General features: G+C 42.8%; 5 protein-coding genes across 5 annotated transcripts; 3 read left to right on the top strand and 2 right to left on the bottom strand.

The window, feature by feature from the left end:
- The first annotated feature begins 11,602 nt into the window (after positions 1–11,602).
- Positions 11,603–51,847, top strand: LMTK2 (lemur tyrosine kinase 2). Its single transcript, XM_050317784.1, has 15 exons — positions 11,603–11,609; positions 11,799–11,996; positions 24,335–24,459; positions 25,283–25,427; positions 27,187–27,260; positions 27,778–27,896; positions 28,604–28,691; positions 35,715–35,848; positions 38,844–38,928; positions 39,575–39,696; positions 41,162–41,311; positions 41,565–44,478; positions 45,994–46,129; positions 46,503–46,751; positions 47,837–51,847. Exons 1-15 carry the CDS (start codon positions 11,603–11,605, stop codon positions 47,863–47,865), a joined length of 4,575 nt encoding a protein of 1,524 aa, XP_050173741.1. The 3' UTR covers positions 47,866–51,847.
- A 1,317-nt stretch (positions 51,848–53,164) lies between these two features.
- Positions 53,165–56,386, top strand: BHLHA15 (basic helix-loop-helix family member a15). The gene is made up of 2 exons (XM_050317300.1): positions 53,165–55,104; positions 55,239–56,386. Exon 2 carries the CDS (start codon positions 55,449–55,451, stop codon positions 55,947–55,949), a length of 501 nt encoding a protein of 166 aa, XP_050173257.1. The 5' UTR covers positions 53,165–55,104; positions 55,239–55,448; the 3' UTR covers positions 55,950–56,386.
- A 1,300-nt stretch (positions 56,387–57,686) lies between these two features.
- On the bottom strand, positions 57,687–80,646 carry TECPR1 (tectonin beta-propeller repeat containing 1). The gene is made up of 25 exons (XM_050317346.1): positions 80,503–80,646; positions 77,722–77,954; positions 75,858–76,040; positions 75,240–75,362; positions 74,474–74,599; positions 72,784–72,958; positions 72,587–72,687; positions 71,336–71,437; positions 70,803–70,948; positions 69,478–69,992; positions 68,633–68,778; positions 67,572–67,727; positions 66,908–67,057; positions 66,125–66,282; positions 65,722–65,849; positions 65,358–65,460; positions 64,581–64,677; positions 64,095–64,174; positions 63,705–63,761; positions 62,827–63,001; positions 61,745–61,880; positions 61,356–61,448; positions 60,601–60,707; positions 59,973–60,092; positions 57,687–59,310 (listed from the first exon to the last, which is right to left on the bottom strand). Exons 2-25 carry the CDS (start codon positions 77,950–77,952, stop codon positions 59,113–59,115), a joined length of 3,606 nt encoding a protein of 1,201 aa, XP_050173303.1. The 5' UTR covers positions 77,953–77,954; positions 80,503–80,646; the 3' UTR covers positions 57,687–59,112.
- Positions 80,647–83,959: 3,313 nt separating this feature from the next.
- BRI3 (brain protein I3) lies at positions 83,960–95,976 on the top strand. The gene is made up of 3 exons (XM_050317307.1): positions 83,960–84,225; positions 85,696–85,810; positions 95,586–95,976. The coding sequence occupies exons 1-3, from the start codon at positions 84,054–84,056 to the stop codon at positions 95,716–95,718; spliced, it is 420 nt and encodes a 139-aa protein (XP_050173264.1). The 5' UTR covers positions 83,960–84,053; the 3' UTR covers positions 95,719–95,976.
- Positions 95,977–96,878: 902 nt separating this feature from the next.
- On the bottom strand, positions 96,879–129,866 carry BAIAP2L1 (BAR/IMD domain containing adaptor protein 2 like 1). The gene is made up of 14 exons (XM_050317306.1): positions 129,605–129,866; positions 122,567–122,642; positions 119,842–119,928; positions 106,200–106,261; positions 106,033–106,104; positions 105,673–105,810; positions 104,299–104,451; positions 103,720–103,887; positions 102,906–103,056; positions 101,517–101,724; positions 101,157–101,231; positions 100,644–100,809; positions 98,463–98,503; positions 96,879–97,907 (listed from the first exon to the last, which is right to left on the bottom strand). The coding sequence occupies exons 1-14, from the start codon at positions 129,653–129,655 to the stop codon at positions 97,832–97,834; spliced, it is 1,524 nt and encodes a 507-aa protein (XP_050173263.1). The 5' UTR covers positions 129,656–129,866; the 3' UTR covers positions 96,879–97,831.
- Positions 129,867–132,635: the final 2,769 nt, after the last annotated feature.

The raw sequence follows: 132,635 nt of genomic DNA, 5'->3' as shown, positions 1-132,635 counted from the left end.
GAAAGAGTAATAATTTCGTATCTGAGTCATCTTCAAACCATTCCATCAGATCAAAAATAGCCTCGCTCCTCTTCAGAGAGAAGCACCAGCAGCAGCATGGCAGCAGTTTCACAGGATTTACAGTTTAGTAGCTCTGGTCAGGACTTCTGCATTTCTCCATGCAGCAAGAGCAGTCCTTTAACTGCACTGTTATTAATTCAGATACAATAACTCCCCTGCCTGTGACACTTTCTGACTAGGTTTCACTGTTGCTGTTCTCATACCTTTCCATTGTAGTGTTACTTACAGAAAGGATTGACATTTTTCTGGCATGTTGTATCTGCAGAAGGGTCTTACCAGTTTTCAGAGCATTTCAGGAGGTCGTTTCTCAATAGAAAGAGTAGGAGCAGCATTGAAATGTCCCACTGGTGTTTCAGTGGGCTCTGCAAAGGGACAATGTGGTCCAAAGTCATACCACCAGTGCAAAAGTGTTCCCAAAACTATAGAATGGCTGGCAGAGAACTTTTGGCCCAGTGGTAACAAACTGTGTGTGCCTTCTTCCCAGCACCTGCATGGCAGGAAACTATCTGAAGTTTCTTGTCCTCTTGGCAAGGCACCAGACAATCTGCAGGGGTCTCTAAGAGATCTTTTTACCTTCCTCTGCTGAAAGGTGGGTGAGACAGGAGGTTGTTTCAGCTGGGGGAAGAATTACAGGTGGGAAATGGCTGAAATAAACACTTGATCTTGTGTCTCCAGTTTTGGGATGGAGAGTGAACGTGTGTCTTACCTATTCACATTATTTTTATGACAAAAAAGCTTTGCAGTGGGAACTCTAATTCTGATTTTAGCTCTGCCAGGCAGTGCTACCAAAGCAGGATTGTGACCCTGTAAGACACACATGACTCAGCACTGGGCTGAAGTTCTTCTGACTGCATAATCAAAGTGCAAAGACTCATTTGGCTCGTGGGATACAGAGGCCTAATTCAATATCTCACTCTCTTTCTATAACCTGAAGATACACAGTGTGAGTTCCCAGGGAATGTTTGCTTGAGGGTTGAGCAGAAGGGAAGATCCCAACATCCTAGCCTGTTATTTTGTTTCACCATACACTCGTTAGCTTTTAGGAAAAAATATTTCACAAGTGATCACATATTTGTTTGTTCAAAACAGCATTGCAATGTGAACTACATGCCAGTGAAAATACAGAATAATCTTTCCTGTTTACAGAACCAAAGCTGCACAGTCTAGACCTCAATTTATTTATGGTATTTATTTAAAGCTTCAGTTTTGACCTAGATCGAGTTCTCATTTCTGAAAGCAGCATAAAGTTCTGACTTGCAGCAATTTTCTTCTGAAGGCTATTAATGTATATGTGTGTAACATCAAGAATTCCAGCCTCTTATTAATTGAACTAGATAGGATTTTCAACAAGAGTCAATTGTTTCTGTGCAGAGGTACACACAGGATGTTGCAGGCAGAGCAAAAAAACATGTGGTCCTTACACACTTGTTATTAACTGCTTTAACTTGACCTACCTGGTTTTGTGAGCAGCATTGTCAGGGGAATTAATTGCATCAGAGTCAGTGGAGAGAAAAATCAAGGAAGAATTCTACTCACCCCAAATTAAGCTTCAGTAGTGCAAAGCTGTCATTATGTGTATCAAAGGCTGTTGAAAGTCATGTTGCTGGGAATAACTAGGGGGCTTGTTAATGCAGTCACGATCATCTTTCTGACAGAAGCTCACTTTCAGGAAATGTGATATGAAATTTTCCTTAGGTTCTCATCTCCTTCTCATACTGTGTTTCTTTCACTCTTGGGCTGCTTGGTCTGTAATTTCTCAGCTGGGAACTCATTTGTCAGCATCTGCAAGACTCTATAATGAGTGGTGAGCAAGTCTGAAAGGATTCTTAAGTGAATGCAAGTTACATCTTCTTTTCCTGGTTTTGGCAATGGGAATTTTCTCAACTGCTTTGAGTTGAACCCTGGTGTAAATAGGGTCCTACCGTGGTTCTAAAGATAGCACAGCACAAGGCAGATCCCTGATTTCTGCTTCTTGAGGCTCCATTTGAAAGGCACTGTTTTCTTCCCAGCACGTTCTTGTTAAGTGGGTGTGTTTCCTCCTCTCTGGTAATCTCTGCAGTATCTGATCAGTCTCTCTGGGCTGACCCCTCATCCTGTGAATGGCCGGAACTGCCGCTGAAGTCTGCGGAGTGAAACAAAGGGCACAATCGCTGAGAGATCCTGCCAGCAGCTTAAAGGCTTACAGAGCTTGTAGCACTGGTGTAGGCACTGTTTCACTGGGATTTTATGTGCATCCTTACACATGTGTGTCTATCACGTGCAAATCTGTCTGTGGAATTCTGGTCCATCCTTCTCAAGAATTCTTTTTTTTTTTAAGATCAGTCAGGAGCCTGAGTTCTTCTGCCAAATATAGAAACATGAGGCAAAAAGCAAAAACATATCAATAATAATGCAGTAGGCAGAGAACACAGGAATGCCTGTTCTGTTTTAAATCCATTTGACTGTCTCATCCATGCTGAAATTTCTGCACAGAAAACAGTCAGATGTAGTGTAAGGGTCTCTTTCTGTAAATAAACATGACTATGTATGATAGCTGTTCTCAGGCCAGATGATGAATTGGACTCAAAATTACGTACACAAAATGCATGACCAAGTGCACATTTTGTGATTATCACAAGTGCTTATGTTAATTGCTTGTTGTGCAGTGGCAGTAAAATAAAACATAACTGGTTTAGTGTTTGTTGTCAGTGCATTTTCAGTGTACAACAGCTAATTTATTTGTCCTTTTTCTTTCTCTGTGTGAGTGATCTACATATGTCTCTAAAGCATTAAATGCAGGATTCCTTTGGTATGGGATCAGCAAACCCAGAAGTTCTTGTGTGCCTGTGTTCCAAAGGGTGACCTTCATGTCTGTATATCACATCTATCTCTCTCAGCCCTCTAACAGTGGGCTGAGCATTGTGCTTTCACTGTGCAGCACTAAACACACTTTCTCTGAGATTCTGTAATGTCATGCAATTCTATCCAGCAGCACAAAACTCTGCCTAAAGGAAGCAAATATCCAGAGCCATCTGGAGAGGTGCTGAATTTCTTAGTGGTGGACAAACTGTACTTCAGACAGGGACGGGAATGACAGAGCAGAAAAGCAGCTACAGCACATATGGGAAGCAATATCCACTGGTGAGCTCTTTGGACACTAAACCAGTCTGTGGCACAGCTCCTGCATGTTTCTCACTCAGAATTTAACTCTAGGGAGAGCTGTGTACATTAACTGAGCCACCTGCAGAAGTGCCACAGCACCAGAGCACACAGAGGAGGTCAGCCTGGGCTCAAGCTTTAACTGGTGCTCCCTGTGGGAGTCACTGGCAGGTGATGGTGGGGCACAGACAGGTTCTCCTGCCTTTCAGTGATCAACTTGATGTTCTAGAGACCTTCCCTCTCGTGATGGTTTAACCCCAGCTCACAGCTAAGCACCACACAACCATTCACTGCCCCGGGGGATGGGGACAGACTGGAAGGGTAAAAGCAAGAAAACTCTTGGGCTGAGATAAAAACAGTTTAATGGGTACAGCATTCTCCTTCTTCCCCCAGCTGCAAACACGGAGGATGAAGCCCCATGGTGTGGAATATCCCTCGGGTCAGTCGGGGTCAGCTGCCCAACCATGTCCCAGCTCCCTGTGCACTCCCAGTTCCTCACTGCGGGGTGGGGTGAGGAGCAGACAAGGCCTTGGCTCTGTGTGAGCTCTGCTCAGCAATAACAAAACCATCTCGCTGTTACCAACACTGTTTCCAGCACAAACACAAAACACAGCCTCATACCAGCTACTGTGAAGGAAATGAACTCCATCCCAGCCCAAACCAGCACACTTCTCCACTTTGTCTCCTCTCAGCACCTCCTCTACAAGTCGAGGCTTGCAGTGGATTAGACCAGGAATCCTCAGTGTGGATGTTTCCTCTGCAGTGGATCTGCCCAGGCAGGGAATGCTCACAGATTGTTGCCAGGCTCGTGTTTGCCAGCTGGAGCAAAGCAGGGAGCAGCAGGGATGTGTTCCAGCCCTTGGCCAGTGGTGGGACCAACCAGTGGAGGGGAAAGCTCTTGGAACCATCCTGACCTCCAGCAACTGGAATCAAATGCAGGCAGAGGAGAAATCACACATGATACACTGATGTTACTGCTTGTGCACAGAGAGCAGTGGAAGATTTTCTTGTCAGACAGGAGTACTTACATGTGTAGGAATGTAATGTGAGTTGTGTTAGTTTGCTTGATAAAAATAACATTTTCTCTTACCTACGTTCAGTGATTCAGCATTTTGAGACATGTCTTTGACAAAACTAAATATGTCTCGAGGTTTGTGTGGGATGAAGATTTTATTTGGGTCAAATTAAAAAGTGGTCCATACTGTGGTGGATGGTTAAGCTGTCAAATTTACCCAATGAAAGGATGAAAGTGCTTATCTTGTTTTTACCAGCTCAGCAGTAAACAGAGCAGGTGCAAGCCATGTTTAATCCATGACCCCTGGGAAATGGTGATGCTCCTTTCTGTTGCCTTCCTGTGCCAGATGCCAGGCTCCCTGAATTCCTGATGGAGAGCCCTGGCTACAAGGACTGCTAAGGCACAACCCAGCACCTGGGTCGCATCAAAATGAGAAAAGCTCTTTAGCTGCTGCTTATTGTAATACCCTGCTGCAGGCAACACCTGTGGTATGACTTCATAACTAGATAACCTGAGCTGTGCTCACACAGGGGTAATTCAGAAGCTGGCAGCTTGTTAGGCAGTTTTCCAGCCCTGTGCTGATGGCACATGCTTATAACACAGGAGGAAATAATTCCTCATCTGTATATGGTACATTGTGACATGAAATTGTGTGGGGGTTGTTGTCTTTAAAATTCCTAGTCTGCTTCTGCATTAAAAGGAAGTTTTTGGAAGATGTGATTTGGGCATTTTCTGTGTCTCAGAGTGGGTGTGTCACCTGCCATCTCTGAAAACACGTGGATGGGGAAAATCACTGAGCACTGGGAGCAGGCACCTGCAGAGGAATGAAAATCTTGGCAAAGGAGCTGGGAACTGTTTTCTCATCTAGTTTAATCTCTTCTGAGGTTTTCTCTCAATTTACAGTGGCGGTCACTGTACCCCATGGTGTTCACAGCACTGAAACAGCACATCCTTCTGGTGTTGTGACAGATCTGAGCAAGAGATCCCCCTGCTGAACATCCTGCAGCCCTCAGGTTTTGACTAGCTTTGGATCTTTAGACTGAATGTCCTTCATGTTCAAATAATTTACATTTGAGAATATGAAGAAGAAAATGCATTTCTTCAGCCACCACCTCTTCCTGATCACTCAGTGCCTATAGAGGTTGATTCAGGAGATTCATGCACAGACAGCAATTTACCATCAACCCCCTTCTACTCTTCAGAAGTCATTTAGATTCTGTGTTGTCTGAAATACCATAAACATCCCACTAAGGTAGATGTGTTGATTTTGACATTGCTTTGATATCAAAAAACCCCACCACTTCCCCATAAAGATAAATGTATTTTTCTTTGGACCAGTTTTTCCTTTCTGGGATTGGAGACCAAAACTGTAACTACTGACATTTAGTGAATTAAATTAGACCTTTTCAGTTTAGTCAAAGCTTTGAAAAGCAGCAAAGAGGGGAACATTCTGAAAAATGGCTATTGTGCTCAGGTAGCTCCTGCTCATATAAGATGGGCTCATTCCCTGGATTTTCCTAGAGTTCATCAGCGAAAATAAGAGATGTATTTCTCCAAATCCTGGCACACATGAGGAATATCAATCACAAAAGCAGCTCTACTCCCTTGTGGGGTATGGCCAAAACAATGTAGTGCAGAATTAAGGACATCCAGTGCTCCTGTGAGGTTGTACCAAGGTGGGGAAAAGAATGTCCTGCATGGTGAGTTGAGCTCAGTAAATTGTCAGTACTGCAGATGGAAAGACAGTTGCAATAATTCTGATCCTTGATTAGATTTTCACAATCTTTTTATCTGTATTTTATAATCCTACAAGCAAAGCAACTGCACCTGTGAGATTCCACAATTCAAATAATTTTGTAGACCTGCTTTTGCTGGATTGTTTTTATTAAAAAGATAAAGGGATTGTGGAACATTGGAGGTCTTTGATTCCTGGATGATCTTTGGACTTTAAGAACTGCAAGGATAAGGAAAATCAGCTGCATATTTCAGGTCTGGTTTTGTAAGTAACCAGTTAATAAGTAAGCTTTTAAAGTAAGGTACTGTCCTTAAGATTGCCAAGGGTTTTTAAAATGCATCTACAGTTTGTTTTTTAGGCAGTTGTTCCTGGTTTGTGGCATAAGCTTTGCTCCTTGGTTTTCATTGCTTTCTCTTTAACAAATTTTCACTGAGATATTTTATACCTCTTTTCCTTCTGATTACCAAATAGAACAGAAAGTTGTATCCACTTGCTACCTTTGATAAATGATTCTTGTTCTGAATATGATCTTTTGAACCTATAATTATTAAAAACAAAGGAAAGTATAAAAAAATTTGTTTTCCAGCTTCCACATGCTGGATATATTGGTTTGGGCTCCTTGCCCAATTAGAAAGATTCTTCCTGATCCTGCCTAATTTGTCTTGACTCACCTTAATTCTTCTCTGTGTAATTGGTCATGTTCAAATGTCAGTGCTCTGGGAGGCAACATTCATTAATATAAGACAAATATATAAGATTAGAAAGCACATTTCAGTACAAGGTAGACCCTTCCTTCCCTCACAGTGCTGCAATGAACTGCACCTTCCTCTTTCTTGTTTTAATTCCAAGTGTCTGAAAGCATCAAGACACCAGTTGTCTGGCTGGCAGCAGCAGAGTTACTCTGCTCACTTATCCTTTTCTGGATCTGCCTCTAGATCCAAGTGTTTATTTTAAAAATTCCTTTTGCAAATTATTTCCCAATTGGGATGAGTTTCTCCCCCCTACACAGAGTGGTCCTTAGGCTGAAATCTTTGCTTATGCTTTCCCTAAAACTAAGTGTGGAAGCCAATGAGAGGCTGTTGAAGGGGGATGTGGGTGGTCAAAGATAATTTCTGGTTTAATTTAGAGCAGTTCCATAGGATTTGGTTATTAAAGATATTTAAAATGAAAGGTGACTGTCTACTTATGTTCAAAACATTGTTCTTTAATCTTCCCTGAGCTTGCTCAAAGTTAATGTGAACCAGAACTCGTATGAGACTTTTTCTTAATTATTTTCTATAAAGTTGGGTGTAAAGTGGTATGGAAATTGAAAATATTACCTCAATAGGCAGGTTGATCAAGAATTCCCTGTTTGATAAGACTCCAAACAAATTTTCCCTTTCAACAGGTGACACATTAAAGTGGTGACATACAATACTCACCAAAATTCAGCATTAGAGAGACCTGCAAGTCATGTTTTATCTTCTGCTCAAAAGTTTACCTTCCTTTATCGAAAGGATTTGTGATGAAGAGATTCCTGCTGTTCTAGAGGTCCAGAAAGAGATAACACTTGTTTTGCAAAGCTTGTGTGAGCAGAGTTTACACCAGCAAGACACTTCCACGTGGCTGATTCCAGGAGTATCCTGCAGCCTGGGGATGGGCTGTTCCCAGGGGCACTGGCAGGTTCTGTAACTCGTAGGTAGTTTTACTAAACCCTTGCCCTTGGACTGGAATGATGCTGAGTTATTCCCTTGCAGGAGGGCTGCTCTTGCTGCCTCACACCTACAGTGCAGAAACACCCCCAGCCCCGAGCACTGACACTTGAGTTTGGGAGTCCCAGACAGGACAAGTTTTTGAGAGCTGCTGAGTTCACAGCTCTCTGCTTAATGAAAGTGTTGCACGAGGAGAAGCTGAGCTGCAAGCTCCTTGTTTGATCTGTTGTGTCTTACTTGCTCTGTTTGTGAGAATGTTCTCTCTGCTTTACTTTTTTCTTTTTTACCTTGATACACATACAGTGTGTATTTAGATCAGGACTGCATTAGACATTCATTTGGTTAAATGCTTTCTCACTGTATTCAGTGCTGCTTTGCTGCATCTGGAGCAAAATTTAATAGTCCACATGGTTTAGCATTTGCTAAAAATAAAGAGGAGAGGGTGGAAGGAATTTCTGATGTAGCTATAGAGGTTTTACAACAGCTTCTTTACACAAAAATCATAACTTTGCATTTCCTTTTGTGTCAGTGGAAATTAATCAAATCTCCTTTACCTTTGGAGAGGAGAGACACATCATTTCTCTCTCAACATTTTGGTGAAAGGTTCTAGAGGAAGCTTTAGGATATGGATTTATCACCACAGATGTATCTTCTATTTCAGCATTAGACAGTTGTCAGTGGCATAAAAACCAGTTTCAAACTTGGCATGAATTGGCATTTTGGCTGGCAAAAACATCAGAGTAATAAGTGGGGAAAGAAATTTGCCCACTCATTCCTGTATTTTTTGTAAAACAGGATAGAATCCTGTTGAGAAGAAATTTGTACTGATGTTGGCACTTCTTATGCCTCTTTGAGGGAGTAATTAAATGCTCTTGCAAAAAAATTCATTCTTTTTATTAACTCCATTGCTTTCATAGAACAGTTCAGTTGACTAAAGTGATATATCCAGTGATGGAAAAACACCATTAGGTCATTGATGACTGAAAGTGGAGGTTAAAACCAGTGATATTTATTTTGCCTCTGTCAGGTGGAGAAACAAATCACTCTGTTAAATAGAAAAAGACAACACTGACAGGGAAAGAAAGGTTATATTTGAAAGGAGGAGACATGATTCTTTTGAGGGGAGCAGAGTGAGTGTCTCAGCATTCCCACATAGAGAAGCCAATCTTTGTGCTTTAAAACAGTGATGTGGAACAAAGGCCTTGCTCCTGTGCTCAGCTCGGTGAGAATGTTTTATAGTGAGTGAATTGTGAATCTTTTGGGCCTTTATTCACAGTTACACTTGCAGACCTTTAACACCCCTCTGGCAACTTGCTCAGCCTGCCAGACAATATTCCTTCCACGCCGATAATGTTATCAAAAATATTGAAGAAAACCAACCGAAAATAAACCCATCACCATCCTTTAGTCGATCCTATTATCTGCCTCTAAAAAAAGGTTTTGCCACCTCCCACACGGAACAGCAGCTCCAGTAATTTGGCAACGATAACAGCATAATCAGGAAACACGAGGCTGTGATATGTGGTAACACATCCCATTTTGTGTACAGGAAGAGTTTTGTTTAAGCAAATACATTTTCTTCTTAAGTACCTTTTGGATTACTCACTATTGGGTTGCTCATCCCATTAAGCTCGTGGAGTTACCGCAGGTGTTTGACTGCAGGAATTGTAAATGGGGGAACCTAACATTCCTGAGGATGGAGATAGGAGATGAGGCTTTGCATCTCTGGTTTGTGTGTTTTTTTTGATGTTTGTGGTGTATTTGAAGACAGGGAGTAACAGTGACTAACAGGTAGAACAAAGGATTGGAAGGTTTGGTTATTTACCTCCTGCCAGTGACTAATTCACAGCAAACCTTAAGTGTCCCATCATTACAAGAGAGTGCTCTAACAAGTCCTTGTAATGATATGCTGCCATAACATCCCTGATGATGTTACAACACCGTGTTTTATCAGCAAATTACATCAAAGGCCCAACACTCAATTATGATAGGGCGGGTTGGGAAATCCAGCAGCCTGCAGTGTTTAAATGCAGTGCATTGTTCTCACTATGGAAATGAGGACACCCTTGCATTGTAAACCAGCTGGAAAGCTACAAAGGAAGGTTTAAACTTCATGTCTGTAGCTGCTGTCAATCCCAAAACTACTGACGTGTGGAATTTGCCTGAGGTCAGAGCCAGAGCCCAGAAGTTGCCTCAGCCCCACGGCTGGAACACGGGATGTGCCCGTGTGGTCACACCACGGAGGGACAGGGTGGTTGGAATCTCCATCATTCCAAAATGTCGGCTGGGAGGAGCCACACTCACATCCAGAGGTGCCAGTCCTGGAGGGAGATGGGATAGAATGAAGAATAATCCCACTGGGTATTCCAGAGAGGCCTGGCTGCATGTGGGTGATCAGAGTCAGTTTTACAACAACAAAGAACTATTTTAAATTGAGTGAGTAGCTGTTTATACATAGAAAAAAAACCCCATGTGGTATATATTGTGTATTAGATATTGCTGATTTTAAAAGGAAAAGATCACAATTTGCTTCCCATCCATGAAAACTCCAGACAACCAGACTCTGGGACTACTTATTGGTTTGTATTTTAAAAAGTAATTCATGATAAGCAGCATAATGCATTAGTAATAACTTACTAAAACAACAAAAGAGGAGGTGGTGTTCCATATTATTATTCAAGTAAATTATTTCCTTTGGAAGAAAAACTAATTAGACCATTAAAAAAAAAAGGGTCATTTGGTAAGACAATTAGTGTCTTCAAGGCAGAGAGAGGATGTCTGGAGGTACACACAGACTTGGCAAGAAGCAGGTAGCTTGATCTTAGGTAATATCCCAGTGGTAGAAGAAAAATTATCCTAGAAAAAATACTTAGGGACGGAGGGGATTTGGGTTTGTGTTTTGTCTTCCTGGACATCATGTTCCAAATACTACTGTGAGCACAAAACTTTCCTTTCACGAGTTCCCAGGGGCCCACTCATTGTACATTTCTCTGGACAATCTGTGCTCCCAAAGTTCATTATATAATCTTGACATAATTAGCCTTTTTGCTAAATTATTTGGAAAGTGGAAATCTAGTTGGTTAGACGTGTGGTATTTCTCTATTTCCACACCGCACAGAGTCTCGGATTCCTGGGGATTAACACTTCCACTTGTGCTACTCAGAGCTGACACCTCATTCTCGTGTACTCAAAGTTCAGCAGAATCACAAACCTGAACCAGAATAATCTTTATTTCTGAATCCTGCTGGTATCAATAATTGAACAAGGTCACCTCCAGCCTTGGAAGCGCTCGGGCTGGAGGGGGAGGGAAGTGTGCCCGACTCAGTGTCCAACTCGGGGACTCACCATCCTCCTGCAGGGGAGCAGGAACAGCCCGGGAATGAGGGGAGGGGATGTGCCATGGGGGATTCATTCCCGATGGATCCAGGCGGGGCTGTACCCTGGGGGGTCAATCCCGATGGATCCAGGCGGGGCTGTGTCCCTGGGGGGTTCAATCCCGATAGATCCAGGTTGGGCTGTGCCCTGGGGGGTTCATTCCCGATGGATCCAGCCTGGGCTGTGTCCCTGGGGGGTTCATTCCCGACGGATCCAGCCGGGGGTGTGCCCTGGGGGGTTCATTCCCGATGGATCCAGGCTGGGCTGTCCGGGAGTCCCGGACCTGCCCCGCGGCCGTTCGGCCGCCAGGGGGCGCCACTCCCGTCTCGCCCGCGAGCACCGCGCGCGAAACCGAACAAGCCCCGCCCCCTTCACCCGCCTCGCTCGCCGATTGGCGGAGCGCGCCGTCGATCCTAGCGACGCCCCGCCCTCCCGGCGCTTGATTGGCATCCGCGCTCCGCCGCGCTCGAGCCGCACCCTCCCTCCACCCTAGCTCTCTCCCTGCAGAGCGATTGGCTGTCGCGACTGTCAATCACGGATTAGCCCCATCCCGGCCATTGATCCCGCCTCCCGAGCGTGAGTCGCGCGATGATTGGTGCGTCGAGCTGTCAATCAGCGGCGCGCCCCGCCCCCTGGCGCCCAGGTAGCCCGGAAGATGGCGGCGGTGGCGGCGGCCGGCGGGGCTCGGGCTCTGTGAGGGGAGCGGCGGCGGGGCCGATGCCGCGGGGCCGGGGGGCGGCCGCTGCTGCCGCGGGGGCTCCCCGGAGGCGCTGAGAACCTCGAGCCCCTCGTTCGGCGCCGGGCCTCGGGCCGGCAGCGGAGGGCTATGCGGCAGCGCGGGGGGCTCGGCGGGGCCGCCGGGCGGCGGGGGGGCGGCGGCCCTCGGGCCCCGGGACCGCGACCCCCGCTCGGGCCCGTCCTGCTGCTGCTGGGGCTGCTGGCGGGGAGCGCCGGGCGGCTCCGCTGCCGCCGGCAGGTGCAGGTGAGGCGCGGGGGGAGCGGCGCTCGGGGCGGTGTCGCGGCGGGGCCCGGGAGCGGCGGCACTGCGGGTGTGCGGCCCCCGGCCCTCCCTCCTGCTCTCCCTCCCTCCCTCCCCGGGCTGCGGGCACGGCCCCGCCGGAGCGTCGGGAAGGGCACGGCGGGCGGAGGGGGCTCCCGCGCTGTAGGTCACGGCACGGAGCGATGTTCCCGGGCTGTGGGTCGCTCGCAGCCCCGGGGCTGAGCGGCGGGCTCTCTCTCTGGGTGCTCAGCCCAGCCGTGCTCCTGCAGCGCTGCCGTTCCCACCCGTGCAGACCTCGGCGGGGCTTTTCTTTTCCTGGTCTTCGCCTGTGAATCACCGGGACTCCCGTTCCTGGGTGGAGGCTCTCCGGGGCAGACGGCGCTTCCCTGTTTTCCGGTCAGATTAGTCGGATTCTCCCCCCCCCCCCCGGCCCGGCCTCTCTAAATAGTCATGAGTTCATATTTATTTCTTTCGTCCGTTAGGTAACGCGAACTTCCTTCTCTTGCCTTGCTTATTTTCCTGTTTGCCTTAAAAGCACAAACTAAACAATATGTCCTCTCAGTCGCAGGAGTGGCTGCTCAGAGGTTTATTGGGACTCACAGGTACCGACTAAGTGTTTGATTCATATTTTTTTGTCGGTATTTCGTTGGGACTTGCCAAGAGAACCTTGTGTTGAGGCTGAATTTTGTTCGGTTTGCCTTGGTTTGAGTGTGTGCTGAGATTGCCTTTGTAGCCATGAGGAGCTGTACAGCTGGAATACACAAGATGTTCAGGGAGGAGCAGCAGCAGTGGGGAGGGAGAGATATGAAGCACAGAGATTAGGTAATTTGGCTGCTATTCCATAGAAAGTATCAAAACTGGGAGGGGAACCCCTGCTTCCATTATTTTTGGACCTCTGCCTCTTTCCTATTTTTTTAATTCCCGGAACATTTCGGAATTGTTCATAAATCCCTCCCTCCATCAGTCTTCTTCGAGGTCCTTCTTACTTTCTACAAAAGGAAACTTAGGAAAAAGAGAAAACTGTCCCTGAAATCTGTATTTCCTTTGAGACTGAATTATAGGCTTTTTCATTTATGAAATACTCGAGGTTTGTCCAGATAATATGAACTCATCATTTGGCTGTGAGGTAAGACAGCAGAATCAGTTCGGGGGGGACACACACACACTTTTCTGCCTTTTTTGGGGTCTTACTTTTCCTGAAATGTAATTAATTTTTCTATTTAAAGGTAGATGTCAAAGTGTTCTCTGCATTTTTTCTTTTTTTTTTTTGAAGTTTAGCAAACTGTCCAAATCCTGTCATGGAAAACCCAGGGAACTCCAGGAAATGAAACAGTTACTGTGCCCATATATTGTATCTTTGCCCATATAGTGAGAAACAATGTATCTGGATCCCTTTATGGGTGGATCTTTAGTACTGAGGGTTTAAGGCCCCTATGGGAACCTTTTCTGGTTTCACTGGCATCACTTGTGCTGGGCAGATTTGCTCCTGAGTGAAATAATGTTGCAGGTGGTTTGCATGCAGCAGATTCTTAGTCTGCAATGTGTCCTGCATCATTCCCTGTAGCAGTAGCAGGAACCACCTGGAAAGCTGCAAGGACTTTGGTTTTCCCTCTGCCTTGGAATTGCTTCCCAGTGGATGACAACGAAACTTTTGTCTTGAACCTTCTCTGTCATTCCAGGCAAATTTTACAGCCTGTCTGAAGACAAACCTGTGACTTTATTTTGCAGGGTTGAGTCATGAGCTGTGTTCAAAACCAATCCAGCCACGTTGTGACTGTCCCTGTCCTGTCCCATGACAGGTTGCTTTGGTTCCCTGTGTTGGGACTGCCTGTGCTGGGCTCCACTCTGGGCCTTGGCAGTCCCTTGCTCTGATCCATAGGAGTTGTAAACTTGGGAAGAATGTCATGGCCTTTTCATAAAATGGTTAGTAACTGGTTTCAGAATTATTTCAGGATCCCACAGCTCTTCACCTAACAAGAATGGTTGCTTCTTTGACAATGGAGAAACATTTTTTATGTGTGTCACCCCGAGCTTGTTATAGGAAGAAATATCCACAGAAAAAGGAGGGAGGTGCCTGTAGTTGTACTGAACTTTGCAGACTATTTCATGGAATGTAACTCCTCTTCTGGGGAGGAAGCTGGAATGCCAAAAGTGGCTGGATTCCTTGTGCAAAAGTGCTCCAATTTGTGGAAGTGCTGTGGAAGGTTGCCAGGCTGGGGAACTGTCTGGTTCCCAGGGCCTCGATGAGGATGAACGGTGCCACTGTTCACGTGTGGCTTTGTGGTGTTTGCAGATGAAGGCATGCACTGATGATGTGTTCTATGTTCCTCTTGCATTTTTGATAGTATAGTTCTAAACTAATTAGCAGGGGTTTTTTTATCCAATAAAAAGGAGAGGAGGAAAAGGAAATCAGGCTTTAACTTTGTAGGGTTCATAGCAGTTATTGCAGCAAATACAAAACCCAAGATACTGAAGATGCACCTGGCTGAAAATACTTTGGCCAACTTAGATTTAATTTATTCAGTGAGTGGAAAAGGATACTGATACGTCCTGTGATAGTCCTGAATTTAAGGTTTCACTTTCTTCTGGAGGTGAGAGCTGGGGCAGGCGTGCTGGGAAGGTGTTTGCAGACTGAAGTGCCAGAGTTGTCCTGAGCATGAGGAGTGTTGGTGACTTGACCCCAATGCATCAGGCTCAGGTGACCTGCACTGCTCGTGCTGTGTGGCTGAGGTGAGGGCATTGGGGCACTGCTCTTCTGCAGCAGGATTTAGCAGCCAAACATAGTGCATCACAAACTGCCAGGGCTGCTTTACTGTGCTAAAGCTTTGCATTTACATTCAGGCTCTCAGTTCTCCTGACTTGGATTTCCATACTTGACCTTAATTCGGCTGCTTCTCCAAGAAAGCTGAGCATCTGAATCGAGGGGGGGTGTGTAATACCAGGCAAAGTGTTTTCATCATCTCTGTGCTCTGTGAAGCTTTTTGCAAATACAAAGTAGCAGAGACTCAGAAATACTTTTATTATCCTGTAAAACTTGAATAGGTGGCAGCATTTCTGACAGGTGTGTTCAGCTTCACACTTGCAAGGAAGTATGGTTTCTGTTCAGCTGAACTGAGCAGCTGGACTTGGTGCTGACATGATTTCTTCCTGAGAACCTCAGGTTTGGGACTCAAGGGCCCAGTTGGATGTCATAGCAGGGAGTCACTGCTGATGGACTTGGTTGTGTAGAATCTGGGAAAAGATGCTTGGATGCAGTTTGATGCAGAGACTTCAATCTGAAGTATCTAGGTGTTCGTGCAGCTGTATCTGGTGTAGTCAGCTGACCACTGTTCACACTTTGAGATTAAGTCACTTTTTTTTAATTATTATTATTTGTTAGAATGAGTTCTGTAGCACATAAATACTCCTGGGAAAATTGTTGCTTTTGAGTTGCTTTGGCTCGATGCTTCACTTGGCATTCTGTCAGACTGGAGCCAATTGCAGTTCTGGCCTGTGGTTTGGGACAGTGTAGAATGTCTGTGATGCTTGCACACAACAAGAAAAGCTGATTTTCTAAGTATATGCAAGTCAGTGACTTGGATCACTTGAAGTTAAGAAAAATCTTGACAAGAAAGATGGGGTTTGATTGTGGTCTGTGTTTCTTGGGAGTGGCCTGTCCTTCTTCCCCCTTTCAAGCACTGGGCTCATTTGCTTCTCCCTGTATTTCTTTTTCTAGCTTGTGTCCCAGGCACCTCATAATTGTGGAGCCAGAGCTGGGAAGGTGCCTTTTATCTTTTGTTTCTATCTGTGAGTTTGAGGTAAGAAGCCACCCCTGCCTTAGCCCTGCAGGGATGTTCCACTCCAGGCTTTGTTCACAGGCTTGGTTTGCTCTCTCTGCCTGTGGCTGTGAAGTGTCTGGACTTCACTACAACTAAAGCAGTCCTCAAAGGAGGGGGTCGCTTTCTGAAGTTGTTTCTCATGTCTTGAACGCTTGGGTGTATTTAATCATTCCTCAGATACCACTGCAGCACATTAAGATAGTGCTGATCAGGGCCAGTCTAAAGGTTTGTTGTCACAGCATCAGGTGCCTAATGGCTTGAAAGGGCCCATTAGCAGATGCTGGTTATGCCCTGTATAAAAAAAAAAAAAGAGAAGTTTGTGTTCCATAGTGAGATCCAGCAATCTGGATAGGCAGATTTGCTTGGGAGTGGTTTTTCTGGACATTTGCTATGGTCTGGTTTCAGTCTCTATCCATGTGTGTTTCAGCTGTGCAGGATAAAGAGACCCTCAGTCAGTGTAATACCAGAGCTGTGAAAATCAGTCCTGTTTCAGTCCTGAGGCAGCAGTTCTGCAGCAGAAGGGCAGCACAGGGAGTGCTGGAGTCTCCCTTGGATTGTATTTTGGGTCTGCCTTTCTGTTTGGTCTGTGCATCTGGTACTGCAGTTTGATACAGTTCTGGATACAATTTGCAATGCCTTCCATGCTTTTCTTACTCTCTGTGAGCTCTTTGTTTTCACTGTAATGCAGTTACAAAAGGTCTTGAGCAACGTTTAGATACTCGAAACATTTTGTGGACTCTTATAATCAGAAATGTCCCAAGTGTGTCAGGACAGCCTGTCAGCCTGCACGTGTGCTCTGGGCACAGCCCACAGCAGGCTGTTTGTTGTACCCCAGAGAGCTCAGGCAAGGGGATGGTGTGAAGCTTGTTATGTCAGGGAATTGTCTTCTGAGGGATTTCCAATCTGAAATGCTGGTACAATAAGTAACACCTTGTCCAACGGTTCTACACTCACAAAAACCTCCTTGGTGGTAAGAAAACGTCACTGTAGTGACTGATCAGTGACAGGACTCTTTGGGACTGTCCTTGCATCAAGACTTCTTTGGTAGGAAAGAGGTGTAGAAAATGTTAACAGTAGATTTTTGAGTGTTGACTTTTAAGCTTCCAGCCTATAAAGCAGATCCAGTTCTCCGAAATCAGTCATTCACTCTCTGGCCTGTTCTTCCAAGGGATCCTTTAGCTGTGAATAGGGATGAGAAATGGAGCTGAATAAGCTCTTTTAGCAAAATGCTGCTGCTTTCTTTCTTTCCTGCATTTCTTAACCCAGCTGTATGTTAGAGTTGGAAAGATAAAATCAAGATTCCAGAAAATCCCGTCACGTGAAATCTGCGTGTGTGGATTCCTTTCATGTGAACTGAAATTAATCTCTTCAAAACCAGTGTATCTTAATAGGTTGTACTGATGTCAGATGGTAGCAGAAAGAATTACCTGCAGCACGGAAACCCAAACAACAGGATCTGTTTCTGGTGGTTTGAGATACCATGATGTGTGATCTTCTCATGCTGCTTCAAATTATTGTGGTCTACCCTGTGTAAAAAAAAAAATAAAAAAAATAATCCACAACTCCTGTGCTTCACTGCTGGAGAAATGGTACAGCAGATGAAAAAATACTGTACTTGAGCAGAAAATAATTGCAAACCCAACATCTAGCAGTGTGGAATAAAGTATGCTCAGCAGAATTTTGTGTGCAAATATATATATATATACACATGAATCAGTGATGGGGTTGCAAGACAATAATGCTACCCAGATTATCCAGAAACACTGCCATGAAGGCATAAGGCACATAATTATTTAACATGGGTATTTTTTACCTTGTCTAAAGATGCCTTTGTGCAAACATGAGATTCTAACACTGAAACTTCAAACAGATCTCGCTCTGTAAACACTTGAAGTACCGGCCTATATTTAGTCCTTATTAAAATTGAGCAGAGTGCTGTTGTGTGAGTAATTCTCTGACATTACTGGGAAGACTTGGGGGATAATAAAATAAGGTCAGTAATGTAAAACTTACCCAGCTGACAGTTTTGCTGCTTCCTGACTGTCCAGCCGACCCTGGGGCCAGGACAAGGATGTTGAGGATGAGGGTGATGTTGATGTGAGCTGCTGAGCTGCCCCAGAGTCCAGCACTGCCCTGGCTGTCGTCGTCACCCCTGTGTTCAGAGTGCATTTAAGCAGCTGCAGAAACTCCTTGGAAACACCCTGTAAAAACATTGAAGGGGTACATGGGATAAAACAGTTTGGGAAAGTGTTGGCTTAGATTGCAGGATGGACTTCTGTTCTTCTTAAGGGCAAAAGGGAGGGCTGAGATAATGAGCCAATTGACAGAGTTACATGTCCAGTTGTGATATGGAGTAGCTAAGATTTCTTTAAAATACTGTAATTTATTGCACAGGACAGTAATTATTTCAGGGTCATGTATCCACAAAATAAGTTGAACTGTGAAGCTGCCTTTTGAAGCTGTAGAACTATATCCAGAACTCAAGGTGGGTTGGAGGAATGTGTCAGAAGATTTTTTTTTTCATCATTTCATGGGGAAAAAACTCTGTATGAAATGGCCCCTTCACTGTCTTCATTCCCTTCCCTTGTGATGATTAAATAACTGCTGTAAAGAAGAGCTGTTGGTTTTTCAGAACAATTGTCTGTGCACATGCATTGGCCTTTCATCCCACCCACCTGCCCCGTGGGGGACTCACTGAGTTCTAGATAAGGCTGGGATGAAAAAGTTGAATCGAGGGATGAAATGTTTCAATTTCTGTCTAGCAGAACATGGGAACTCGTTAACTTGGATGTGACTTTTGATTATTTTTTCCCACACTGCCGCTGAAAAGTCTTGTCATCTTACTTACACCTTTTGAAGTGGGAGACTTTGATTCAGGCCATGTGACACAATTCAGATTTAGGCAGAAAATAGATTTATTGCAAAGAGGTTAATTACTGCTGCTTGTTTTCAGGAAGGGTAAATACAGTTATGCACAAGTAACTTGGACAGCTGTAGCTTTAAGTCCTTAAGAGATGTTTTTTTTTTTTTCTTGAGAGTATATCTAGGAATTAGGATTTTCTATAGAAGGGAAAATATCCAAAAACACTTTATCACCTGATTTTGGATAAAGATGTATAGTATTGAGTGTTACTTCTGTTAGTCATGCAGACTTTGCATTATCCAATGTAAGGGTAGGAATAATGTCACAATGGGATAGACTTTTGAAAAAACTCTTCAATTAATAACATTTTCAATTGTTTGTTCCTGGTTATTGTTGTAAACTGTGAAATCTGAAAGTTCCTTAGGGAGTGTTGTGTGTCTGTTGTTAGGGATTTGCTCAGTGGAGGAACATTTCCAGTCTCTGCTTGAAATACTTTGGGCATTTGGAAAAGGTTTTAGATGTCACTGAGGTGCTGCCATTGTGGTGAGGACATCCAATCAATGAAAGTCATCTGAGATCTTGGGAATGTTTCTTCTTGTAGGACTGCTAATGGTCATTCCAATCAAAGGGCTGATTGGAATTTGGAGTATTTCTCTCATACTAAAATTCTCTTCATTTTATTTTCAAAAGAATGTCTGAAGTGCAAACGACTCCTTCAAAACTGGTGTTAAATTCTTGTTTGCTTGTGTTGTGTCTCAGCTGAAGGTTGGTGGTTGGAATGCCCTTCTGATGGAGTATTTTAAAGCCTGTTGTAATACAGCATTTCACAAGCTGAATGCTGGTGCTGCACACATTTCTGCTGGAACTTATTTTCAAAAATGATGATAAAACGAGATTACAGGAATGGAGTAACGAATGGAATGTGCTTCTGAGTTTGGGGGGGTTTTTGGTTGTGAAATGGAGGAGTTGCAATGTCTGTTGGGCTTTACCTTGTGATACAAATCAGGCATTACACAAGTGCTGTGTCTAAAATTGTTCCGAAGAGGCTCTTGCTTTAGTGTTCTACCTGTTACCTGCAGGCCACCGGAATTTATAGGCCTGGTTGTGTCTGTATTGCTTTTGTGCTTATTAGTAAGCAAACATCTGAAGATTTCAGGGAGTAAATAAATGCAGGAGAAACTCTTTATGAGGGAAAGATAATGATCTGAATCCGACTTGTGAAGAACTGGGTAGGAGTTGATAACCCTTTCCCACTTAATTGCTGGCAGTTAATGACAGCATTATTTAGGAAAGTTGGGATAGCTTTTAAAATCATGTTTATCAGACCCACTATAAATTAGGGTGATATTACACTTTTAAATCTGGTTATTTTAAAACAGAGTAAATAAACTGACCATGTTCATGGAAGGTACTGTGGATGTAGCTGTGGAGGGGAATTCGATTTCGTCATTTATTAGAATTTTAAAGACTGCTCTGTTATGACTTGGTGTCATAAAGTAGCATCTTAGTTCATGATCATATAATTTGAGTGTGTCCAAGAGACAGTTTAAGTGAGTGCTGTCATGCAGGATTTGTGCTGGAAATAGTTGTAGCTCTTAGTGCCAGTTATGGAGCTGCTCTCCAAAGGAAAGCGGCTCTTGCTTATGCAGTGGGACTGTTGTTGCATAGCAACTACTGTGCTGAAAGCTTCAAATGAGATGCTCCCTTGAAGTTCAGTGTGCCCTAATAATGCTTAATTTATCTGGGCCTTGCACTGCCTTTATCACAGTAGTGAATATCTTTTATTAGTGCACTCAGGAATGTCTTCTATTATGTACTCAGGGTTGTCTGTACATTTACTTTGCCTTTTCCCCAGGCTTAGAAGTGGGTGGTGTCATGCATGTTTTAGCAGAGTGTCCTGAAGGTTGAGACCTTAATAATATGATTAATCAGATTGAAGCAAATTTGAGAGAGTGAAGAGTTGAAGCATCATGGTCTCTTATAATGTGGGAGCAGGAGAAGGGTGAGCCCAGGGTCCCTCCTGGACACACTTACACCTCATCTGGTGTTGTCCTGCGTGGGGCTGTTGGTTGGCAGGTGAACACGGGTGGAACACTGGGCTGGTTGGCTGCTCCTTGCTCCTCATTAATGACAGCAAAGGATGTTACAGGTGCAGGACATGTGAGAGCATTGTGGGCAGCCTGGGAAATCGGATGGAGAAGGAAACCAGTTCTAGCAAGGGAAGAACTTGTGTTGGCTTAGTGGCTGCACTTGGTAGTCGGTGAATTGTCTTACAAAGAAAGGAGGCTTGAGAGAAACTTAGAAAGGTGTAGGGAATCCTGGCCTATAGAAGTTGCTGTGAAATATGCTTTGTATGAAAATAACATTTTCCACCCTTTGAAACGTTGTGATCCGTCCTGACGTGTGTGTTCTCAGGTCTGTACTTGATCCTGGGAATGCCAGCACAGCTCATCGTCATCGTTTCCTCAGTGAGGGTGCTCACTGCCATGTGCAGGGTTTGCCTTCACATGTGCTGGGCTCAAATTGAGACCTGAGTGTGGAAGTGGTTATGAAATGACAATCTGCTTCAACGCTGTTCATTGAATTCCTGCCTCAGCTGGGCCTTTGAGTGATGTTTTTATTGGATGTTTTCTACCTCTCTATTAAAATTTATTAAATTTACCAGGTTTTTTTAAAGAGGTTTTTTAATTAAAGCAAACTCTTCTGTGATGACTATAAAATGGTCCTCTGCATTTATTAGGCTGGATTTCTTGCTGGTTGCTTTTCTCAGTCAGGATTTTGTAATAAATAGATGTCATTCCTTCATACTTCCACAATTTACAAATAAAATGCTGCATCGTCTCTTACCTTTTCAATTCCCAGTCCTTTTATTAAGCTCCAGTGAATTAATCATTGGATGGAAGTAGTTGAAAAATGCAAAAGAAGTCCTACTGCAGCAGATTTTTCAGCACTTTGTCAAACACCAGCTCCAATACTTATTCAGTGATGGGAGCCACTGATTATGTATTCATGTAAGCTATTAAAATAGCTTCACTTATAATAAATTTTAGCCCAGTTAAAGGTTGCCATAATTTTATACTTAATTCTACATTCGTTTTTTAAAAACCCCTGCAAATTAAAAATATGACTTATTAATTACTATGTAAGAAACTTCAAAGTTTCTCTAAACAGAGATGGATTCTGTAATTCTTAGTCAGTAGCTCTTGCTTGTGTGAGTCATCTGAAATGTTGTTCTGTAACTGTTGCAGAAACTTGCCCATGATAATTGGCATTTTTCTTGTATTAAAGCATCTTTTTATAACTTTGTATGTGAAAATTGCCCCGTGCTTTTGGAAGTTGAGATGACTTCCATCTTCTTAACAGACCATTCATGGTTACCTGCCTTTTCAGAGGTGATCTTTGCTTTGTTTTTATATAATAAAATTCATTACTTTCTCCAATTAATTACTGCTAATTCACAATTTCTTTCCCTGGGAATTATAAAAGGGGAATGATGTAACTTGCTTAAACACTTAGATGGTAGGCTTGATAAATACGCAGTTTTTGTTGTACTTTTAACATAAAGTAGCTGAAAACACGTGGAGTGTATCTAACCTGCAAGAAATGGTTGTTAGTGCTCATGACGTCTCACCTGGAGTTAAATAAACCACAAAACTTGTGTAAGGCCACCAGGAGCTTCGATCCTGCCAGCTGGATTTGCTGTGATAACTGGGAACTGCTGGGGGGGGGTTGGTAAATGGTCTGTGGTGAGTTCACTTCTCACTGCAGTGAACTTGGTGGTGAAGGTGAGGAAGTTGTTTGGAAATTGAGTGGGATGGGCTTGGAAAAAAACGACTTCAAAATAATAATTTTAATTTGTAATAACTGGTAAGATAAATATTTACCTTTTTTTTTGGTTGTAAAACTACCTTTTGTTATTTGGTTTCAATTAGAAGTTCAAAGAGATCTCTTAAATTTATCTACAGCTGTGTTACCCAGGTGTGTGTTTGTTACAGTAATTAGCTAATGACTGCACAAAATGCTTATATTTGTGGTTCAGGTAATTTTCAGTCTCCTCAGGCAGGTCAACAAACATCTGGAGGGAGTAAACACAAATCAGCTGTTACCTTCCCCTTTTTTCTTTTTGATGCTTAGGAATGGAAAAATACCCGAGTGTTATGTAGAAGACTTGGTTTAAATTAATATAAATTGTTCTATCGAGAGGGGTTTTTTTGATTCTCTTCAGAATTATGACTAAAAGGTGATGAGTGGCCTCACACCGTGGTTGATCTGCATTTGGACAGTGCTTAATATCTGCAGATGGAGCGTTCATGTTCTCTAATGAGGTGTGAATGCCAGAGCTGTTGTGGAAACCAAATCCCTTGTTTGAAAACCTTCCTTTTTTGGTTAACTTTTATTTGTTGTGTAGATAATATTCTTAATTGCTCAGGAAATAAGGGATCTTCTGCTAACAGGCTTTAAAGCAGGATTATGGTTATGGCAGTTTGCTCTTTACCTAGAATTAAAATAAATAAATATTTGGTGAGATGATAAGTTCTAGCTTTTTCTGGAAATCTCTTAATTTTTGTAATTTTTTGAAGGTTTAAGAGGTAGTTGTGTGTCCCTTAAGTAGTGATCAGCTTCTGGTTTTCTTATTTTCAAGGCTTCATTCACACTCATGTTCTGTTGGCAGACATTCCCATTGATACTCAGACGTTCTCATAAAATCCAGTTAGTCCAATTCACCTGACATTGCTAAACTTTACCAGTGATGTAATATCTAGATATCAGATTTGGTCCAACTGCTCTTCCAGTCCCCATAGTTTGAAAAGAAAACAACAACCCCTCAAGATGTAGTTCCCTAGGAGACCAGAGCACACATGTCTTTGTTCTCTACTGAGGATGAAAACAGGCATGAAAACAAGTTTAATTTAAGATTTTTATAAAATACCATTCGAGGCTTTTGATCCTGGGTGAGTAATAACCTGACTTGTCGTGGAAAATGTGTTGTAGAATGTTTATTTATGAATTTTGGGGAATTATTTGGAAGTGTGTTTTGCAAAATGGTTAGGAGTCCAAAATGCTTGAAATGGAGACAAATCACGTGGGAATCACAGGAAATAGAAGCTGGGGTGGAGCTGGTCAGATCCATTGCACGTGTGAGAGCAGCTTGTGTGTTTGGGAGACTGTCACAAATGCACTTACTGAGAGAGAGAGGCTGCCTTAGAGCCACATACTTGAAATTTGTGCCCAGTTGAAGTGAGGATTGATTTCCTCTGGCTGCCTCTTCCCTTAGCTCAAGGGTTTGAGCTCGTGGGAGGTGTCTTCAAAAAGACCAGATTTCCAATATCTGTGATTGGCTTTCTGTATTAATTTATTGACTTAAACAGCATCCCAAGGCTTGGGACTATTGCTGTTCATCACCAGCATCTGTAAATGATCTTGGGTGGGATCAGGTAAGTCCAGAGTGGTGCAGGAAGGCGGGAGGGCACAGACAGATTTGTCCTTTCTGTCGAGTCTCCTCACGTTCCATCCCGTCCACAGAGTGAAACGTTCAGACTCCCATCCCTTAAATCAATGCAGGTGGATAATACATTTGCAAGGAACTTCTTAAAATGCCGAGCATGTTTCCAGAATCCTGCATCCATTGTCATTTCTAGGAGAAGGAGCTGCAGCTGAAGTTCCCTCCACCTTTGTGGTCGTGTCTCTGTGTGTCCTGGTCGTCCTGGTCATCCTGCTGGCCAACTGTGTCTCCTGCTGCAAAGACCCTGAGATAGATTTCAAGGTAAGCACTGAAGGTACCAGTGTGGGTACAAGGGGCACTCTTGGCTGCATCCTCATCTCCAGGATACCTGGATATTTGTGCTGATACCCTGCAGTTATTGATACTTGAGTGTCTCTCTTCTGAAACAGCCAGTGACTGTTTCTGTGGGCTCTGAAGTCTTGATGCAACCAGTTATTTTAATTAATTGGTCCCTGCTGCTCAAGGGTCTTTGATACCTTTTCAACATCGTAACTAAACATGAAGATCAGAAGGAAAGGTTATACCCTTGAGACAATTTTGCTGTAAAGAACCTTTTTGTTGCTTTTCTCTGTTTTCTTTTGTTGTTCTGAGTCTCCTGACGGGGTTTAAGACACTCCTGTTGAATAAGAATACTGGAGATGCAGATCCACTGTAGCAAAACTCTTGAGAAATCGGTATCATTTGAGAACAGTTACTTTTGGAACATCAGCTATCAGTGTTCCTAAAATTGAGTTTTGCTCTCGTTTTTAAGTGGAGAATCTTTGTCCTCAGCAGTTCATGGTAATTCATTCAGAGCCAGGGTTGGCATTTGAACTAACAACAAAACAAAGCAAAAAACAAACCCACGAAAACCCAACCAAGGAAAAAACCCTTAAACCTCGTTTGTATTAAAAGCAGTATGTGATACTTTGATCTCTTTAAATCAGCAATAAATGGGAAATAAGGAATAGAAAACTAAATCTCTGTCCCTGTCCTTGGAAAACAGCTAAGCCTCCTTAGCACTGCTCATTCAAACTGAAAGAAATGTATTTGTGCTAATTTTAGGACGAAGATCAGCTTGTTTACTAAGACATTTTTTATTTAGGAATTCGAAGATAACTTTGATGATGAAATAGATTTTACACCTCCAGCAGAAGATACTCCATCTGTTCAGTCTCCAGCTGAAGTGTTTACCCTTTCAGTTCCCAGTATTGCTTTACCAACTCCCTCCCAGTTCCCGTCTCGCACAGGTAAAATACTGGGTTTGATGGCCAAACAAAAGGAGGCGTATTCAGTGTCAAGAATGAAGCTTGGCTGATTGTGTTTGACCTTACTGTAACAAGTAATTAGTTACAAGCTTGCATAAACTGAGCCAATAGTTTTGTGGGGTATAGTTAAATGTTAAATGCTGCTGCTAAGGTGTTAACCTGTGGCAGGTGCCATGTGAGGTAGTTTAAGAGAATGAAACTCCCTTTAAAAACCCTCTGTAGATTACTGTCATTATATTTGTGTATACCTGAAGGGTTTAAAGTACCCTGGGACATCAGTGACTTCTGCTCTTTAGTGGTTTTCTTTGGGGCTAAGTTGTGGTTGGATTTTAGTCACTGCCCTTAAATGGAAACAAGAGTGACTCCCTTAGCTGGACAGCAGTGCTGCTGTTCAGCTGCATCACTTTGAGTGTCACTGTAGACTATTTGTGCTATAAATGCAATCTTGGTAAGGTAGAGCATTAGATTTCATTTCCCTGTGTGGAAGGGTTTTTCAAATGTATTCTTTATAATACCATTTTTGTAAAAGGAAACTTAAGTGTCTTAGAGTATTATAGACACACTTTAGCCCAAAATGGTTGTTCTCATATTATGTTATTGCACATGATTTTACATCTCTTTCTTGTTGCTTGATCACTGGATGTTCAGGGAAGCTTCTAGTAAAATTTCTGTACAAATTTCAAGGAGCTGTCAGTGTGCCTTAATACAAATGACATGGTACTCCCTCAGTGTTTTAAAGAGCTGGGAAAAATTATCTGTGAAGAACTTCACATCAGCTCTTCTGTGTTGCCATAATTGTTAAAATGATACTGCCACTCCAAGTGTTTTGCCAGAAGTAAGGCAGTGTGCCTGAGTTGAGTTAAAAATGTACTGCTGGGGCCTTCTCTGTGCTTAGAAGCACATTGATAGTGGATTAAACATTCCAGTAAAATGATCCTGCTGTAAATGGGGTTTATGGGAATAAAATTGAGGGCTAGAATTCTCAGATAAGTAGTAATGATGGTGAGTTTTTGTTAACATAATTAGTGTTCCTAAGCAGTTGGGCAGCAGGGGGGTGAACACTGCTGGAACTTTCCTGTAGTGTGGGGTCTGCCATTGCTGCTGCCCATCCTCTGCCAAGATCTGGGGCTTCTTTTCTACCCTTTCCCTCCCTGGGCTCTTTCCATGAAGTATTTTTAGTTGAAAAATGTCCTCCTTCCAGATGGCAGCTACAAGTAGGGCAGTTGGGCTGAAGAATAAAGCAGTTGAACCTTTTCTCTTAAAATGGTAACTCCAGGTAACTAATAAATGTTAAGATGTGAGTTTTAGACGGTAAGTTTTAGCTTGGGTTTTCTATTTTATTTACATAGGAAATTTGTGTAAGCAGGTTGGTTGCTCTACCCAGCTCCAGGCTATGATACACTTCTATACTGGAGGTAGAACTTTAGCCTTTTTGCTTTCTTACTGAACGTGGTAAATTCAAAGTTCACGTTTCATCAGGACAATCACTCTTGTTTTGTAGGGTTGTTTTTTTCTATTTTTTTAGTAGAGTTGAGAACCTGGATTTGAGAAGTGTTTCACTTGGGTGCTGTTTTCACAGCATTACCTTCATACTTTCTGTATGTCTGCCGTGGGCTTGGGCTGAGTGTGTGCAGCCAGCTGGGAATGGCTCTTGGAGGGGTTGCTTTATTCCCTCAGCAGCTGATGACTTTGGCCATGCAGGTGGTTTGATACCTGTTACCTTTGTTTCGTTGTGTGACAGATGGATCAAAGTCTCAAGTTGCACGTCAGAGTCTAAACTACATCCAGGAAATTGGAAATGGCTGGTTTGGAAAGGTGAGGAGTTATCTTTTAATGTTGCACAGATTGAGTCTTTACTCCTAGCTGAGTATTCACTTCAAAATGGTACTCAAGGAAAAAAGTAATAGCATAAAAAACCCTCAACTTGAAATGAGATATTTCTTTGCATTCAATTTTTAGCTGTAATCACAACACTAATAAATGCTTCTTAAATTTTCAACATGTTGATTCTTAGTAGAGCTACTAGGCAGACATTTCACTTCCATTGCTTTGAATTGTTACGTTCTTCTTATTACCAAGTCTTTCTAGGAAACTCTTTTAAGTAAATAAGTGATCTTCACTAGAAAACTTGTTTTCTGAAAGTTGACGTACAGATCAGTTGTCAAGATTTATTAATCATGGATGTTTAATTATCAAAGCTCTGCTTGCCTTTGCAAAAAATAAAAAGACCAGCAAGTCTTACAGTGTGTTTTTAGTTCTTGTTTTAATTTGCAGGAACACTCTGAGTACTTTTTCCCCTCTGATTAAAGACACAATGGTATCTTTTTTTCAGGTTCTCCTTGGAGAGATCTACACAGGCACCAGTGTAGCAAGGGTAATAGTGAAGGAGTTGAAGGCAAGTGCAGGTCCCAAGGAGCAAGAGCAGTTTTTAAGGAATGGAGAACCATATTAGTAAGTGATGTTTCACAGCTTCCTACTGCTGCAGATGGATCAGGGACATTGCTTTTGTTCAGTATTGATGTCCCCACTTGCCCTCCCTTAGAACTGAAATGCTTGTCTTTAAAAAGTGATGCGGTCAGTGCAAAGTGAGCAGAAGGTGTGGTCATAGATCACCTTGCCTGAATGTGCTGCAAGGGAGTGGTCGTGGAGTGGTCATCATTCTGTTCTTAGTGCTTTCTTACACCCTGGTTATATTTGCATTTAGGCTTAAGTTGTTGGCAGCTGCCACAAGACATTTCCTGTGTTCTGCTGCATTGGCACAAGTGGTTGGGAAGCAATTTAGAGAAAGTAACTGATCTGGCTGGGAACTAACCTGGCTAAGGAAAGGTTGGGCTTTTAGCCAGATCTACACCTTGGTGTAGTTTCTGAACCAGTTGCATGCTTTTATTTTTGGTCCAAGGCTGGTGGGAGGATGGGTGACTTTCATGTGGCAGTGCTGGCTTCTGTGGCTCTGGGATGCTCCCAGTTCAGCTGCTCTCAGATGTGCTGCAGCAGCACAGGCAGGTTGATACAGGTACAAAGGTGCAGGTGGAATCTGTGGCTTTGGGTAGTTTGTGCCACCCCCCTCAGTGTTCTGTGTTGCAACTTCTGGTGGGGATTTCAGTGTGTTGTGTTATACTGTGATCTTCCTGGCTTTAACTGTATTTTTTTCACTCCAGCATTCTTCAGCATCCAAATGTTCTCCAGTGTATTGGGCAGTGTGTGGAAGCCATTCCTTATCTCCTAGTTTTCGAGTTCTGTGATTTGGTAAGTGCACTTATACAAAGTTTTTCCACTGATGTAAGTGGTCTGTGGTGCGTTTACTGCCCTTGCTCGTGAAATGCTTGTTTTGCTTAGCCAGATTACCAGAATTTTGATTAACCAGAATTTCAGGAGACGCTTTTGTTTAGAGACAGCACAGTTATAATTTTTGGTTTGTACTCTTTTCAATTCATCATGGGCTTTCTGGATGCTTTTGGAATGTTCTGAAGAGGGAAATAGTTGTTCTTTCTTTGATAAAGGAATTACTGGTCTCCTTCAGTCTGCCTTCAAGAGGGAGCTTGAAGGGCAGAGGATGTCTGTCACATGCACATGCCAACATCACATCCTAAATTATATTTGCTGTCTGGGCAACCTTAATGTACTTTTATTACCATTTATATGAGAATGTTAATTGAGGAAAATTGAAGAATTTCCCTCCTTCTGCCTCCTCCCCCACCTCCAGAGTGCCCAAATTTTACCCATGCTGTGCAGCTTTGGGCTAAAATGCAGTGGTGGGCTCACTTCTGGAATTAGCCATATGCATTCCAATAGCTAGAATTCTCAGTTTGTGTTCATTCTCTTCCTGACCCTTTTTCTTTTTTTCCCTATTTCCTTATGCTTTTATTTCCTTTCCCACCCCCCTTCCACCCCCCAAGCAACTGCCTTCTGCTTCCTGGGCACTGTAAGAAAAGCTGGGCACACACTGAGGGGCGTTGTCACTGCTTGCTGCTCTGCCCTCAGTGCCACAGTGGTCACTGCAATGGGAAGGAGAGCACAAAGCCCTGCTCAGCCACTGCATTCCCTTGGAATGGGTGGGAATGCTGGGAGAAGGGGGTGCTGTGCATGCCCAGAAGCTTTGAACTGTGCCCAGAGTCAGCAGAGACAACAATTTGGATCCATGGTCTGGAAAGACTTGAATTGTTTTATTGTAGCATAACACATTCCTGAAAACAAACCCCAAAGTGCAGGTGTCTGACTAAACATTGGCTCAGAAGCTGCTCTGAAGTTTGGTGTGCAGATACCATCTGAAGCAGAGCTCCTTGGAGAATGTCGAGGGAGAATTGAACTCCAAAGTGCACAGTGTTATTAAGAAACAAGTCTTTCAGAAAGAAGGTAGTTTGCGTTTATCAAATCCAGCAAAATCCTTTTTATCAGCTTTACAACTGCAGAATTTTCCTTTAAACTCAGGTGCACAAATCTGCTTGCAGCTGCATCTGTTGCCCCAAGCAATTTAAATGAGCTAACATGAACTTGAGTTTTCTTGAGAAACGTCAATTAATCTGTGACCTTAAATAACGATATTTTTTCATTGCTGCTCTTCTGCTCGAACACATTATCTGTGGTAAATTAATGAGACAGAAGTGCTGATAAAATCATTCTTTTTCAAATGGAAGAAATGCCTGGACTTTTTAAGTAACTGATCAAAGTGAAATGTTCCAGTTTTGCTAACAATTAAAAACTTGGTGCCTAAGGTTAACAGATAAGAGTTTTTTATAGTCTTTCAATATGTAGAAATTGAATACTTACTGGTTTTTAAACCTGCTATTCAAATTGGAGTTTCTTTAAAAGGACCCTTGAAAGAGAATTGCATTTTATGGAGTCCATCAGATACAGATCCAGATAAAATTTCATTGCTGCCATGTTTTCAAATAGTTACACAAATTAAACCAGCTTTAAATTTAAAGATGGAGTAACTTTTGAAGATTGCCCTACTTTAGGTATACAGGAGAAAGTAATATCCTTGTTTGATGCCTGATTATTTATGCCAGAAGTTGTCATGATCCTGCAGAGTAATCTGGAAAGGATTTTACTTAAGGGGATAAAATAGATTTTCACTTTAACTGGGGGCAGTAAGCTTGACAGTTAAAGTGGTAGTTTTATAAATTTGAGTGTAGTTAGGTAATTTCTTTGGAATGGAAGATAAATGGGCTCATTTCTATTCCAAGTGAACTAAAACTTGTTTACAGAAAATTATATATTACACTGAGTTAAACATAACATTCATGTTAAAGGCTCACTTAAAGACTTCTTGATTGAGTATCTCCTAGACCTAATGTGTGCACACAAACACATAGGGACTGGTAATTTTGGAGTAAGGGGAGAGAAGACGCAGAGAAGAAAGAAGCAGGACAGCACCATTTGGAATAGAAGGTGTTGGCTAAACAGCTTTTTTTAGTTGACAGGTTTTTTAGGAGGCTTTTTATCACTGTGGCTGGAATGGCCATTATTTGGATTCTTCAGACTTTTAGTAGTAAGTGATCTCAAAAGCTGCTAGCTCCTTTTGTACTTTTTTTTCCCCTTAAATTGGGTGAGTTCTGGTGTATGGAGGTGCTTCCAAAACATGCAAGAGTGATTCTGCAGCAGAAAGGCCCCAGGGGCAGCTGAAGGGGTTAACTGAGGGTTCCAGTGTCTGTGGTGACTTTGTGTGGGAACAACCAACGTGGTCCTCTGGTGCAATGCTGTGCTAAAGCCCTTTGCCTTGTTACTGGTGCTGTCTGTGCATGTACAACAGAGTAAACTTGCTCTAATCCCTCAGACTTATGTGATTAAGAATTGGGAATTGTGAAAAAAAGGTGTCAAATGTGTCAACTATGTTGGGTAGGAAATGAACCATCTCCAGGTGACCAGTTCTTCTGAGGCCTTTTGGGCAACACCGACCTCATTTTGGAAATTTGGCATGTAAAGTAGTGAAAAGTGTGTCTGTTCTGCTGATCAGCAGGGGCTGGAGGGTACAGTGGTTGTTTTATTCTCACTCCTTCAAACTCAGAGCCTGTCACAGCGTGCACCCCTTTTGCTACTTCGCTCCCTTGGACTTGTAACCTTTTTAGGGCCAGTTGACCTTGCCTTGGCTGCTCAGGCAGCCCTGTTGGATTATCAGTTCCCAGGCTCCTTGGCATTGAAAGGGCTTGGTCAGAGGCACTGGAAACCAGTGCAGAGACAGCAGAGCTGTCAGGGTGGCAGTGCTGAATGTCAGGCAGGCTGGCTGACTTGTTTGCTTGGCCACAGAAAGTACTGATACATTTGTGTTACACAAGATTGCTGGTTGTGTATCCAGTGACTGCTTTGGGTAACATTTACCCTATTTTATGGTGTAACCCAAGTGTCCCTTGCTTTGCAGAGCTGGGAAAGAAGCAGGAGAGCTCAGTTGCACAGAAGTGATTTAAGCTTTGAAATCCTAATTTTCCTTTGCCTGTGATAAAGTGGTTAAGAAAATAGTAAATACAAAAAGAAATGCTCGAAAAGGTCTCACACCCCCTGTCCCCATGTTGGTTGACACAGTATGTCGGTGCAGTCTGCTATGAATAGTTAACTGTTCACTGTTAAACATTGTAGAATGATGCCAGGTTAAAAATAGTGGTGGCTGCCTTATTAACTGTAATATATTACTCAGCCCAGTGTGGCCAGCATTTTGTCAGCACAGCAAATCCTCTAATGGATTGACATAATTTATGAGAAAAGGAAAGTTATTCAAATGTGGAAGTTGCATGTAAGCTGTGAGGCCGATTTGCCTATCAAATCCTTACAGAAATTCTTCAGGTCCTGCAATTCCCTGAGCAGATGAGATCAGCAGGATGCAGGATTTGCCTGGAATGCTCTGTAGCTTGCTTTAGGGATGTTGCTGTTAGGAGAAGGTGCCAGCTTGCAGTGGTTGGTTCTTCTTTTAATTTGGACTTTTTTTTTTTTTTTTTTTTTAATTGCTGCCATTTGAAAACGTCTTCAAATCAAAACAGAATCTTTGCAATGAAAACTTCATCATCAAAGAGTTCAATGAGTCTGTTTAATAATCATGGTCAATATGGATATGAGGGAGATAGATTTATCAGTGATGTAGTTCAAAAAGAAGGGGGAACTTGTCAATTCAGGACAACTTCAGAAATTACGCCTGAGTTCAAAGACTCTGCTCTCAGCACTGTTTAATATTTCTTAAACATATATTTGCCTAAGCAGGGTTCTGGTGGGCAAGGAGCTCTATCCCATCCAGCAGTTTCATGGATTTCATTTTAATGGAGTGACTGCAGGGTTACTGTCACTGCAAAGCAGTGCAGGGGGAGTGATTTCAGTTGTCCAAGAACTTCCAAAGGGACAATAAGGTCACACAATATTATGTGACTTGACAGGTAGTTTTCCAACTTGGTAACAAGTGTTCAGTAGACATAATGTGGTAATCTCTTTACATTTTTAAAACTGTTATCATCAATGCCTTCTGGGTTAAAAAGTCCTGTCAGAGCCATGTCAGTGTTGGGTGTTTGTGTGAATCCAGTATGGAATTTGCACAAACAAAAATGTGCCAAAGGTACCTGTGTAGATATGCCCCAGCTTCTGGCTGTCCCAGGGGAAAAGCATGGCAAGATTGAAGTGGCTGAACTGATCCTGACTGAACCAAGAAGGATGGGAGGAGAGGTGAAATCCAGTTCTTTGTGGAGTCCCAGGAGAGGAAGGAAAAGGCAGAGTAGCAGAGAAAGTTGAAGAGAAAGTAGAACCTTCCTCAAGCATGATTATTGAGCTTTTTATATTTAGATGTCTCTGCAGTGAATTTTGCAGAGCTGCATTTTTTTCAGATATAAATAACCTTTGATGTTTGCTGCATTGGAAAGTCTGTCAATAAGGGGTCGTTTTGTGGCTCTCTGTGGGGATAGTATTGCTGTGTTGCTGCTGCCTGCTTTTAGGTAGGGAAGCATCCCTGGATAATTCAGGATAATTCTCCACTCCAGCTTCCTACTCAAAGCAGTGTCAGCCTGAGGTCAGACTACATTTCTCAGAGTTTAATCCATTTGGATCCTGAGAACATTCAAGCATGGAAGCTGCACCTTCTCTCTGGGCAACCTGCACTTCTGCTCATGTCCTTGTGTGGAAAACAGCTTTCCTTAAACCGACTCTGAACTTCCCACGTTTCAGCTCATGCCTGTTGTGCCTCATCCTCCATCCATGGTCCACAGGGAGAACCTGGCTTAGCCTTTAATAACTTCATATGACCAGAGAGCTGCTCCTGGGTGCTCCCAAAGTCTTCCTTCAGTTCCCTGAAGGAACAGGCAATTGCTTGGTACAAGCAATGTCCTTTTAAAGCAATACTAAAAATACCTGGTTTATATTTTTAACCTTGATTGTAGCTTTAATTAGAATAGAATGGGAACATAGCACCAGTGTGCTTCAAGGTGCTGGATTTAATAAAAGTTGGTTTTCCTACAAAAATAAGTACCTGCATGAATAATTTACTAAATGAGGGATGTCACACAGCACTGCTGTTACTAGTGCATTTAAAATTTAAAAAGTAATTCCTCGGTGCGCTCCAGGCATCCTAGGAACTTAATCCACCTGGGACAAGCCCTAAGCAAGGAGTTGCTGTTTTAATGAATGACAATTTGGGAGAGTTGGTCTTTCTCCAGGCTCCTGCTGCCACCTACAGTCAGCTCCGTGCTTGTATTCCTTGGGCTCGTATTCCTGCTGGGAAGCCGAGTGTGTTACGAACGCTGTTCCTTCCCTGGTTGTTTGGAGCTCTGCTCTGGCCCGATGGAAACAGGGGGGTCTGTGTTTTCTATAGAAATGTTTATCCATATAAACCTGAGCCAGGGTGAAGTGGCAGTTGTAAGTCAGAAAGATCTTCTGGGAAACATTTTAAAAAATGTAATTCTGTAGGATGCAAATACATGAATGTTAACCTAATTTCTAGCTAAAAACAGGATAAAGGGAATGTAATGAAGGCTTCTGCAATGTTAAACAGAATTAGAAGTTCTGCATGTTTTCTCCTCAAATGGTGAAGCTACTTACAGCATAATTAGTATATCCAAAGCAGATGAAAGTATAATAGCTGCTTCTGTGTACTGTAGAATCTCTTCATGTTTTTAAAAATTAAAATGCTGTTTTGCAAAGGATTGGTGTCTGCTTCTGAGTAGTTCTTGTTTTATTAAACATAACCCAGGTTTGTGACTGTCCAGCTCAGCTGTCACTGCACCACAGACATTCTCTGCCTGAACTGTTAGAATTGTAAATTGTCTGCCTCAGTTAACACATTAAGGAGGAATGAGGTGCTTCAGTTATAGCTCCATAATGTATGTGAGCACCAGAGATCTTCAGTCCTTTCTGGACATCAGAGTGGCTTTTAGGCAGTGCAAAGACTGTCTTCTTGTCTGCTCAACCTCAGCATCTCCCTTCAGTCTCCTCCCTGGCCCAAGATTTAGGCAGACAGTGGACATGGGCAGTTAGAGCCAGTGAAACAAGCTGGGATATAATATATCGTGCAGTCTCAACACAGAAATGCCCTCTGAAATAATTTACTAAACTTACAGAAAGTCTATATTTTAAATAACAAAAGCACACGAGTGCTGGGTTTAAAGCCCCAACTGTGAGAAAAGGAACAACAATGCCATGAGAAACTTGTTCTTTTCCCCTGCTTGGATTCATTTACTGTAAGTCTTCCTTTTCCTGAATGTTTGGACAGCATTCAGGTATTTTCCCTCTATTTCAAAGCTGTTCTTTTTTTAGCAGTTTATGAAGTGCTTCTCTGGGCTCATTAATTATGTGTCTGGTGCTCAGTGTTGCCTGGGTTCAGGAAAACTGCTGCCATCACTGGAATTCCTGCCTGGAGTGGGTGTATTACCATGCTTTTTATATTGAAAGGACTGTGAGCTGGCAGTGTCTGAAACCCTCTCCTGGTCTCTCCCTTCCATCCCTTACAAATTCCAGACAGTTGGCCTTGCTGATCCAGAGCGCTTGAAAACTCATCTCATTTAAAAACAGAAGCTCATCAAACTCCGTGTTTTTTAATGGAAACTATTAATGTATGACAGGTTTTATGTGGCAGTCTGATCTAGGTTGTTAATTACTAATGATTTGATTAAAACCCCTGGATTTCCAACACCACATGCCTTGGATGGCTGCTGTGAGAATCCTTACGGAGCATGGTATCTTGAGATTATTTTATGAAGCACAAATGTGGTTAATAAAGTGCTGTGGTTAGTTGAATCTTTATTAAAAGATTTTCAGATACAACCAACGGACAAGGCTGATGAACATTTTTAACTTCTTTTGCAGGGTGACCTGAAAACTTACCTGGGCAGTGAGCAGGAGCACGTGAAGGGAGAGTCGCAGATCATGCTGCTGCAGAGGATGGCGTGTGAGATCGCTGCTGGCCTCGCTGTGATGCACAAACACAACTTTGTGCACAGGTATGGCTCCCAGGGAGCTCCCATCCAGCTGGGATGCACTCTGAAATTCCTGGGGTGGTTTTCATTAGGATCCAGGCATTGAAGATTGTTCTCACGAGCTTCTGCCTGTGCCATGCCCTGAGCCATGGAGGGGTGGTGCTGATGCAGGTGCTGATTGAGCTGCAGGGCTGTGCTGTTCCAGCTCCACCTGCCTGAGAGCTGAGCACCTGCAGCCCCCAGAACACAACCTGCTGCCAGGCTAACCCAGAAGATGTAGTTTGATTAATTCTTGGCCAAGTTAAACATGTTTATTTTGGGGGGAGGTATGTTAGAATTTTGTGACAGTGAACATTACCTGCTGTGAATTTTTGTTGTATTATAACAATTTAGAACTTCTACTTGGTAATCTGTTACTTTTGTTACTAAAATTGGAAAAAAATTTCTTTCTAGTGCAGTAAGGGAGAAGCTGACTTTAGATACAAAATCTGAATAAAATGGGTGTTCTCTCCCTGAATTATTGTTCCTGTAACCTTTTCATCATCAGTAGTTGAGGCAGTCAGATTTTGAAGTAATCATACTGGGAGAACAATTTAGTTCTAATTGGGGGGAATGCTAGATTTCTTTTTAATAAATATAATAATTTAAAATAAAATTTAATGTAGTTGGTATTGAAAGAATGACAGTAGCTGCAAAAAGCTAGGAAAATATATTCATGAAACTAGTTGCTCAGAAAAATGTAAAAATCCTTTGACTTTAAGTGTAAAGGTTCCAAGGAACTGGAAGACATCAAACTTTAAGATGATTAAAAATGAAAGCACACTTGTTCCCCAGACATGACTTACCTGGGGAAACCTTGGGGGTCACAAGAGAGTTTACTTTGCTGGTCTGTTCTTTGCTGTAGAAGCAGGACTTGCATCATCCTGACAAGTGAGTCAGGAGCTTATCCTGGAGCTTATCAGTGCACATCTTGCTGTTAGAGAAAGCAGAGACCTGGTGTTCAGAGAGAAAGGAGCTGTCAGACTGAGGTGTCAAAAGGTGCAGGTGTAAAACAACAGCAAAACCCTGAAAAAGCCCTAAAGCCTGGACTCAGCTGGTGGCTGATGAGCAGAGCTTCTCTTTTCACCCATTTGCAATCTCAGATGACTCGAAGGTAATACCAGTTGTTCCTGTCTAACTGAGGGGGCAGTTTCTTGTCTTTAGCAGCATGGCTCTGTAGGTGTTAAATTCAACAGCACATTTTCAGGGAAATACAGATAAACTGGGTAAATCATTATTCTGTGGATCTGCAAGATTCTCACTGTAAATGTTTACTTCTAGCAACACTATCCTGATGCTGTCAGAGTGAGTGGTAAATCTCCAGCATCAGTGATTTTGTTGTTAGTGGTAAATTCAAGCAGCCAAAAATTTTTCTCTTCCAGGATATTTATTTAAATAGCATAAAACAAGTTGGCAAGCTCTGGGGAATAATTGAAGGTTACAAATGTGTTTCTAACCTGTGTAGTTCAATGACTCTAGAAAGGAAAACATCATCTTTCTTTGAAACAGGAAAACTGTGTGGTTTTAAGACTGTTTGTACTTCAGAGACTTTTTTAATCCACACAGAAGCAAAGGTAGAGCTGTTCCAGGGCACTTAATTGGCTGGTCCCCTTCTGTGAAAGTGAGGAGTGAAATATTTGAGCAATTAGTCTGCTGAGCTCTTTGCTGTCACAGCCACAGTTCCAGCTTCATTAAACTTGCATAAATTTCTGAGTTTGCACGATGGGTTTCCTAAAACAGCTTCTTGGTATTACTGCAGCAGCACTGCTGGCTCATGAATACTTGTGGTCTGGTTCATGGTGGAAACTAGAAGCAAGTTCTGTGTCTGTTCAAAAGCTTTTCAATTTGTTTATTAAAGAACTTCTATGAAATATGTTACTTTTTCTGTTGGTCTTTTTCAAAGACTGTCTGTAGTTCTGGTTCCTGTGTAATGGATGGGTTTGTAACTTGGAGGAACTTCACTGCAGGTGTAAGATATTACAGGTTGCTTAGCATCATATTGTAAAGTATTTAAACCCAGTCTGAATTGCTGATAGAATTTGCTTATGGCAAAATTCAAGACATGCAGGGATAGGTGTGAAGAGAGGCATCTCTGTGGTGTGTGAACAGCCTCAGTAATCTCCATGATAGGATTATTGTAGAATGAGCTGCACATAAATTCTGTGTGTGGGTTGAATGCTTAAGGATAAATGCCACTGCTCTAGAGAAGTGCCTTGTCACTGGGTTTAGTTTTCTTTGCGTTCCAGAACAGGGTCTGCTTGAGTGTGTGCCTATAAACTGATTCCCTTTTGAAACAGTGGGAGTGCCCAAGGGGAATCATATCCTTCTGACCACAAACCAATGTCCAATAAGTCCACTGTCAGAGAAACCCCAGCAGTGTTTGCTGTTTCTGGAAGTGCTCAGTGTTTGTACACAGTGGTGTCTGCTGTATTCCAGGGAGATACGGGATCAGTTTTTGGCTCTTACAAAATTGATAAAACGGTCAGCAACAAGAGTGCTGTCTTAAGGTTTAGTTTGGATCAGAATGATGCTTTTGAAATGGCTCTCCCCAGTTCCTGTGCCTGTGTTTGCACTGTGGATGAGCTGGTCTTTGGGAGAGCATGGGCTGCTTTGGTGTCCTCCAGAGGCACTCAGGAGGCAGCTGCAGGAGCACACCCATCTGCACCCAGCTTGTTCAGCCTTCAGCAGGATTTAGGTTTGTGGCACTGACCTGCAGCTCATGCACGTGGGATTGTGGAGGTGTGTGCAGAGTGGATGCTGAATCCTGAGCGCTGTTTGTGTTAGTGATTCGTTCCCGCTACCTGTGAATAAGTCCTTGATTTCTTCATTATTTTTTTAAATAACGTTGTTGGCTTTTCATTTGGTTATTTTAAGCTCTGGCCTGACTCTTCCAGGAGGTGTCACTTCTGTTAAACCAGTTGTCTCAAGTTGCATGGAACACTTCTTGGGTTGTCTCACTGTCATTTGTTTGTGTTTTCAGTGACTTGGCCTTACGGAATTGCTTCCTGACATCCGATTTAAATGTCAAAGTAGGAGATTATGGGATAGGATTCAGTAGGTATAAGGTAAGTTAATCTAGGTGTGCACAACTGTTTTTAAGGATTTGGGGCCTAAAGTTAAAACGAGCATTCTTTAAAGTTATAAAATGATGCAACATTGTCCTTTATTTGAATAATGAACTTTCAAAGTACAGCTGGCAAATAACTGTAGCAAGTTCATGTACCAGAATGAATGAACTTTCTAGGGATGAGTAGAATTTGTGCTTGTAAGAGTAAACTTCTGGTAAATCTGCCGTTTTAGGTCCTATTTATAGTAGTCCTAAAATATGAACAAATTAATTTTAGTGAATTTTAAGGAAACAATTGAAAGAAAAATTCAAATACCTTAATGAAAATGTTAAAAATATTTAAATATATCAAGAAAGTGAAAAATTCAAGACATTAATCAAAACGTTTTGTGCGTACTAAACCTTAAACAAGAAATTGGTATTTTGGTTTTCTGCTGTGCAGTGACCAATGAATGCCTTTCCTCCATTGCTTTATTCTCTACTAACTGGGGAAAAATAGGATTACTTCTTTAATTCTGATTTTTTTACATAGGCATCACATAAGACCATATTAAGGAAAGGACTGTCAGTGTCTAGAAGTTGATCCAATGTTTGTTCAGTCTCTTTTTTTTTCTTTTGTTTCCTTTTTTTAATCAATAATTTAGGAAGATTATATTGAGACAGATGAGAAGAAACTTGTTCCTCTCCGCTGGACTGCACCTGAGTTAGTAACAAGTTTTCAAGACAGACTGTTATCAGCAGAGCAAAATAAATACAGTAACATATGGTATGTAGAAGGCCTGGAAAGTGCTTCAATGAGAGATTTGTGAACATATTTTCAAATGTTAAATGAAGGAGTAAATAGTATTGACGTTGTCCCAATGCACTGCTTTCTTATTCCATCAGATGGACAGTAGGGTGATCTCTGTAAACCTGAAACTGTGCCTTGCTATGGAAAGATTCTTAGAAATCTGTTGAGAGAATGGTTGGAATAAGCAAAAATGTTTAGCAGAAAAATAGGTGTTTATGCAAATAAAAATCATTACTGTGTGTTTGCCAAGTGCCTTCAAATGTTTTTAAAGGAAAGAGGTGGAAAATGGTGTTTCCAATAATGAGTAGCTGGGGATGACATGAAACGTTGATCCCACTAGACCCCGATTAAGTTCCAGTGGTAGAACAGTGGCATCTTAATTAAAATGCTGTGTTCTTGCTGTAGCATTTGAGGGCAGCAATTAACTGTTTGTCTCTGCTCCAAAGAGCTGATAGACAATGGCTGGGGAAGCTCTTGAAGAGGAATGGGTTTGAAATTGCCAAGTTCTACTTCAGTTCTCAAGCCTCAAGAAATTTGGACGATGGAAATTGTGGATTAGGCTAACGTTTCTGAAAACACTAATTAAAAACTGGGCTTTATTTGCTGATTTAAAGGTAGGGTTGCAGAAAGCAAGAGGGATAGATAAAAATTATGTAAATACTGATTTGCTTCCATCTTCCAAGTGAGCAAACAGTTCTGCTGTTCATCTTGGGTTAGTTCATCTGGACTAGGAGCAGCTGAGGTCTTAAGGTTTCCAAATGGAATTTTAATGCCTTTCATACAGAACAGATTTGGATTAGATGATTCCAGACACCACTTCCAAACTAAATTACTGTACTGTGACACATGCAGAGTGAGTTACTTTGCATTTTGAGCACAGAAAGATCGCTTGTGTATTAACTGTAATGACTGAAAATGTGATTAGTGTTGTGCACAGTGCATGTACAGCACTGAGCAGAGAGGCAGCTTTTGACCCCTGCAGCTTACAAATAAGGAATTTTTGAGAGCTGAAACAGAGATGAGGTTTTTAGCAGTTTAACCCATAACTGCAGTTGCTGATGAAGGCTTTTCCTTCTGTTGAACTTACCATAAGGCTCTTTCATCTTGCTTCTATGTAAGATACATAACAACTTGCTTCAATATATAATAAAAAATGTTATTTTTTATTATTTGTGGATTTTTTTCCCATGGTTGAGTCATTTAAGGCTTCTTACATTCTGTTGCCTTCATTGTCATTACCTTCAAGCAACTTCACTCTTCAGGCTTTTAACATTCTGTCAAATAAAACAAGGTAACAGGTTCTGAAGTTTAGAATTCCAGGGACAATGGGGAGTAGCATTTATTTCTTCTTGCCAGTTATGCTGTGCATGTCCTGACTTCCTTAGAACAGCAGCTCTGAGGTAGTTCTGGGAATGCACAGTGACTTGCTGCTCTGTCCCAGGTCCCTGGGGGTGACGCTGTGGGAGCTGTTCGAGAACGCTGCTCGGCCCTACTCGGACTTCTCCGACAGGGAAGTCCTGACCCACGTCATCAAGGAGAAGCAGGTGAAACCCTTCAAGCCACGCCTGGAGCAGCCCTACTCTGATAGATGGTAAACTTCAGATGTTTTTATTTATTCTTAAAGCTACTGAAGAAGTTTCTCAAATTACTCAGCTCTCTTAAATGTACTGGAATTGTTGCATGGAATCATGCTGCTGGCAAACCCTGGATAAAGGGAGTAAAAGGACTTGCTGTAGATGGAAGTTCTTGCCAGCGGTATTGGTACTCTGAGGCTTGTTAGATATGTGACTTTTATGAATTCCTTTTCAGTGTGAAACCTACTGAAACCTGTTTCCATTTGTTAGGTATGAAGTCCTGCAGTTCTGTTGGCTGCCTCCAGAGAAGAGGCCAACGGCAGAGGAAGTGCACAGGCTGCTGACTTACCTGCGCATGCAGAGCCAGAGGGACTCGGAGATCGACTTTGAGCAGCAGTGGAATGCTCTGAAACCAAACACCTCAAACAGAGAAGCGAGTAATTCTGCATTTCCAATCTTGGATCACTTCACAGGAGATCGACTCGGCCACGAGCTGGAGGAGGTTCTGACTGTGACTGAGACAAGCCATGGGCTCAGCTTTGAGTACATCTGGGAGGCAGCTAAACACGATCACTTCGATGAATGTGGTCCTGTGAACCCTGAGGAAGCAATGACCTACACAAGCATTTTCTATCCGGTGGAGGTGTTTGAGAGGTCGCTTTCAGAGCAAGGATCGGGAGCCCAGGATGGAAGTGGCCAGGAGGCGTCACTTGCTGTCCCTGGGGTGTTACCTGTGTTTGATGCACACAAACTTTCTGTGGGAAATGACTACTATATCCAGTTAGAGGAAAAAGGCAGTGGCTGCAGCATGAATTTTGATAACCAGTCTGTTGTATTAACAACAGAAGTTGATCATCAAGAAGCTGTACAAGAAAAAAGTTCTCATTTCACGGTTCTCAGGGATCTTGATGTTGAAGAATCTAGTACCGATGGGGACTTCTTCCACTACAACTCAGATCCTCAAGAGGAATTTTTGCCTGCTGCTGGTAGCCCAGAAAGCCCTTTCCAGAGTATATTTAATGACATTGACAGATCAGAAGAACTGACAAACAGAAAAATACTTGGGTTTGCTGAAACAAATGATATTACTAAAGACTTTAAACCAACTGTTTTGAACTCAAACACAGATGATGGAAGGGCAGTAGGATGTTCTGAGAAGGAGCATTCTAGTTATACTTCTGAAAATGAAACAGTTTCCTTATGTGAAAATATCTCCAACCAGTCTGATACGATAACTTTAGAAGAACTTTCTGATAACTTCTTATTTCTTCAAGAGAAAAACTTATTAACAGGGTTGTTGTCTACCAAAACCAGCAGTGATCTGGGGCAAAAATCAGATGATGTTCTAAAAAGTATATTAGAAACTTCACATAAAAACTCTGTAGAGCCTGAGCCTGTGCTGGCTGAAAATGCGCAGGTCTTCTCTTTAATACATGAAAGTCTTAAAGCAGTGAAAGATGAAAATTTTAACCCAGTGACAGTGAATAAAGATCTGAATTCTCAGACTCCTGGAGAGGTGCAGGCATCCTCTAGTCCACCTGGAGCACTTAAATCACGTGATAAACATGCAAATCTTCCTATTTTGAAGGATGAGGGAAAACTTTTCAATGTAGAAGTGAATGAAGTTGTGTCCTGTAACACTGATACTCTCTGTCAAGAAGAGCTATCCTATAATGCCAAAAATAATAACGTTGGAAATGGTCCTTATTATGGTGTTGCTGTTGAAGCAGATGAGTGTGATGCACAGATTAAGCAGGGACTGCTTTTCAAGTCTGATGAAATAACTTTTAATGGAGAAAAATGTAGTGATCAGGAAGACAGGAAAAGAAGCTTGCAAGATAGTTCTCCCATATTAAAAAAAAATGAATGTTTATTAGAGGAAATACAAGAAACATCAAATCACTTGGAGAACTGTAAGGATGTTCCAGAAGAGGTGACCTTAATTTCTGTTGCTGCTTCAGACTGTACAAGTCAGGATAGTCTTTTGGAAGACAGCCCTTCTCCTGTGCAAACTGCAGAACAAGCCTTAGAGACACCTGATTCTTTGGATTCTTTAGATGTAAATGAGGTTTTAGAATCTTTACAGACTCAAAGTCCTCAGAAGCTTTTGCCACCCGATAAACCTGCTGACAGTGGCTATGAAACGGAAAACCTGGAATCTCCAGAATGGACTTCCCATGTCCCTGTTGAGGATGCTTCCAGTGTGGATACAGCTCTGTGTGTTGTCAGCGAGAACAGTGTCAGTGCTTTGCCCTCCAACCCAGTCATCATTGTTTCAGAGGCAGCAGCTTGTTTAGATGCAGTGAACAGCAATTTTGAAATAACCCCAGTGGTTTTTCTGGGTGGAAATCAAAATTCCTATAGAGACTCTGCCTATTTCTCTGATAACGATTCTGAGCCAGATAAAAAACAAGAAGAGTCTGTAAATCTGTCCAGAGAGACTGTGTGTGTTGTTTCTTCCACCAGAGGGGAGAATCACACACAAGAGGCTTTTGGTTTGGAGGAGAGCCAGCAAATATGTGATGTGAGGAGTTACCAGGAGGATGATAATCCAAACACAACACTAGAACTACACCACGATTTAGAGATCCAGGAGGTGGATGTAGGGATGCAGGGGTGTCCTGATGAGTGGGCTGAGGCAACTCTCACTTCCCTGGGAATAGAGATGGAAGGTAACCTAAGGGATGAAATAAAACTATCGGAGACATCCCATAAAAGTGTCTCCTGTGTTGGCACTAACACCTCAGAACTTCTTTCACACAGAGACTTAAAGTCTGTGCACAACATGCACGGGCCTTTAGATCTGAGTACCACTGAGAAATCCTTCTACCACATGGAAGGGCAAAAGCTGAAAGAGCCAGATATCGAGGGAAAATACCTTGGCAAACTCAGTGTTTCTGGAATGCTTGATTTAGAAGACGGTGATGATGCAGATGAGGAAGATGAAAACAGTGATTCTGAGGATGACATGAGGACTTTTCATATGCATAGTCTGAGTTCTGACAGTGAAGATGAAACTGTTCATCAGGTACCTGAGATAGTAACTGACAAGGATGATGGAAAGCATTTGAGAAGCCTGTTGAAACTTCCAAAACCTCTGAATGAAAGGCAACACGAGCTTTGGAAAGATGAGAAAAAGGCTGTAACATTCTTTGATGATGTGACAGTCTATTTGTTTGATCAGGTAATGTTTTAATTACTAACTGAAGTTTTTGTTGGTTTGCTTTTTTGTGTGTGTGTGTTAAACAAGAAGCAGTAGAATAAATAGCTTAATATTTGGGAAAACCTTGTTACAACATTACCTTTCTTGTTTTGGCAGTGTTAGAGCTTGGTTGTGATGTGGGTTATTTTTATATATAAGAAAGAAAAAAAAAAAAAGAACTTTTTGCTTGGCTAGGTGCAGTTTTGTGTTGCTGGTAGAACAGCAGCACTAATTTAAAGTGAAGGAGAGTTTTGCTTTGGGCAGGGTTGGTTGCCAAGTCCTGAACCTCCATTGCTGTTGGACCCTTGACTGCATGTGCTGAGTGAAACGTGGTTTTTAGTGATGTTTGTAAGCTGTGTTTAATTTGAATATGTGAGACAGCATCGCTATGGACCAGATCTGATTAATTTATTTTGACAGAATGTTGTTGTAACTTTATAGAAGCAGCTTATCTGTTTAATGTGTTTGAGGACTTCAGGTTCAGATGCCTTTATAAAAGAAAAGAAGTAAGGGAAAAAAGCCAACAACTAACCAAACAAAAAAAACCCCAAACTGAAACCTGGCTCTGAATCTTGTGTTACTTAGCAGTAAGGCAAATTTACCTAAAATCATAAGCAAAGATGAGAACAGCATTTAGATGGTAATGCTAATTTTTATTAATCCAGTGTGATTCACGTTCAGTGAAATACTGATCTGCTTATAAAATCCGAGGTTACCTTTGTTTCCCTGTCTGCTTTATCAATTTTTAACTTCTGTAACTGGATACAGAGGGGATTGTATTGTAACATTATGGCACCTAAACTAGTCCAGTGAGTTTAAAAGAACAGTCACATTGTCAAGCTTCGGAAATGTTGCTTATGCTGACGCACATAAATATTGGAGTTAATTGTGTTTTGGAATAGAAACCAGAGGTGATATATTTGTGTTTAGGTAGGTTGTAGAATAGTAACCCTTTTGTCAGAGGGGAAGGAAAAAAATTAGCTGTATTTAAACTGCTCTTAGTTGGTGAACTCTTTACTTGTTATTCCAGTAACTGATAAAATGTTGGCTGCTTCCAATACCGGCTGTACAAAGTCTGTCTCTTTATCCTAAAGCTCGATTAAGGGATTCAGAAGAAAAATAAAATGTTGGGAGATGGGATAAGGCTTTATTAAAGAGGAAAAAAAACCCTACCTATGTTAGGCTGATAAGGGAACTCTTTTCCATTGGAAGATATTTTAGCTTTGTTCCTAGAAATATGAACCCTTTTTATATAACAAATAACATTTAAGTAGTGAATTCCTACTTGTATTTTAGCATAGACTTGATACAACTCTTTAGAACTGGAAGTACATGCATGTACCTAATCTATAGCTCAGAGTTTTGTTGTGCAATAGGAACAGTTCACAGACCTTTTAATTGCACACTCGACCTGAGGGCAGTGTGGGGCAGTGTGTTTGTGGTGCAGGGACACGTTGTGTGGACAAGGAGTGAAAGCAGTGCCTTTGTTTGCCTCAGGAAACACCCACCAAGGAGCTGGGGAGCCATGGGGTGGACGTGAACGGGGAAGGCGCTGGCAGCTCTCCTGTCCCATCCTCCAGTCTTGGGTACCTCAACAGATTTGCAAATTCAGAAAGCTCAACAGATGAAGAAGGTACTTGAATATATTTGTACACAGCAGGGACTGAGACTGGTTTGTGCACGGTCTTTTATGAAATGTCATTTAAATTAAATGTGACCTGTAAATTGACTGTACCACGGTGGCTCCAGCTTGGCATCCTAAGCACACGCTGCAGTTGGGCTCAGATTCCCGTGTTCCTGAGGATAAAATGTGACAGTGGTTGTTTATATATTGATGTGTCCAGGGTACCCTGAGAGGACACCAAACTGTGGGTGACAAATCTCTAGCCCAGCACTAGAGCTTTTCTTTGGGGTCAATGCAGCGTTCCAGGGGCTTACTTGTAAAACTGTGTGACCTCCCCTTACTGAACTGTAGTGATGCTTTTTGCTTTTTTTTTCCCCTCAAGGTGGGGGTTTTGAGTGGGATGATGACTTCTCCTCTCCAGAGCCATCCTTTCTATCCAAGGCAGCTAATAGTCTCATTGGTTCCAAATCACCCCTTCAGCCATCAAAGTACTTCTCTCCACCTCCACCTTCCAGGACTCTTGATCAGAACTGGTCACATTCATCCCCTTATTCCAGATTCTCCATCTCTCCTGCAAACATGGCAAGCTTTTCTCTTACACATCTTACAGATTCAGATATAGAGCAAGGAGGTAAGTGATTTAGTTGTAACAATTATTTTAAAGCTACAAGCCATAGATACAACAAATCTGGTTCTATTTTAAATGCTTAATTTTTAATTTATTTTTAGCACTATAAAGGTAATCTCTTGTGTTTCAGTTAAGAGATAGCTTTCCACAGAGATTGGGATTGTTTGCATCCAAGTTGCTACAAGCCTGTGGTTGAACAGTCTATGGAACACTTATAGGACAAGCTCTCAATTTATCTGTTAAAAACCCCAACTGCTGTATTTATATAAATGAAACCTCTGCAGTGCTTAAGCAGTGCCACACTATGGCACTTGATAATTCTCATTATTGCACTGTCATAAGTCACAGCTGTGTTTTCATTGCACAGGTGAGGATGCCAGGAGTGTAATGTTTCTGCCATTATTGTGTGAGCTTATTTTACAGTTTAGTTTCTTTCCATATTGCTCTTTAGTCAGTGCATTCTTGACATCCTCTCAAGAATTGCAGCATGTTTTCAGGAGCTGTGAGTAGGATTGTTTCTGTTAGGAGAGCCAAACAATCTCTTCAGAGCAAGATCCAGCAGTGGATTTATTAACAAGCCTTGTCTGTAACAAAAAGCTTATTTAAGCTTTGATACTTTTTTGAGGGCTAAGAGAAGCAAAAGTAAGGAGACTTGGATCAGTTGGGCATGTAATTAATCTCAATAAAATGTTGCATTATTAAAACTAAATATTACTGATTGCAGAGCCTTGCTAATGGGCAATGTCTATAAATGTGTAATCAGCATTAAAGAGTTGTATTGTTCTTGTATTGTGCTTACTGATTAGATAATGTTTGCTGCTTAGGAACTTACAGATAAGAGAGATTGTCTTGGACATCCTGCATTGCCTTTTGTGTCCTGGGAAGTGACATTGAACTGTGTGATTGAAGCAGATGTCTGTGAATAAATGTACCAAATGTTTACAGTAGTTGAAAGCCTTAGGGAAAGATTAACCAAAACTTGGAAGTGCAGAACAGCAGAAGGCCAAGTTCTAGGAAGAGTCTTGGAAAGAAGTGAGGGTTGTGCAGAAGAATCTCACTGTACATTATGACCTTTCCTCTGTTAACAGGAAGCAGCGAAGATGGAGAAAAAGATTAAATTAATTTAAACTTCCTCGGACTACATACATAAAACACCCAGACTTTGTGTCTGAGACTTCTTTGTGTAAACCCTGGATCCTCCTGGAGGGACACAGGTAATCAAGAAGTACTGAGAAACGAAAGTAAACACTGAAAGCAATGTTAAATCAGGACATTAATTTGAATGTGTATTTAACTTTGTAATGTATTTTTAAAATCAGTGCAATTTTGCTTTTCATTGAAAGACGATTCTGCCGCTGTTTTCAAGTACTTGAAGTATTTTTCAGATAACTTAAACAAGTAAAGCAATTACACTACAGTCTGGTTTATGTATGAGATTGTATAATATTCTTTTTATATTTTTCCATGTAGTTCATTATCTATTTGAACCCACACCTGTTGTAGAATTGTGTATAACTGTCCTGTGCAACAGGTGGCTGTGTCGATGGAACTGTATGAATGATAGTTGATCAGTAGTGAGCCATATTTATTCAAAAAGATATCACTACATATTACTTTGCTTATTACAATTGCACTATGGATTATTCTTCCTTTGTTTCCTGATGATGTACAGAATCAGAATCTTAAATCTTTCAAGGAAAATAAGACAAGTTGAATTGGCCCAGTTATCCAGTTTAATTTGTCCTTTTTTGTAGCCTTTGCTATGCACGGTACTTGTAAAACGTACATAACTTCTGAGTATTATGTTAGACTTGCTGAAATCTTATATTCAGTACCATTTCTAAATGATAATGATTATAGAATGGTTGTTAGTGTTCATGTTTTATAGGAAACTGGAAAAGAATATATATGATATACTCTGGAATTTTTAGATGAAAGAGAGAATGTCTCTTAATTCCTGCGTATGATCCTACTGACTGCTCAAACTGTAATAGCATCTGACTATATCACAATTAAGGGCCTTCCAGTTTTTACTGCAATTTCTGCCTTGGAGAAAGAAGAGGAAAAATTGGCTGTACAAAACTGTGGAGTTTATGACTCTTATAAAAAGACTAATTTCAGTAGCCTGGCTTTGGGCACACTGTGCCCTTCAGTTGTACATTCTGTGAATTCTGAAGCTCCTCTGCTGAGGGCAGGCGGGGCTGCCTTCAGAGGCCTGTGGTAAATCTACCTCTCGGTGATGTGATGACAGGGAAGGTTTGGATTGACAGTTAATGCCCAGTTTTGCACCCCTGGTAAGGCCAGGCCCACTTTAAGATGTCTGCAAGGTACACCTTGAAATGCATCCTGAGCAAATGGGGCAATCCTGTAAGTTGGCTCTGAAGTCTGTAGGGAGGGGAAGACACTGCGGGGGGTTGAACCCTCCCACCCTGCCCCTCATCTGGCTGGTTCAACCCTTTCAACTGCTCGGAAAAAAGAGATCCTTAATCATTACTGCAAAGGGAGTTCAGTTGAGAAACAAATCCCTGACCTCTTGGAATGCCTTATGCAGCTGTGGATCTGCAGGAAACACTGATAGGAACAGTTTACCTGGCTTTGTGTTTTAGGGCACTACAATACAAATCTACTGAAACACAAAGGACTTTGTATTTTAGTGGCGGTTTTGGCAGGGCTCGAGTTAATGGTGTCCAAGTGCTCTGTGTCCAGATCCAGTCACCAGAGAATTTGCATCAGATGAAGATGGGAAAACTAGATATTTTCAGATGTGTAATTTTTTTTTGTATACCTCTATGTTAATTTTGATTTTTAAGTGTGGTTTAAAATGACAGGAATATGTCAGTTGTGTTTTTTTTTTTTTTTTTCTCTAGCATTGTTTAGCCCTTAACCAGAATGGCTTCCATACTGATCAAAAGGGAACGATGTAGTTATTATGTTATTTGAAGTTGCCAATGAATTGTTGAGATTTCTTTTTCTGATGAGGCACTCAGGTTTGGAGTTAGTCAGAACTGTTCGTCAGTATGAAGTGAGGAACTGAATTTTCCCATGGACTTTTCCCAGAACATGATTTAAAAGGCAAAGTCAAGTAGCTCTTAATACAGGCTTACAGTATATACTGTAGAGGGTTTAAGGAAGCTGTGCACTACAAATATTTAAAAATATTGGTAATAGACTTTGTGCACAAATTATTGCTTAGAAATTCCATAATTCCAACGTTAAACTCGGTGATACAGCTAGATTTAGGGCATTTCATCTGTCTTCTACAATTCTCACCATAGTAAGAATGGAATTCCACAATGGTCTGCAAAGAACGTGTGGCTTGTCTGCCTGGTGTGGTGAGAAGCCTGTCAGACCTGGAGTTCAGCCTTAATTTTGAATCATTTGATTTACAAAATTAGTCCAGAGTTAAGTAAAAGCATATACTGCAGAATGTTGTAATTTGGTGGTTCATTTTGTTTCTTAAAAGTCTGGAGAATCAGATGTTTATCTTGCACATCAGGAATTTTGTTTGCTTGATGAGAATCCAAGATTTTTATTCTTTACCTGAGTTTAAAGAAAATCTTACACAGGAAGTGAAAGTTTACTCCTTTGTCCACATGGACTCATTGCTAATGAATTGCCAAAGGAGCATTTTTTCCAAAATTAGATGTGTATTATATTAAGCAAGGTAATGTCCTTTTTAGCTGTACAATGAAGAGAAAGAAATATTTAAAGTTGACTCAACCTCAGTTTAAACAAGGATTTTAATTTCAGTAATCCAGTAGGCTGGATTGCAATAATATAGATGGTCTTTTGGGGGGAAAAATATACTTAAAGATCTGATCAACTACTAGCAATACTTCAATGTCTGCCTGGCAGTCAAGTGGCACAATGAAGATGAATCAGTAATTCCAATGTGTTCCATTCTAATGAGGGGATTTGTCACAAACCATTCACTACAGGTAATTTCTTGCACTAGCTACTTAAGCCTGGGCTCTCTTTGAGAAGTACATGTATCTATTTTCAATGGTTTATTATGAGGACTGCTTACAGTTTAATTCCTTCTCTAGTAGAATACCTGGATTGTTTGAATAACGAAGGCATTGTCTCAATTTGGTTACTAAAGGTATTTAAAAGCTCTGATTTTTCCCACCTGAAGAAGTTTGTTTAAAGCTTGGGATCTGTAGTAAGAAGCCAAGAGAGTGAGAAGAGTGTCCAGTTTCAGTGGGAACACCTGTACCCTCCCCAGTCCCCCAGCTGCAGATACATTGTGAATACCTGCATTTATGGAAATTGCCATTTTCATGAAACAGAGCGGATTTAACGTTTTTTTTTTTCCTCATATCCTTGTTGATGCACTAATGAAAGCCATTTAAATGCCTCATTCTTTTTATCAGTATTTTTAGCAGATTTTTTGTAGTACTCAATCTCTTTCATGAGGAGGCTGGTTGGTAGAGAGACCTTTTTATTTTACAATTAAGCACTGTCCTAAAACGTCAGCATCATCAGGTGTCAGTGACATGGCTATTTGTGTTGGAGTTGCTGAAAGGTGGAATCCAAGTATTTTAGCCTTATAAGAAATAGCCTTAAATAAGAATGGAGTGTACAAAATTACTTCAGCTTTAAGTCACACAGAAATATCCTTGTATGTTAATGGTTTTGGTAAAAAATGGGAAGAAATCTAGAGGAGAGTCAAGCATCATATAAACTTATTGAAAATAAGTATTTGTAATACCAGCAGCCTGTTTTTCAGAAACTTGAATATGACTTACAGTTAGTTTTGTTTATGAAATTGTTTGAACTTGCACAGATGTAGGTGTAACTTAAATGATAAATGGTACTGATGTGTGTGTATATATAATGTTTAATTCTATTTGTAAATGAGAAACTATGTAACAAAATCATAGGTATGAGGTTTTCCTATTGTAATTTAATACAGGTATGAGGTTTATGGCAATATATCATAGTTAATGAAATTTCAGGTCAAAATGTCTTTAAATTGTGTACATTTTTAAATTGTAATTTCTACTGTATATTGATTATCATGCATAGTGTGATTCAAGAAACTGCTTGTAATTTAAAAATATTTAATATTAAAATAAAATACAGTTATATATTTATAATCTCTTTGTCTGTTTGTTCATTTTTAAACAGATGCCAGCAGTGAATCATGTCCACAGTGTAGTTCCACTGTAAGATATATTTATTAGAGTCCAGAGGTTGAGAAAGTACCAAAAGTTCAAAGCCACAGTCCCAGCAGATGAATCTACACTAAGTAATGTAGTCACCTTTAATTTCTTCCAATATTACCCTTGTGAGAACATTCAGGTAATGTGTGTACAGTCAGAAGAGAAGCAATAATTGAAATACAAACTGAAATTCCAAACACTGAATATTGGTTTTAATCATAGAATTTAGTATCAGTAGGAAGAATGCAGAATTCAGAATTTGTAAGTACTCTTCAGAAAACAAGTTAATGTTTTCTCAGTATTCATTGAATTTCTTTCTAGAAGATTTTCTTGGGTTTTTTCAACCCAGGTGCATGTGCTGAATGGACCAAAGAGGTAAACACAGTCCTTGTGTGTGTTGGGAGCTTCTTTCACATGAGACTGAGACTGTTTCAGCCTGGGCATGTGGTGAGGCGGGAGGAGAGTGCTGGTTTTGCTGTTCGTTCCTTTGCTGTGGAGGGCACTGGCAGCAGTCAGGGGTTAGTGGAAGCCATGGAGGAAGCCCCCACATCACGTCACAGCCCTTGAGCCCTGGCAGCTGCTGAGAGCTGGGAATGAGAGGCTGATAGCAAGATGACTTAACTTTGTTAGGTAAAATATAACTACTGGGCTGAAACTTGACCAAGGCAGCGATCGTTAATGAGAGCAGATGTAAAAGATCCCATGGCACTAAACTGATCATCCTACATAGAACCTATTATCGAAGAATTTGAGAACTTGCAACCTCTGTCAGCAGCAGCTCCCTGCAGGGGATGGCAGTGCTGTGTCTGTGGGCCGATGTCCCACAGGGGCTGAGAACTTGCTCGGCCCTTGGCAGAGCAGAGCTGGCACGGCCTTTGTGCTCCTGCAGCTGCTGCAGGGGGCACTGGACTGCCCCGTGCCTGTGGTGGCTGTGCCGGCTCGGTGCCCTCAGTGGCACAGGCGCTGCTGCAGCGCTGCCCCCCCTGCCCTGTGCCCATCCCAGACCCGGCGAGGAGCCTTGTGCCGCCCGCCGTGTCCGTGTGCAGCCCCCGGGTGTGCCGAGGGGTGGCCGGGGTGTCCCTGCCCGGTGCCTCCCCCGCCTGGCACCGCAGCTCCCGCCCGCCCTGCCGGGCCCGCCCCCGCCGCTAAAGCGACGTGTCGGGCGGCCCCGCCGGCACCTGCGGCGGGCTCAGCCTGCGGGGCTCGGGGCTTGGGGCTGTGTCAGCGCTGCCCCTGCGGCCCCCTCGGCGACAGGCGAGTCCTGCTTCCCTCGCAGGCTCCTGCTGACAGCCCCTGGCTCTGCTGAGAACCCGCAGCCTTCGCTCCCCGCTGCCCCCGCAGAGCCTCCTGCTGCTCCTGCCTCCCCGCGGGACTCCGCTGTGTTGCCCCCTGGGCCTTAAGCACGTTCTCTGCAACTGGTGCAGGGGTAAGTCACAGTGGAGGGACACCAGCTCTGATGTACGGCTGCAGAGGGTGGAAAAACGTGTTGGTATTTGGCTGCTATCACTCTTTGGTTTCTCTTGACCGCCCCAGTCTGCTGCTCCTGAACTCCTCCTCAGTCTGTTTCCTCCTTGCACACTCGGACCACCTCCCTGGGGGTCCCAGCAGCTCCTGTGGCTCCATAAGGTCTCTTCTGAGGGTTACAGCAGCGTGCAGCAATCCTTGGCCAGCTAGGTGCCTTCTTATCCCATCGTATCCCGACTGCTTCTGCTCAGTCTGCAGTTTTAAAGACTACTTTGCTCCCACAGTTTGCTGAAGCTTCCTTTCTCTTGAATTTTCTTCCACCTTTCTCTCCTGGCTGCCTCCATGAACCTCTTCTTCACCAAGTCCTATGGGCTGTTTTCCTTCCAAGCAGCAGCTCTCCCAGCAGTGCTTTGTGCTGTCCTGCAGATCGGGCCTTTTCTGCTGAGTTACACAAAGAGCCCAGAACAAATGCAGTGCTTGCCTTTTGTCATGTTTTCAAGCTGAAGATACCCGTGTGTCTCCAGCATTGCTTTGAGGCTCCCACAGCAGAGCTGCTTGGTGCTTTCTCTCAGCATTCATCACCCGGGTGCCACCCTCACCCAGCTGCTTTGTGAGTTGCTGTCACCTTTGCTAAAGCTGCTTCCCTGGTAGTAAAGAAGCTGGGGATGGGCAGGGTGCCCTCCCAGGCAGAGAGCTGAGCCCCTGCCTGCCCAGCAGCTGAGCTTGGCTCTAGAGAAACAAGAAACCAGAGGAGAAGTGGTGTTTACCACAGCACACTGGGAACTGCCACCACCTGCTCCAGCTGAGGGTGATGTCCTGTGCTGGGGCAGTCACACACCTGGGCTGAGGTTTTGCTTCTTCTTTAGTTTATTTTTTTATTGCCTCACCAACTCTCAAGCTGCTCCTGTGTAATAGTACTGGTATAAAAATATATTTCATTTAGACCAAACCTTTCTCTGACTACGTCAAGTGTAAGAGCACAGAAGGAACATTCTGAGAATGTCTCTCAGTAACCTGATGGTTGGTGTCAGAGGCAGGGTGGCTGTAAGGCTGTTGTCTTCAGATGTAGTGTGGGCACAGAATCTGGGCTGAGGGAGGGTAAAATATCAATGCAGTCATCTGCCCTGCTAATGTGGGGGAAGGAGCATTGCTGTGTCTTTTTGGATAACCTGGAAAATAACCTGCCCTGCTGCTGTTGATCTGGCAGGAACTGCAGTTAGCCCTGCACTTAATGGATTATTGTTGGAAGAGGGAAGTGCTTGTTTTTGTGTGTGTGTGGGGACTGGCCCAGAATGCAGAAATGCTGCAGCTGAAAACACGTGGCTGACTCGGAGTGTCTGAGCCTCTCCAGGAAGGGAGTGTGCCGTGTGTCCCTCTAGTGGACTGCTCAAAGCCATGGTGGGAACTGGAAACAGCAATTGCCAGGAGTACGAGCCTGAGGGTTCTGTCTAACACCCCCCACAGGCAGAGTGAAGCAGTGCATGGTTTTATTATGGTGTGGGGTATGAGCTGTGACACAACAGGAAAGTATGAGATCAAAAAGTAGAGGCAACATGTTATCAAATCTGACTGACCATTGTACTCCACAGGTGTTTGGAGTTGTGGTTCATTATTCTACAGGAAGATTGGATTAGCTTGGAGACCATTTTCTCTTATGTACAGTGAGAAAAGGGAAGTCTCTCTAATTTGAGACCTTCTAAGAAAGCAGAGGCATCTGTTTTTCACCAGTAGGTGATTTCACTGCATCTTTGTTTCTGTGGTTCCATTCACTTGTCCTCTGCTCCCTCTGTAACATCTTCCTGCCAGCTGAAGGAGGATCTGTTCTCTGAAAAAGGATTTTCTCCTCTGTTCATCTGCACAGGTCAACTTGAGTAACAACATTCACAACCTGTAAGACCGACATCACTAAATTGAGAGCCAGTGCCGGTTTTCCAGTAAGTGAACCAAGTAAATACATCAAACCAACCTGCACTGGCTCATTGGTTCAGCAGGGAACTGTGCAGCAGTCAGAGACATCGGTGTCATGTTTTAACAGCACGTTGGTGCTTAACACCAGCACCTCCAGCAAACCATGAAGACTAAAACCAAAGGAAAGAAGCAAAGGCAAACTGCTGACAAAGAAGGGTTTTCCGAGGAGCCGGCAATGAGAAAAAAAGAACTGGTGAAATGTTTGCGACGCAGAGAAAGGAGGAATGGGCCAAACAAGGAGAGCAGCAAGATGACTGCAGCCAGAGCCAAGAGCCCTTGGAGCACCAAGGACAGGCACCTGAGGAGGCTGGAGAGCAACGAGCGGGAGAGGCAGAGAATGCACAAGCTCAACAACGCGTTCCAGGCCCTGCGCGAGGTGATCCCTCACGTGAGGGCTGAGAACAAACTGTCCAAAATAGAGACCCTCACACTGGCCAAAAACTACATCAAATCCTTGACCTCCATTATACTCAATATGTCCAATGGACACTTTCCAGCAGCAGAAGGGGTGGGAGGAACCTGGGGGTCCAAATTGTACCAACATTATCAACAGCAACATGGGGAGGATGACCATGAGGAACATCTACAGAAATGTTCCATGTAGATTCATAGCTTCAGCCTAAGAAAGCTTTGCAGATGTTTACATCAACAAGTATTTTAGAAGTTTTTATGCTTTGCAAGGTTCCAAAATTATCAGAGCAGATCCCTAAAAGATAAATATCAAGATAAATACTTCGATTTAGTGACTGATTTCCCATAGGGTCACTTCAGCCATCAGTTTTCATTTCCTCTGTGGCTGGGAGATCACAGCAGGCACTGCAAGGTTTCCAGACCATCCAGCCTCATGAAGACTTTCTTTAGTGAGTGTCTGGCTATCCTTGCAATACAAATAATAAATAAGGGACAAATGGCTTATTTTTGCCAAAATAATGATAAAAATGCTTTGGGATAGTATTAAGTTAGACATGGTTTAGCCAATTTAAATTATTTGCTAACGAAGCCTGTGATGTGATCGTGTTCTTTTGGGGTTAGTGTTAAATTCTGGTCCTATAAACCAATAAATGCAGAAACTCTTCAAAAAGGAAAATGAGCTTTTTTTTTTTCACCCCTCCTCCCCCCATTTCCCCCCTTACAGTAGAATGTTTGATGTCCCTGAGGAACCCTCATTTCCTCTTGGATTCTCACGCCTGAAGCCTGAGGGGCCTCAGCTGGAGCTGCGGTGCCCGTGGGGTCCCCGTGGGGTCCCCGTGGCCCAGCTCATCCTCCCCACCCCCCAGGAGCTGCTCCAGGCTGGGACAGCAAATTTGGCATCTCATGCAGGACTGGGATTGACAAACTTTGGGGTGTGGCCCTTCTTCCTGCAAAGTGGGGCTGTCCAAGGAGAAGCAGTGGCTGAGGAAGGATTTCTTGGCTCCATCCAGGCTGTGTGCTCTGTGCAGGTTGGGTGTTATTTGCTCTGCTCCAGCACAGCTTGAGGATTCCATCTGGACTACAAGGTGAGGTTTCCTGGGCTGGCTGATCAGGGATGTGAATTATTTTCCCCACCATAGCAATCCACAGCTGTGATGTAGAACAACACAGTGGTTTGTATGTGTGGTTGCCTTACTGGAGAAATTCTTTGGATCCTGCCTCAACCTGGCATTTTCTTAATTTTTGAACTGTTTTCACACTAAAATGGATGTGATTAAGGCCTTCTCAAACTCAGGTGTTGCTGAGTCACAGGTTTGAGTTGCCATCACAGTGCTGGATCTTACTCCACTCAGCAGCTGCCCTGTGTTGATAAATTAGCCCTTATTGTATTTCTGTGTTGTCTGATTGTAATGGGAGAAATCAGTGACTGCAAGGCCTCTTCTTTCTGTTGTTCCACTCAGCATCTCTCCAGGTAAGAGGTGTGGGATGTTCTCTGGTCATTTCTGGAGTGCTGTGCTCTTGGAGATGCCAAAAGGGATTTTTTTTAAGAAGCATTTTTTTTTTCTGATAAATTACTTTTATTTTTCAAAATCGCTTTAATTTAAAGTCACTTTTCCTTATTTTAACTAGCCACAACAATGACATCATATTTTCAATTAAATAATTTTCTAAATAATCGTTTTAGAAGGCAAATACTTAGTACTCAAACATAACCAACTTATAATTTATCTTTTTTTTTTTCCACTTAAACCCAGCTATTTACAGTAAAGTAAGTAAAACTTGGCAATGTAGGGAAAAATGCAAAGGTACATTATCAAGCTTCTTGTGTGCAATCAGGTTGATTGTTGGGATATGTAAACACCGACTAGTAAAAGGAAAAATCTTTTTGATACAATGCAGGGAAAATACAATCCTAATAATTCTCTAAAAATACATATAATAAAGTTATTTATTTGGACAAGATACTGTGCAAGTTATGCAAAACCTATAATGGTAATTAATGCAGACATGTTATTTATGATTCTCCCACAAGGTAGGTATAAATCCAAAATCTCTACTCACATACTGGAAAGATCAACAGGTTCTTTTGAAACAGTTAAGCATCTTCAGTCTTCATTCACATTTGGACTTGGAAACAGTGCCTTCCTTGGCATTAAATACCAAATATATTCCTTAAATACGTGCAAACATAAGTTTTACTTCTACAAATACAGTACTGAGACCACACCAAACTGCTCATCATATAAAAATAACTCCATATACAGTCACACACACAGAGGAAAAATGAATGTAAACTGTCCAATTATTAGAAGTAACTCAGGGAAAAAAAGCTTTTTTTGAGAATAGAAAGTGGTTTCTTGTTGGAAAAAGGGGTGAATAAATAACTTACTATAAACAAAGAGCTGAGCTTCATTCTGAACCCCCCTCAGTGTTACACTGGCAAACTCCACTGAGAGCAGTAAAGTGCTTTTGCAGTGTAAAGTCAGAATTTAAGACCTTCTCTTGAGTTTGACACCATGAGAGCATAATTTGCAGTGATCTGGAACACAGCCTAACTCCTGGAGTGTCTGGTGCCTCCCAGCCCCTTTAGGGAGGCATCTGTACACCCCAAGCATCACACTTCCAGTTAAGATGAAGCCAAAAAATAATTTACCCCCCTTTGGAGTGACAGTCTAGAACAGATGTCAGTGCTGAGTCAGACTGAGCAGGACTGTGCTCCCTCCACAGTCTGGCTGCAAGCAGTGGGTCCACTTTTTGAGTGAGACATTGCTCACTGTGAGCAAAGGCAGCACAAACTGCCCCTTCCTGGTACCTGCCCCCTGAGCTGAGTTGTTCAGGATTGATTTCACTGATGGGAGCAGGATCCAAGCTCTGCTCTCACCCAGGGAGCACCCAGAGCTCTGCAGGTACAAACCAGGAGCAGGGATGTTTGCCTTCATTCAGATCAATCCAACACCATCTGTGCTCAAACAGAATGAATCTGAAGAACAATGTGTGAAGATGAGAGAAATGTAGGGAACTGTAGTATTTAAAAAAGAAAAGAAGTCAATGTAGTGTTCATCTGCAGATATTCACATTTGTATGGGGTGTAGCAGCTATGGTAAAGGGTTAGAAATACATTGTGGTTACAAGAAACCTTGCCTGCTTTGACAAAACTATGGACTCCATCAAGTCACACATTACACATGATGTAATAGAAGAATTCAGTACTTAAAATACCCCATTGCAAAGTGCAGTTCAGCCAAAGCCATCAGTAGCACAGGAAGGTCATGTGTTTCTCTCCAAGCAATAGACACTTGGCTTCTTTTCCACTTATACTCACTGCTGCTTGTTTGCAACATGTAGGTGGTGACAGCTTAACAATTAACAGCATTTCTGTCCAATTCTTGGCCTTCACTGACCATCAGAGGGGTTTTAGAGTGTTCTGGTTTCCCTTTACTCTCCTCATCTTCTAAACCCTTTGACCCTGCGTGGTTTTCCTCGGAGGTGTCGTGAGCAGCGGCCCGAGATGCTTCTGTTGCGTTCCCTCTGACTGTGATGTGCTCCCACCCACCCTGGAAAACAAGGAGCCAGAAATTCAGGAGAAACATCACCCTGCAAGTGCAATACCTGATGTGATGCTGTGTGTGCACTGGTTTTGTTCTATTTATTCAGGAGGAATCAGAGAAAAGGCTCCTTGCAAAATGAAACAAAACACACCAGACCTCCCTGGCAGGGAGCTCCAGAGGTGCTAAACCTGAGGATTATGTTTATTACAAGGAATTGAGATTAGTAGGGTCAGGTGTTTATAGCAGAACCACTGCAGGTTTTCCACCAACTTAAAAGGGGGCAAAACCTTGAAACAGCCTTTCTCAAAACCTTGAGAATAATTCAGGGTACAGCAATGAGGAATAATTGCGTGCACACCAGGAAGAAACCCACTTTTTCCTTTTAAATGGCCCTTACTCTACTAGTTTTTCCATTATAACTTTTGAATTCCCTATTTAAAATGAACACTCATCAAATGCAAATAAACAACTTCCCAGCTGTAACTGCACAGCCCATTATATTGACTTAAAAAAGGAGTCTGACTGAAGACCCAAGGTCAGTCTCCTGCAAGGTTCATGTGAGCTTTCCAGCACTCACCAGCTGGGCAGGAGGGCACTTTCCTTCCTCTGGGTGCCCGAGGACATGTGGATGTACAATTTGTAGGCAGGATCCTGCCCCCAGCACTTACCCCAATGCCATAATCCCAGGAGAGGCCTTTGGGTTCCAGGGGCTGGACACCAATCCGATGGCAGACTGTCCCGCAGCTCAGACTGTGACTTCCCTGCACTTTGTCAGCAATCACCCAGACCTCAAGCAAGCAAAGACAGGCAATAAAATGTGCTGCTCTTCCCAGATGTCAAAGCTCTGTTTGACCACTTCCACAAATCAGTCTTGAGCTTCATGAGGCCCAAACTGCTCTAATTTAAGCAGAGAGACACCCAAGCTATAGAGCGGTGTTCTAATTAAAACATGGCCAGATAAGACTTGGCAGGAAATATATGTATAATAATATATAAATATTATATATTTATAGTATAATATATAAATATAAAAGTATTTAAAATATATTAAGATATATAAATATATGAATATATAAATATATTAATAGTCTTGTTAAAAAAAAATAAATTCATGAGGCTTTCTGCAGCAAAGGGCCAGAGCACCATTCCACTGGTACAACTTTTTGTCTTGCTCTCAGAATCCCAGCATTTAGACCAACACTTTGTGCAACAAAGCTAAACAAAAGTAATTCTAAAGAACACTTCATTACTAAAGTCTGTTATGCATCATTTTTAATCAACTAATGAGATCCACACCTGGTCCAGGGGCCCCACAGACATTTTGCGGATGTTGTTTGACACGTGATCCCAAGTGGATCCCTGGGGGTAGCTCGGTGTGATTCCCTGGCGGTACCAAAGGTTGCCTGGAAAACAAACAGTGCTGGTTACAGCTCAGGGGGCTGTTTGTTTGGAGTGCTGCAAACAACACAACAGATCAGCTGGCAATTCTTCCTGTGTCCCAGGGAAATGCATCGTGGCTTTGGCTCATGTGTGCCAGGGACGGACAATGAGCTTCCTACTTTGGATTATAAAAACAGCAAATACTGTTTTGTAAAATTTCCTGGGGAAAAATGTCCACACAAGGAACACTAGAAAACAAAATCAAACAAGATGAAGGTCTCTAAATCTGGTGTTAGAGGCTTGTTTCTTTTACAAAAGGTACTTCATGTTTTATCTTGCAATGATGGGGTTATTTCCAGGTTTTGCAGCAGGTAAATATTCCTCTTCAGTTTTGTACATTTGGGGTTCCAGGCAAAATCCTGCCATGCAATTTTCATCTGTGTCTTTTCCCCCTGAACAGCACAGATGTTGGGTTGTTATTACACTCTCAGTTCTAACAGACACCAAGTACTCCAGTGCACTGCCACTACAAATCTTTCATTACAGAATATTCCTCCTCTTGGAGCACCACCAGTGATCATCTGTCCAGCTCCAACTTAGCCTCTCCTTTTTAAATCAGTCCAGTGTATACTGATGCATTTTTTTAACTGATAATTTTTTTAAATCCTTACCATTTGTATCCAAGACAAACACAGATGTTCGTCCTACTGAGACTTGCTTTAACTTTTGTTTTTGAGGTGAAGGAATATGGTACCAACAGTCACCTAAAGGTCAGAAATACTTGAGTTAAAGGTTGAGAAAACAGAATTATGCATGAGAAGCCTTGAAAATGCTACATTACTGTGCAAGAAAGCTGTGAATGACATCACACTTCATCTATTTTTGCGAGCTCGTTTTTACAAACAAACACTTCAAATCGTGCAAGTGAAGAGCAAATAAACTGCTACAATCATCACATTATTTGTATGTAGTTTATGGCACAGCTGTGGGAAAGGTCTCTGTGAAACAGGCTGGTCTTTTTCAGCCGTGGCAGAGCGAAAGAGAAAGCACCAGGACTCACCTGCAGGTTTGTTGGGAGACACCGAGCCCCGATAAAAGGCAGAACCATCTCGAGCAATGGCCCACACTTGGTAAAATGCTCCAATTGAGATGGAAATGAAGGGCTGGTCTGTTCCCACGTGCAGCCAGGACATTCCCTAAAAATCATGGGAAATGAACTGTGAAGGAATGGTTAAAAACTCCATGACAGAATATCACTGATTGTTACCAAATGGGAAAAATACCCCATACAGTGAAGAATATTATGGAGAATAATTCTTAGTATCTTTACAACTGAACTGAAACAAGGTTGCTGATTCCCAAAGATATTTGGATATACAACTCTTTGAAAATAGCTAAATTGGTCTACAGCAGGGCCTTTTTGTTTAAATCACTGGATTTTAGGCACCTAAATTCCAGCAAAGTATATTGTTAGATTTTTTCCCCCTGTTGTAAATATGGCTTAAAATCAGTGCATATCCACCTAATTTGGTGTTTCAGCATGTGCCTATTAGTAAGAAATAAATATTCCTTTTGAAGTTATTGGGACCATTTGTTCCTTTCTGCACACTTTACTGGACATTTGCTCATTATTTCTGTCCCAGTCCATAAAAAAAGTCAAATGTGTAGGTTTGTCCAGACCAACCTCTCTTAAATAAAGTCAGTTCCAGGCCAAGAAAAGTCAAAGGATAAACTCTGACTGATGTCACCAGACTGGGACCATACTTTAGAGAAATTCTGTCCCTCACCAATCATTGAAATGGGACACACATAACCAACAATTTAAAAAACAAGGGCAAAAAAAGAGGAACTAAGCTATCAGTGCAGGGAATGGAAGTAAAATGCTTCGTGAGAAGATGGGCAGGAGCTGAGAGGCTCCAGCAGGTGATGTGGCACAAGCTAAGGTAGATTATGCCAGAGAAGCACTGTAAGGGAAATGGGCAGCAAACTGGGCTCCAGTTGATGGACAGGGACTTGCAGATCTGGGACATAAAAGGGTAAAAATGCCCAGGTGCTCTGAGAGAGGGCATGGCTGTGTGCAGGGACCTGCACAAGGACATTAAAGGCATCAACAGGGCAGGGAAAACAAACAGGCAGCCTTACAGCTGGATTGTGCTGCGTCACTCCAAGCCTGCAGAGCACGTCTCCTTTGTCACTGATTGCCCACAGTGCCACTGCCTCTTCAGCATCTGCATCTGAGCTGGGAATTACGGAGATGTCCCACAGCGTGACAGGAGGCACTTCCAGCCATGGCCCGTTGGTGACTATCTTACATTTTCTGAAGCAGAGAAAACCCAAACCTGTCACAAGGATGAACTTTCTATAACTGACTTTGTCTCCCAGACCACTGCTGAATTCCAGTCCTGATGTCTTTTCATTTAGTAGTACTTTTCAATAAATATTAGTATTTTTAATTTGAAAGAGGTTTTTAACAACCAACCACGCTTTGCATCAGGTTTTGAATTATGAACTATTACTGATTTCTAAAAATTTCTGTTTGTTTTTTTTGGGTTTTTTGTGGGTTTTTGTTTGTTTGTTTTATTTAAAGTTACTTTATAAAACCAAGACCACCCAAAAAGTCTGCAACTTGTGCTCCTCTGCTCCCCAGTTCTCTCAGACTCACTGGGCATAGATAATAAATCCAGCTGCAGAGAGAACTCCACACCCAGTTCTATTCTTCCTCTCTCTTGGTCAAGGGAATAACTTTACCATTCCTTTCCTTTTTTGGAGGGGCCTGTTAAAAAGTTATGTAGCATCTCGAGGTAGGCAGAGGTAAGGCAGCTCTAAATTAAAATCTTGGTTGGTCATGCTGAGAATCTGTGTAATTTTTTCTGTGGAAACTGCAACAAAGTAGTGCTGTCTATTAGGGAAATTATGTTAGACTCCGTTATCACAGTCTCTTCCCCTCCTAACTAAAGGAGAATTGTAGTGAGCAGTTAACATTCAAACTCAAAACTTCTGTTTCTATCTTAGTTCCTCACCTTGCCCAGCGCCTCCGGCGGACAAAGTCTTTCATTGTCTTGTGCCCGTGGTAGGACCTAAAAACCAGATTTAAATGGGTGTTCATGAGGATGTCAGAGCAGCTCCAGTGCCAGTGCCAGCCTGAGAGCACTGTCAGTATCTGCCCCCCAGACACATCTCCTGCCTTTAAGAAGTTAAAGGGTGACATAGCTGGTTAATAGTTTGTTAACAAACAATAGTTTGTTAACTATTTGCTGCCCGACGTCCCCGGTACGGATCAGTGTCCCCAGGAAAGGGCAGAAATCACGGCAGTGTCGTGTCCCTGGCAAAGCACAGTCAATGAACAAGCCAGCAAATGACATGAACTGAGGACCTCAGTAGGGGTTGGGGAGAGGGAGGTGTTTCCTTACGCTGGGAAGTCTGCTGCGTACTGCCAGCCCTCCCGATCCGTCCCGCCCGACACGGTGAAGTCAATGTACCAGTCCGACACCTGTTGTCAGGAGGAGACAATAACCAGCACAATCAACACCTAATTTCTGATAAAAATAATCTCTTCTGCTGTTTCCCCACACCTTTTGAGTGCAATGACTTGCTAGAAATCTTGCAATACTAGAAATGGAAATTCACACAAAGATTCCCATGTCCTTTTAATTCAGCTGGAAGGGATCAAAGTCCTGCTAAACAAAAACCCCACTCGATGCTTAACATTCTTTTGCCTATGGATTATTACCAGTGAAATGGGGAAAACAAGGTTAAATGTACAGCAAATCCAGGAAGAAAATCTGGGCTGCTTGAACTCAAGTCTTGTATCCCACTTGCTAAAGCCTTGCCTTCTTCATAAAAACAAACAAACAAACAAACAAACAAAAAACCACAACTTCCAAGACAAAATTTACCCAAGACCACTGTGGAGAAGGAGGCTTGGTGTTGATCTTGGTACATTCCTGCAGGCCAGATGCATCACTCCACATGTATCTGTCTGTGGGCAGCCCTCTGTGGTGGAACAGCAGACAAGGAATGCAAGGTCATTGACAACAGAGAATTTAAAAAGCGAGGGAATAAAAGCCTTTTTGTAGAACTTCCTACTTCCATACACAAAACACTCTGCTGACATTAATCTCTGTATTTAGAAATATCATGTGAGTGATGAGGATAGTGGGAAAGAATGTGTACAATTGCTTCCAGTTACACCAAACTTGAGGATCATGTGAATTCTTGTAGAGTGATATTTCCCATCGCTATTTAAAATGGGAAGGTGAATCCTGAGTTTCTCTGGCACAGACCCCCATATATGTGAATATTTATTTTCAATACTTTTGTTCAAATAGACTGTTCAAGGATCCAGTGTATTTAGTAGAGTATGTATGAATATACAGATCCTAATAACTTTACTGTGTGGACTTAATAATGAAAGATGTTGCAAATAGGCACACTTTGTGCAGTCACAAAGCACAGATCTGCAGTGTTTTGCCACAAATGCATTTTGAATGGATAATTGCAAATTAGAAAATTGAGAAACACTGCCCTTGCCATCTCAAGTAAACTATAAGTGCTGGAGGAGACTGAAGATAGAATAACTGTATTAACTATGCCAAAAAGCTAGAACAAACCCCTTGTTTCATTTGGCAGTAATAATATTACAGTAAATAAATCCAATAAATTGACTAAATAACCTGCTGCTGTATCCAGTGACTGGGTTCCACCGTTGGTTCTCATAGATGTAAACACATTTCACATCTGACTGTGTATAAATGTTATCAGCACTACTGGCCAGTCCTGTGAGAAATAAATAATTTGGATCAGAGCAAAGCTAAAGACACTACATTTTAGACTCCAAGACGCTACATTTTCATTTCATTATGTCACTCTTCAGCTGAAATGATGACCCTGCCATACCAATTCATTTGCAGCGTGTGCCCTGTTCATGCACAGCCCCACATGCCAGGTTGCAGGAGGGGCAGCACAAACTGCCTGCCCAGCTGAGCTGCTCAGGAAGGTGAGTCAGGAAGGAGCTCCCAGAGCCCCCCAAGCCCCTACCTTGGATGAAGCCCCCTCCGTAGCCCCCCGTGTACACCCAGGCCGTGTGGTCGTGGCCGACGCCCCACACCACGCCGCGGTTGTTGCACTCGATCAGCCGGAGGTGACCCCCGACCTGGCGCCAGAACCTGCCAGAGAGAGGACAGTGTGTCACCCCACCCCACTGGGATCCCAGGGAGAAAGGCTTTTGAAATCACAGCAACAGTTCCAGCATCTAAGAATTAAAATATGAGTTCTTCCCGTGCAGTGGTGGATATGAAGGCTGCCATTAACCCTGTCATTGCCAGACATCTGCGGTGTGCTGGACACTCCAACAGCCCCTCAAAGCCACTGAACTGAAAGGAAGGACATTCTTTGCTGGATGGCACCCCATGCAGAAAGAACAGCTTCTGAAACCTCTTACATTTGATCACAGGGCATCAGCTGTGGTCCGGCCTCCAGCTCAGCGCTTGGCTCACTGACAAAGATGTCGCCTTTACAAGTGACTGACCAAATGGCATGGTGAGAGGGAGGGCCCTGAATCCGTCTGCTCTCACAGCAGGACATGGTCAGCAAAGACAGCTACAAAACAAGAAGCAAAGAACCAACAGCTTCCATTTACAGTGAGAACAAAAGTATAGATGTTCGGTGTTGTAAAACCAAGTTTTACCTTTGCATGTTCTTGCAAATCAGCAAAGTGAATCTGCAGCCTTTTCTCTAAGGCACGAAAACTCAGGGGTTTAGAAATTATCACACAATCACTGGAGCCACTGTGGTTTGCAGGGACTGATCAGTAGGAAGCACCTTTCAGGTTTCCCTTGCTCCAGTGTGTATCTGCCTGCCTGCACATAAGACTTTCTACAACTGTGACAACAGAGAATGGTTCTTCTGCCAATGTAGAAGAATAGACCGAATTCAACTCCCAATTCATTTGTACCCTAATCTATATCCAGAAATAGGGAGGAAATGAAGAACAATATTGGTTTTGCTGTGGATAACTGCAGCACCAACACATGTGCAAACTCCAGAGGAGATAAGAAGCCCCAGATGCCTCTAAATAAATTTGATCAGATGTTTCAAATACCTAAACTCTGAGAAACAGATGAGTAGCCTGGATAGTGCAAATGTACTGCTGGGATTTCAGAGAGTAGCTTTTATGTTTTCTTGCAGATACTGCCAGTCTGAAATGAAAGGTTCCCAGAATTACCCAGTCATGCATTTCTTGCTCTGTTGTGGCTGCCAGGCGGATTGGCCATCGCTGCTTCGTCCTCTCAGGTGTGTACAGTGCAAAGGAGTGTTTGGCTTCATTCAGCACTTCAACTATAATAGTCACTTCATTCAGGAACACGTGGATGTACTAAGACAAGAGAAAAAAAATTGTGACCAAGGCAAACTCAGATAAACCTTTCTCAGAGCCAGTATTTTTGCTCTTCAGGACTCCAAACAAGGCACTCCTGCCAAGGATAGCAAAGAATCAACTCTTGGTGCAGAAGGAATGGGGCTCAATTTCCATCCCTGCACTTCCTTGGATTCCTATTGCCTGTAGGCATTACCTCTCTTTGTGAAGACTCTGGCCAGCCAAACCCAGCTCTTTCTTCACAATCACTTAAGAACATTTTGAACTTCCAACAGAACTCCTAATTAGTGCAGAACTGATGGTTTAAGCAGTGTGGGTGGTTGCTGACTGGGTATTTCTGATGTGGCACTGGCAGAGCTGCAGCTCAGAAAAGCCAGTGGTTTGCTGGTACCCGGGGCTGCCTTTGAATCGGCTCCCAAAACTCAGAATTTGCCTCCTTTATGAAAGCTGATTTCCCTTCAGAGGTTTCCCTTTGCCAAAAGCAGCTCTCTCAAGGCTCTCAGGCTGAACACACCTTTTTCTCCTCGTGGTACATGTAGTAGATGAAGAGGATGCTGTCACGCATCCCGTCGCTCCCCGTGAACTGCTCAAGTGCCACTCGCACATCCATCCATTTATGAGGCTTCCAATTCCTCCACCACTGCAAGGTTCCAGTTTTAACCCAGACTGACTGCAAGGCAAACACAAATTTACAGGATTAAGGAAACTCTGTAACTCTTTTTCTTTCTCCCAAGTACTATCGTTTGTTGCCACAAGTTCTCTCTGCTGAAGGTTAATCTGTATCATAGCAGTTAATTCTGACACAGAGTATTCCAAAGCTGAAGGCAAAATGAAACCTCACCGAAATGGATAGAAGGGCACTGTAACAGCATGTGTGCAACAGTATTTTATGTCTTTACATTGTACCTCTGCAAGAATGCAGCAGCACACAGGTACTGATGGACCCCACTGTGCTCCTCTCATAACACAACCTCTGTTTGGAGTTTAAGGGCTTTTGACACAATCTTTTTAAACTCGATTAAACCCCTGGGCTCCAAGTGTTTTTTAATCAAATGAATTCCAGATGTCATGTGGCAATTAGCAATGAAGGGACCAAAAATGTGAATGAATCTGAAAAATAGCCAAGGAGCCATAACAAAGGGAACATCAAACAAAAGTGCTGCTATTTAAGAGCTGACATTGACGTTTGCACCATTGTTTTATTTATGCAGGTTAAATTAATCTTTTAATGGCCACAGAGAGGAAGGTTCACCTACTTTAGTCAGTGTTTCAATTAAGAAGCCTCATTTTGTGGTGGAATAATCCATACAGTGTGTGCTGTTGCAAACATTTCTCTGAGGATTTGAGGTTTCAGAGTACTCAAATAATGCTGACCAATTTGTTTGTTCCCATACAAAACTATCTGATAATGTTTTTAGAGGGAGATTGCTGTTCTTTGTTTGACAAGCTGTTAATTTCCCACAGGGAGCTCAGACATTAATAATCCAGGAAAGCTGTCATAGACAAAGGAAGAATAAGCTGAGAGTAAGTTCAAACCATGTGTCAGAAGACAAGAGATGTGTCCCCACTGCTCACCTGCTCAATGGCCTGCTCGTAGTGCCTGAAATTCTCCAGTTCCCGCTTTGTCCTTTCACTGAGCTGCTGGAAAATCTGCTTCCTCCAGGCTGCTGTCTGAGCTGGGGTGATGGACAGGGACAGGGACTGCACAGAGCACGACAAACCTAGAGCAGAACCAAACCAGTAAACTCCAGGCAGCTTTGAACACAGCCCTGTGAAAGGTAAAAATCTTTCCAAGCCATAGCCTGGCAAAATGGGAATTCTGTCACTGAACTGCAAGATAATGAGATGATACAAAGCATTTAGAGTTCCATTGTTACATACTGGGGTGCCACAGTTCACAGTTTATTTTGAAAACTGTGGTTATATTTCACTGTCTGTCAAGAATCTAAATTCTAATGGCACCCATTTATCAGCTGGCTCACATTCACAATGCCTGAGTGTAACTTCTGTCTCAGTAGCAATGGCAGGAGTGACTTATTGGCATCTGTATCTTTCAAGAGAGCCCTTTTCACTGCTTCCTGTTACTATTCAGGGATATGAGTTTTTCCAGAAGTTGCAGTTTCAGTACAATTAAAAATGAGATGTAGATCCAGCCGAGATTATTTTACAAAAATCTTAGGAAACTCAGAGCAAATATCACTTTTAATTTATATATCTCAAGCCCAAAGTGCTTTACAGCTAAATACTGCAGCACTGTGCTCAGACATGGAGCCCATTAACAAACTGCAGTAAGAGTAAGTGGGTTATCACAAATCTTTCACCGTGGCTTCATTCCAAAAAAACCCAAACCTACATTTGTCTTAAAGAGCTTATTGGCCTGTGACTGGGAACTAGGCTCTGCTGTGGTGACTGGGTAGTACCTGATGGAGCAGTGAACCACTTGAGTGGGCTGTGCAGATCCACCAGGCAGCCTCCCCCAGACACCCAGGCCCACAGTGGGTGCTCATCAGCTCCGAACTGCTCCTCGGCTCCCGCCGGGAACGCGCCCAGGGAGGACAGGCTGGCTGTGTCTGGGAAGCTGCTGACGGAGAGCACTGGCTGTTTCTGGGCCTCCTTCAAGTCAATGTTGGTCCACTGCAGCTCTGCAGAAGGATTTGGGCTTGCAGCAGATTTGAGGGTTTCAAGATCAGCTTTCTCATGATTGGTTGAAGCAGCAGCGGCTTCTCCTGGCTCAGAGTCCAGAGGATCTGCAGGGAGGTTTGCAGGTGTTTCTGCCTGGCTGACTGTGCTGTTCCCACTGCTGCTGGATGCAGCTCCCGCTGGGGCAGTGCTGGCAGGGTTCATGGGCAGCTCTGTGTCAGAGGAAGTGTCTGCATCACCCTGAATGACGGCGTTTGTTTGGGTCTGAATGTCATCAGTAAAGAAACAGCCGGCACTGAAGGACAAATAGATAATTAATTAACTATCATCCAAAGCATTGTTAATTACCACAGGCCTTAGACCACAGACACACAGAGAGACAGCAGACTTCTTTTTTTTCTATCAGGGGAAACAGTCCACCACAAATCTGGCAGACCAGTCTAATAAATCTGAACCACAGGAAGGAATTTCACTGATCTTTTCAAACAATCACTGGTGTTGGCTGCCTACAACTCTGAGGAAAATATTGAAACAACATCACTTTTTCTGAATATGAAATAAGAAACAGGATTTTTCAAAGCTCATTATTAACCTTATGATTTGCCTTGGCTAGAGAGGTCTTCTCAGCATGCTCTCTGACTCAAAGTATCTTCTGCGGCACTCCCAGATCCACTGGCATGTCTTGCACAGCCCATAGGCCAGCAGGGAGCAACTGATTTAATCTCTCAAGGAAAAGGAATGTACAGTGACACTCAGGAAGGGTAATTCCTAAGTAGAGCTGACACTCCTTCATGATATTTCCCAGACAACATTTCCTCTTATTAGAGTCTCGTTTCAGATAGTGGTAGTAAAGCCCAGAGGAACATACTTTACTGCAAACATGCAGTGAAATCCAATGTGGGAGCTTCAGCTTCTACTCTGAGTCCAACAGCTGGTGCTTATTGTTAATTTTAATGGCAAAAAATGCAAATGCCTTTTGGCATAGATAATGATTGGAGATGCTTTCCCCACTCCTCCCTGTCTGTACCACTTGAATGTAAAGAAATATCTCCCAGCAGAGAAACTCTGGGTGCACAGAGTCTCGGGCAGGCATTTCACTTGGTACCTGAGCAGACTTGTTGAGCTCCCACTCTGAGATCTGTCACTCTCTCGACCAGACACAATTGCCTTCCACGTCTTCCCACTGAGCTCACTTGGTGTGACACCTTGACGGAAATAAATTGCTCTGTCATCACAGCCAATTCCCCAGACCTAGGGAAAGGAAAGGACTTGGTGAGGGAAATGGCTTGGAATGCAGTAGATACCAGTTACAAAAAAGGTGCAGTGGTTCAGAATTCAGCTGCTGGACACAGCATTTTCCTTTTGTGTTCTTCCTTAGTGCTGATACTCCAGATGCAGTACAAAATTCTGTACCATCAAGAGAGAACTGTCTGCATCTCCCTGTGCCATCCAAGACACAGGCTGGCTGTTATCTCCTGGTGCAGAATTCAGCCACACTTTCCTCCCTAGCAGCCCAAGCCCATGGATCTCTTGTTCAGCCAGCCCTACTGGCACTGCTGACAGTCCTTGCCACGTGGGAATGGTGCCTGAACAAAGAGGAAAGTAAACATCCCCACAGCTGGTATGCAGCTCTCTTACCTGGTTATTTAAGCCTACAGTTACCATCATCATTTCTCCAACCATTTCAATCCAGCTTGTCCCACAAGGATTATGTGAGTTCACTCCTCTTCTGAACCACACCTACAACAACAACAACAACAACAACAGAAAAGTCTAAATTTTGTTCCTTCTGAATTAGCAAGCAGACAGCTGGAATTTAGTTTCTTTAGTGGATTAGTCTTAATCTCTAATACTGATTTACTGCATTGTCTTAAGAATTCAATTACTTCCTTGATTCTTTATCAGATAAAGATAAAGCAATTCTCCTAATAATACCCACACTGTGTGTCCAGCTACAGCCAGAAGAGCCCACTGGAAGGTTTTTTGGTACGACTTTCTGTGACAGAGTTGGTTTCTCTGCTTTCTATTACGTGTCAGCTGTAGGCTATTTTTGATCATTCTGAATGGCCTCCTAACTACTGCTCTTGTGTTCAAACTCTAGAAGCAGGCTTGACAGAGGGGACTGTCAGAGGGATCCTTCTTGTGGTACAGCTCTTTAAATTATCTCCCCTTAGATCAGGTTTTACCAATCTGAGAGAGTCTGCAGGCTGGCTACCTGAAAAAAATTCCCTCTGTATGTAGTACAGTCATATAGTGACAATTACTCCTGGTTGAACACAACACCATCAGTACACTTCACTGTGGCAGATCTGGAGGAAAACACACCAGCTCATCTCCATTTCTTACAGTGGATTTCTGTGGCAGATGGAGCAGGCTGGGCACAGTCTGTTGCCATGGCTCAGCTGTCAAGTAGTGACTCATTAAACCAGAGAAACTCAGCACAACAGCTACACATGCCCAGGGTTCATGCATGGGTTTGAATTCAGGATGAAAGGGTTTGATTGCAACCAGCACAAGAGCACTCTAGCACTAGAGTATTCCAGTATTCTTCCCAACTTTCAGGATTCCCTGCAAGGGGCAGGGAGTTGGATTTCCAAGCTGAGACTTTCTGTGATTCTAAGTTAAAACCCCAGTAGGAAAGCAATCACACATCCACATAACAGATATCTCACCTAATAAATACAAAACCCCCTATGTTAAAAGGCTGATCAAGAGAGAACAGCTGCAGAGCACAGAGCATTCCCATAACAGCAAGGGGAACCAGAATTCCCCAAACCATGGGGATAGAGAGTCCAAATCCCCAACACTTCTTGTGCAAGGACTCCTGTTTGGGAAAAGCAGACAGGAAAAGGGAAGAAAAAAGCAGAAGTAGATCATGACCCCTCTTACTTTTCTATCCTTTGTAACACACCACACCACATCAACACCCACAGAGACGTGCATAATCCCATTTTCAGAGCTTGGAGACTCCACAATACTCCAGGACGTTCCTGCAAGAAACAAAAGCCAGGAGGCATTGTAGGTTAGTTTCTTATTCACCACTATGCAAATCAAAGAGGTTTCCAGCTAAATTTAACAAACTTTACCTTGAGGGTTATTCCTATCAATTCCTTCTCTCACAATAGCTTGCCCTTCCCAAAGAGTTGCCCAAAGGAGGTCATAGGGTCCACAGCTGATCTGTACAACTTCACCAGGAGTGCTGATTAAGGACCACGTGGAACCTTCTGGATTGTGGTGGCAGACATTTTCTCTGTACCATACCTAGACAAGTTTGAAAAAAGCAGAAATGAATGAACCCAGGAAAAATATCACTATAACAATGAAACCATTGAGAGAAGCATAAAGACAAACTGGAAGGAACAGTCCTCCTTTAACAATATGATGTTTTTACGTAGTGTAAGGCACTCTGACCTTTAAAGGTACTTTTTGATGTTGATTATGCAGTTGAAGCTATTTCCTTATGTACTAAGGGAGGAGGCTGTTCTACAGAGCTGCTTTTACCATGGAATCGAATCTGGATTGGGTACAGAAACCTATTGCTACAAGTCCTGCGTGTATTTCAACATTTAAACCACTTCAGTGTATTCCAGGGCATGTTATATAAACCAGGAATGAACAAATACATAACACAAAAATGCTTCTGTTGGCTGACAGCCTGACCTCCCTTTCACTGAACAGAACTTGCCACAATATGGGGAAAAAACGTCATTCTCTGTGCAGCCTTCAGTGCCATCCAGCCTTTTGCCAGCCTTGGACTGTGCACTTCTCTATAGATCACAGTCAAAATAGGAAGGTCAAACACAGAAAGCATCCTGTGGCAGTCACATGAGCACTCCACAACGTGACTGCTGAGTGTTAAATCCTCATTTTTAGAAATACTTTATTTCTCTAGTTACTTTTACTTGGGAAATGAAAGCATTTTCCAATGGCAGTTAAGTAAGCTGTATACCGGGATGCTTGTCACGTACTACTGGAAAGTATGATGCATGAGAATTTTATTTTAAACAATTTAACTGAGATTGCTTGCCTCTCCATGCAGTGCCAAGCATGACTGAAAGCTCGGGCTATCTGTTAAAAGTATTACAAACTGCCCTGTGAGACCACAAGTTAGAAAATGTCTAGAGATAAAGCAATGTCAGATACAAGCTCTAAGGATGAAGGAAGGAAAGCGAGAGTCAAATCTTTACAGTACTGAGCAAAAGAGGAGAGGCATCTCATGGTAGGCCTAAAACCAACAAAAACAATCATGAAAGATGTGTAGTTTTCAATAGAAAACAAACTGAAAACATTTCAGAGTTGGGTACCACATTACCAAGTCAGGAGATGACCACTTTCTGATCAATAAGTCTCAGAAAACAATTTTGTAAACTCCTGAATCATTCCTGTCTCTACACCACAGAGGCACAGCACAGCGCTTTGCAAGAATCTCTGCCAGGTTTTAAGGCTCTTTCTCTTGGTTACCAGTGCCATAGTCAGCATTCTGGGCAATTTTTCAGGATATAAGACATTACTCAGCCCAAGTTTTAAGAATCACCTGTTCATAGAGGTTTAAGGAATCCATCAAACAGCACTTCTATGAGATACTTAAGCCTTTCCATTTACAACACAAGTTGTTACATAATGTAGCCCTAAAGCAGCTTTTCATCCTCTGCCAGATGCACAAACGGCGTATTTCATTACCAACATAAGACAATAACAAACCTGCCTTCCTTTAAAAGTATTTAACTCCTTTCCATTAGCAATTTGTGTCGGAAAACACAGGGAACACACACATACCCTTCCTTGTAAAGAAACTGCCCACACTGACAAGCGGCCGAGAGGCTCGTCGGTGATTTCCCACCCTCCGATGGAGATGTCGTTGAAAGGGTCTGGCAGCTGCTCTGGATCATCATGTGACACGATCTGAAGCAAAGGCAAGGAAGATTGAGAACAGGAGACACTGCACTCGTGGCCTAACTTGTATCTTGCAGATTGGTTTATGTATCACTTCCTAAACTGGCTGAGCATGGAGATTCATTCAAGGCTGTTACAAGCAGAGAGAGGGGAAACACTGCTAGAGCAGCTTGAAGAAGGTTGTGTTTTGTATCCTACCTAAAGGAAATTTTTCCAGCACATACAGACTTGGAAAGCTGAAACATCACAAATTACAATTTTTGTATGTTCTTAGAAGGAAACAACAATTAATTATTAATGAATTATTCATACAGATTAAGGACAGAGCTGGTGAAAGATGCCAGGCAGGTGCCACCTCAAATGAGAGTGCTTTGTCAAGCAACCAAAGGAAGTTGAAAAGCTTGGTCTGAAACTTGGAGTGGAGCTGAGCATCCATCTCCAATTGCATCACCACGAGATCTGGCACCTTATTACCACAGGTTTCTACCAAAAACCCCAGCCTTCCATTTATGCTTACAAGAATAGCAAGCTGGAAGTCAAGGAATCCAGTTCCAGCCTCCAGAGAAGTAATAAAAAATTAACTTCCCTGCACTTACAATTGATTATTTCTGAAAAACACTTTATTTAGTATTTAAAAGGTGTCCAGAACCTTTGCCCAAACATCCCGGGATTTGTATCTCCGGTATCTGATCCACCGCCTGCGCCGCACACAGGAATTCCATTTCTTATCCTTTGTGTAGGTGCTGGGGAAGTCTATGGCGTAAGTCCAGCCCTGCAAACAGAGGTTTTCCTGTATGAAATATGGGATCAAGGGAAAGCTTGAAATCATAACTCAGAGCAATTCTGCACAAGAGTCACAGTACAAGTTACTGTGTGTGTCTCAAGAGCCCTGATTAACAGATCAGCTAATTCCATGGATGATTTATGAATCATCCCAAATTCCTCTGCATGATACACACAGAACAAACAAGACACAGTAAATATTTTGCTGTTTTATAGTAAAGATCTTAAATAACAATGGCATTGAGTTGCCAGCATTTCGTGGCCTGAGCAAAGAGAAAAAGCTTCCATGGAAGCTCCTATGGACTTCAAAAGCTTTCAAACAAGATCCTTCCTTGTGTTGTATTAAGAGTTGAGCTATTTCCAAGGAAGAAGCATCTATGGGAAGTTTATTTTTTACAGACCTTTTACACTTCTATAAAAGTGCCTTTTATTTTACAGACTAAGGATTCCCAGAACAGATCTCTTTTTGGTATTGTTCACCTACCCCTTTCTCTGTTGGTTCCCCTCCAATATTTTCATCCACATACCAGTCAGACTCCCACTCCCAGTGTGGAGAAGGCAGTGTGAAACTATCGAGCTGCTGATGTTTTAGCCCGCTCACATCACTCCACTGCCAGCGGTCACTGGGCAGTAATTTCTCACAAAAGCCACCAACTGGATTCCAGCGCTGCCAGAAATAATAAATAAAGGATTTTACTGGAGATCACATCATCTCATTGGGCATCTACAGGGAGTCATAAAAGACACAGTTCTTATTTTCTGCAGTAGAAGAGGAATAAATTCCTGGGGTGAATGAGAAAAGCATTCCCTCTGTGAGCCCCTCTTTAGGAAGAGACTTGGAGACTTTCAGTCTCAAAGCAGGGCTGACTACAGAGCTGGTCCCAACCAAGTCCTCTTTGGCTCCACAAATAGGAGCATCTGGTGATCTATTTTACCCCTAACAGTGCTTTTTTCTTTGGTGATGTATGGCACCATGACACTGCTGCATTAGATGGCCTTGGGATCTCTAATCTACAGCCCAGACAAAGATGATTAATATCTTGTCTGCAGCAGAAAAATGGCACTGCCTCTGTGCCAGAAACTGTGTCAAGATACCTATATGAGCAACTCTCCCCTGTATCTTATGTTACACTAGAGGTTTTTTTCCCCTAATCTGGCCTGAATCAATAGCAGTACAAATAACTCGAGGATTTTCACCAATATAGCCGTCATTTTTATTTTTTTTCCCCACACTCCTACATACTGTAGAAATACTGACAAAATCTGTCGTGTAATGCTGTCTTACATTTTAGGGCACGTGGAAAATGAGTGGTTCAAAATCCTTCTATCATTTTTACACAAAGTATTATTTGCTTTTCCTAGGAATATAGCTAAGTTGCTTTGCACATTATCTGTAAACTACTTGAGTTTAATTTTGTCCTTGTTAGGTCTTGTAGAACGTTTCCTTTTGTGCTTTCTAGTATTTTGTTTTCCATTTTTCATAGCCTAGAACAAACAAAACAAAAGTTTTAAAATAAAGTTTTAAGTTTTGTATTTTTAAACGTGTTTACACAATAAAAGGAACCTTCTTAAATGGCTGAAAAGTTGTACCAATATTAAATAATGTATAAAATTAATTTGGTGTATTTTTACCCATGCAATAAGTTAATGTCTTTTCTCAGTTTATATTTATCCCATTGCCCATTAGAAAGCAAAGAAATGTGCTCAAGAGAGAAAATATGCTCTAGAAAATGTACTCATCTTTCTCTCTCAAATAACTTTTAGTTAACTTAAAAAAAAATTGATAAATTTCCTTTAAATACTGTTTTAAAGACATTGCTTTGAAGTACACCACACAGGGAGGATCATCTTAACACTTACATGCAAAAATGCTGGAAATGTACTGGAAAGTCATGCCTTTATTAGAGAAGTGGTTGAAACACTAAAAAACCAGCACTGTCTTAAGACTAATATAAGATATTGGATCTTTAATAAATAAAAATGTATCTTTGTTGCCTGGAAGTTCCACTGGGCATTTTCTTAAGGGAATTGTGTATTTGTCACTAAGGAAAGGAAACCACCCAGTGAAAAGGGTGAATGTTCCAGTCTGAAATGGCTCACACAGAAGAGCCCGTGGCTCCCACTGGCATTGGTTTTGCTAAGAGCAGGGAAGTAAAACCCCTTTGGGAATTTAAATATTAAAAGAATAAACCAGCTATTTGGCACATGTATACTCTTCAGAAACTTCGGGTAAAAAGTGAAAACAAATAAAACTGATCAATCCTCCTGTGAAGAAAGCATGCCAAGACATCTGCTGCAGGGATTTGCCCTTTCTGCCAAGTGTGTGGTGGTACCACAACCTGTCATACCTGGTTCTCATAGGTTTCTTCCTGGTACCTAATGGGAACATCCCCCGAGAACACGTAGGTGTACACCTGGTGATCACAGGCAATTCCCCAGCAGCACTGTTTGACAGCAGACACCCGCTTGAATTCCAGCTGTGTGTCCTTGCAGAGCTCCCAGTACTGGCCAACAGTAGACAGGGTGTAAACCCTCCCAAAAATGTCAACAGCCCACAGAAGGGAACTGGGCATGGCCATATCTGAAAGGCAAAAAGAAGGTATTAAGGGAAACGATGGGTTTAAAAATGGATCTTGAAGCTGCTGCAGATCAGTCCTGCTTTGAGCCATCATCAGTCAAATTAAATAAAGATGTAGGGGATGATTTTTCAGAAGATCCTGTGCAAAGCTGGCAGTCAGATCTCTTTGTCAGAGCTGTGCAGTCACACCTCTTAGATGGCTCTGAAAAGCCACATGAAAGACCTTGCTACCAGTCCACTACTGTCCATCCTACAGGAGGTCACAACATGACTGGGACAGCTTTGGCAGGCTGGGGACAGAACTCAGCTCTGAACTAAGTAGCACAGACCATTTCCTAGCAGGCAGCTCCACTCCCAAGATCTGGTGATGCTGGTGGTGCTACACATGCCGCTCGCCTCAGCTCCACAAAGCCCTGATATCCCCCAGTACTTCCTTCTCAGCCTCCTCTTGGTGTAAGCAACAAACTACTCAGGTCAAAAGGCAGAGATGAAGAGCAGAAAGGGAGCAGAAAGGCAGCTTCTCTGTAAGCACACATTTAGCTTTAATCCATGGACATAGTGCCTACTCCTGCCAGGAAATCTCTTTCCAAAGCATTTTGTACCAGATCCAACCACTTTGGGATCTGATTTTCAATACTCATAGATGTGCTATTTATGAATACTTATGGCTTCACAGCAGACACCTGGCTGAGTTCCATTCCAGTTCTATCACATAATAACCTGTCATTTTCTGGGCACTGCAGCCCTGCCCTTCAGGGAGGGGTCAGCCTTTTATGTGAGGCCAGTCCTTTCAGAAGTCAAGACAGGCCACGGTGTTTCTGTCACTTGGCCTTCTGGGTGCCATCAAAACAGACAAATTCCGGTTGTTCTGTGTTTCTGACACTCAGAACTACAGATGAGTATTTTGAACTTTGCCTTCAGTTCCTTTAACTACACAGTAGGGGACTGGGAGGGGAAAGGTAGAAAAAAGGACTCAGATCCAACACAATGAAAATAAAGAGGAATTCTTGCTTGGAGTCAGAGTGGAACACTACTGCTTTGTTGTCAAATGGCAATTGTGCTTTCAACACAAGAGCCTAAGGAGAGTTGCCTGCCAGCTGATAGAAGTGATGGTACAGAGGGACTGACTTGTCCTGTGGATGTGAATGGCAGAGGTGAAATTGCAGAGAAACTGAACCAGCTGGGTCAGTGTCAAACAACAGCACAGTGAATTCCTACGGCATCCCAGGGGGAATGTTTCAGAATTCTTTGATTCCTAGGACTGCTCCTGCTAAGCACCTAAAAACCTGGATCCAACAGGTGAATAACAGGTAACAGTGAGAAGAAAATGTATAGTGGGAGAGAACGAGTGATACGAGGGGAATCAGTGAACAAGGAGAAGGTCATGAGCAAAATTTTCCTATTATTTGTAGCATAACTAAGACGAATCCTCTAGTTTTGACCTTTTTCCCCTCATTGTTGCTGGGACCATGAAGGCATGCATCTTTGCTCTGGACTAGCCGTTTACCATAATCAAGGAAACCAAGACAAGTGAGAGTTTCTGCATATTCTTACATACAAACTTTTGAGATAGAGTGTTTGGAGAATTATGGGAAAATCCGAAATGCATTTGGGATTATAAACTTCTAAGACTTCAATCTAGGCCCCTTTACACTGACTGTGCTGCAGAAGATGAAGAGAGATGCTGCTCAATTTTGAAGGATGCTCAGTGCTTGTGGCTCACATGCATTCCAATGAGGACAGAAGTTGTCAAGTACTCTCAGGGGACTGGAAAAAAAAATCAGATCTGCTAAATTATTCCTCATCCCGCAGCTCAGCCAGGTAATTTCTGAGAGAACTAAAACTACTTATGCGAAGATGATACATTGTTAATTAAAATTTCCGATTGCCTGGCATAACACTGATTGCTACAGAATTCAAGGAAAACATCGCAACTCCTTCCACATTATAAAAGCAGTGAGGTTCCCCAGGAGAGAGGGGCCGTGTCCCGAGCTCAGGCCGTGGTGGTGGGGGAATGAACCACCACCAGCACAGGATTCCCCGCGTTCCAGGGCACAGAGCGCACAGATTTCTCCTCGGTATCCCCCGGTACCCCCGCATTGCCACGGCCGCACCGCTCTGCACCCGCGGGGCTCCCACCGCGCCCCACAAACCCCACGAGGCGCGGACACCGCCCGGCAGCCCCGCACGGGCCCTCCCGGCCGGGCATTAAGGCCGGATCGGCTTAGGAGCCGTGCGGGGCTGCGGTGCCGCCTCCGCGGGGCCGGGGCGGGCGGAACCGGCCTCGGAGCGGCCCCGGGCCGGGCACAGCCCCCGCTCCCCGCTGGCTGCGGCAGGAGGCGGGCGCGGGGCTCCGGTGGCTCCGCAAACGCCCCGCACGCCTCCCCCGGCGGGGGTGAGCGGGGGCACCGGCACCTCCCCCGGGCTCCGCCAGCGCTGGAGCCGCCAGGGAGGGCGGGGGGGGCTGCGCAGGGCGCGGCGACGGCCCGACCTCCACCCTGCCCTGCCCGCCCCACCGCGGCACCGCCCGGCCCCCGGGCTCGCCCCTCACCTGCCTGTCCCGCCGCCGCGCCCCGGCCCGGTCAGGGCGGCCCCGCGGAGCCCCGGCCCGGCAGCGCCGCGCCCACAGCGGGCCCGAGCGCCGCCGCCATTGGCGCGGGCCCCGCGCGTCACGGCGGGAGCGGCGGGGGCGGCCCGGGAGGAGGCTCCGGGTCCGCCGGGAAACACCGGAGAGGCTCCTGCTGGGAACTGCGGGGAGATGGGCAATTATCTCTGACGAGGAACGGCTGAGGGAGCTGGGCCTGGGCAGCCTCGAGCAGACTGAGGGGGGACCTTGTCCATGTGTGTAAATGTGTCCAGGGAAGGGCAACGAGGCTGGTAAAGGTCTGGAGCAGAAGCCCTGTGAGGAACGGCTGAGGCAGCTGGGGTCGTTCAGCCTGGAGGAGGGGAGACCTTATCAGCTCTCCCTGACAGGAGGTTGTAGCCAGGTGGGGGTTGGTCTCTTCTCCCAGGCAACCAGCGACAGGACAAGAGGGCATGGTCTTGGGCTGTGCCAGGGGAGGTTTAGATGGGACATTAGGAAGAAGTTCTTTACAGAGAGAATGACTGGACATTGGAATGGGCTGCCCAGGGAGCTGGTGGATTCACCATCCCTGGAGGTATTTAAGAAGAGACACCACACACCTGCACTCTAACTACAAATGATAACCTCCCTTTGAAACTGCTTGCTTATACATCTCAGTGTTTGCCATCACAAATTTAAGAACATTAGCAAGAAGACCCATGCCTGTCCATTAAAATTCCCCAAAGGTATCCCAGACCTTTATATATCTCACAGGCACAGTACAGGAGGTGGAAAAGCATTTCAGGCCTCTTTCAAAGGGAACTGGCTGATTTGTTGTGAATCCTGCCTGAGGAGTTTCCACTTTCTAGTTGCTGGTTAAGGAGAATAAATCTGCCTTGCTCTTGTTCCATGGCTTGCAGGTTCAGATGGTTTTGATGTGCAGAGGGTTGTGGTTGTGAGGATTGATGTACACGTGAAATTCCCCAGAATGATTCCTGTATGAGGCAAAACCATCCTGTCTGGGTCTTTTCCTGCTAAGCCCTTGGACACTTGACTCACCCTGCTGTGGTTTGGTCCCTTGCACAGACTCGGGCTCCCTAGTAGTGTTTTGATGATTTGATCATCGGAGCGAAACATATTTATAGAGACCAAGTGCTGTTTAGATCCAAGAAAATTTACTTTGCAAGATTTGTAGTTGCTCTGGCTCTGATGCAACTTAATCAATTTAGTTGCCATTTGGAGCAGTTGTAAACAGGATTTTAGTTGTTTTCCGTGGGAATTAAACTGCAGAAGAACATAAGGAGCATTTTCTGGGATTTTCTCACAGTTTGGATTTTGAACTGCAGTGCTGTAGTCTTACAGGATGGCAGCATAAATGACTGGTTATGCAAAGGTTTTGCATGATAAGTCGTTTACATCCAGTACAGTTTTCTCATGCTTTTTTTAAGGAGGACATTACATGTGAAACCAAAAACATGCTCTCCATAACATTGGCAGCACGTACCTTTTCTGTGGTTGGTGGCTCTGCTATACATGAAATTTGATGTAAAAGTTAGGCTTGAATTAATGCCTGATGAAAACTCTCACTGCTCTGGGTGTCTGATGTTGAGCCCTGCTTTGTTCAGTTGCTGGTGTTGCAATAGAGCTCCCTTTCTGTAAGGAGGTAATTAGGAAGGTTTTGCAAAGAAAGCTGATTATAAACTCATTTTCATTTTGCCATCAATTTGAAGGGTGGATTTGCTCTGGGTTAATGGGAACCTGACTTCCAATCTGTGGCCTGTGAAGGGTGCACCCTGGGTCTTCCCTGAATGGGGGGCTCTGAACCCTTGCAAAAGAGAGAGAAACATCCAAATGTCCTTCCTCATCTCTGTCCTTCAGTCCTGTGGTTACTGTGTGACTCAGGAGGAAGGAGTTACTTCCAGTGAACCAGGTCTCACTCACTTGCCCTTCTTGGCTGGGGAGATTTCCCTCAGTTTTGCCCATAATTGTTGCTGTCTAAACATAACCTGCGGTTTCCCACGGCAAAGGTAGGGTTTGCCTTGAAAATGCAGTTAGGGGAGCTTTACCCCATGACTGGGACCCATCCTTGATCCAGGTAAGGCTGGAGTGCTCCAAAATTAGCTTAAATCTCTTGTTATTAGGAAAGGCCTTGCTCTGTTCAAAGCATAGTCAGGATATTTTCAATCCTGTTTCGCTGCTTTGCAGCCCTTGTCCCAGCGCAGTTGGAGGGGGTTTGTACAGAAAGCTTCCCTACTGTTGGCTTTCCACGCTCTCCCAAACCTCGCTTCTTTGATTTTTTTTGTCACTTGACATTCATTTTAGGGAAGTATCTTTCCCCTTATGAGGAAGTACTGCGTTGCATTTGTGTTTTAAGATTTTTCTTTGAACAACATCGTGTAATATTGATACCACCACAGTAACAGTAAGCAAGAGAGCCCTGAGATTAGGTGTCCTTTCCAGATGGGTCACCTGAGAAGTGGAAGAAGGAGCAAGAGGGCAGGGACATCCTCATGATCCTGTGATGCTGGCACTGGCTTGGAGTTGGGGTGGTGTGACCTGTTTTGAGCATTTATTTCTTTTTGAGGCAAACTGTTTAATCACTTCTGGGTTTAATGTTTTTTTTACCCCCTTCCTATGAAATGGGGCTAAGCCTTCCCTACTGTGGACAGGACACTATCTGGGGAAGGGAGTCACTAGTGTTTGCTGCAGTGATAAGGGCTGTTTGTACCTCTAGTGAAGGACAAACCCGTGATTTCCAAAACAAAAGATTTGGTGAGTCAGAGAGCCCAAAGGATGAAGGTGTGGAGGGAAGAAGAGGAAGTTTTAACTGGAGCAAAAGGCATTTGAGATCTTTACAGCATCTGTCCTGGGCTGTCCAGCCATGGAGATCCTGTGTTTCAGAAGCAGCTGAGTGTGGTGAAAGTGCTGTTGAGCTCATTCCCCTAGTTTGCTGTACAGGAGAAAGCAGCACCCCCCTTGCTTTCCTCTTCCTCCCTGTAGTGTTTTTTTCCCTAACTTTAGTGATTCTTTGAACCTCGTGACTTTTCTCCTGCTTCCTCCTCACTCTCTTGCTCGGCCACCAGCGCGTTCTCGGCCCTGCTGACCAGGGCAGAAGGGTGCGGGGCTCGTCCGTGAGGGGCCCGTCGGCGCGGGGCTCGTCCGTGAGGGGCCCGTCGGCGCGGGGCCGGGGGCTGTCGGTGCACAGGGTCGGGGCCGTCGCTCCGTGTCGCTGCGGGGCGCGGCCCCTTTAAGGCCGCGGGTTCCCCGCGCCGCCCGCCCGGCGGAGTCGCCGCCCGGGGAGCGGCGGCGTCACGTGGGGCCGCGGCGGCCTCGTGACCGGGCGCGAGCGCAGCACCGGGGCCGCCGCTCCCGCCGCGGGCCCCTCACGCCGCCCCCCCCACCCCCCTCACCGCCGAGCTCCGGCGCCCCCGGGCGGGGCGGGGCGGGCGGCGCCGCTTCCTCTGCCCGGCCCCCCCCCCACACACACACCTCGCTCCGCGCCGTCCGCGGGGAGCGAGGCAGGGCCGCCGGCCCCCAGCATGGACAGCAAACCGCTGCTGCAGGAGCGGCCCCCCGCCTACAGCCCCGCCGCGCCGCCGGGCGCGCCGGGGTACGACTACGGGCACGGCAACTACGGCGCCATCCCCGCCCCGCAGCCCGGCTACCAGCCACCCCCGCCGTACCCCTACCCGGGCGCCGCGCCCGCCGCAGGTGGGTCGGAGGAGGAAGAGGAGGCGGGGGAGGGCGCACTCGGAGGGGTCGGGGGGTCCCCGGGGTGCTGGGCCGGGGGGCGGCTCTGCAGAGCCCTCCGTGCCCCCGGCGCTGGCTCCGGAGCCGCTCCGGGGAACTCCCGAGCGGCTCTCCCGGCCCAGCGGGGCGCGGGGGGTGTCTCGGCTCTCCCGCTTGCAGCCGGCGCACGGGGAGGCGGGTGCGCACCCATCCAGGTGGTTCCCAGCGCCATCTCCCTCTTCCCTCCTTCCCTCTGTGGCCCTGAGGTGTTTTGTGTTCTCTCCCCGAAATACCGGCGGGGTTTGGGAGCGTCGCTCTCGTTGCGCGGGTTTTCTGCCTCGGAACAATGGCAGGGGCTCAGCCGCCCTAAGGCTAAAACAGACCCCGAACTTGGAGTTTTCTTTGCGTGCACTTCGCTGTACTCTGGTTAATGTTTGTTTTTTCCTGGTACACTTCAGTAGTCTTGGAGGGACTTAAGCAGGTGAGTAGATGCAGTACTTCTGTTAGCTGAATTGGTACTAACATCTGTCAAAGAAAGAAGTAACCTCTCAGGAAAGAGGAATGCTTCAAAAGTTATCAAAATTGCACAGCAGACACAGACCCCAGTCATCAATCATTGAGCTGAAGCTTGAGGCCATAGATTGATTTTCCTCCTAATAACTTGGAGCTTATTTTCCTGCAATACAGGTCTTACTGATTATTTTCAGTTTTAGTAGTGAGGTTGCAGGACTTTACAGATGTGTAACTTGATTCAAGAGGATCAGAACTCTGCCCTGCGAAAGAAGATCAAAATGGATCATACCTGGGCAAAGTGTACTTTGGCTGTGTTGATTACGATGCATACATCTCACCATCCCTTTTAAAAGCTTTTTTTTCATTTTAAGTTTTTATTGTTAATGCAGTAGTTGAAGGCCTGTGTCTTCTACCTACAGCTGTTAAAAGGACTCATTCTCTACCCAACCACATGGGCTTTCTGGCTATGCATCCTGCTTCCTCTTTACTTGCATCCTATCACTCTTACCTCTCCAGTTATAAACTGAGCATTGGAATTTAAGCTCGAAACCAGAGGAAGATACAATGTTTCAACTCATTTGTGTTCTGGAGAGGGCCATACTTGATACATACTATTCCGAAGTGAAAGCTGTGGTCATTGTTTAAACTGCTTTTTTTTTTTTTCCCTGGCACTCAAAAGCATTGAAACAAATTCTTGAAGTTAATTATTAGCTTGGTGTCCCTTTGAGATGGTTAAATTGTGCTGGATAGTTGTGTTTATGAAGTGGCTTTGCTATTCAATATGCCAGGTGTTCCAGCTCTCATTTTGATAGAGCTTCAAGTGCTCAATCAAAACTGCATTTCTGTTTATTGTTTTCCGCGTTTTGTTGTCGTACTTTTTAATTGTCGTTGTTCTTTGTGCCTTGCCTGTGGTGATTGAGGTTTTCTTTCTTATTTTAGGGTATGCTGTTCCTCCACCGACATCACAGCCCAACTATTCGAGCACGTACACCATTATTCAACAGCCTGCTACCACCACTTCTGTGGTAGTAGTTGGTGGCTGTCCTGCCTGCAGGTAAAATGGCTCTTGAGTGGAGACATAAACTCGATCTTGGGTTTTATTTTTTAAATGTTTGAGGTATCCATATGGTTCCTTGGTTTTCAATAGTTTTTCTTTGTGTGTGTGTGTGTGTGTACTGCAATAGAGTTAATTAAGAGCCACCAAGATTTAGTGGTGGAGTGCTTTGGTTTATGTAGCATGAGCTTGTCCTGATGGGCTTGTGACAACTGCTATAAATAATACAAGACACTTTATATAAATCCATGAGTCTGTTCTTTATGATGGAGGAAGATCTGTAAGCAGTACTTTTAACGAGCAGGCACTTCAGTAGCAGATGTAAAGGGTCAGTTCGTGGGGGAGAGGATGACAGGAAGTCCTTTCTGATGTGTTTGTGCCTGGTGATGGTGAGTAACATGACTTTATTGTGAAACTTTCTGTAATCTTTGACCGTAGTCACTTCTGGTTTTCTGGCAGTCTTGTGGAAGAACTTGTGGTGTGCGGCGCCATTCCCAACATCCAGACTGTGCAAAAACAGGCAGAGTAATGAAAACATCAGTGTCTTAAGGCTTTAAAAGATCTCTAAAAGTCCTTTGACTGCAAAAGAACAGGGAGCTTCATAGACCTGACTCAAAGTGTTAGTCTGATGTGGTGGTAAAAACCAGAAGTAGTGGTCAGCTGTTGTTTGGAGTTGCAGCAAGAGAACAACTTCCCTCTGGGAGATCACAGCCATAAAAAAAGGAAGAAGACACTCAGTTTCCACACTAGTGCTGTAAGTCAGCTGTAGTCCCTTTCACTTCTCAGTTCTCTTCCCAGGATATTGGGTCATGGGTGAGGGCAGAGGGATTGCTGCTGGTGCAGCTCAGGCACTGCTGTGCCAGCTCTGACTCGAGTGCAGACTCAGTCCCTCTGTTAAAGTGTATGGGAGTCACCCCTGAGGTGTCTGGCAAAGAGGCCCTTGGTGTTCTGCAGGTCTGAGCCCTTGCTTTCCTTTCCAGAGGTGTAGGAAACAGAGTTGCCTGAAGAGCTGAAGGGATAGTGGGCTGCAGCGTGCTGGGTGTGGTCCTATGGCACGGGCTGTCCCCCAGCTGTCTTTTGGTTCTGTTGGAGTTGGGGTTTGGGTTTGAGAGTCAGTCCCTGCCCTCAGAGGTGGATTCAAAGCAAAACTGCCTAGTGGTGCTGTGTAAGAACAGGTGCTTGCTGAGATGCCACTAGTTCAGGCTGAAAAACCTGTACCAGGCAGAGCTATTGATCTGGAAGGTGTGTGTTTTAAACAGTGAGGGAAAGTTAGTGCTGAGCTGTTCAGAGGATGTGGTAGATCCTGCCACCTGAGTGATTACATTAACATGCTGATGCTGCAGCTCAGCCAGAAGACAGGAGAGGTGTTGTGTGTTGCTTGGTAAGAGGCAGGTAGTGTGTTATACAGGTCTTGTGGCCCTGAACCCAGTACAGCTCAAAATATTTTATATGGAAGTGGTCTTTGCAGTAAATTCAGATTGGTAGGCTCTTGCTGTGATTTTTTTTTTTTTTTTTTTTTTTTAAATTTTTTTTTACCCCTGGAAGTTATCCTGGGATAGTCTAGGAGAGACTTTTGAAATAATCATTTGCAAATATAATATATAACTTCAGAGAAATTTGGGAAAATGAGCTATCTGGATTGTTTTCTTAAGTCTTTAGACCTGCTCTGCTGGAAGTACCCATTGTGCACTATGTCCTGCAGCAAAATGTGCTCCACAAAAACGTGGTTTACTCTTGGATCCTCAGTTTTTGTTTTAAGCTGTGTCAAAAATAAGTTGTGAGGAGAACTCTGACATACTGATTACTGTGAGGCACAATACTGCACTGTTTAAACTGTAGGACTCTTCTCAGCACCTGGGAAATACTCTGGATCAGGGAATCCTGAGGATGAGCCGATGTATCTGGTAGTGTTTTGTCACAGTCTCCTTTGCAGTATTACTATGTTTGTTCCCAGTTGCCTTTAGAACAAGATTCAAGTGTCAAGGCAGGAGGGATAAATCTCAGATTACTTGTCTTTTGAGTCATTATGGAATTGGTAGTCTGGTACTTCGAGAAAAAGGGCAGGGAGGCTGAGTGGGAAGCATAATATTGGTAATATTCATTTCAACCCGAAGGGTCAGGGTTCATGTTCTGAAAGGTTACACTGGCTGCTTCTCAGAGAAAGAACTCTTAATCCTCTTTGACTTCTCAAGACCTTAAACACAGTTCTAGTTCATTTCCTTACCCTGGAAACCTATTTTATGAAGAAAGAGTATGGCTGCACATTGCAGAGTACAACTCCAAACAGAAAAGTTGTTGAAGGGGCATGGAAAAACATAGAAATGTTAATATGTACCATATTAATGGTACATAAAAAACTTTGTTAATAAATTGCCAGGTCAGTTGTCCTGTTACTTTTAAGGCCATCAAGAGGATTTCTGCTGTCAGAAATACAAAGCAGTCTTTAGCACTGTGGCATGTATTAATGTTGCTAACTGAAATAAGACCCATTTCCCCCTGAAAATATATGGTGTTGAGGAGAAATACACAGTTATTTGGGTTGGTGTCTGTTTTATTGCAGTCACAAGTCATCTTGGGATCACTGGCTAGAGCACCGTTGATCTTTAGGCTTTATTTATGGCATTCAGTCATAAAAGGTACATAAAAAGTACAAAGTATCTGCAGAAGCAACTCTCAAGTCAGCAGCATGCCCGTGGTAATTGCATTCTTTCCCTTCTCTCTCAAGCTTCCCTGCCATCTGAGGGGTGACTCTCCTGTCTTGCAAGCAGTACCTCTTGCTCAGAGCTATTTTTTAGTCAGATCATGCTCAGTCCTAATTGGTCAGTGTTGCTTTCTAATTACAGACCTCAGTATTAATGTGTGTTCCATCCTTCCTTGCATTATTAGAATGTTTTGGGTGGTTGTAGTCCTGTTGTCTCAGCATTCTACTCCCAACCCTGATGTACAGAGAATTAAACTGAGTTGCTGAATCTTGTCAGCTTTGTTCTTCTAGTTGACATCTGAGTATCAGCCAGGTCCTGCTTTTAAACTATTTCATGTTCCCAAGTACAGATTGAGTCATTACAGACACTGACTTTAGAGGTCCATCTGTGCAATTGTCTTTTCAGCTTGGAGGATGCAGCCTGGCTGCTTCTCTTGTGCTCACTTTCATTTTCTCTTTCTCCATCTTCCGTTGTTGGGTAGAACTAAGTGCACAGGAATGTTTGCTTTCCTGTTACTTAACAGAAGAAAGATCCCTTTAAAAATTGTGAACACATTCTCTTGATCTGATGGTTGCAAAAGCTAGGTTCTTCAAAATCTAGGAGAGATCTTCTGTTGGACCCCATTGGATTTTTATTTTCCTGCTTAACAATATTCAGTTGCCTGGGAGAAAGGATGAGGGAAAGAACATCTGCTGGAGAAACATCGAAGTGGGTCCCAGGTTCTACTAACACTGAAGCTTCCTCTAGGGCTGGAAGATGAGACAAGTGTGATTAAAACTGTATTTATTTATTCTCAGATCTCTTAAAGCATTCTCCCTGCTACAGTTTTTGTTTGGTGGGGGGTTTTATGTGTGTGGTTTTTTTTGTTTTGGTTTGGGTTTTTTTGTTTGTTTTGTGGTGGTGGTTGTTTTTTTTTTTTTTTTTTTTTTGAGTTTGGGCTTTTTTTACTTGACTTGACAAAGCAGTAAGTTGTCAGGTTTTGGTTGAAATTTTGTTGTCTTCAATTAAATGCATGTCTCCTGAGGAAATAGACTCGGGAAAATTGCACTTAGCTGATCAGGTCTTTCAAAATTTAATTTCTTTTGCTTTTACTTCCATTGTTTCAGTCAAAATGCCGTGTGGGGTTTGATAAGAGGCTGCTCAGGATACAGGTTTTCTGTAGTTATTCACAACTATGATACTTAAACTTTATGTAAATAGTTGTAATATAATTTCATAATCTGTACTGGTTAAATATGAAAAGAATTAAAAAAAGGAAAGGTACCACAGGTAGGTGTGTGCTGTGCCAGGGTGTCCATCCCTGCTCTGCTGTGGTTTGGAGGCTGGAGCAGTTGGGTGGGAAATGCAGCGCTGGCTCACACACGTGACTGGGAAGGAGAGAGCCTTGATCCAGCAGGGCTGTTTGGAATTCCTGACTAGCAGAGCTCTCCCTTTCCCCTCTCAGCCTGACAGCAGCTGCTGAGCAGGAAGTTTCTCCCTAAGCCCTGTGCAGAGGAGAGGGGAGCTATAACAGGGTCCCAGATGAGGACACCATAGCTCTGGCTGCTTCTAAGGAGTTTTGTTCTGCTGATCTGACCCAACTTGTGGACAATAATCAAAACACAGATTTTTAATAAGTGAGACTTTAAGTGATTAATAAGGCACAGCAGGAATATATTCCCTAATGGGACTGTATAAAAATGATAGTGTGGTCCATAACGCCCAGCCTGTCAGTGGGCCTGAGTCTACAACACTTATTTTTTTTATTAATGTCACCATTTGTGTTGGAGAATACTTGCCTATATTGTCATAATTAGGGTTTCTTTGTAGCAATGAGTTGTTCTGGGAGAGAGGAGGAAACTGGCCTTGTTTGGTGACCAGAGGTGGTACTGATGTGGCTGTGCATGCAGACTAGGGAGGCAAAGCCACACCAGGGGCTCATCCTGAGACATGTCCACAGTGAGGGAGCTCTGACTGGTGTGCTGAGCCTTTTTTGTGAGGCTGGACCTTGGTGTGAAGCCATGAGGCTTTTCTCCTAATTAGTGTGTTCTCAGAACTGAAATTAAAGCAGTGGTGCTCCTGCATTAGAGAAGGCTAGTGATTTGGAGGCATTTCAAGAAAGGCAACAGCCAGGCACAGGCTGTTCTCATTGCCAGAACTTCTCTGGCCCTGCAGCCAGCCCTCAGTGTAGGAAATGGGCCTAAAACTTAAGGAAATTCAGATCTATCTGCAATACTGTTGTGTCTCTTAGTTGAAGGTGATTTTTAAGGATAATTGCATTTACATGTATGTACAACTTGTGCTGAGGAGGGCAAACCATGAGTACAGAGAGATTTGGGGTCCTTTCTGTGAATATGGATCAACAAGCATTCAAGATGCCATCAGGCTGAGGCTAGAGGAGCTGACACCTCTCTTCATGGAAATTGCAATTGTGAAGTATTGCTTACTCTGTAGTTGCATATATAACTGTCAATTTTTTTTCTTCTGCTGCTTGCAGGTGAGATTTAAACATATTTAACCTACCTGCTGCCGTTGCACTGGCCAGGAGATGATAATGAAAAGCTGTCTAGTTTTGTTTGCATGTTCACAATTAAAGATTTAGTGTGTAGCTTCCAGAGTCTCTGGTGTGATGTTCCTATTGGAATCTAAAGTTTGAAATTTGACCAACCTTAGTGGGAGGAGATGGGATACTGATTTGAAAATTCCAAGTGTAATCCACTGTGATGTAGTGATAAGTCTAAAAATGCTTGTGTTAAATCATACCAATGCTGTGTTCACAGAGCTCATTACTGGCCCTCTGATCCTGAGCATTTGACTTAAGATCTTAATGTTTTAAGACTTAATTTGAAAAAGGGAGTTGTCTGAAAAAATAATTTGGTTTTAAATACTTGTCAGTGGGAATAATTGACCTTACTATATGGAGTTGGCAGCTGCAGTTATAGCCTAAATTCAAGATGCTGCTTGCAGTATAAATAAACCTTTCCACTTTATTTTTAGAGAGGGAGTGGTGCAGTTATAATCAGCTTTTATGTGGTTTATGCTGTAGAAGAAAATTTATGTTTGGTTACATTAGTGAATCTACAGTTTGAATATGGAGTCCCTAATTACTCTGTAGCTCAGGTAAGATATACAAGTAAAAACTAAAATATTCATAATCTCCCTGATAAAAAGTATTTTTTTTCTCCTTTTAAATTTAGTAACTGGCTAAGCAGTGATTGGGTAAGTGTTCATCTAAAATTAGGTGGTGACACAAATCAACAGAAGCCAAGAGGAGTCTGTGTAGCTAATGCTGCAGCAGTGGTGTCTGTGCTGTAGATGTGTCAGGAACTGGCTCTGAAACAGCAGGTACGGTGGGGGGGTCATGCAAGTACAGTCTGATCAGCTTCCCACGAGTGTCCCTTGGAGCTCCTTGTCTGATCCTGGGCTGGGCTATCCCTGCTCTCACTCCAGTGCTGACCCAGCACTGCACCCTGTGCTTTACTTTGTCCTTCCCTGGGCCTTTTCCCTGGATCTGGAGTTGAATATGGATGGCAGGTTTTTTTATTTTTACTTGGCATTTTGCATGACCACAAAACGCTTCTGGATAACTCTGTTTAGGGGGAAGGGAGTTTAAAATAAATTCTATTTTAAGTGTCAGGGACATGTGCTGACCAATGGACTTGGGCCTTGCAAGCTGATTAAGAGGGTTCATTAGAATGGGTTAGGCCACGGTCATCGCTGCTCAGGGCTGACCAGAAGTACCCTGTTTGATCCCCCTCTAATGTTTAATTAGTGTGTTTATTCTGTAGGGTCACATCAATTGGCTGGTTATACTCTTAACTAGACACACTGGCTTACTTGTCACAAGTGTAGGCTTCAGAGCAGGAACTTAGTATGGACAAGGAGAAGATTTCAAAACAGTGCCAAACAATGGCTGCAGGAGGGGGTTGCTCAGTGTGTGAGAGAAAAAATGGCATTAGTGTGACAGCGAAGCGAGGCAAGAAATACAACAGCTGTAATGTGCTGTGCACTGCACTTATTGTGCATTTCCAAAGTACTGTTATTTGGGATGGCACTGAAGTGCCTGGAAAAGGGGCTTTGCCTTTCTTGGATGGAGCTGTGCAGTGGTGAAAGCTGCTGCATCTTGAATTACTCAGAATCATCCAGTTTGTCTGAGCCTCTGTTCTCATGGTGTGGTACTGGGTTAACCTGTGGGCACTGGAAAAGGAGAGGCCTCACCTCCTAAGCTTCTGCTGCTGGGTTTTTTTTTGGTCTGAGGGTGCTCAGCATTTTGTGCATTTCCACAAGGACAAATGGCCAAGTTCAGCTGCTGTGCAGACTGGACAGTTCTGGCTGAATGTACAGGATCTTTTTTGCCTTGGCTCTCTCAACAGTCCTGAATCCCTCTGCATTCCAGCCCTAGCACCAGAGTCTTCCCAGGAGATGGCACTTCCAGTAGCACATTTTCTCCCTAGTGAGTGAAGGCAATGGTATGAGAGCCTTGTTTGCTGACTCCATTCTTTAACTGCAGTCTAATTTTGAGGGTCACTTGCAATGTAATTTTACAGTTTAACTGTGCAGATACAGCCTAGGTTAAAGAGGTTGTACAGCAAAGGAATTTCTCTAAAGCTTTCCTGTGAGCCTTAAGCCATGCTACATAATCCCCATGTGATGTGCTCAGGTAGGCAGCTAGTGGGAAATCTCTGGAAGCAAGGTTTAATGTGAGGCTCTTCAGCTCTGCTTTAACAGTCAGACTAATAAAAGCATCTCCACTTGGGTTAGTGTGCTCTGAACTTGACCTAGCAAGCAGATTTTCATGTGTCCTGGCACTGGCTAATGATATAACAACAGGTTTGGGATTAGGAGTTGAGAGTTGTGTAGCATGGGTAAGTTGATGGGAGCTGCATTTTTTTTTCACCAGCAGTTCTGTCCTTGGGGAGGGGACAGGCAGGGAAGCAGGCCCTGCTGCAATGGGCTGATGGGAATCCTGGGCTAAAGTTCACTGTAGCAGAACACCAGGCACAGCCTAAAAAAGAAATACTGACCAAGCTGTGCAAATCCAGTGCCTGTGCTCTGTGAGTGCTGTTTGCTGAGGTGATGCAGGGTAAGTGCTGTGAGTCACTGACTCACACACGTGCTGAGCCAAGAGAGGGTTTTGGATCCCCAGCAAAGTGGCCTGGGCTGCTCCATGGCTGCTGGGCAGCTCTTTGTGCAGAGGCAGAGATGTGTTGTGTGCTGGGGGAACATGATGTGTTCTCTCTGACCCTCATGGAGTCAGCAGAGGTGTAAGGGCTGGTTGGTGACACACAGAACTCTGTTCAGCAGCAGCAGCACAAGAAATGCTTGCAGTATCACCAGGCAGATGCAGACATTACCAAATCTGACTTACAGAGTAGGTCACCGTGACATTCCATAGTGCTGTTTCCAAGAGACTTGCTCTTGGCTGCTGCTGAGTGTCTGTAGCCCATGGTCAATATTAAAACTAGGAGTAGAAATAGCAGAAATGAAAGTGGAACTGTTGCCTCCACACATTCTGTAAGGCAACAACTCGCTGTGGGTGCCATGCCAGAACCACTGTCCTTTACAACATGTGCTGTCTCCATCAGTGTACTGAGTATGGCAACTGCCATCCTGGAGAAAAGAGGTTGTAGGAATTGGGGCAGTACTGTGGATACTTCTGAAGTTTTCTTTTAGGTCAGTGTTGACACCTGAATTTGTGATTTGATGATAGAGGTGTGGCAATAGGAGCTGAAAGGTTCTGGGGAGAGAGGTGAAACTCCTTCCACGTTTGAGGAGGCTTTAAGTACTTCGGGGCACTTAAAGTAGGGACAGAACAGCAGTACCTACACTACTGAAACTAACTCTACAAAACATGATCCAGCTCTGGGAAAAATGGTCACATCTGAAATCCTGAAGAGTGAGTCATAAAAGCAGAACACTTCTGCAGAGCTCTCTCAGTGCTCTCTCACTGTTCTTATCTCCCTGGACACACAGATGTTCTTTTATCGTGGCAAAACAAAGGGCCTGCCCCATAGCTGGAGCTCTAGGACTGCCTGACTTGCAGGGAACAGAGGGGATGTTATGCTGAGTGTGTGGGAACAGCCACAATGACCAGCACAGGCTGCACAAGTCTGAGCTGTGGGACACTTGGGCACCAAGACTGGAATCCATGTGGTGATTTGAGCATTAGTCTACATTTTTTAACTTGCTGCCTTAAAGGAGTGTTATCTGAGGACATGAAAAGATAAAACTACTGCTGAGATCAATGGTACCTGACAGTTGCTTTATGTCAGATGCAGAGTTTACTCCTATCACAAGAATTCTGCAAACAGAAACAAAGTGCATTAAAATGAGGGAAAGCTTAAGCTGAACATGAAGTTGCGTAAGCAGTAGAATATCAAAAGCACTTTGAAAAGCCTTTGGCTTCTCCTGATGGTTGAGGGGAAGGTGAATGTTTCTGAAGTTTAATCAAGTTGCAGTGTTTCAGCCACTTGCTGTAAGGAAATGGTCTCTGAACCTGTGTCTTCCTTCCTTCACTCTATTTACATGTACAGTCCGTGACTGCTCAGAGGGAAACAGCAGCTTGTTGGCCTTGGCACTTTGCTCGTGGCCTGTACTTCAGGGTCACTCAGCTCTGTTTGTGTTGACTTTCACTGTACCAGGGAATCTAAGAGGATACATCTTGTTCGAGTGTTGTTTTGCTAAACTCTGAATTTTTTCTGTTTGGTAGAACTGCACAAGTTTCTAAAGTCTGAATACTCCAGTTTTCCTGTTTGTCTTCATTTTGGGGGATGCTCAGATACAGCACTATACCTCAGTTTCGGTCCCTGACTCCTAAATTTCTGCTGTTGCTGAAACAGAATTTCTCATGTAGGGTGGTCATGGAGCTGGGACTCAGCTGAAGGCACGTGAGTGACATCAATAGTTGGTTCTGCTACAGTTCTAAAGGCACATCAGTTTTTGGAAGTAGAAACAAGGAACAAACCCCAAACCTTGTACTTTATCTCGCTCTATAAAGTAGTGTGGTTCTCAGCGACTGCCAAATCACGAAGTGTTAACTTGGGGCCAAACTTGGTGTGTGTGTCCTTGACTGAGTCTGTTTTCCCTTTTTGCAGGGTTGGCGTGTTGGAGGACACCTTCACCTGTCTTGGTGTTTTGTGTGCCATTGTATTCTTTCCAATTGGGATTCTGTTCTGCCTTGCACTGAGGCAGAGAAGATGCCCTAATTGTGGGGCAGCTTTTGGCTGAGGGGATGAAGGTGGACGTGCTTACGGAAGCTACAACTGTTAGCGTACTCTTTCTAATGTAAATGTCATGTACAATCATGTTATTTGCTTCAGACCTGTTTTGTAAAGTGTGAAGAAATTTAGTCTCTCTTGCATGTAATTTAAACTTAATCTTTTATGAGCATGTGCATTGCAAAACATGAAAACCTGACTTGTTTTCCATGTTTAGTGGCACCTGTTGAAAACTAAATAAAACTGCTTTTCCTTTTGCAATCCTCAACTTGTGGCTGGATTATTAAGTATGTGACTGATGTGTCTGATAACACATAGTCTGAAAGCAGAGTTAGTAATCCTAGCTACAATGAAGGATAAATATTTGCAGAATGTTTATGCTGATGATAAACCATGGTTTAAGGCTGTACTTGTTTAGGACATCGGATATTTGAGGGAAGTTTTGCAAGTGTTTGACCACTAGACTAAAAGCCCCTCTCCCCTCTCTGAAAGCACAAGTAATAACACAAAGTCAGAGCTCTGCTTTAATTAGTGAAGGTTTTGCTTCATGCAGGATGTGTTGGTTCACAGACAGCAGAACCTTCTGTCTGCAGCAGGGCCCTCCTCTCTAGAAAGAGGCTGGGGCACTGCCAACCGTGAGCTGCCCTCAGGAAAAGTTTGTACATGTTAGATATTTAATTCTGACACTGGATTATTGAAAGCTCATACAGTCTAGATTGACTTGTCTCTAATATGCTTTAGAAAACGGGCTCAGGTGTAAGTTACCCTTGGGAAAAGCTGGTGTTTCAGACTGGGATGGTGGATATTTATGCAGGGCTCTCTAGCAGTGTCCTCGGCCTTGAACTTGAAAGGCAGTGTGAGAGCAGCCAGCACATGCTCATGTACTATTTTTTGATATTAAGTAACTGAAAGGCATTTCACATGACTTGAATTCACTGTTTATAGTAGTAGAATGATCCAGGGGATGCTTCAGGAAGCATGTATATATGTAAAATAGAATGATTTGGAGTAAGGATTAATTGGTGGCAGCAGTCACAACACAGACAACACAACAGCAGTGGGAAGATCCCCTGAGCTGTGCAGGGATGAAGCACCTGCTGCTGATGCAGAGAGTTAATTTCTAGCAGTCTAGGCTAATTTCTGAGGTGATTATTACTGTAGGAAAAGGCTTTTGGACAAGCTGGCTCTGCTGGATTTACCACACCTGAGTCTGAGGTGACAAACTGCTCAGCTCTGCTTGGGGCTGATGTTAAAAGCTCAGTTTCACTTAACTCAGCTACTGCACCGTGCCAGTGTTCAGGCTTTGCTCGGCTCCTTAACCAAAACTTTCCAAACTTCAGCTCCTTCTCCTTTGGGAAGGCTGCAGTCATGGAGGAACTTCAGAGGCAGCTTTTTGTGTTGGCACTTGAGAAAAAATCGTGGCACTGCTTTATTATGACTTTTTATCAGACTAAAGTTTGACAACACGTTTTAAAGACAAAACTATCATTGAAAAATGTGTTAGCAGTACAACACTAGACTGAAAATGGGGTTCTGTTAACACTTGGAAATTTGTACGTGAACATCAAGCAAAGCTTTACAAGGTTGTCTATTCTTAAAGGATAAATATTTATTTATAACCTAAGGTATCTTTCTTACACAAAATAATGTATAATCATTTATACAGATGATTCTCTATTCTGGAATAAGGCAGTTTGTTACATTGTTCTGTTTGAAAAAAAAATAAAATCACTGTTATCTTCTTTAGTAGGTGGCATATGCAGGCTTATATTCTAGAACTTACCATTGCAGCTTTCAAATAATGAATGCCAAAGATTCAGATCTGTGAGCTATTACTTACACTGATTCACTAGAGCATCCAAACTATCTCCAGCATTTTCACAAATCCTACTACAAAAAAGGCATACTGTAAAATCAAACACTAGCCCAAAGCAATTACCTCATTAGAAAGCAAATGTTTTAAAAAAAAAAAAACAAAACACAAAAACATCAGAGCTCCATTCCAGTATGCCAATATTGTACAGTAATTACATTTAAATAAATTTTTAGAAGAAGTTGAGATAGTAATTGTCATTACTGAGCTGGGTGTTGGTAAGGAAGGAGGAGGTGTCTGGGCCGTGTGTTCATCGGATGATCGGTGCTGATCTGTCATTTGTTACTGTTGGTCGGAGCTTCACGGTTGCAAAGGGGTTTTCTCCACTGAAGAGAAATGCATAAAGTTACTCAAAGGCTTGTAGCAATCCTACCTCAAATTGAAACAATTCGAGTTCTTCATGGAAGTTGTCTTCAAACAACTTCAAACAGTGAGTTATGGTTTGAGACTAAAGGATTCTGTGCAATTCTTAGTTTAACTTGAATTAGTAAAACAAGGTTACACGTGAGGATTCACTTTGCAGTGATCCAAAAATTTGGGAAGTTAGTGCCCAGTTAGATCTGGACTTTTTTAAACAAGTCCCAGTCTTCAAGGATTTTTGCTTTTAAACCTTAAAAGGCAGTTAAAGGAAGGTTAAGTCCTGCTCACTGACAAACTACTGGAGAAACACATTTTTCTGAGAAGGGCCTGTTCATCAAACTTTGAGGCCACTCTTGAGAAAAGTGCAACCAATTTTATCCATAATGTTTTACCAGTGCCTGGGAAAGGTCTCAGAGAAATTAATGATAAACATCATTACTTTCCCTTACAACAGATAAAATAATATAAGCTAATATGAAAATCAACACAAATAAATCGGTGTGAAAGTGTTAAAAACATACCTTAGAAAAGGTGGTTTTGTAATGCCATTCATGTTGGGTTTCTGTAAAAGAAAAAGATATTTTTATAAGTTTATAAAGATATGCTACAGGTGCCCTCACTATCCTGCTAAGGAAAAGAGACCCTGTCATTCAGATAGGCTAAAATATTTAGCCATTTAGAACAATTATTTTGCAGTTCAGCTGAACTGAACAGGATTCTTTCAGAACATCAAAATTAGAAAGTTACAATGATGCTGAGAAGTGAAGGTAACCCAAGAGGTGGCAGTGTGGCTCTGTCCCAGGCTGCTCCAGGATGCAGCATTTTGGGTGGGACAAAATGGAAAACTGTTGCCTTTGGCAAACCACTTGTGCTATGGGGAAGTTTCAGCAAACAGATAATTCCTACTTTTATTCCCCCCCTCTTGCTTAATGATGTATTTTAAACTGCAAACCAATTGCTGCTAATAGGTGTCAGATAAAACTCAAGGTGAAAATTGGAATATACATTTTTGCATTTAGAAGCAGGAATACACAGTCACCTTTTATGGAGCAACTTGACTTGTACCAGTGTAGTCAATATGGCCATTTTGGGTTTAATATTTCAAATTTCAGTGCTGAACCAAGGCCTATCAGCCTTTCCTTTCCAGGCACACTGTGTTGTACCAGCAGTTCCCAGTTACCAAATTCATGATATCATGATGCAGAAGAAACCTCTATTTATTCAGGACCTCATTCAGCTGGGTTCTTAACTCACACTTGACTTGTGATTTCAGTGACATTGGTCATGTACATCAGTTGTAAATAGACCACGATTTAGGCCTAATTAGCCCTTAAAATTAATTACAATGAACAAATGCCTGAATTACATCTTACTGAACACCAACCCATGTCAAAGCTTTGTCAACTCCTTTTTTTGTTAGTTGATGCTTGTTCTCCATAATACTGTCCCTCTGCAGCACAGCCTGAACAATATAACTGGCTAGAACCATTCCTCATCTTCTTAAAATCCTGAGCTATTTTTTTCTGTGTAGTCTGGAACAAAAATAAGATGCCTTGAATCATTTCCTGCCTCTGTGTTCTGCTCACTCCTGCACAGTGAGCAGACTGTTTCACCCAGTATGTAAATCCTGTGCGAGTCTCCAGGCCAGCCTGGTACAATGTTGGGCTCATTTCCAAAGCCTTATGGGGGAGTGGGGGTTTGAGACTTGCACGGAAGCAGGAAAGACAAGGAAGCTCAGCAGGTTCCCAAAGGAATGAAAATAAATAGTGACTTGGGAGCAAAAGACTTGGGTGCAAGTGCAGCCACTCCCCTCCACAGCTCTCTTGTTTTGTAAGGTAAAAGGTGAGGTGGGGTCACAGTAAAAAGTTAGGGGGTGCCTTGACAAAAGTGGTCATTATTTTATACTCCAGGATTCCTAATTTATTTTAATCTGGCTTTCCGTGTGGAAATTTAGATTATCAAAAAAGATGTATTTGTTTTCCACTCCTAGGAGTATCAGCTTCCGTTATTTTATATATATATTAGGGTGGGTTTTTTTTCCTTCAGAATGTGATCTCTGCTTCAAGACGTGTTTTGAAGAAAGTCTCAAAAACATCATCTCAAAAACATCACCCTTAGATACAGATCAGCAAAATACTTAAATGAGCAGCAAGAAAAAACCTAGTAATTGTGTAATTTGATTAGGTTCATTTTGAGTCAGTTTAAATGCTGACTTAATAGCAGAAATAATAACATTGTATAGCAGGATTTGTTCATAAAAATGTACTTCCACTCAGCTGAATAGAGATGAGTTAGTACAGCTCTCCCTCAGTGCCAGCTGCAAACCCACCACTAACTTCTGTGGGGTTCCTGAATACAGAGCTCCCTGTGCCCCACAGCTCTAAAATCACTGAAGATGATGGACTTGTTCCACTTTCTGTGGGAGTTTCTTGTCATGTTTAACAGATTCCATTGCTGAGAAGCTTTGCTCTGCAGAGTGTCTCTTACTACTGACAGTAAATATCCCTGGTCAATTCATCTCCCTTCCTGTCAGGATGGATGGGCTGAAATGCCCAAACTCCTGATACTCCTGAGCACAGCTGTGCCCCAGGGCTGAAGTCAAGCACAAGGGAGAGGATTCCAGGATTCCTTGTTTAAGAGCAGGTGAAGAAGCAGGTTGAAGAGCAGATGGAACGTTTGTGTTCCCATCCCAGATCACTCACCGGCCCGATGTGCTCCACTCTGTCCGTCGGTGTTTTAGGAGCGGGACCTTTGGCAGACTCCGCTCGTTTGTCTGCCTGGGAAGCCCCCAGGTAGTCTGGTGGGGGGAGAACAACTTCACCTTTCTCCACAAGATTTACAGAACTGACACTTCGGATTGGTGCAGGGCTGCAAGACAGAACCCAAGAGATGCCTTTGTCAGTTCCTAGAATGCATCTCTCGCTTATCCCCAGCACCAGCAGAGCACAGAAGGGCATGAGCTGGAAGTTAATAATGGTGTACAGTGCCCCTGAAGCCAGTGGGACTCTGAATTACAGTTGTTCCAAAGCTACTTCTTGGGTCTGTGTGTAACCAAAAAAACACATTAATGTAATCAAGTCCTCCTAGTGCAGATTGTTAGAGAGCATTTACTGTACATGTTACTGAACCTCAAAGAACATGAGCACAGAAATAACATTTCTAATGAATGTTAGTGAAGATTTGGGCATTTCTGCAAGTGCCACCCAAAATGTTACCTTGGCACAGGGGCAAAGGCTTTGTCTTCTGCTTCTTCTAGTGGTCTCGTGTACGACGATGGAAACCATCCTTTTCTGTAATGAGAAAGGTTTTTATATTATATATATTGGAAAGGTCTTTCAAAAGACAACTTGGATAAAACCATAGACTGAACAGACTGAGACTTAATTTTTGAAGACCCAGTTTCTGATGATGCCAAATTAGTGTGCAAAACCTCCCTAAAATAAGTGCAGTGATTTGCCTTCCAGAAAGCCTCCAAGTCCCCCAGACAGCCAACAAAAAAACCATTTACCATCTGCTAACAAAATCTGATGAATTTTCCTTCATGTTCAAGGTGAGTAATATATTGATTATCTTACACTCTGGTTGTGTCATGCTCCCCATAGAGCCAGCCATCCTTTTCCTCAGCTACCAGCAGTGTGATGATATCCCCCTGGGCAAAGCTGAGCAAAGTCTTGTTGCTTCCAGCAGTATGTGGGAAGATTGTCCTCACTTTTTGCCTTTTCATTATATTTAGTCCAGTGGCAACGGAAGTGGAACGTGATAAACTGGCATCATCTGAATTCTCTGCCAGAAAAAAGAAACACAAAGGAAAAGAAACAAATTAAAGGAAAAAAATAGCCACAGTAACAAAATTCAATGCAATTAGTAGTCTGACAGGAAAAAAAAAATAAAGGAATAATCAAGTGCAAATCAATTTCTGAGACTTTGTACTTTCTACTTAGACACGTCTCAGTTACCTGCCAGCGTTTCTTATCAACAGGAAGTTCTTACCAGCACGTGTATTTCTTTACACACACCCAGCATAATAAAGTTGAACCATCAGTTGAACCATAAAAAGTTCTGTAAGTTTTAACTAGCTACATTTCTCCCCTTTTGGCATGAAAAGTGCTAAACAATCACAGCCATAAAAGACAGGTCTTTGAAAGTTTTCCATTATAAAAAGTAACTGTGTATAAAACCCAAGATTTCACTTTCAAATTGTGCCTCACACTCAGCTTCAGCATCGAGGAGAGCTGCAGATACTTGGCACTTTGCAGGTATTTAAACAAGATGTTTACCAGAAGACAAAATAAAGGAGGGCTCAAAACTGTGTTCTTTGGTTAGTACAATATATTGTAAATACATTTTCAAGGAAGAAATGCTGGAATTGCTATTATCACATCGAGCAGTTTTTCATTTCTTATGCTGTGAGCTAGACTTAGTTCTTTCTCTTCCCCATGGCAGAGAAAATAAAAAAATAAATACATTGGAAACTTGGAAAAGAAATCTTAATAGGATTTTACAGTTCAGGAAAGGAACACAAGACTGTGCTGGTTTTGACCCATGTGCATTCCTCCCTCAGTGCTAAGTGCCCTTAAAGGAAACCAAAGTGGGACTGGCAGAGTGTTTATGTTGTTTTGTGCAGTGAAACATTCCCTGGGATGTATCCTGTTCAAAACTGCAGTGCCTTCTGCTGATAACACTGGAATTCATAAGAGCAGTTAGGTTGGGTTAATCAGTGACACACAGACAGTGATTAAAATAGAATTTACCTACCTTGACCTGCGTTTTACTGCAAACAATTCTCTTATAACACATCTCTCTCCTGTCATAAGAGAGTCGTAAATGCTCTGTAAAGACCATTTCCTACTCCTCTATACATCCTGGAATTCACATCATGGTGGTGGTGGAGAAGCCCTGAGGTAATTCTGAACGCTTCTGGATGTCATTCACACTTACCCAGTCTGCAGCAAAGCGACACTCACCTGCTGAATGGTTTAGTTTCTCAGAAGGTGCTTTGGGAGCTGTGGCAGGATTGTTGAACATATCAACGAGTGGACTCGTGTAGGCCCTGCCTGTGGGAGCTGGGGGCACGTTGGATGCATTTTCATGATGAGGATAAAAATCATTTCCAATCTGAAATCACAAAAACAACACTGGGGAGACAGCCATCACTTATTTTGCAAGATACTTAAGATTTGCTTAAATACTCCCAAATGGTATACATTGAGACATGACATAAAGACATAAAGCCCACATGTTCCTGTGGAATTGCTGATAGGTTTGTGAGAGGCTTCTGTCCCTTGATAAACACTTGTTAGTGGGAAGGCTATGACAGCCATTTTTTTTTTTTTTCCCCAAATAGCATGATGATCCCCAGATTTTTCTTTTTTAGAACTTCACTATAATAATTTAGAAATTCAGCAACTAATGGTGACACAACATACAAACAGAAATGAGAATTCAACCTGTATCTAATAAGCTAGTAAGAATCATGAAGGGAAGAAGGAAAGAAAATAGAAAATAACATTTTGTTTAAGTCTATGTTAAACTATTGAGTATGTAATTACTATTACTTACAGACAAGAATGTTGGAAATGGAATGGTTAAAACAAAAGCAGTCCTGAGGCTGGGTTTCTCCCTGCTGTACTGTGTATGGTTCCAGAGCTTCAGGATTTTGGTTCCATACCCATCCCCAGTTTATTCCAACAGAGGTACATTATAGACTCCATCCCAAATGTTGAGTTGGAAAAACCAAACCTAGTGAAGCCCCTCCATTCCCATCAAAGAACAACATACCATGGTATTTCTCTCTACCATCGGTGAAGGCTGCGGCGTTCCCGAGACTGGAGTGGATCCAGGTGTCCTTATTTCATCTATCATCATTCTGACTTTTTCAGGCACTTTGGTGGCATCACTGCAGATTTCCTGCCACCCAGGCAGCTTGGATTTCAGGAAGTCTGCACACTGTATCCAAGGTAAAAGGTCCTTGTCAGAGATGTGCTTTACCATAAAATTTTCAGATCTACTGGTTAATAACTTTCATTACACCAAACTCTTTAACACCAGCAACAAGGAAGTATTTTCTAAGATTTTTCTAAGCAATACCTCTTTGAAACAAATAATATGTTGTAAAAAGAGGCTCTCCTTTTGCAGGGTCAGATTGTGGATTCAAGAAGTCACAATAACCCTTGATTGTTGCTCTAATACATTTCACGGAATAGTGTATTGTAAACCTTTCCTATGAACTGATCACAACACTAGTCTGGCAGTTCCGTGTTCCTTGGCTATTTCTGGCAGTGGGATCTGTGTGCTGCAGGAGGTCCTGGAGATCTCCTACAGGACCGGATTTCAGGAATTTCATTTCTGTTGGCTGACCTGGACGTGGTAGAAGTGCATGTACTGGGTAAAGCTGCAGTGCTTGTCAACCAGAAAACAGAACCTTCTTTTCTCTTCCAGGAGAGCTTCTCTGCAGCCTTCTGCGATAAACCGCTGGATATCGCTCTGGCGAGAGTTCACAGTTTCCAAATACTGAGGAAAAAAGGAAAAAACAAATCACATGGGGCCTCTGAGTTTTGTTTGGCACTATATCCAATCACTGAATCAAACTCCAAAAGCTTTAGAAGTAGCTTTTGCAAAGGTGGAGTGGGGGGCTCTGCTTCCAAGCCCTTCTCTATTCCTGCACACACCTGACTGCCCTGATCCCATCAGGGAAAGGATATTGTCCCTACAGGCATCAACAGCCTGTTTAGGGGCTGTGTTGAGGGGGAAGTGAAGCAAAACAAGAAAGAGTCTTTGAGCCTCTAAATAAAACTCTGCAGTAGATAAGAACCTGGCATCAAAGCAGGCACTGTGCTGAGCAATTGTACAGCCACAGGTGTTCTCATTAGACTAATTACCTTGTCTGCTCCACAGCAGTTCGTTTACTCACACAAAGCTCTGAGGAATCTCCAGTTCATTTAAGAGGGGGAAAATGAATGAACTAAAAAGGCTCAACTATATTTATCTGAGGTTACGAGGATTCATGGCTAAACTGTGATTAAATGCTAATCCTTGAACTCTCAGACATAGAGCCAGAACTGTAAAAAAACCAAACCTGTTATGAATGCAGGTTAAAAGATAGGCACTAAGAAATAGGAGCTCCTGCCATCTACATTTACTGTACTGAGTCATAAACAAAGCTTTATTTGAATTTTAAAATAGAAAAATATGGAAAAATATATAAGCTAGCACAAAGTACAAGTATTGTGCAAATAAAAGTATCAGTGGCAAGTATTTTCAGAGAGACACATGACAAACCAGAATATGAGTTCCTAATTTTAAAATTGTTTCCCTTCAGTGCCCTGCCATTTCAGATTGCTCCTCAAGATGGCAATGCTGGATTAAAGGCAGTAGGAAAGGCAGTAAATAATAACACAGGTTGGCATTGCCTACTTTGGGAAATAAATTTATATCAAATTACTTCTGAATTTGCATAGCTTAGCTGACTCTCTGTGTAAAACTCTGCATGAAGGTGTAGCTACAGAGGTACTTTAAAACAAAAAAAAAATCAATTAGTGGTCAAGGGATGAAATCTAGAAACTAGAGCAGAAGTCTCTAAACACGCACAGTGGAGCAGTGAGAGCTCACTTTCAGCTGGAATACATCCTCTAGGAGCACCTATGATCCCAACCAGCTTTCAGGAATCATTAACATTTTCTCTTGACCAGTTCTCGTACAAAGAAAGAAACAAATAAGAGACAATGCACTGACCTCCATTTCTTTATGCTCATATTTCATTACATTTCGTGCTCCTTGGCTTTTCCTTCTGATTTTTTTCAGCTCAGCCTGAGACTTCTCTAAAGAATCCAGTTTGCTCCTGTGTTCGGTTTGGTACCTCTTTAGAGTTGCCTGCAATCAAAGCATTTACAACAGCTCGAAATGCTCTCAGCCCCAGAGCTGGGTAAGTGCCTAAAGCACTTCTGTGATCCCCGAGATCTCCCACACCCACCAAAGCAGTTCAACAGTTGCTTTAGTTTGATTAGTTAATTCTTTGGGAACAATTTCTGAAAAAAATTGTTGACTAGCAATAGACAAATACAATAGGAGGTTTAGAATTGAATGTATACTTACAGTCATATATTTCACATCCAGGTCTGTTTTCTTTTCCAGTTCAGATATAATTTCTTTATGAAATTTCTTGAACTTTAAAAGCAAATGAATGAAGAGTTATTAAAAATTGGCAAATGCAATTTATAATTTCACAAGGAAAATTAATTAAAAACAGTCATTTAACTTACACTCTCCTCTAGACTGTCATTAAGTTTCTTGTGTGTTCTTGAGATTTCTACCAGAACTTGGCCTGTTGATAAACATACAACATATTGGTTTCTTTCATAGAGTTCTGAAGTTAGTTAACAAAGAGCAGTAATAAAATACATTTACCTAATATGCTCATTAACTAGACTATATTTAAGAGGGATAGGAAATTTCTTGCTGTTGCTCACCACAGCAGTTTAAATAAATAACTCTCTCTGGCCACAGACAAACCAAGCAGCTCCTAAGTGATAGAAGAATAACTAATCATGCATTGTTATGCAAAAGCAACATGGGGTGCCAGACAAAATAAATACTTCCTTCTCTCCAGAATAGCTCCTGTTGGTTTAGTAACAGCTTCTTTTCTTGCCAAGTCAGAGAATAGCATGAGTTGTTACTATACAAGTACCTGCTCTCCCTTTCTTAGCCTGAAAATTAAACTTTAATGTTCATTAAGTAACAGCACCTTCAGAATCAACAAAGTACCCTTTCCCTTCCCTCACAGCACACCTGCTAAAACAGAGGTGATGCACACGCTGATGAATTCCCCCATTTCATCAGCAATTGTGGTCCAATTGTACAGCATTAACAAAAGGCCAAGACAAAGCAGATTTCTCAGCATCCTCTCCACAGATCCCGAGTATGCCAGCTCTGCTGTCTCACAGCCCAAACTTAACCAGCTTACTCTGAACCATGAGCAGTTAAAAGCTGAACTGGTTCATTTTACTTTAGGAGGATATAGAAGAAAAATCCCTCAGTCTTTTGGGTGTGGTTCTGTGCAGAAACCATCATAAACTGTGGTGCAGCCCTGCATGCAGCCACATCACCCTGCCTGGGGCACATGGCCACATCATCCCCACTCCCTTCCTTGCCCTGGCACTGACACAAGGATTGTGTGCCAGCCTTGCCTGGGAGATTGCAACACACTGCTGAGAAGAGGAGTTGGAAGGGCCCTGAAGTGCCCAGTTTGACTTCACCCAAATCAGACAACTGTTACCAGCTCCCAACTGGAGCCATTACAACAACTGGAAGTGCCAGGGCCACTATCAGAGTCCCAAACTGGGCTTAACTGGAGATGTGGTTCACTGGCATTCCATTTCCATGGCAAGACTGGCAGGTTCAGTTCCACAGCTGGTTCCCTGGCACACCTCCTCCAGTAATCCCTCTATCAGCCTTGTAGGTGTCCCACCTGTATTTGCCCCACAGGTGCCCGCAGTATTTACCCTGCAGTCGTGCTGTCCCAGTGCACAGGCAGGGCTACAGAGCAACCCACAGCTCTGTCACTCCTGCACGTGGCTGGCAGTCACTGTGTGGGACTCTGTGTCCCTCCTATTTGTTGTTTTACACAATTCCAGTTTCCTTTCTTGAGTTAAAAGAGATGATCCATTAACTGCTCAATATGCTGCTGCACAAATCTTGTTCTCTACCATCCATGGTCTTGAGAAGCCCTGAGTTAGTTAACAAAGAGTTATCATCCCATAATGCTCAGAAAATCTCAGAAAAATGCAGATAGATAAAAAATTTGGCTTGATAAAATAAATGATAGAAGTTTTCACGAGAACCTTCTCATCTTCTCCTTTCTCATCTCCACAAACATCCAAACTTGCCTCCCCACAGTGCAGGTCAGTGATTTGGGAACCCCCCACATAAGGCAGAACCATTCCCACAGTGCCTGGGATGTGTTACCACCTTTCTCCCATTCCCAGGTCACACCACCTCAGGATTTTAGTTTCTTTGAAATGAGGACCCTACATCCTGTGTATGACACAGCAGATATTTAACTGAATAGTGCAAAATGTGGGTCTGCATCATTGTTTATGGGAAACAGGAGGTGGTTCGGGAAGAAACACAGGTCTCCTGAGTTTTCAGGAATCCCTCTTTGCCCAGCAGACCACAGAAGACTTAGAAGAAAGAATAGGAATACAGTGATATCAGACAACCCCTTGACTAGCAAGAAAAAGGAATTTGCACACAGGATGGGAGATGGCAAAGACAGGGGGGTGCTTTATTTTTAAAAATATGTATAGTTTCTTTGAGTCCTTCTGTCTGGCCCATAGAGTTTTATGCTTTTTTTGTTCCTATTTAAAGTTACTGGTGACTACAGAAATAGAAATACTAGTAGAAGAGAGAGGTGCTATAGTAATTAGTTGCTCATATGCAGTAGAAAAGTAAATACAATGTAGTTACACAAACACTTGAAGTAAGGGACCTGAGCCCTGTTATTTTAAGGCTGTAGAAGTGAATACACTTTATTCCACAGTGCTTCTGTTTCACCAACTCAACTGAAAAGACACATTTTAGACTCTAAAGAGCTTTTAAAGTTAGAAGAGTTTTGTAAATCCTTATCTACAGCTTACAAAGGAAAAGGTTGTTACAAGAAAGCAGGAAATATAATCAAGAAATACAAATAAAATTACAAAGTTTGTTTGGTTTTACATGTGCAAACTAGAATAGAAATAGAATAGGAATAGAAATAGAAAGCTATTTGGGAAGCTACAGAAATTCCGGGCGAGAGTAGAAATGGCCTTCAAAATAATTACCCTTATCGATTTTTATACTTCCAAAATGAACTTATTCTGCCTCTCTGTGAGAAGCACTCCGGGAGCCAGGGCAGAGCCCTGAGCTAATCCTTGGCAGCCCCAGCGCAGCCACCGCGGCCGTTCCGGGCGGGGACACATCACACAACGTGGGGTATTGACTCAGCTCTGCGTGGCTCCCTCCCTGCCTCCTCCCTCCCTCCTGCCCTGCCCCTGCTCCATAAAACCCCCATTCACCTGGGGCGGCCGCGCTGGAAAACCTGACGCGCTCAGGGGTTATTTTTGTCTCCTGAACTGACTGCAGCCTTCAAGGCTTTCGCCTTTGAGTGCCTGCTTAGAAACAGTCGTGGGTTTTCTTTTTTTTTTTTCGTCTCAGTTACAAAAAAATACTGCCAAAACATGTCCTGAGGAGAACCTTAAAAACGACACTTCCTTCTGAATGGTTTGGGCAGGATTATTTTACGGGTTTATTTTAGAGTTCCAGAACACTTTTAAACATCCTGTTTAGGCATCAGTGACTGTGCCTCTCTCCAATTGCATTTTCTCTTTCTCTCCCTGTGCTGTGTATCAGAAACCCTGTTTAATGCTGGGATCTCCTCCCTGCTACTGGGAATCCACAGGCACTCCATGTACTGGCTCACCCATTCAACTTCCTCTTTCAAAATGTTGATTCAAAATGTGAGGAGAACGCACAGTAAGCACGCTCTGGCCTATTAAAATTTAAATTATACCTCAGATTCTGCACTCTGAATAAATAGAGAGCATTTTTACAGTGAACATATACCATGTTTCTTTATTGCCAGTTTAAGATAATGGGTTAGCCACAATTTGATGGGCCTTCCAAATAAAATTTATAGAAAGAGGCAAGTTTTTGTCCAAGACTAAGTCAGGAAAGACAAAACAGCCCCTGATAGCTGTAACAGTGTCCAAGTAGAATGAAAATTGAACAACTTTAAAATAATATTTGAATTTTAATTACCATGGTGAATTATAGAATAGCTCTAAGAAAGATGACAGGTTACTCTGGATTAATAGCAGCATAACCTAAGGCCAGGCTCTAATGTTCAGTCTTTATTCCTCTTGAAGAAAGGCAGGTGAAGACAAACATGTATTTCTCACATCAATTAAAACTATTTTGCTATGTATTAAAGCTGCCCATGAGCAGGTTTTATATATGAGAGCTCATAACACACAATAACCAAGTGTTAACCTTGTCATCATTTACTGGCAAACCCCAAACCTATCAAACATAATGACATGGCCAGAGCACTTGATAAGAGGCCACTGAAGTCCAATTTGTGGCAGCCTTGCTGTAAACTTGAACCCCTTTTAGGCATCATATTATACTATGAGTTACTAACCCAAACCACTGGTCTTGATGATAAACATAACTATTAAAATACTTGCCTTTCAAAATCAGGTTTTTTTCTGCTTTCCATCTTCCCACACACCCTGAACATGAAATCTTTGTGACTAAAAAACGCAGCTGACATTAAATATTCCCACTTTGTTTGAGAAAACAAAAAAATAGTTGTACATTTTCACAGATGCTTATTCTGATATTTTGCTGTTACCTTAGAGGTAGGGAAGAGAAGCAACAACCTCTTACAGAAAGGGAGCTATAACCTGATATATGACCATGAACAGTAGTGCCAAGTTCCATGGTAAATTTGTTTCTGTTTCAAATAGGTTCAGTGCACAGGTAGAAAGATCTTTTAAGCTGAAACTTCAGGAATTCCTGGAATATTTTTAGGCTTAATCAAGGTTGTTGGTTATGTCTGTATTTTCTCTTGAGAAAATATGACAGACTGGAATTCCATTAATGACATTGGGTTTGTTAAAAAACCCACAAACTACTAGCCCAAAGTATGTAATAGTTATTTCTGCAGAACTGTAACTCTCTCTCAGCAGCCCCTGAGCAAGAAGACATCCTTGGAAGTCTGTCTTCACAGGAGATAAAAATCAAGGAAAGCAGTTCCTAAAATAAAAACTCATTGTAAGGCCAGAACTTGTGCAGCAGTTACACTTCAACCCCACTGTTTGCGCTGGCTGATTGTTCAAGTTATTTACCTTTTCACCTTATGTTGACTGTTCTTGTGAATAGAAGACTAGAAGAATTTGTTCAAGTTAAAAACAAAAATGGAACTCAATCAATAGAATTCTGTCGTAGCAACAAGTATCAACAGCTACCAACAAAATCACTTAACCTTTTAAAATACTAAATAGCTTTATAAAGGTCAATAAAAGCAGTAATTGCATCAGCTTCCTTGAAATACACCTCAAATTTGTTCTATTTAGAGAAGGTTGCTCTTGAAAAATTTCAAGCCTCTTATTGGAGAGACTTTCTTAGATGTCTGGGAACAGACAAAGTACTTAATTATATCACTCATTTACCTCCTACTGTCCTATTTTGTATTCAGGGCAGGTCGAGTAACTTTGTGTCTTAGAGATGAAGCCACACAATTATTTACATTAAACAAGAGAATGAAAGGCTGAGTCAAACCTACACATGGAGACAATACAGTCCCAGTGCAATATTAGATGCCATTGCTGGCAAGATGCTCTTTCTTCCAAGTCACCCTTTGCCCAAAAGAAAGGCATTTATGACACAGGGAAGTCAGAAACAGAGTCCTTTGAAGCCAGTGGGCCCTGGAAGGTGGTGAAATAGGAAGCTTCAAAGGAAGACAGTATAACAAATAAATATGAATGAACAAAACATCTGGTCAGCTTCAAATGGGTTAAATTCGTCATTCTGTCATAGGAAGGATTGAATTGTGCAACAGATGCTTTAAAGAAGGCTAAGATTTTTTAGTGGAATTTAACGTGAAAGAATAAAATCACAATGAAGGACAAAGTCATGTGGAACTTCCCCAGCTCTCACTGCACTTTGCTTCTAATACAATTTGTCCAGAATGCTTTAACACACTCCCCTCCATCTGTAGAATTAACAGTAATATGCACATAAATCAAAAGGACTAGGTCAAGTCTGCCTTTCCTTCCTGCATGAGCAACCATGGAATTGGAAGCAAGGAGTAAATCTCCCTGAAGTTCATTTTACAAAATGGCACTGACACATGACCACTCAGTGCCATTTGGTGAAGGTGACTGCAGAGGGGAAGGGGAAGAGAAAAAAAAAAAAAAAAAGCTTAAAATCAAGAAAAGGGGAAGAGATTTCAGACTATAATGAAGTATTTTAAGTCCAGTCTACGTGGTAGATGCAGTGCCCTGGAGCAGCTAGAACTGTACATAGACAAATAAATAAATAAAATCTGTAAATAAAAATAGAAGCAAGGAGAACTTCAGATTCTAAATGGCATTCTAAGATCAATTTTAATTTTGAAATATGCAGAATTCTCAGTGTGAACAACAGAAACATTTTGGTGATAATACCAAGCAAATAATTAATGAATTTAAAACAGATTAAACACAAGTTAAGGGAAATGAAAGAACCCTCCATGACACAATGGCTGAAATCTGTGTATTCATATACCAGTCCAGTAAAATAAAATCCCCAAAGTGATACGATTATGAACCATGAGGAATGAAACTGGACGATGGATGATGCCCAAATCCAAGTAGTCTGAGTATCTTGCCTCGTGTCCAGACAAACCCAGTAAGCAACATAAGCCTTGACAAGAGTGAATACTTATTAGATTATCAAGATCATGACAATTTCCAGTTACTCCAAATTTATTCTTGGTGTGATGCTCCTATTTTTGGATTTTAAATGGATCAAACACGTTAGCTTACATTTTATTTTAAAGAGGAATGTGAGTTTATTGCAGATTTAGCAAAGTTTAGTCTGCAGTCTAGTTTGCCTTTCTCTCCTAAACTGTTTTGATCTCTTAGTCAAAAAAAATTCAGAGATTAGAAATTTTTTAAACCTGCTGTATCACTGAACAGATGTTAATGAACATGAAATATTCATCTTTTTTTCAGATGATTGCTAAGCACAGAAACTAAATTTTAATGCTAAAAAAAGGAAAGGAAAAGCATATGCCATATAAATAATGCATGAAAAAGGACAAACTTGTTTTTCCACCTGTTACTCCATTACTAATATATATGAAGACTGCTGCAGGCATTTGGGTTTTTCTTTCTTTTCTTCCCCCCACCACCCCAAACATATAAACCCACAATACATTCAGGTTTGTATGTCAGAGGGTCATCTTTCATAGGGCCTTGAAAGCTTTTATACAGCACCTTTTCATCCTTGAGCTGCAGTGGCCCTGAACAAGTGACTTGTAATCCTCACACAGGTCAGGTGAAAAGGAAAGAAATTACAATACAGCCACAGGCCTCAACTTGCCTGGATGAAGCCCAGCTGGTTTTAGGCAGATTAGTTAGGGAAGCTCATACAAGAGAGTTAATCCATGTTTTTCAGCAGGTCTGGAACATAAAAATCACGCTAACCAGCAAAAAACTAAAGTCCTTTATGGGTTTCAGTACTAGAGAGGGTAAATATTTATCATTATCATCACTGTGAATGTTACATGAAATGCAGTAAAATGCAAGGAATCACTGCAGCTTTCATTACAGAACTTTGGAACTGCCACTGAGTCTCACAATCTGAGCAGTGTCCAAAAAAAGCCATGAAAATCCCCACACCCTAATTGAGCTGAAAGTTTTGATAAATGCCTTTTTCTCAGAAATCCAAGACAATTGGGTTTGGTTCCCTGCCCATCTCCTGGGACTGTGACATCTACAATGGATACTGGATTTTTCTTTTTTTTTTTTGGTTGAGAAATAATTCATCAGGACGAGCTGACTGTACAGACTAAATATAATCAGACTTTCAATAAAGGATTTACAAGCTCGTTATAAATATGATGTCACTTCCTTCACGATGTTATCATTTACTTCCCATTTTCCATCTATTTCTCTCACTGGGAGGACAACCAAGTAATATTTTCCTCTTCTTTCTTTGCCAACAGACATACCTGGGGCTGGCAGTGAGGAAAGACTGCTCAGCATCCTTAGCTCAGAGCTGTGAGGGAGAACACCCCCCTGGCCACTGCAGGAGCCCCAGCACCTGCTGCTTGTCCCGTGTTTGGGTCAGTTCACAAGCTGTGCCAGTTCTCACACCTCCAACAGTGGAGCCACTTTTTTAGACAGATGCAGCCACGGTACAGGAAACGTTGCCTGGACACACAGGTGAAGTTCAGGGCATCCTTCCCGGGGTCCCTGCTGCAAAGTGGAGGATGTCTTTGCCACATCTAAGACTCAGGTAGCATTTAAGTGTTCCAGTATAGTCAGAAATCCTTTAAGGATTCCCTTCATGGCACTTTCACTATTTTCTCAGGCCTTTGAGGCACAGCATGAAGATATCAAGTACATCCTCACTGTAGGTGTTCTGAATACCTAATTTTCCCCTCGAGGGTGAGTGCTGACGTGTATCATTGTGGATTTCTGTGCTGAAGTCCAGAGCTGTGGCACACAGGCAGGTGCTCCTACAGCTGCAGGTCCCAGCACACCTGCCCTGGTGCCACAGGCATCGTCCTGTAACAAGGCATCCCAAGGAACAACCCCCCTGAGCAGTTCAGGGCTATAGACTGCAAGAGTGTGATACTGTGTCTTATCACTGACTGAAAGCAGGAGAATCAGCTGCAGTTTACAGGGTGCTGTAAAGTTCAGGAGGGGGTGGGGGATGAAATACTAAAATTGACTGAGAGATATGACCAACATAACCTGAAAAAAAACCTGAAAAATATATCACTACAGTCCTACGAATATCTGACTTTCCTTCCCCTGGTGCTACTGCAATCATTCCCAAAGGCCTTGTGTGTTGTCATATTCTGTTTCTCCTACCAGGCATTTCTAGAACCAGAGAATTTGCACCTCATCTGGAAATCTTCATACCAGAAGTTACAACAACATAATTGTACACAGAATAAACTTGTTATTTTGGGTAGTCCTGTAAGAACAAGGTGCAGTATCTGTTTTTAAGCATTTATATTCTTTATCTTCAGTAACAAACCCACCTTTCATTCTCTGCATTTCTTGGTAGTATCATTTCTGGTTTATATTTTAGCAGGGAAAAGCAGACCTTAAACCCAAGGCTGGCTCACCTCCTTCCACCTTTCTTATAGCAGCTTGGAGGTCTGTACAGCACAAGCCCAGAGTGTTACTCGTAAAACTGGAAGATATAAAACTTCATTCCTGAAAAAGCCCACAACTACTTTGTATTTCCATTTCAAGACCCTCTCTGTGTAGTTTCCTCTCATGACACAGGAATGGAGTGGCTTCTTCCCATGCAATTCCATTATAAGTACAGTAGAAGACTGTTTTATGCTCCATAGGGAAAGCTGGCCTGGTTGTGACTGCTTAAACCGCAGCCTCCGAGCTGCTTTCCCAGAAGTTTCCACCAGATGAGGTGCTAAAGGTTCTGGAGTTGCTGGCACACCTCACTTGCCTTTCTATCCAACACAGTCTGTTCCAAAGGCAGCACATTGTTACTGTGGAAGGGATGACAGGGATGCACTGAGGTGGGACAAGATGACAGATCCCTCCTCTTCAGCTGCAACGAGCCGGAGAAGGGAAGTGTGAGGTGTCACCTTTCTAAGGCAGGTGAAATAGGATTCCAGCTGACAGGGTCAGCCAACAACTCTCCCCCCTCCCCTTTCATTTTAATGGAAGTGCAGCTAGCTACATGCATCCTAAACTATGGAATTTTCTCTTTTTCTGCTTGGCTTTCTCACTAGTGAGAGTGACACAAGTGCCGCCTCCCAGGATTAACAACAGAGCTATAGCTCTGAAAAGTATCTGCTCAAGTGGCAATTTTGCTCTGTAATCAGGAAGAAAACAGACAGTTTTAAATGACAAATACTTGGAAGGTAGTATTTTAAAAACACGGTGCTGCCTTACATTACAGTCTGATAAAAATTTTTCAGCAAGTAGATCTCTTCTTCTTTGCAAAATAAGAATTTTCCAATTCAGTTCCCAAATTTTTCTAGGAGTTGACCACTTAAAGCTCACAGCTCCTGATACAGAAAATCTCTCATTTCTGCAAAGAGAAATGATGGGAGAGAGAAAAGCCCACAAGGCTTCTCTTAGCTGCAAATGTAAAATAAAGTGGCTATCACTGGAAAGAAAAATCACGTAGACCTCTCTATGTATTGGACCTCACCCTACTGATTCAATTAGTATTAAATGTACACAATTATCAAATTGTTGTTAGTTTTCTTTACAAAAAGCTAAAAAACAGTTACCAAAGGACCTCTATGAGCCTGCTAGATGTTACTCAAGAGCTCTTAGTAGATTACTCACAGAGATGTTGGATAAACTGCAGGTCTATTCATCAACCATCACTGATTTATTCTCTTACTGACTGATGGTTTATCAGCCTTGACTCTCAGCTAATATGCAGTTACTCCAATAACTGCAGACATTTGGCTTCCTGCAGAGAACTATAAAAGGCTCTCAAATTAAAAAAAAGAAACATGCATATGTTCCTTCCACATGCAGGAGCCCCTGCCCCATGATCCACATCCCAGCATCACTGCAACCACTCTATTACTGTATGACTGTATCAGGAGATTTTGGGTTTGACAAAGCATGACGAGGGTGTGGAGACATTTAAAATTGACACCACTTGACGGGCAAACACGTTCTGTCAATGTGTTCAAATCCTGTCTTTCAGACCTGAAGAACATCAAGTTCAGGGCTCATCCTCTGTCAGGCAAGAATTCCATTAGGAGTTTTGGGATTTCCCCCCCCCACACCTCTCTGTACTTTGTGACTACCACAACACAGAGCAATCTTTTTAATCTAATACTTGCCCCTCTAGATTATTTGTAGTGGTTTTTAACTGGAAAGTTTCTCTCAAAGAGAACTCAAATTTTTTCGAATTCTTACATTTTAAACTGCAGATGAGGATAAGCATTTGCATACCTGTTTCCAGGTAATTTTTAACAGAATGAAACTATGAAAATATAAGCCTGTAACTCAGAGTAATCTTTAGATAAATTATCAGTCTTGGTTAGATTTCGGAAGGGACTTTTGTCTCCTCTGATTGTCCTGCATTTTACCTCCATCAATCAAGACCTTGCAATGTAATATTTTTATTTCTTTTTCTATTTAGATAAGCAATTAACAGTGTACACTTCCTAGTCGTTGAGCAATAAGCTCTAGGTGCAGATCCATAATGTGATTGTGGGTGACTGCTGTAGATACCACTGCTGCACAACAAACAAAGTGGGACTTTACACCCAGTTATTGCACCAATACAAAATGAGATGCAGCTACAACAACTGGCAGGTGCCAGAGAGGATAGTTGGGAAGATATGAGAAGCAGTACTGAGCAGGAAATAACTTCCTGATTCCTTGTGCAGGCTTCAAAGCCAGCCTGTGTTACTGGAGGAGAGACTTTAATAAAATTATAAGCACCAAAAATCAATATGACAAAGCCTCAGAAATCTGTGTTTCACACTGTGAAAGTTACTATTTTAACTCTGTGCTACAGTGTCTCCATGGAATTGGTTTTAGTGCATTATTTTATTGTGGTTTCCTGAAATTTGAATAGTATGAAACCTTTACATTTTTAAACATGCAGTTTCTTGTTTCCTATCTTTTCTTCCTAGAGGGATTTCCAAAAGGTGCCTACAAAAAAAGGTATGCAAATCCCATGTTGTGGAATAACCTGAACCACATAAATTCAGGTTCTGTTCCTAAATGCTCACATCAAGTCTGAGGGACTACAAGCTCAGAAATTTAGGGAAGTAAGAAATTAGAAAGAATGTTGACTAAATCAACTTATCCCTTATTCATAAGGACTGTGTTATGACAGCAGCACATTCTTCTACCGCCTCAATTTGCCTAAGTTATTCTGTATTAAAATCATTCAGAGTGCTTCAACCAGACTTGAAAGAAAAAGATACTTAGTACAAAAGCTCTGAATCAGCTGGAATATCCAGATTTCCATTTCATTCTCTCTGTTTCCCCCTTCTGCTCCAGTCTCATCTGACAGAAGAAAGCAGTTTTCTGGCATTTTTACTTTTTTTGCCCCACTATTTCTCTGGGCTCTGTGTGTTCTGCCCTCTACTTCAAAAAATGTCTCCTGTGCCTCCGTTCCATTTCTGATTCTGCCCTGCTGTTGGGCTGGTGTCCACTTTACTGTCTCACTGCAGAAGACCACGTTCTGTGTTCCCTCAGGAGAAGAAGAGAAGGATTAACCGTGGTTTTGATACAAATCTTTGCATCACACTTGGCAGGAATTATACTCCAGGTCACCCAGCAGGTTAGGGGTTGAACTGCAAAGTGACCTCTTTTTTGGCAAAGATAACAGAAGTATTTGGTGTGACAGAGCTGCTGGTGGTCAATAATATGTCTTTTGGCAAGTCTAAAGGAACTCATGGAAGGGACAATTCCACAGGGGGCTGCACCTGCAGTGACTCCCCTGGAGTTGTGGGGTCCACAGATAAGTTCTGTCAGGTCTTTACACATCCCACATTTCTCAGTATTCACTGTAATATTATTAAAATACAAAAGTGTAGAGTAAATTTTTTTTTCTTTTTAAGCAGATGCTTTTAAAGACATCTGAGTGTTTCGTATTTCTTTGGCAAATAGTTCAGTGCTGTAGCCCAGCTTCAGGACCTGTAAGATTCTTTTCTTGAAAATGCAAGTAATCCCTCACAGATTCCTCACCACATTATCCTGCCTTTTCCAGTGTTCATTGACTTTCCTTATCTCTAAATTAAGTATTCTATCAGACACTATGGTGGAAGAAATCCAAAGTTACTGTTTCCCTTATGAAGAATAGATTTTTCTGCAGGAACAGTTAAAGCAGAAGATGAACAGAAAGCAGGGTTGGGGGCCTGACCCTGAAGAAGGCTGTGCTTTCTCAGTACAGTATATCTAGAAAAAGGTTTGTAATTGCAGGGAAGAACTCACAGTTAAGCAAAAATATATTTTCAATCACAATTCTGTATTGTCCCCAATAACAGGGAAGAGCAGTTATTTTCAGAATTCAGCCCAAGATTGCCCAATGATAGTATTTTCCAACAAGCAAGTCCCACAGTCAAGTGACACCCAATAAATCCATTGCTTCCCTCCATCCACCCAACTGCTCGACTGCAAATGTGGTGATTGTGCATTTTCTGATATTTCCTAAGACTCTGCACAGTCATCTCTTCTAACTTTTGTGCTGTAGTTTGACAGCAGCAGCTCTGCTTTCTGTAAACAACCCGCAGAGCAAACACAGCGAGCAGCCCCATTAGCACTGTTTGCTTTGCCCTGTTTGCTGTTCTGCCGCTCCCAGCTCCCAGCCCAGGAGTTCACACTCAGCCCCAAGAGGTTTCAGAACAAACCATACAAATGTGTGCAGCACAGAGAAACCAGTGGCCACTGTTCAAGAAGGTTCTGTCCCCTCAGATCCACTTCTCCAGAACTATTAAAAAAAATTGCTAAGCCCATCCTTTTTAATCAGCTGAATTAACAGGCTGTTGTGAGTTACAGGAGCAGATCCACGTTACATCATTGGTCAAGTGCGGATGACACTCTTTCAAAAATCCAGAAACTGTTTTCAGGAAAGTACAGCACTTGTAGTAGATTTATATTAATGTAAAATTAATCCATCTTTGAGTCTAGTTTCACTTCAAAATCTCAACTAGAAAATAAATATAATGCATATAAGAACTTTTAGTGATACACTTGATCAAAAGCAGTGAGGTAAACCTGAACCCTTCACAATGACACTCATCCAGAAATGGTTTCAGTTTAGAACTGCTGTCATACACTAGGACTCCTTGTACCAATATTCTACTGCAAAAGTACTTCAACATTCATCTCTGCATTAAAAATCAAGCTATGGGGGTTTTTTTGTATTTAATTTAGAAATATGTGAACTTTAAAATACATGTTTTTGAATGCACAGGCAGATATATATTCACAAAAGGAGAAAAAGAAAAGGTCACTTTGTCAAAACATTGTGTCTTGAGAAACAATATACCTTAAAGGCATCTCATCCCTTCCATCTATGTGTCATTTAAGAGTAAAACACACTGCTACTGATCCTTATCTACTTCACATTAGTTCTGTGAAGTGCCAGCAGGAAAATGAAAATAAAGTTTATATTTTGAAGGATTTCACTTACCCAATTCTTTAGAAACTGGAGAACCAGCTGATATATCCCCAATCTTTGCAAGGCTATCATAATATGCTCTTCCAGCCACAATCATAACTAGGGGTGAGGGGAAAAAAAAGTGTTAAAAAAAAAAATCAAAGTATCTTCCATTTTTATTAATCTATGACCCTATCAAGTCTTGTAATCCAGGGCACAGAGAGTAAGAGAGGAATATGTGGCAACAAGGAAATCTATCATAGAAAGTTACACAAGCCCCTGAGCTCCTGCTAATTTGTGAAACCAGGAGACAAAGACAGAACACCAGAAGACATCAATGAAGTTTCAGCCTATTATTTACTTCCAACTTTCATTGACACCCAGGGGCAATCAGCATCCAGTGGGGAGGTTTAGCCATAAGCCATTGGTCAGGACATGAAGAAATTCCTTGGTACCAATAAAACTGGAGGAAAAAAACAAAATGCAGTCCCAAATTTTCCAGAAATGCCAAGATCTCTTGTACTGACCAGCCAGGCCAGTGAGCTGAGAAACGGCAAGACAAGGGACCTGTCGTTGCCCCAAGGAAACCTGGAACCCTACAAAAACAAATGACCACTTCCTGCTGAAGTTGGCTGTTACAGGAACCAAAAATTTCTTAATATATATCATGAGGGCTCCAGTTATTGCCAGTTAATCATTTCCTGGTTATGGCTGATTGAAACAGCAAAGCCAGTTTTGCCAGAACGAACACGGAAACATCAGGACTCAGCTGCAGGGAGGCCAGTGGGGAGAAACTTTGCTCAGGGAGTAGATCTGCAGTGGCTGCCTTGCACCTGCACAGTGCCCAGAATTGATCTGCACACCACGGGGTCTGTATTTTATAGCTTTTACTAGTAAGGTGGCACCTTTGGTTACACGACAGTATATTCACTGAGAAGTCTGGGAATTTTCCAAATGAAACAAAGATTCTCTTTGAGGCTCTGTAGCACTAGAAAAGGGTAATTTCTGCCTCAGCTCCACCTCGTTGGTGCTCAGTGTAAATCTTTCTGAAGAATTAAGGTGGTGTTACTGTACAAGGAGATTTGATGCCAGTCCAGCTCCTCCTATCTATGTTTCCTCGAGACAGCCCCAACTCACTCTTTCCTCCTAATGCAGGTACTAAAATAGAGGAAAAAAAAAAAAAGTGTGATTCCCCTGTGCTAAACAAACTAAATCAGGACCTCCACTTGTACAGTCCCTTCACTGGTACTATGGCTTTTAATCTACTGCAGAAAAGGAGCTTTGACCTTTTGTCCCTAAAATGTATAAAAATACATTATAAACCTATGGGGAGTTCTCTCAAGTTTTATGCTCATTGCCAGCCTTTTTGGAAAGCTACGAAGTGTTTGTTTAGCAACAGAGTATTTACTTCGAGCTCCGGATCTATTTACACCGCTCAGGACTGATGGTGGAAAGATTAACAATTTATGAGAGTCCAAAGATGACTTTGCAACAGTTGTTGCAACACTGTAAATGTCCCTTGGAAGTGAAGCAGTCGTGGCAGATACGCTTTATCAGCCAGTCCTAAAGGCAAACGTGCCAGAACACGACACCCCCACCCTCAGCCCCGACCTCTCCTCTGGGCTCTGGGTGAACTCCTGGTGACGAACTGCATTAAAAGAGGCACAGTGTAACATGTCGACAGCAAAGTGGGGGAGAAGCAGAACCCTCAGAAACTGGCACAGAAATCTTTCAGATGAATAGGAAAACACTTGTTGCTACTTCTGGCACTGCCTGCAGTTCCTTAGGTCAGGTATCAGGTAACCCCATGTTCATCCATCAGGTTAGGCACCACCACAGGTAAGTCAGCATTTCCCTGTTTTCATCTCCAGCAGGCTCTGGTTTTATCTTTTTCTCAAGCCTGGCCTAAAATTTGCATGAAGAGGGATTTTAATGTCTGCTTGGCTGGGCACTACTCCTGCAGGATCACATTTCTCAGAGCGCTGGATTACATGTAGGGCAAAGACATGCCACGGGCTCGAGCGAGGCAAAATTAGAGACATTTTACATGGCTTTAATATGATATCAAGCAGCTCAACAGGTCTGCATGGGTGAAAGGGAGCAGGCTCTGACAGGTCCTGCAGTGGAGGCTTTGGGAAACAAGAGCCCAGTCCTGAAAGCCCCTTCCTAGACAGTGTCTGTGAAGTCAGCGATGGAAGTAAACAACTGGATTCTGAAAAGTCCTTAAGTTCAATTATATTCATTCTGATTTTGAGTCAATTAGAAAGATACCATCAGGATTAGCATGGACAACAACAACAAAAGCAATCCACTGCTGGAACTCATATTCATTCACGCTGGTCTGTTCACAGGGTTACTTAGGCAGTGACGTGTGCAGGTGAGCAGGAACAGATCTAAGGATGTGAGGCATCTTTGGAAGATATTTTCAGAGAAAAAACAAGAACATCGAATTTACATCACTTTGGGCTTTTCATTTATGTTATTATTTAAACCCACTTTCAGTTTATTTTGCAGTAGCTCAGTGCCTAACTGTTGTGAGGCAACTTCCTCAGGACAGAAGAAAAAACCCCAAAAGGTTGGGGAGAAGGCACATATGTTTGTGTGTTTGTGCTTGTTGGCTGGTTTGGGTATTTTTCTCTTAATACACACACCCAAAGTTCAACTTGGAAATTAAACTTATACACAACTCTCATATCTAATATCTATATTTAAGTGAAAATTAAACAATCTTTCTAAAGTTAGCACTTAGAAAACTTACCATTTACAGCTTTTTCATAATTCTTCCCCAGATTTATTAAATTCCTCAGTCCTGGATTGAACTGTTCCATAACATTCTAGTGAAGAGAAAACAAAATTTGTGTTATAACAAACAGTGCATGGAAGTATCACTTAGGTCTAGTTTTCGGTTTCATATGTACAGCATCCATCTGAAAAGTCTGTGGATGGATGAAAACTGCTCTTTCGGATGTCTGGAACACATGTAGCATAAACAGTGGGATTCCAAAAGGAAGATGAGGAGATACCAGAAGACACCATTCTGTTATTCTTACTGTTTTTATGGCAATACTTTTACGACACAACTCACTATTGTTCACACTTGCAAGTTCAAGGAATTCAAAACAGATGCTTTCTGTTTACAAGGAATACAAGGCTCAAGACAAGTGAAATAATATCAAGCTTTTGTCTGTTATACTACTAACAGAATGAAAATATTTATGTTTAGTACATAGATGGACCCAGAAAGAACAGCAAGACCATCACATGTGTCTTATTTTCAGGCAAGGTCATGCAGACAGAACTTAATTTAATTTTTCAAATATAGCACTATATCAAATTCTATTCCATTTAAAAAGTGAAGAAAAAATTAACTCCAATAACACTTTAACAGTCATGTTGAGTTAAAATATAGATATTAAAAAATATATATATATATAAAACTGTTAGATTCCAATGCTGGTGGAGTATAAATCAAAAGCAGACACAGAATGACAATACCTGGCCCCTCTGCCTTTGTGTCCAAATTAAATGCAACTGGGATTGTTTTCTGGTCTGTCCCATTAAACTCTCACCCACCAAAACACAATCACTGCAAACAAACCAGCTATTGTCCCCAGGCCCTTGATTTGTGTTAATTCACAAACCACATCCAGAAATCATTTGGGAAAGTGTGTTTCAGGTTGGGCCAACAATGCCAAGGGCTATTCTAACAACAGCACGGATATTCCAGCTCTGGTGTCTGGGAACATCCCTCCTCCTGCCCCAGCTCTATAATTTGCTGCTGTGCCTGTTGCCCTCCCTGTTGCTGAGGCAGTGACTGGGAGACACTTGTTCCAAGGAGCAAGTTGTTTCTTCCTATTCCAACTTCGTGCTATTTTTTGCCAGCTGTGTACTAAAGATGTCTGTTGGCATACATGGAGTCAGTGAATCACAAGGGGAAAAAAAAAAGTTGAATTAGGGGATTGTTTTAGGATGGAGAGTTCTGTATTTCAAGGATATGGGAAAAGGAAGGTGTATCATGGTGGTGTTTATCTATGGCAGGTAAGAATCCCAGTGCCACCTTGAATTCCACTCTGCACTGAAAATAATTTTCCTGAAGGACAGATGTCAACCCTGCTCCTTGAAACAAAAACCCTTTTTGCCACCTACCCAAAAATTCTAATGGTAACATGACGCTTATTTGTCTTGAAGTACTGATTTCTGAAATGACTTAAACATTCAGAGGTTAAGATTCCAATTTTCTCAACATCTTCAAATTCAGATTTCTAATGAAAAACAGTGACTGCACCTGTGTCATTAGTTTTCATTTAGGAGGAAGTGAACAAACCCCAATAAAATTACCCTCAACGGCTCCCCTCTCCGAAGCCAGGCCCCACAGCTCTTGATTTTCACCAGACCACTTGGTCCATAGCAGTTTTTCAGGTGCAGCAGACACAGACCATGCTGTGGGAACACAACAGCTCCAGTGAAACACAAGGGACTCAGAGGAAGAGCCCCAGTACATCACCTCTGCTCACCCTGCATGTAAAACTGCCGGGACAGATGAAGAAACAATTTACAGCTCAGTGCCTGCAGTGGCTGGAAGGAGTACAACTAATGGATCTTTCCTCCATCAGACCAGGCAGTCTCTGGAAGTGGTTCAGGCTTTGCTGTGCCACAGTGGTTGATTGTTAGCAGAACCAGTCTCCAGACGTGAACGCCCGAGAAACGGCACAAACCTTTGCAATGGAAATTCCCCTTTGGAACCTGCCTGGTTTAACACAGGGTATGGTTTGCTGATCCTCACAGCACTGGGCAGGGCTCGTCTACTTTCCTACTTAAGGGCTGGTGTTTGATAGACTTAGCTCTGTTTGACAGACTCAGCTCTCCCTGACCCCCTGCCAGGTCTCTGAGGTGACCCAATGAAATAATTCTGAGATTATTTCCCTTTCATACATTAGAGAGAAGCGTAATATGTGTTTTTTTTTTTTTAATTTCTACTGAAGACTAGATTATCAAAGCAAACAAAAAACCTGGCCATGCTTCTAGTGCTCTTTTCATAAAATTAACCACTGGCAGTCTCTGAAGTACTGTCCAGGGAGAAGCATCTAGAGCACTTTTTCAAAAAGGGAAGCTGTCCCAGGCAACTCTCTCTTCAGGATCAGGTATGAATTTGATATGGCCAAGACATTTCAGAGCAATTAAAATTATTGTAATATTTTATTCAGCTTCACAAGTTACAGGGGACAAGAGCAACTGAAATCAATTTGTACAGCTGCTTTTTCTGACAGTTTTAAAGCTCCTCTTACTTGTAGTCTAAGGAAAAGGTCATGAAAATGAGTGGGACTGAACACCAGTGCAAAATTTCAAGTCACACATTAAAGCCAGATCTCAAAACTTCCAAAAAAGCAGGATAGAGGACCAAAGAAATATTTCTGATCAGGAGAATCACTTAATATTGTCAGAAGTCTCTGAAAATAACACAGTCTCGTTATTTGCCAGGGTGTACAAAGACATGGAAGTAAAACCTCTGTCTTAATCCAAATAAAGATCACCAGGTAAGAAAGAGCCTGGGAGACACAAAGTGGTTCAGAACATATTGTTTGACTGTACAGTGAGCACAAAAACACGGCCTCCTAATTGTCAATCGTGTGTCCTATATTCCAGTGACATTCTACCTCTCATGAACAGAATAATTAACGAGAAGAGGAGGCACATGATCAGATCCTACAGCTTTCTATTATTTAGGATGAATGGAAATAAAGGGAAACATTTTCAAAACAGGCAACTGGAAACATGTTTGATGCAGAGACCTTTAGAGTTGCCAAAAATGACCTTCCAAGCAAAAAAGCACGAGGGAAACCTATTCTGGTCATTTGAGTCATTGAAACCTCATATCATCCTTTCTAAAGTTGCCTTTCCCTACAGGAAGCCACTGTGAGTTATTCAGCCTGGTAGCACAGAGCTGACTGAGGAGGAAGAAGCCTTGTATTTCCACTTGCTGTGTGTAGGTATTCTATCTCCCACAGTTCCTGATAGTCATATAAACAACACTAATCTTCAAAACAAATGACAGCCATTGTAAAAGTGCCTTCCTGTAAATGCTCAGCATTGCTTTTTACTTAAAGACACACCTCACTGAACAATAGCTCAGCAGGTATGAACACAACTAAACAATGCATAGACTCCCTGTAGATTCAAGTTTACATCCTGCAGGCACTTTTGCAAGACTGAATAGCAAAGTATTTGGGTAGAAATCTGAAATTATAAAACTAGCAAAGTCCATCTTGGTGTGCATCATCACTGATATTTCCATCGCTGTAGCTGTTCATAGCTAACCTTTGTGGAGCTACTAATGATTTGATTTAAAATGTTATTTCTCACATTGAAAATTAGTAAATTTTTCTTTAAAGTCATTAGTGTTCAAAAAGACTAATTCTTACGACTAATTACTAATTGTCTTGATGGAACAGTTCTTGTTTAAAAGAAACATTAATATATCATCCTGTGTTTCAAATACAAACTTTTCCAGGCTACGAACACCTGCCCAAGAATAGACTCTCAGTAGGCATTACTACAAGTAAGGTCAAAAGAGGTAATTTGCACTGAGGTGGAATTGGATTTTACACACACACACAAACTTCCAAAGGCTCCTCTTCCCACAAGTTAGATTTAGATTTCAGGGATGCTAAACAACAGCCTGACTGCAGCATGTGCTAGGACCACAGGTGAATTTTAGTTTTGGTAAATAGGCCTGGTAGTTTAATCTAATTGTCAGTCTTTTTAAAATACAAAAACACGGAATTTAGGACTTCAAACAGAATTTATCAGATATATTTCCACGATAAAACAATACAGCCTGCCAAAGTAATTCTACAGTACCCCTGAGGAGAACACAGCACTCCACTGAGCAAAGAGGTTATTTGGGCGAGTTGTTTTGGTTTTTTAGATTATACTTTGGTTGATAAGCGAAATATCTGGGTGAGATTCACTTTAGTACAGAGCAATAGATCTTTAAAAACCAAGATTAGCAGTGGCAATGAATCACAGCTCTCCTGCCATTATGAAGAGCTCCGGAAACCTCAAACCACGGGAGCACTCCGCGAGCGCCTGCCCGGCCCTCAGCCCACACAGAGGACAGGTCTGGAGCTCAGCACTTTCCTGTTTTGTCCCCTTTCCCCTGCACTCTGTGTCTCCCAGCTGGATGCCAAGTAGTTTTCCCCCACGTACAGCAGATAAAACAACGCTGTACGGGCTGTGGGGACACACCAAGACATAACAACTTTCCCGGGGTTGCAATTCAAGCCCACGCACGAGGGGGTCACACAATGTCCCCTCACATCATGTCACGTCACCTGGGTGAGCGACAGGGGCAGGGCTGTGTCATACCAGGGAACCTGTGAGCACTTTAGTCATCGACTCCCACACCCTTGGGCTTCATTTTGCACGTGCCATTCCTATCGTGCGTGAAGGGCGATTCTTCAGGTGTTACATAAAGGGTAAATGGCAGCCCTGGGTTTTGTGTGTGCACACATATTTGTGAATTATGCTGTTTACTTAGTCAGGGTAGCTGAAAAACATTGAGGTATTCACTTTCTGGTGTTGTTGACAACAGAAAGGAAGAACAAGATAAAAATAAAAGGGTCACCTGATGACTTCTGTAAGTATATTTTGAAGCTTTGTATAACACAGGTTACTATGTATTTAATAAATCCAATGGATTAGCACTGTAAGAAGAAAAAAAAAAACCAAACACACAACAAAACCCCCCAGAAATAGCAGACCAGCAAGGTACTTAATTTAATTTTCTATTACTTTTCCAGGTCATCCAAAAGTTGATTTTTTTTTGAGAAGTCCAAAGCCTGTGTTCAGCCCTGCAGCACAGATGCCATCACTGCATTACACTGAATTGGTTTTCCCAGACTGAGCCTTTCTTCTTACTGGTAGGAGAGGCACAAACAGAAGCTGTGAATTTTATCCACCCCAGCAGGGCACTGCCAGGGTGGCACAGCAAGAGCAGGAGCTCCCTGAGCACCACCAGACAAAGCTGAGCAGGCTGAAGCACAGCACAAAGAGGTGTTCATTTGTTTTAGATGGGGGAGCTGTGATTACAGTCACAGCCAGTGCTGAATACACAGGCTACTCCTCTCTGCCCTGAAGAGGTAACAAACTGTTTTCAAGATTTCAACTTTGGTGTAGAAGTAACTGCTTTAAAGTGGACGCTGAATCCATTTTCTATCTGAAGCAGCCTTTATACCCTATCTGGATGAAGTTTCAATTTTTAATGAGGGCAGGGCAGGAGGGTTTCCAGGCCTGTGAGTTCAAGCTATGTGATACAACATACCAGACCTCTCAAAATACCTACATAGAAGGCATTTCATCACATTGTCAACATTAACTTTGTATTACTGTGTTTTTGCTGGTTATTTCAGTCTTAAGTATCCCTTTGAATTAGTTTAAAACACAAAACAAAAGGGTAAACTTTCCCAGGAAATAAGTACTGAATAGCAGGGAAGGTTTTGCTTATTTAGAGGTCTGTTATTCCCTTAAAGCCTATTTTAAATCATACCCATTAAAACACACAGGATATTTTCTTCCCTCTCCTCTGTAGAACTGTTTTAGCTACATTCTCGAAGTCAATAGACAAGGTAGAACATTCCTTTGTTGGCACAGCCCTGAACAGTCAACTTCCCAGGCTTCTCTTCTGTGAAGCCTGTGTTTACAAGGTGCTCTTCTGAGAGAGGGTTTTATGTTTACTTATGGCCTTGCCATGAAAGTAACTGATATCAAAAAGCACCAGAGTATTTAAGATGACCTGCTCTGGTTCAGAGGACAACATTTATAGCCAGGTAATCTCCTTTTTTTTTTTTCCTAAGTAATTTTGCATGAAATTGATATCTAAATTCAAAGAAAATAAACAGCAAGGTAAAGTTGACTTAAGTGTGTGTTGAAGAACAACAAAAGTAACAAACATCAAAATTTACTCCGAGTAAATGTTTTCAGAGACCTTTCAGTGATGACAACAACATCTTCAGAAGTATGCAAACCAATAAAATTTAGTAAATAGTAAAACAGAACAACCCCCTAGAAAGTTTTCCTTTGGGCTCAAAGCTGCAAGTGCACTGCAGCTGTAAGTTAAGTTTGCAAATGCATTCAATCATGCAAATTTGAGTGCTTTCTCTAGTACAACATACTGTACAGAAGGAGGATTATGGATCCAATGCTGCCCAGCCGAAAGTATGATTCTAAAGGGAATTTTGCCCAGTTAGAATTGATGTGTTTTGGAAGGACTGAGTTTATAGGGAGAAAAAGTTCAAAACAAGCGTCTAGTGGCCGCAAGCAAAATATTTTTAATTCTACAAATAACGAGGCATTTTGGAAAGTTTAAAAGCGAATTTGAGGCAGTGCTTGGGTGCACCACCATAAATCTGATTATCAGCTCGGGACGTCGGTGAGCAACTCAACTCAGCGTTAAGCCATTTTTAGGCTGTGGCCCCTGTGAAGAAACGGTTCAAGCAGCGGGACCACAGCCACCGGGATCTCCAAACCGCCTTATCACCGAAACACACCGAGGGAACCAGGGAGAACCGAGGAGCCGGTCCGAACGCCCGCCCTGTCCCGGGGCTGTCGCGGCCGTGCCCGCCCGGGGGTTGCGGCGGAGCCTCGGCCCTGGCGGGGGACGGAGAGCGGCCTGACCACTCACGGAGAGGGAAACGGGGGGAAAACAGGGAAAAGAGAAGTTCTCTGCCTTTCCGCGCGAGGAGCCGCGGCCCGCCGGGGCAAAGGTGGCCGGGGGAGCCCCTCCCCGGACCGCACTCACTTTGTACGTGTTCTCCGTCAGCTTGTTCACCTCCTCGGGGTCCCGGGACATGGTGCCGGCTGGCTGAGCTCGGTCCTGCGGAGCGCCCCGGCCCCAGCGCAGCGCCGCGGCAGCCTCGGCTCCCCCTCGGCCGCGAAGAAACTGTCAAAAACTTGCGGAACCAGCCGGGGCAGCGCCGCCGGGGCGGGACCTGCGGGGCCGCGGCTCCCGACGCGGCAGGACTGGCTGGGCTGGGCGGGGAGCGACGGGATCGCATCACCGCACCGCGCCTCGGCTCGGCGGGCACGGCACGGCTGGGCTGGGCTGGGCTGGGCGGATCGCATCGCCCGGACCGCCCGCCCGCCGCTACCTGAGCTGCCACCTCCTCCCTCATCCTCCTCCCTCCGCCCCGCTTCCCTCTCCGGGAGCCCCTGCCCCGCTGCCAAAGCCCATCCTGGGCCGTGTGGAAGTCATTTCAAGTCTGCCGGTGCCCCAGGGAAGCCGGAGGTAAACTCTTCCTCCCAGCAATTAAGTGAGGATTCTGTAGGAATTAATTAGTTGGTCTTGTCAGAGTTAATTAGTGTAGCCCTAGCGATGCTGCTGAGGCAGGGGGTGGTCTCCTTGCTCTCTTCCACAGCATCTTCACATGAGGGGGGTTCCTCAGAGCCCCTCAGGCACGGACAACAACGTCTTTCTCCCGGATCCTGGCCCAGTGCACTACCCGTGCTATACTCTAAAGTTTTCCATTTCTTTCAAGTACACACCCATAAAACAGTGCCCCCAGTCATCTTTTCTCTGTGAGCTGACTCACGAGGCCTTCATGAAGCAGGGCTGGTGAGGAAGGCTCTAGGAATTTGTAAGTTTTTGTGGACCGTATATTGGCCAAAGATTTTGAGATTAATTTAAAGTGTGCTAGTTGGGATATCTTTCTGATAGAGTAATACCAGCACTATCTTGAAGGACCTTGTGGGAATTCCATAACCTTAGGTACTGAAAACTAGGATTGGTGCTGGGTGTTGAGTGTGTGAGGTGCAATCACTGCACTGACACACTGGCCATCCCTCTCGTGGTTGCTGTCTCTCCCTCTGATTCCCCCACTTTATTGCAGCAATAAAATCATGACAGGAAGAGAAAACTGGACTTGGAACACAACCCTAGATACTGGACTCTGGTGTGGGAGGAGATTGTTACCAGATTTCAAGAGCTGTAAAAATGTTTTCATTTGAGCATTGGAGGTGCCTTTAGAATTACAATAACAATTTACTATCTGGGAAAACAGCGGGCACTTAAAGTGTTGTCTTGAATGCAGCTAAAACTCAGGGCAGAGAGTGGGTTTTATGAGACTTCATATTCCCAGGTAAAGTCTTTGCAAACTTCTGGTAGGTATGATATTAATTGCCTTTCAATTAAATTTATAATGTTATGCTAGAGGCATAATGAATTATTTGGGGCCCAAGTCAACAGTTTATGATTCCATTAGGCAGTGTTTGCTCATACAAACAGTTGTCTAGAATATGATGTGGCTGTTTGCCTGAGCATGAGGTGAAGAGTCACGAGTCTTGTCTGAAGAGTTTTAGATCATGCCTGTGTACTTCTGCTTTTGTGTTACTATATGCTAGTACTTGGAAAGGACCTCCCTCCCTAACAACCTGGCCTTGGAATTTGAGGGAGCAAGTACCCAAAGGAAGGTGTAGAATAGGAGTTTTCCTTCCCCAGTTCTTGCTAAAGGAGCTGGGAATGTACTGTATAGCAGACAGTGTTATTCCTGTTAGGGACAAAGCATTTCTCCTTCCTCTGAATACTGTGGAGCTCTGGGAGCTCACCCGGAATTCAGGGTGTTTGTTTCCAGTTGGCACACTAAGTTCAGTCATAGTAAATGACAATGTAAGTGTTAATGAAATATGCATATCAGACAGAAACTACATGGACAGGCAAATCCAGCTCTTTAAGTATCCAGACCATTGCCATAAATCATAAATTTTAAAATTCCCTAGAAACCAAAAGTCTGCTTGTACTTGTAATACAAATGTAAATATTTTGCTCTCTTAGTAGGGGGTTTTTGGTATTACAGTGTGTTAAGATTAGTGTTATCTTAGATGGAGTCAATCCTGATGTGTGCAAACAACAGGAATTTAGAATGGTGTGATTACTTTTTTTGACACTTACTTTTAACATATACATGTTTTCATTGTCCAGAAAGATGAAGAAGGAAGTATTCTTACTTTGGTGGTGAACCCATGCTGCTGCATGTCTGTTCTTTTTACTGTGTCTCAAGCAATAACTGCTCGAGTTCAGGTTAGAGGGAACCTGGCAGGTTAGTAGCTTACCTGGTCCAGTCACCTGTCAGAGCAGGGCTAATTTCAGCATTAAGTTGCTCAGGGCTTCATCCAGTTGAATTTTGAGAGTCTTCAGGAAGGAACAGTTGAGGAACAGAACAGAAAGTTGTATTTGAAAGAGGCTGTAACTTGGCAAGTAAAGAAAATCATCTACAGTGTTATAGCTGACAAGAATTGTTAACATTTTATGTGGGTCTATCCCTGAAGTGTCACCCATCCAGCTGAGCTCCTCATGCTTAACTGACATCCTCTGTGTTGTAATGAGCTTTGATATTAGACTGTGACACGCTGCCTATTGAGAAAACAAAACTCCTTCCTCATTACCTGCCCTGCTGCCTCACATTACGCTTTCCTGACGTCAAACCGAAATGTTTGTAGGCCTGTAATTGTGCATAATTCCAGCAGCCCCCCCTGTTTCAAAGCGATGACTTGGACTTTGGTGTCTCCTGGTCTGCCCCTTGCCGTGGTTAAGGTGCTCCTGGCCCTTGGCAGGTGGGTGTGAACAAGAGCAACCAGGCACAGGCACAGGGGCTGGGCTGGGACTGAGGCCATTGGCACCTGAACTTGGCTTCCCGCAGGTATTCCTGGGAAGTGCCTGCTCTGGGCCTGGATCCAGCAGTTCATTCCATGTTGGCCAAGGGTAGAATCACATAGATTTAGCAAAACTGCTGTCGAGGGACTCACTCAAAATAAATGCTTATATTTGTTCCCTGCAG

The sequence above is a fragment of the Myiozetetes cayanensis genome, unplaced genomic scaffold, assembly GCF_022539395.1.
Source record: "Myiozetetes cayanensis isolate MyiCay16 unplaced genomic scaffold, myiCay2020 scf20-37, whole genome shotgun sequence".
Lineage (NCBI taxonomy): Eukaryota > Metazoa > Chordata > Aves > Passeriformes > Tyrannidae > Myiozetetes > Myiozetetes cayanensis.
Note: the sequence above shows the minus strand (reverse complement) of the source record. Positions and strands in the feature narration are given on the sequence as shown.

Coding starts and splice junctions, on each gene's coding strand:
- BHLHA15 (XM_050317300.1), top strand. CDS start 55,449: ATGAAGACTAAAACCAAAGGAAAGAAGCAAAGGCAAACTGCTGACAAA.
- BAIAP2L1 (XM_050317306.1), bottom strand. CDS start 129,655: ATGTCCCGGGACCCCGAGGAGGTGAACAAGCTGACGGAGAACACGTAC. Junction 100,810..101,156: donor GCCTTTGCCCCTGTGCCAAG/GTAACATTTTGG, acceptor TCTGTCTTGCAG/CCCTGCACCAATCCGAAGTG. Junction 98,504..100,643: donor GAGTGGAGCACATCGGGCCG/GTGAGTGATCTG, acceptor TTTCTTTTACAG/AAACCCAACATGAATGGCAT.
- BRI3 (XM_050317307.1), top strand. CDS start 84,054: ATGGACAGCAAACCGCTGCTGCAGGAGCGGCCCCCCGCCTACAGCCCC. Junction 84,226..85,695: donor GGGCGCCGCGCCCGCCGCAG/GTGGGTCGGAGG, acceptor TTCTTATTTTAG/GGTATGCTGTTCCTCCACCG. Junction 85,811..95,585: donor GGTGGCTGTCCTGCCTGCAG/GTAAAATGGCTC, acceptor CCCTTTTTGCAG/GGTTGGCGTGTTGGAGGACA.
- LMTK2 (XM_050317784.1), top strand. Junction 35,849..38,843: donor AAACACAACTTTGTGCACAG/GTATGGCTCCCA, acceptor TTGTGTTTTCAG/TGACTTGGCCTTACGGAATT. Junction 38,929..39,574: donor TAGGATTCAGTAGGTATAAG/GTAAGTTAATCT, acceptor TCAATAATTTAG/GAAGATTATATTGAGACAGA.
- TECPR1 (XM_050317346.1), bottom strand. CDS start 77,952: ATGGCCATGCCCAGTTCCCTTCTGTGGGCTGTTGACATTTTTGGGAGG. Junction 75,363..75,857: donor GGGAACCAACAGAGAAAGGG/GTAGGTGAACAA, acceptor CTCTGTTTGCAG/GGCTGGACTTACGCCATAGA. Junction 63,762..64,094: donor TACGCAGCAGACTTCCCAGC/GTAAGGAAACAC, acceptor TCTGGTTTTTAG/GTCCTACCACGGGCACAAGA.